Genomic DNA, 144,179 nt, shown 5'->3' on the forward strand with positions numbered 1-144,179 from the left:
GTATATTCAACATTATGTGTAGTAGTTTTATCAGTATGCGCTGTGCAAACGTCTTTACGTTTGGTACATTCGTCATTACGTGCAGCAGTTACATAATTATATGCAGTAGTAACATCATTACGTGCTGTGCCAGGGCCCTCAATCTATCAAATCTGCCGCCGAATTTCGGTGGCAGTCCCCCACCTGAAAAGTATACTTTTTTTCCCCTTTTGGGGGGAAAAATTCCCCTTAAAAAATTTATTTATTTTTTTTTTAATAGAAAGATGTGTCTCATGATTATTATATCTCAATTCTATTTCAATTAAAACTTTTCAAACATATTAAATTATGAAAAATGCAATGAATATAGTGCAAACATGTACAAATGAAATATTGAGAGAGTAAGTAAAAAAATCCCCCAAAAAGGGAAACGCCGCGAAAATTCCCCCACCTAAGGTCTGCGGACCCCTTACCCCAAAGTAGTGCAAGGGCCCTGTGTGCATACTTTTTTCCGTTTGGTACATTCGTCATTATGTGCAATAGATACATCATGATGCGTGCTGTTATAAAAACATTATGTGCTGTGTAACTCTCTTTTCATTCATTACACATCATTATGTGCACTTAGTTAAAGCATTACGTAGACATTATAGACATTTGCAATAAAAGTCATAATTAATGTTTATGAAGTTGTTTGTTTTATCTTATATTAATATTTTGAGATGTTAGACCTTTAGAATTGCCCAGTCACAGAATGCTTGATTGTTATACCCATTAATTGCACGCTCCCAACCAGATTACATTTCCTTTCTTTAATTAATGTTTTCTTTTCAATTAAACCATTGTATTTTATTAAATTAATTATCCCATCTAACATGAATAAATAAGTAATGGTCATAATGTAAAATTCTAAGAATTCAATGAAATTAATAAATCGACTTCAATATTTGACAAAGTACTAATAATAAAATAGTAATCTAATAATATCATTCAAAAAGAATGCACAAATATTATATAAAAATAATTTATTTATTTCAATTTTATATATTGTAACACAGTTTATAGAAAAAACAATAGTTAAATTGCATTTGACAAAAATCACAATGTCATATTTCATTGACATACTACACATTTTATTATTTTCACGTAAAAATTGTGCTACAAAGTCAAAATTATTACCCCAAAACATCTGCTCACAACTTATTTTAAAATATGACAAGAGCAAATTACACTAAAATCTCATATAAAATATCGGGGTGAATTTTCTTGTGGGTGAATTTTCTTTGGGGGTGAATTGTCCAAGGAAATCAAATTCTGGGGGTGAATTGTCCTGGTGGTGAATTGTCTTAACTGCACATAATGTTGAATGTACGTAACATAAAGAGGTTTGCACAAAACAAAATGATGTGACTACTGCACGTGATGATGTAACTACAGCACATAATGACGAATGTACCGAACGTAAAGAAACTAGAACAGAACTGAATACTGTAACTACTGCGTGTAATGCTGTAACTACAGCCCATAATGACAAATGAACCGAACGTAAAGAAGATATCACAGCACGTAATGATATTGCTACAGTGCGTAATAATGTAACTACATCACATAATGTCGAATGTACAGAACATCAAGAAGTTTTGACAGAACATAATGTTGTTACTACTTCGCGTAATGCTTTAGTTACTGCATATAATGACAAATGTACAGAACGTTAAGAAAATTGTACAAAGCATAATGCATATTCTACTGAAAATAATAATTAATGTACTGCAAACAACAACAGCAGTCATATGAAGTCAGTAATGGCGTTCCATAGAAAAGTGTATTGCTTTAACACATTTACCTTATATTGTGACCTTTATAAATAGCTTTATTAATGATTATACATGTATTGATATACATAACCGTCTAACGATTTTATAATGTGCATTGTTTAAAAAGACTAACTTTTGCCTTTAACTTTTAATATACGGGTAATATCTGTTACAAATTGTAACAGTATGGAAAAGTAACTATAATAGCTGCAACATTTTATAAATCTACACACAACCTACAAACTTTGTATGAAAAATGTCTTTACATTATCCTTATAATCTCACAATAAATTGTGACAATCATGGAGTTTATTTTGAAATATCTCAAAAAGTCTGGACACAACATAGTTAATTCCCAGCAGTTTACCCACAATAATAGACACAATTCTGAAATATCTCAACAAGTCTGGACACAGCATTGTTTATTTCCAGCAGTTTACCCACAATTATGGACACAATCCTGAAATATCTCAACAAGTCTGGACTCAACAAAGTAAATTCTCAGCAGTTTACCCACAATTATGGACACAATTCTGAAATATCTCAACAAGTCTGGACACAACATAGTTAATTCCCAGCAGTTTACCCACAATAACAAGACCAAACATCAGTATTTCATGAAATCATACACTAATGACATCATACAATAATGAGATCATAGCTTTACTATGATGTAATTCTTTATTCTAGTGAGGTCATAGATTTCAACAAATCTAGGACAGTGTTGCACTAAAAATAAAAGTGATCATGATCATTTTAATTTGCGCAACACTGCTCCAACACAAGTTGGAACAGTGTTGCACTGAATTAAACATATCAAGTGAGATAGAACTAAATGCCAACTGGCCCTTTTTGACCCTTATTTTTAGAAATATGTTGATTTTTTTTTTAATATTATGTGTATCTATTTAAACCAGTGACAACAAGGGACAAAATTGTCACAAAACCAGGTTTTCATTGTGAAAAAAAAATCTGATAAAGGGAGAAAACTCAAACTGAACTTTTGAAATGACCAAAAAAAATTAACCCCCTTTGTAAGTTTTTTTTTTTTTTTTAAATCTATTTTTAGTCGTGGCGACCTTGACATTGGAGATATTGACGTGATTCTTTCGTGGGACACACCGTCCCATGATGGTGAACAAATGTGCCAAATGATTTTAAAATCTCACAATGAATGACATAGTTATGGCCAGGACAAGCTCATTTATGGCCATTTTTGACCTTTGAACTCAAAGTGTGACCTTGACCTTGGAGATATCGACGTAATTTTTTCGCGCGACACACCGTCCAATGATGGTGAACAAATGTGCCAAATGATTTTAAAATCTGACGATGAACGACATAGTTATGGCTCGGACAAGCTCATTTATGGCCATTTTTGACCTTTGAACTCAAAGTGTGACCTTGACCTTGGAGATATCGACGTAATTATTTCGCGCGACACACCGTCCAATGATGGTGAACAAATGTGCCAAATGATTTTAAAATCTGACAATGAACGACATAGTTATGGCCCGGACAAGCTTATTCCGCCAGCCCGCCAGCCAGCCAGCCTGCCCGCATTCGCCAATCTAATAACCAGTTTTTTCCTTCGGAAAACCTGGTTAAAAATGCAAAAATGTCACTTTTGTAAAAAAAGTGAGTTAGAACAGTTTTGCACTGAACAGGCGAAATGGACCTAAACAGAAAACTTAACCAAAATTTTCTATTTTCTAAGTATAAAAAGGGCACACAATTCTGTCAAAATGCAAGCCAGAGTTATCTAACTGTGTCTGCCCAGTCCCCTCATGATAGTAAGTAAGTGTACCAAGTTTGAATGCAAAAGCATTACTTTCTGAAAAAGTGGACCTAAACGCAAAACTTAACCGGACACTGATGCCAACGCCAAGGTGATGACAATAGCTCATATTTTTTTTACAAAAAATAGATGAGCTAAAAATGAGTTTAAATAGGTGATTTAGATCTAGTTAAGTATGAAACATCAAATAAATTTACATTACTTTGGTGATTTCAGGCGGGGGGGGGCATACTCAGCGAAAGCCCCTCCCTGGATCCGCCTATGTGGATAACACCTGATGACCAAACATGAATACGGGTACAAGTTTTTTCTGAAATAACGCAGGTATCGTTGTAATATGGCGTGGGCTTAGCGCAAAACGGTCGTAACTGACATGTTTTACAAAAATGACTTTATTGCATATTTTGTACTATAATGTCAATATTTATAATCTGAAAAAATATTGAAGCTTAATTCTTCTTAAAAAACCCTAAAACCGCCATTTGGCAAAAGGTCGTATCTGAAAATGAAATTATTTTCATTGCAAAACAGTCGTATCTGCAGTTGCAACCGTTTTGCACTGAAAAAGAATATAAACATGATAGTGTAATGTTACCAGTACCTAGAATGTGAGACTGAGACCATGGTAGCAATACATACAGACTGAGACAATGCCGTGGTTTGTGTTACCTTTTGGGAAAAGTATTGGTACCAGCCAATTTGTGTGAGAAAAACCCAGAAATTGGGAAAATTCACGTTGTGAAGTCTTCATATTGGAAAATTGGTATTTTTGATATTTTGCTCCCAAATACTTAAACATTAATAACTAAATGTTGTCAAGTTATCATACCATAGAGCTGCATAGGAAAACTAATTATTTATGTTTTTCTTCAATTATTTTTTTTTACAGCAAATGGGAAATTTGTAGTTTTTTTCTAATTGGAAAATGCCATTTCTGGTACTTTATAAAAAAAACACGCTACAATCGTACCAGTACTAGTATGTCAGACTGTGAAAATGGTACCGGTATGTATCATGTTAGACTGTGACAATGGTACCAGTAAGTAGCAATAATACCAGTATGTAGCATGATAGACTGTGACAATTGTACCAGTAAGTAGCATGTCAGACTGTGACAATTGCCCCAGCACAATTAACCTGTCAGACTGTTACAACGATACCAGTACTTAGCTTTTCAGACTGTTACAAAGGTACAAGTACGTAGCATTTCAGACTGTGACAATGGTTCCAGTACCTATTAGTTCAGACTGTGACAATTATACCAATAAGTAGCAGTTCAGACTGTGACAATGGTACCAGTACGTAGCAATACATGTCAGACTGTTACACTTTTTCCAGTACCTAGCATGTGAAACCATGACAATAGTACCAGTGCGTAGCATGTCAGACTGTTTAAATGATACCAGTACGTGGAATGTCAGACAGTGAAAATAGTACCAGTAGGTAGCATGTCAGACTGTTACAATTGTACCAGTACATAGCATGTTAGACTGTGACAATGGTACCAGTGCATAGCATATTAGACTGGGACAATTATACCAGTACTTAGCATGTAAGACTGTGACAATGATACCAGTACCTAGCAAGTCAGACTGTTTTAATGATACCAGTACGTGGCATGTCAGATAGTGACAATGGTACCTGAGTACCTAGCATGTCAGACTGTTTCAATGATACCAGTACGTAGCAAGTAAGACTGTGACAATGGTACCAGTACCTAGCATGTCTGACTGTTTCAATTATACCAGTACGTAGCAAGTAAGACTGTGACAATGGTACCAGTACCTAGCATGTCAGAATGTTACAATGGTACCAGTACGTGTCACATCAGACTGTTTCAATGGTTCCAGTAAATAGCATGTAAGCCTGTGACAATTATACCAGCATATAGCATGTGAGTGAGACAATTATACCAGTACCCAGCTTATGAGACTGTGACAATGGTACCAGTACATGGCATGTCAAACTATTTCAATGGTACCAGTACATAACATGTGAGACTGTGACAATTTTACCAGTACGTAGCCTGTCAGACTGTGACAATAATACCAGTATGTAGCATGTCAGACTGTGACAATTGAACCAGTACATAGCTGATCAAACTGTGACAATGATACCAGTATGAAGCATGTCAGACTGTTAGAATGGTACCAGTACGTGTCATATCAGACTGTTTCAATGGTTCCAGTACGTACCATGTAAGACTGTGACAATTATACCTGCGTGTAACATGTGCGATTGAGACAATTATACCAGTACACAGCTTATGAGACTGTGACAATGGTACCAGTACATGAAATGTCAAACTATTTCAATGGTACCAGTACGTAGCATGTGACACTGTGACAATTTTACCAGCAAATAGCCTGTCAGACTGTGACAATTATACCAGTATGAAGCATGTCAGACTGTGACAATTGAATCAGTACACTGCTGGTCAAACTGTGACAATGATACCAGTAGGTAGCATGACAGACAGTACATAGCATTTAAGTCTGTTAAAATGGTACCAGTTCGTAGCATGTGAGACTGTGACAATTATACCAGTATGTAGCATGTTAGATTGAGACAATTATACCAGTAAGTAGCATGTGAGACTGTGACAATGGTACCAGTATGTAGCATGTTACACTGAGACAATGGTACCAGTACATAGCATGTCATACAGTGACAATGGTACCAGTACCTAGCATGTCACACTGTTACAATGGTACCAGTACATAGCATGTTAGACTGTGACAATGGTACCAGTACAGAGCATGGTAGACTGTGATAATTATACCAGAACTTTGCATGTCAGACTGTGACAATTGTACCGGCACGGAGCATGTAAGACTGTGACAATTTTAGCAGTACGTAACATGTCAGATTGTGACAATGGTACCAGTAGGTAGCATGTGAGACTGTGACTATTGTATCAGTATGTAGCATGTCAGCCTGTGACAATTATTCCAGTTCTTGGTATGTCAGATTGTGACAAAGATACCAGTAGGTAGCATCTGAGACTGTGACATGGTACCAGTACGTGGCATGTCAGACTGTTACAATTGTACCAGTACATGTCATGTCAGACTGTTACAATTATACCAGTACGTAGCCTCTGAGACTGTGACAATTATACCAGTATATAGCATGTCAAACTATTACAATTATACCAGTACGTAGCATGTCCGATGGTGACAATGGTACCAATGCGAAGCATCTGAGACTTTGACATGGTACCAGTGCGTGGCATGTCAGACTGTTACAATTATACCAGTTAGTAGCATGTGAGACTGTGGCAATGGTACAAGCATGTCAGACTGAGACAATGGTACCGGTATGTATCATGCCAAACTGTGACAATGATACCAGTACATAGCATGTCAGACTGAGACAATGGTACCAATGTGTTACATGTCAGACTGAGACAATTATAATAATGATGCTCAAAAGGTAGGAAATAGATCAATAGGATTTTGTACTAGTTTTTGTCTTAACATTTTTTGGTATATCACAATAAATATATTTGAAAACATTGTAGTTTGTATTTGAATTCAGAAAGAGGGTTATAGGCCTGCTTTTAATAACAAAGTTCTTTTTTTTTTAAATTAAAATAAGCTGATAAGACTTGTTTTGACTTGAACTCTATTGAATTATAATAATTACAATACAAATATTAAATGCTTTATGAAAGATTTAAAGATATGACAATAACTTGTTTCTTCTAATTTCACTTCTTTATATTCTAATGTATTGGTCTTCTACTTAATAATTCTGTACAGGCCCCCAGTCACTGTGTAATGATCATTTTTCTGTCACTTTCTAGTCTACTAGTATGTCTGCATTATACATTTAAATAATTAAATAAAATAAAATAAAGTGATAATACATTATAGTTATAGTTATTGGTTAAAAACAAGCACAATGCAATGCATTTCATGAACTCCCGTTATCCACCTTGAATTCAAATAAATGTAAATTTTTGTATTTTCTTCCATCATCAAAAAAAATATTTCAATAAACACATATTTCAAGTATTCCGAATAAAAGTCTTCATATTAAGACATATGAACAGAAAAAAACTGATCTGATTTTCAGATACGACCTTTTTGCACAAAAAATATAATCAAACATTACAAGATTTTAAGCGCAAAACAGTCTTATCTTGATATTTAACAAATATCTCTGATTACAATAATGCCAATAAAGGTATATTGAGTGAACTTTAAATGAATGTGCAATACCTACATGTATGCAAAATAATTTTGTATTACTGATAAAAATGAATAAAATATTATTATTTTTTATCGTACTGAGAAGTTTACAAAAAGTCAGTTACGACCGTTTTGCGCTAAGCCCACGATGGGTCACTGTAGTTATTGTTCATGCACTTCAAATCACAATTTTCTGCTTGATCAAAACAAAGCTTGGGCATACCTTAGATGATTAACACAGAATCAAAGTATGTGGCCTTGTTTCAAAATGAGGCAATAGTCAAGTGGTATACTGTCAACATGCCATTTAAAAACTAATGACAAGGGTTGGTATTATATTTTTGTCTGCAAAATATATCAATAATGAAAACATGTCTTCATCATTAATGTATAGACTAACATTTGTACATGTATATATATGAAATTATGTTTGTTTTCAGGAAATACACTGCATGGATATTTATCAGAAAAAAAAATTTTCCCCATAAATAGAAAGGCATTTGTTCACCATATTAGTCCAAGATTCTGTTTCACACTTGCGGGAAAATTACGTCATCCGGTGACACATATATTTATGTTCCTAGAAAGACCTATCCACAGAATGAAAAGGCGTAACTACCAAGCATAAAGTTGTTTCTATCAAACGTAACAATGTAAGCAGTACGCGTAGCGGCTAAAGTACTGAATACAATGGCATTTGCATAGCTAAAAATTTTAAAATCACAACGCGTTATCATATAACTACAATACATATGTACCGAACATAAATCTATGTGGACAGAACATTATGTTGTTACTACTGCGCACAATGCTGTTACTGCTGTGTATAATGATAAATGTACCGAACGTAAAACTATTTGGACAGAACATAATGTTGTAAGTTGTAACTACCGCTCGTAATGCTGTAACAACTGCACATAATGTTAAATGTACCGAACGTAAAGGCATTCGTTCACACCATAATGATGTTACTAGCACACGTAATGCTGTTACTACTGCGTATAATGATAAAGTACCGAACATAAAAACATTTTGACATAACTTATTGCTATAACTACCGCATGTTATGCTGTAACAACTGCACATAATGACGAACCTACTCAACGTAAAGACGTTTGCACAGCACGAAATGATGTAATTCCTGCACAAAATGTTGAATGTACCCAACATAAAGACATTTTGAGAGAACATAATACTGTAGCTACTGCACATGATGACGAATGTACTGAACATAATGAAATTTGCAAAGCAAACAGTGAAGCTTCTACTGCGTGTAATATTGTAATTAATTTAACCGCTCTTGATGAATGTACAGAACACCAGGAACTTTGCACAGAAAAGAATGAAGTTTGCACAGAAAATAAAACTGTGTCCACGGAACGTAATACTGTAACTATACTGCAAGTAATGCTGTAACTACTGCACATATTGACAAATGTACCGAACCTTATTAAGTTTTGACAGAACATAATGATCAAACTACTGCACGTAATGCTGTTAGTACTGCACATAATAACGAATGTAGAGAACGTAAAGAAGATTGCACACGGTATAAAGCTTATCCCACCGAAACAAATGATGAATGTACTGCAAACAGTGACAGTACTCATATAAAGTCAGATATGGCGCTCCATACTTTTCTATTCTTAAACCTTTTCCTATTAAGTATACTTATTGAGATAAAAGCCACCATAACTGTACATTCTGTGTTTATATTGTTTAATCATGTATCAGGTTATATCAATGTACATGTAGTTAATTGTATTAATTGCCTTTCATTTCGTATGTACAGGTATGTTATTCATAGTATTTTTGTCAACAGCTGCCTTAAGTATAGATTTTGACAGTGTTCTTTGAAATTATCAACTGCATTTGTTTAATACTTTGAATATTCATTATCATATTTCAATATTAATATATTAATACTAAAGAATATGATGAGCATTTTGCATTATTAACAAACAAAATGTTAATATATTATGAAGTTTTGTGTAACAGAAATTTAATAAAGCGTTCATAAATAACCTAATAGTTTATGTCTTAAATGATTATTGTTTAAATCAACCATAATTAAATAAGATATAATCATAAAGTCACTTGGAGCAGTGTTGCACATATTTTATATAAGCAAACAACAATAATTGTTAGGTGGAATACTGTTCTAACTTGAGTTAGAACAGTGTTCCACTAAATAAAAAACCCATATAGACACAGTTTTAAGTGGGAAAACTGTTCTAACTGCAATAATGTTTAATATTTCTTTTAAAATTTATAATTTTTTGTAGTAAAGAGCTATTTTATAAAGTACTTGAATATTACATCATTATAAGAAAAAACATATGACATATCTAAAGAAGCAACATAAAACAACAGTTTTTTCTTCTTCCTGAAAACTTTTGTAAAATGGAGTTGGAACAGTGTTGCGCTGAACAGGCGATTTTATTCCTTAAGGTAGTGCACCTCTAATGGGCACATATCCAAATATAATCTAATTAATTATTTTCTTAATCAGCATCATTTCACTGAACTACATGCAAATTTGTAGGTAGGCTTTCCATGCTTTTTAAAAAAATATACCGATTTTTTCAAAACCACCCCCACGCTCGGCTTTTGTCCAGTTTATTTTCACCCCTGGGGTATATAAAAGTTCCATAATTCATTCAAATTTCCAAATATGGGCATGCAGTTGGTGTGTACAGATGCTGTAAAGGTGTTTAAAGTTTAAACAAGATGAAATAAGTATTCTTTTACAGATATTTATTTTTTACAAATTTTTATCTATGGAAGAGCACCATGAAATGTAAGTGATTCAGCCAAGTAAAAATTGGGTCGGTTAAAAACAAAGTGTCATAAAATTCAAAATAGTATCATTTAAGTCATATTTTAAACTTAGTTTTTACAGAAACACTATATACAGCAAAAATACCAAGAACTAGACAGATTTACCGTTTACTTTTTGAAATAAAAATAAAAATGCAACATGCATGGTTCGTATTTTCAACAGTAAATCACCCAATTTCGCCATAACGTTGTTTTAATTTTAATAATTGAAAAATGTGCATAAAAATTGCAACATATTTAACAATAAATATAGCTTATATGCCATATTAAATCAAATTACGTTAGAAAATAAATAAAACGCGTCGCAAAAAAGTATACGTCGTCGGCAGGATTCGAACCTGCGCGGGAATATCCCAAAAGATTTCTAGTCTATCGCCTTAACCACTAGGCTACGGCACCTAATAGTAGGCTCTTCAACCTTCGAAGAAATCGCGGGAAATCATTAGAGGTGCACTACCTTAAGTATCAAAGCTATTGCTTTCATACTTGCAACACATACTAACTATCATAAGGGGACGATGCAGGCAAAGTTATGTTACGCTCACATTTTGACAGAATTATGTGCCCTTTATTTACTTAGAAAATTGAAAGTTTGGTTAAGTTTTGTGTTTAGGTCCACTTTATTCCTACAGTATCAAAGCTATTGCTTTCATACTTGCAACACTTATTAACTATCATAAGGGGACTGTGCAGGCAAAGTTATGTAACTCTGACTGGCATTTAGACGGAATTATGGGCCCTTTATACTTAGAAAATTAAAAATTTGGTTAAGTTTAGTGTTTTGGTCAACTTTACCCATAAAGTATCATAGATATTGCTTTCATACTTGGAACACTCACAAACTATCATAAGGGGACAGTAAAAGGACAAGTTGCATAACTCTGGTTGTCATTTTTACGGAATTATGGCCCTTTTTTATGTCCCCCACTATAGTAGTGGGGGACATATTGTTTTTGCCCTGTCTGTTGGTTGGTTGGTTGGTTGGTATGTTGGTCTGTTTGCGCCAACTTTAACATTTGCAATAACTTTTGCAATATTGAAGATAGCAACTTGATATTTGACATGCATATGTATCTCATGGAGCTGCACATTGAGTGGTGAAAGCTTAAGGTCAAGGTCATCCTTCAAGGTCAAAGGTTAAATATATGGGTCAAAATCGCTAATTTAATGTACACTTTTGCAGTATTTCAATATTCAAGATAGCAACTTGATATTTGGCATGCCTGTGTATCTCATGGAGCTGCACATTTTGAGTGGTGAAGGGTCAAGGTCAAGGTCATCCTTCAAGGTCAGAGGTCAAATATGTGTGGCCAAAATCGCTCATTTTATGAGTACTTTTGCAATATTGAAGATAGCAATTTTATATTTGGCATGCATGTGTATCTCATGGAGCTGCACATTTTGAGTGGTGAAAGGTCAAGGTCAAGGTCATTTGTCAAGGTCAGATGTCAAATATATGTGGCCCAAATCGCTTATTGTAAGAATACTTTTGCAATATTGAAGATAGCAACTTGATATTTAGCATGCATGTGTATCTCATGGAGCTGCACATTTTGAGTGGTGAAAGGTCAAGGTCAAGGCCATCCTTCAAGGTCAAATATATGGGTCAAAATTGCTCATGTAATGTCACTTCTGCAATATTGAAGCTAGCAATTTTATATTTGAAATGCATGTGTATCTCATGGAGCTGTACATTTTGTGTGGTGAAGAGTCAAGGTCATCCTTCAAGGTCAAACGTCATATAGGGGGACATTGTGTTTCACAAACGCATCTTGTTTTAAATTAAAATAATGTATCTACATGTAGTTTAGTCTTAAACTAAAGTGGTTTTTAGCAATCTTTTATATAAAAAATCGCTCTCAAGCTAATACAAAAATAACTAACCGGAAATGAATTTTGTGATTTAAATGAACAAGTATCGGAGTTAATCGCTTGCAAAACTGTGTAAGATGTCAAGATATGTCATACTTTTTTATTGAAAAGGACATATCAGCTTTTGTCTACAACTTTCTTATATTATTATTTAAATAACGTTTTACATGTTGCCTGAAATATTAAATTTTCTAAATAACATCTTAATTCACGATTTAAATGTTCAACATGAAAAATAATTAGCCTTAAATAAGCTTAAATAGTTGCAATTGTGTTCTCTAGATTTCCTAAACGTATGTCGTTATTAAATGTTAGTAAAACGGTCTAGATTTACGCTTAAAAAAATAAGTGATTTATTTTTCTTTAATTACGGATTATAAATGACAGCAACATACATCTCTTGAAAAAAACATCAGCGATAAAGGCGCGAATGAATTCGCTCAATGGGAGGCGATGTTCCAAGTGTGGATTAAAAGCGTTTATGGGTTTGCCCGTGACACCACATGTCTGCACATATGTTAATACCGAAATTTAGATAAGATATCACGCGTCACCTTTAAATAACATGTTAAATGACAATCAAGACCTTATTCATGCCAAGGACCTACACAAATAGGTCCATGTCCACGCTGTGTGTTATTTCTCTTAAACGAATGCAGATGAACATTATTTCTACTAATTACGTAATTTATATTAATACAAAAACACGAACTATTATCTGGTTGTCAGATCGATAACAGAAACTCTTTAAATCCTAAAATATATTTGATAAACCCGTTTCGCTTCCTTGTTTTGCATAGGGACCTATGCACACATATATAGGTCCATGTTTATTTCTTCAGTACCGTTTTGGAGGCGCGCGAGAGTATTCAGGGGCGGGTAATCCGGGAGGTATCGATTTCTGGGATTGTCTATTGGTCAAGTCAGCATTCAAGTCACATGGTAGCTGGCCAATCAACATTGAGTTCGCGCACACATAATAATTCATGCGCAGACACTGTATACTTGAAAATACACAGTTGATATTGTCGTCTGCCAACACTATATAGCGGCCGATGGTAAACGTCGTATTTAAAGATAAACAAATAAAAAGGTACCTAACAATAAAAAATATTTTTAAGTTGATCAAATTACATTTCTACTGACTATCGATCTGAATTAACAAAAGGATGATAATTAAATAATTAGATCTATGTCGATGATGTTACACCTTTCTGCCGATTATCGTTTGAAATTAAAAGGTGATAATTAAGTTTTTTTTAACCACAAAATATGCTATTGTAAAGCAATATGTCAATTAAATTGTATTTTAATAACGTATTTACTAGGTTTCCGGTTTTCATTATTTTCCTATCAAACGATATGCTCAATTTGTTTCATATGCGTAACGCGTACAATTTTTCGGACTGTCGTTTTCGGATACATTATTTTTTGTCTATTATAATTTAATTTCGAAGTTTTTATAGAAAAAAATAGAATGAAGAATACAGATGGGGTGATGCGGACGCTGTGGTTTATCATATTTCGAATTGTATTCAGATGAAATTGCGATTGGAAAGACTATAAAAATAGCAAATAATTGTTAAGAAAGCCTATGCTAAATGTCATTTATCAAACATAAATATGTATCTGGTCTTACAGTTTTATTAAGCTTATGTTATCTACTGCTTCATAAACATATTATCTTTGAAATACTTTAGTCTGTATAATCTGATATTTACATCAAAATGGCTTGAATATAGAGCTAGTAAAATTTAAGTTATTTATCTGTGGTGTCTATTATTACTTGGTTAATAAAAACTGCTGGAAAAATTAAGATACACAAAAGAAATATAATTATGTGTACTACAGTGGTATACTTCAATAATGTGATACACATATATGTGTGTTGTAATACCCTACATGCAAACCCTTGTGTCTGAGTCTCTCCACTACTCCCTAGAGTCTCCTCACTTCTCCCTAAATCGGTGTCCAGAGTGGTCACTTCTCCATAAAATTTGAGCCCAGAGTGAGACCTGCTTGATACTGTATTTTGGTATGCATTATGCGGCTATGTGTTCTAGATAGTAAAATTCTTGTATTTATTTCATCGTTGACCTATGATCCTTAAATGGCGGGCATAATTTGATATCAGCGCAGAGTGTCATAAGATTTGGTATGTGACATCCATCAACAATGTTTATTTATTATAAATGACACTGAACTGCAAAATATCTGTCTACGGTATGCGACAGGCTCAACAGTGCTCGACAAGCTCCGTGAATGGGCCTAAGCATCCATAGCTGCTACTGCAATGAAACACTTCTAACATGGACATTGGTGCAACCAACCAAAACATTTTTAAAAAGTCGTCTGTCTTATCATCGTAATGTATACCAGTTTCACCTATTTATATCACCTGCTGGTACTCAAAAGGTTGTATAACATTAAATGATTAAAAGAAATAATATAAAAAAGTTACGTGGGGACTGTTTTTAGCAAAAAGTGTTTAGTGGTTCGAAAAAGTTTTTTCGAAGGATTCGAAAATTTATTGAAATTTAACTTTTTTCGGCAGGGTGGGGAGTTTATGTCGGGATTAAAATGGGATTGTAAATAGATACATTGGATGTTATGGTTGGGCGTGAAGCGAGGCGTGTAATCAGACCATCTAATATTTCTATTGAAGATGTTAAATAAGACTAGATAGTGAATTGTTGAAGAATGTCTTCTTCTTTTTTGCGCATAAATTTCTTCAAGGTGTGACATTTATCATTGCTTAGTCTCATGTTTATGTGAAATTTGGTAATAAATAAAATATTTTCGTGTTTCAGTACAATCAAAGTGGAAACTATTTGACAGAACATGTATTTTTCTAATATTTATTTGATTGACATGCTGGTGTAATTTCCCCAAGTTATGCTTGCTATTTGGTTTTATTGTGTTATGAAATTTACAACATGTTTATTTTTTTTACAATTATCCAAGAAACCTTTGATGAGATTGTTGAAAATTTGATGATAAAAAATATAGGTCGATATATTTAAAATGCCATAGCAACCATAAACATAATATATGGCTGTATATTTTGCAAATATGTTATGTTTAAATTATTCAGAACTTGATTTAAGATTTGTGGAATATTGATTAGATATTTTTATATAAGGTATTACTTTATTGGTATTTTTATCACTGTTAGACTCGAGCATGACTATTCATAGACATGATACTAAGCTATTAAATTTGTTTTAATGCCATTTACACACAGTTCACATGTGGAAACACTATGCAATTAAATTGACAGTGTTTTTTTTCATTTTTACTAATGATTTAAACATGGATAATGTTCACTTAAACAGAAAAATCATATTATGTTTACCTTAATTGATAACCCCTTTAAAAGTAGTGGGCAAACTATAAACCAATTATAGGAAACCTTTCAAAATGGAGTTGCGATGTTTTTAATTGGAAAGTATTATGTTATAGTTTGTGACGGCAGTCTGGCGTATTAATTAATAAAACATGCTTGAAATTAAAGTATTGAATTTTAAAGCATTGTTAAACAACATTTAAAAGTGTACTTAAATATACAGAGTTAAAAGTTTATCATTGCAGAGTTAGACATTATGATCCATTAATTATAAACTTCACTGAAGAATATATGAGTTGTTTTAGCTGTGAAACTCAGTTAATTATAATAAATGAACAGGTATCATGCACTCAGGTATATAACATACACAGTAGATTTGCTTGTAAACAGGCCAATATTGTATTAAGTTCAGTATTTAAGAACAAATACTTGATTATCACATTGTATTCAAAGTAAGGTTGTCTGATAATAAATGTTAAATGAAATAATACTGTTTAAATTGATTGAGGTACATTACCCTAGGTGCTCTCTGGGATGGCATGCTCAATGATGCTGAATCTTTATTAAAAGTGTTTGCTTGAGTTACAATTTAGTATTGGTTTGTAGGCTTATTTGAGCCTTGCTCTCGGAAAACAGGGTTAAATGCATATGCTTAAGGTGTCGTCCCAGATCACCTTGTGCAGTCCACACAGGCTAATCATGGACAACACTTTCTGCTTTTATGGTATTTTTCATTTAAAGGAAGTCCCTTCTAAGCAAAAATCCAGATTTGGCAGAGAGTGTAGTCCCTGATTAGCCTATACAGACTGCACATGCTAATATTGGACTGCATTTAACGTACATGCATTTTATTATTAAGCCCTGTTTTCCCAGAGCACGGTTAGTTTATTTGTTGACTTTGATTTGTCTCCCTTTAAACCTAACATTGAACATAATAAAAAGTTGAAATAAGAACACGACTTTTTATGCCCCCAACGGGCGGCATATAGTTTTCGCATTGTCGGTCTGTCTGTTTGTCTGTCTGTCTGTCTGTATGTATGTCTGTCCGGCACACTTTTCGTGTCCGCTCTCTGTTTCAAGTAGTTCTCATCCAATCTTCACTAAACTTGGTCAGAAGTTGTACTAGATAATGTCTAGGCCAAATTCAAACATGGGTCATGCCGGGCCAAAAACTAGGTCACGTGGTCACTTAGTGCGTTTCAAACATTCATCATGGTATCCGCTCTCTTATTTAAGTAGTTTTCATCCAAGTTTCCCCAAACTTGGTCAGGAGTTGTATCTAGGTAATGTCTATGCCAGTATGAACATGGGCCATGCCGGGCCAAAATCTAGGTCACGGGATCACTTAGTATGTTTTAAACATTCAGCATGGTGTCCGCTCTCTAATTCAAGTAGTTTTCATCATATCTTCACCAAACTTGGTCATAAGTTTATCTAGATGATCTCTAGACCAAGTTCGACATGGACCATGCCAGGCCAAAAACTAGTAAGTGTAAGAAAAAAAATGTCTACAGTTGACAAGAAAATACGTGCATTCCTGTTATTTGCATGCAAAGAATTGGCAGAAAAAAACATCTACACACTGCAGCAGATAACATATGTAACACGCAACAAAATTTTATTATTGAACATCTGTTATGCAGCAATTAATAGTTTAATAAAATAAAGGCGATGTATATCTCAAAAACATATACACAGTTATGCTTTTATGTAGTGACAAAGTTACAGTTGGGGCATCCGTGTTGTGGGGACACATTTCTTGTTGTTTTAATATTTTGTTAAATGGTTTTTGGTTGTATAAAATAAAGATTGTCTCTGATGATGCATTACTTGTTTGATTCATCAATATAAATCATATTATGTTAATGGCTTGGCTTTGTTAATGACTGCGTGTTAAGTAGTTAGGCCATAAAAGCTTTCTTTTAATCATCAATCTCAAAAAGTGATCATTTCTTCAAAACATCATGATTGGTGTTGTCTATTGTACAAATTATGTATTAATCACTCACATTTATACACATGTATGTAGACATTTTATTCATATATAGATACTACTTTCTTGCATCACTTTCATTCAGCTATTAATTATAATTTATTCGAGTGGAATTCATTTTATAAGGGTAACTGTAGAAGGTGCGGAATATACATGTATTCAGGGAGTCTTTGTTTTTTATATTTCTTATGCAAAGCATATCTATTGATATTTATTAGATTATAATAAAATTGCATATACCAATAATGAAAATTGAGAATTATGTTTTTCAATAAATAATTACAACGGTGAAGGGGGGAGGGGGGTTGAAGGAGGATGACAACTTTTTTTGTCATTGATTAATAGAACAATAAATGATAGTTACCATACCCGGGTGTACTTTGTCCAGGGTTTTCCATGGAAATCCATGGAAAATATGAGGCTGGAGTATTCGGACTAAGTTTCCAGCCTTTTCCAGCGTCAATATTTAAAAAAAAAGGGTGGAAAATTGTCCATGGTATGTGGAAATAGCCTGGAATAGTTTCCATGGTTTTCCAGGCTCCCTGGAATAATTACCATGGAACAATTTCCAGGGTTTTCCAGCCAGCATGGAATAAATACCCTCTGAATACTCCATGTAATCTGGAAAACCATGGATTTTTTTCCAGGGTTTTCCAGATTACATGGAGTATTCGGACGGTATTTTTTCCATGCTGGCTGGAAAACCCTGGAAAATGTTCCAGGGTTTTTCCTTGTTTAATATTCCATGGATGCCTGGTATAACATGGAAAATTGTCCAGCGTTTACCATGGTCACTGAATAGAAAAAGAAATTTCTGGTCTAAAAACAATATTTATGTATTAAATGAATACAATACTCACAGCAGAAATAAATCATAATTTAAGGTTAGATTAAAACAAAACAAAAAATCAACATAATGCCTTAGTTTCTTCGATGTATTATTTTGTTCACAATTCATCAAAATATAACATCAGATTACAAATTGTGTTACATTTATTTAACAAATTATTCAGATCAAACAAGTGTTGTTTAAAACATGCTTACAAAGCCTCTATGTCCATTATCATAAATCAGGCCCTTACATAACAGAACAGGCGCTACTTTAAAAGTTAAAAAGTATAATGCAACCTTCACAACATGTATTCAAAGTAACAAAATACAAGCAAGTCAAGTAATATACAGTAACAATTCACAAACCCTGTACAAACGATATACAAGAAACAATATGAAAAATTTAAGTTATTTTAGCTAATTCATGTTTGTCACAATATATGTAGCTGCCCATGAGCACAAGGATACTATTTTTCTCAGCTACTTTCACTTAAATGCAATTTAGGTGCTCAATTTCATTAAAATACTTTTATATAATTTTATTGTTCAAAGAAATTCAGAACATAATGCATGTACATGTATTACTTTCCAAGTGACAGTTTAAAATATAATTTCAAGTCTAAAACTTGTGTAGGCAGCTTAGTAAATTATAAGTACCCAGGTGGGATAAAATTACAGTTTTTAAAAACTTTTTTGTTAATTAGCTGGGCTTCAGTAGGTCGTGGATCTTTTATAGAACTTGTACTGCTGTTATACTGTACGGCTCCTGCATGATCTCTGAAAGAAAAACAAAGCAAACAATATTACAAGAAAGTCATAAGTTTTTTACATTCATCTGTAATGAAAATGTATATAGAAAATAATTCAAGTATTGTTTTAAATATTTAGTAAAATGGTCTTTAAATAATAACTTACAATGAAGTTAATACATCACAAAGCATAGCATAACAAAATTTGTAGGTATGATTAGTACAAATTTATTATTGTTATAATTAGAATGATGTGTAATTCTATTGGTATGAAAATGCACAGTGAAACCTAAAAAACAATGCTATTGGTTTAATTAATTTATTTATAAACATTAACAGCATTAATGAGCATTGAGTTCTCATCATGCACAGCACATAACTCCCTTAGCCTCAGTTCCCTAGCCATGCATTAATTTATAAACTTCCGATACTACATTCAATCTTATTAAAATCTCCACATAGGACTTCCTTTATCAAGCTGCAAACTGCACTTAGTGAAAATGTGTGTGACAGCTGCTTTTAAACTTCTATATTTGCCATACTTTTACCTAAAATGTCACATAAAAAAGGTCTACAATGATGACATAAGAAGAATAAATTTAAAGGAATATTTAGAAATAATGAAAAGCACAAACCTTCAGTTGTTGTTCTATTCCTAGACAGACTTCTGAAACACTTGTATGCATCACTTTTTAACAACATTTCATGTCACTTTCCAAATGATATCCATACATTATTATTTTAAGAAATTCTTGTTAATGGAAAAACTCATTAACTCTACTGTTTGTGAACATTACATTAACTTCATTTTAACAACAAGTTTAACCTGCATATTTTACAATACGCCTGCTCCAGAATTTCAATCTAACAGGTAAACTTTCTGTATTTGAACTCAGCCAATCAGAAAAGGCTGTGATATTTTATAACCAATAGATTAGCAGCAGACATATCTGACTCACACACAGGTTTATCAGATAGTTTATTAATTGCAAACCTGGACTGTAGTTAAATATTGAGTGTGTATACACCTTGAACAGGGTTAAGGAATTTAAACTTGTAGACATTGCTTTGAAAGTTACTACTATTACTTCTACTACTAGTACTACTACTACTACTACTACTACTTCTGCAAAACTACTACTACTATTACAACAGCCACAACAACAACAACAACAACTACTACTACTACTACTACTACTACTACTACTACTACTACTACTACTACTACTACTACTACTACTACTACTACTACTTCTACTACTACTGCTACTTCTACTTATACTACTACTACTACTACTACTACTTCTACTACTACTACTATTACTTCTACTAAAACTGCTGCTACTACTGCTACTACTACTACTACTGCTTCAACTACTACTACTGCTTCAACTACTACTACTACTACTGCTACTGCTGCTGCTGCTGCTGCTACTACTCCTGCTGCTACTGCTGCTGCTACTACTACTACTGCTACTGCTGCTGCTGCTGCTACTACAACTTCTGCTGCAGCGACTACTACTACTACTACTACTGCTGCTGCTGCTTCTGCTGCTGTTACTACTACTACTACTACTACTACTACTACTACTACCACTACTACTACTACTACTACTACTACTACTACTACTACTACTACTACTACTACTACTACTACTAGTACTTCAACTACTATTGCTACTACTACTGCTACTACTACCTACTGATGCTGCTGCTACTACTGCTGCTGCTGCTACTTCTACTACTACTACTACTTCTACTACTACTACTTCTACTACTACTACTTCTACAACTACTACTGCTGCTGCTGCTAATGCTACTTCCTTAACTACTACTACTACTGCTGCTACTAGTATTGTTATTATTATTTATTCTACTATTGCTACCATTACTGCTACTATTCCTGTAAATGCTAAAACAACAACACAATAATAACTGCTACTACTGCTACTGTCACTTTAATTTGCACCAATAGTATAATTATCAGTAGTTTAACTGCTTGTACAACTTATACAACAACCACTTTTACTTCTACTCCTACAACATATTCTACTGCCAGCCTCAGCATTACTACTTCTACCACTACTACTACTACTATAACTACTACTATTTCTGCCCAAACTATGCACATTGTTTTATGTTTTATTTATATGTTGTGTAAATTGTTGAACTCTGATTTACTTTGAATAAAATGTGTTGCATTTTTATAAGTTATTTTCTCCTCTTATAAAGTCTAAGTTTTTTCCAGGGTCAGCTGAAAATGTTAGAGTCTTTTCCATGCTTAAAAAATTCTATGTTCCACTTTCCATGATATCTGGAAATATTTTCCATGGTTATCCAGCCTAAATCCAGCGTTTTCCATTCCTTTTCCATGCTTTTCCATCCAAGGCTGGAAAATGCTTGGGAAAAAAGTCCACGTTTCATGGACATTTCTAGAACAAAACCCTGGAAAACCCTGGAAACTGTTTCAAATTCCAGGGATTTCCATGGAATTCCATGTTATACCATGGATTTCCAGCCTAAGTTCCATGATTACCCTGGACAATGTACACCCGGGTAATTGTGTGATTTTGTAACTTCCAAGAATACTTAAATACAAATTTAATGACCAAGAAGCAATATGATGACATCATGATCATCAACAACAATGACAATTATAATAATAATAATTGCAAAATCTCATGGTAATAGCTTGCATGTAGAAAACTAAAGAAAAAATGTTTTGTAAGTGATATTTATGTGAGGTCTAACTCTTTCAGTGCTGGAACCGAATTTTGAAGGCCTTTGCAAACAGTTTGGATCCAGATGAGACGCCACAGAACGTGGCGTCTCATCAGGAGCCAAACTGTTTGCTATTCTGATAGTATTCTTTGAAAAAATCTAAGAAAATGCTAGTTTTAGAAATTCAGCAGACGGCATTTTAGCAGACGACAAATTTCCCAGCATGCAAAGGGCTAAAGTGATAGAGGACAGAAATAATTTCATGTTGAATTGCAGCTTTGCAAAAATGGTCCCTGCAAATGTCACAGATTACTATTATCTGGGGACTCACATTTCAATCTGCCCATGAACAGTCCTGTGTATGAAGTTTCGGATGTCACGCCAGGTGGGTTTCCCCCAATGACCCACAGCTTGAATATTAATTATTTGCAAACTGTTGCAACAAGGGTCAATATTTTGAGAAAAATAAACTTACTGGAAATCGTTCAATGAAATCCTGATCCGGCGACATATGTTTCAATTATTGTTGTTAATGCTTTTGACACCAAAAGGACTTGATATTGGAAAGGGTTTTACATGAAATAAGTATCGTACCTTGCTTGCTAAACAGTTGGTTATGATAATTTTCAAGTGTAAGATTTTTTAATCAATTAGAGAACTCTAAAAAAAAATTGCGTTGATATTTGGGACAATTAAGTGTAATAAATCTCAGTAAATATTTTGTCATTAATGATGAAAGTAACAAAATGGATATACATGTATGATGATCCAGTTAATTTAACTCAAATGTCAATACTATAGATCTCAGCAAAAACTGCTTGAAAAAATGTATGATGGTTTTAACATTCCCCTGTCTTACTTATATAAGTATTACACAAATATACATTAATTCCACAATTCAGGGCACTTTACATGGAAGATTGATGTTAAAAATAAGCCTAAAGTATTTGGCTAATGTAACGTATTTGACTACAATATATTCACTCTTACAATGAAAAGAGTTTATCTTGATCAACATTTAATGAACAATACTGAAATCTTACGCTGGCGGATGTAACAATATACGCTTAGGTCCATTAAACATTTCCCATCATTTGAGAAGGAGAAATTCATCACCCCTAGGGCATTTTGAGTTACGTGCTTTATTTTCAAATAACGGTAATGAATAATGGAATGTATAACACAAGTTGGCTGTTTTTTACGCCCATGGTGATGTCAAAATGGTGTAGTTTATCATATTTCGAATTGTATCCACATGAAATTGCAATTGGAAAGACTATAAAATATAACAAATAATGATTAAGAAAGCATATGCTAAATGTCATATTTTAAACATGAAGATTTATCTGGTCTGACAGTTTTATTAAGCTTATGTTACCTACTGCTTCATAAACATATTATCTAGAAATACTTAAGTCTGTATAATATGATATTTACATCAAAATGGATTGAATATAGAGCTAGTAAAATTTTAGTTATTTATCTGTGGTGTATATTATTACTTGGTTAATTATAACTGCTGGAAAAATTAAGATACACAAAAGAAATTAATTATGTGTACTACAGTGGTATACTTCAATAATGTGATACACATATGTGTGTGTTATAACGCCCTACATGCAAACCTGTGTGTCCGAGTCTCTCCACTTCTGCCTAGAGTCTCCTAACTTCTCCCTAAATCAGTGTCCAGGGAGAAGTCACTTCTCCTTAAAAATTGAGCCCAGCGTGAGCCCTGGAAAGGACAAGGTCAAGGTCATCCTTCAAGGTCAAGGTCATCCTTCAATATCAAAGGTCAAAAAAATAATAATTAAAATTTGTTTCAAAGCGGCGTTTTTATGAAGCTGCACATTTTGATTGGTGGAAGTTCAAGGTCAAGGTCATCCTTCAAGGTCATCCTTCAAGGTCAAAGGTAAAAAAAAATATTTCAAAGCGGCGTTCTCATGAAGCTGCACATTGTGAGTGGTGGAAGTTCAAAGTCAAGGTCATCCTTCAAGGTCAAGGTCATCCTTCAATGTCAAAGGTAAAAAAATAAAACAAAGCGTCGTTCTCATGAAGTTGCACATTTTGAGTGGTGGAAGTTCAAGGTCAAGGTAATCCTTCAAGGTCAAGGTCATTCTTCAAGGTCAAAGGTTAAAAATAAATAAATCAAAGCGGTGTTCTCATGAAGCTGCACATTTTGAGTGGTGGAAGTTCAAAGTCAAGGTCATCCTTTAAGGTCAAGGTCATCCTTCAAGGTCAAAGGTCAAAAAATTTATTCAAAGCGTCGTACTCATGAAGCTGCACATTTTGAGTGGTGGAAGTTCAAGGTCAAGTTCATCCTTCAAGGTCAAGGTCATCCTTCAAGGTCAAAGGTCAAAAAAATAATTTCAAAGCGGCGCAGAAGGGGACATAGTGTTTCCGACAAACACATTTCTTGTTGACTTAGTAACTTTGAATATATGGTTAAATTTTGTGTTTTTATCCACTTTTCTTCAAAAGTATCAAGGCTATTGCTTTCAAACTTTCAATACTTTCATGCTATCTTGAGGTTACTGTACCTGGCAAGTTGAACTTTACCTTGACCTTTGAATGACCTTGACTCTCAAGGTCAAATTATTAAATTTTTATAAAATTGCCATAACTTCTTTATTTATGATTAGATTTGATTGATACTTTGACAAAACAACTCTTACCTGACATACCACAAGAAACTCCACCCAAACCATCCCCCACGCCCTCCCCCCCTCCCCCCCCCGAATCCCCCCCAATTTTTTTTTAAAGATCATCTCACACATGACCACCACACCCTCACACTATAACCCCCCACCCCACCCCTCATTTTTTTTGAAACGGTTAAAAAACACAAATATTTATTTTTATTATTTTATTTTTGAAATACCGTCCAACCATCGCGTCCAAGAATCCCCTCCCCCCACCCCCCGATTTTTTGTTTTTTTTTGCATTTTTTCGCATTTTTAGAAGAAAATGTAATAAATGACCACACCCCCACACTTTACACCCCTTTTCACTCCACCCCTCCCTCCTTTGTGATTGAAATTGAGAGTCCCTTCACCTTTAAAAAGAAAATAGATGAGCGGTCTCCACCCACAAGGCGGTGCTCTTGTTCTTCTTTTTCTTACACAACATTTACCACTTATCACAGATAATCGCTAAATGTTTTAACTTTAGACTCTCTGTTGCCGGTTTATCCGTATTAATATAAGCTTTTCACTTTTTGGCATTATAAGAAGGTAATTTGATGATGAAAGTACATAAGGCGTGACATGCTTTAGAAGTGATTGTCAAAGCCTTTAAAATCAATAAAATCACAGAGCTTCGCCCCCTGGACCCCTTAGCAGGGCTTTGCCTTGAACCCACCAGGGGCCCCTAAGCGCCCCCTGGACTCCCAGCAAATCTACTAATATCCCGACCCCCTAAACAGAAATCCTGGATCCGCCGCTGATCCAGATCCCCTCCTTTGGAAAAACTTATTAACACCTTCGGCACATATAAGGCTGACTGATTGAATCAACCAGTGATAGATTCATTAAAATTAATACGAATTTATATGGTAAGTGATTTGAAAGCTTTGTACCAACAGATAAGTAGGTTTTGTCTCTTATACAACCTTTTAATATTGTATATATTGCCCTTTTAAGATTAATTCAAATATATGTAGGTATATACACGGTAATTGTAAATCTAAAATACTCTTGAGACACAAAAATGTAGGTTTGTTAACATCAAACAACCATATCCATATTATCATTATGCATAAATACTGATATAAGATATTATGGTATGAGATGGTTTGCTATAAATGTGAATGTAATGTAACAGTCTTGCAAGAGATTGTTTAGTATACTATAACCATCATGATGAACGCTTGGAATGATCACATGAATTAGGCGCTCTCATAAAAATAGTCCGTTCTGAGCTCAACACAGAGGTGAATGTAATGTAACTGTCGTGCAAGAGATTGTAGATACTTTTGAACTCATTACATAACTTAACTATAAGTACCTGTTTTTTTTTCAAATTTATGATTATAAATGTATGCACCTTTTTGAATTGATTTATCATACAATAAATGAATTTCTTTATTTACAAACTGAAAGTCCATGAACCAAATTTTCATAAATTATGGTAAAGTTTATTATTTTACTTTGTGTAGTAAGTGTTTAGTAAAATGTGACTGTAAAACTGTGATTACATTACTTGTTAGCCTTATAATGGACTACAGATTCATGAAAAGTTCATTAATAACAAAAATACTTGTATTAACCTTTTTGGTTTCATTCGGATTTCATGAGCTGTTAATTAACTAACACAATGGTTCATAAAAAAATCATGTAATCATTAACTCTTTTTGCCATGACTTTGACCATCCTAGGCAGTCAGTGTTACAAATGGCGGTTAACTGAGTTTTTTTATGTAAGTAATTCATCTTTACAGCATTCTTAAGATGTGCTTTATGTCACGAAAATATTTGGGTATTTTGTTTCGCCTGTACAGATGCAGATTTGTATAATGTGATATTTGATCATGTACATCCTGATCTAAATATGTCTTAAAAGAGCGGATAAATTTGTGAATAAAGATAAGTGTAATTTTATATTAATAATGTAAATTTATACAGTATAGCTGACAATGATGAAACACAATGTGCAGTATCAATTGGATTAAGTAAGTGGACAGTCTTTGTTAAGTTTACTTTAATTTCCATAATTGGAATGTTTAGACTGACTAGGTTTGACTACGCAAATTTATTGTTTTCCCTGTATTCATCATTTCAGCGATCTTGTACGTATATATGACAAACTAAATTGTCTCACAGCATATCTTGTTCAGGTTTACAGAAATAATATACTCGGAAGTCAAATGGGTCACATTTTAAGAGCGGAATTTGCCATCAGTCATTTCACTGTGTCATCCAAGCCTGTAACTATCAATTTCATGTGTTTTGGATTGAACTCACATATGCCCGCTTGTTGTAAAACCACCAGTTTTTTTATATCATATCCGTCAATTAAACATGGGTAAACATAGTTGAAACTAGCATATCGACTATATATCATTGACATTAAAAAATACATTGACTTTCTGATCAACAGGGTCAGTCAGTGACTAAAATGTTCCTTCAAGTACCAAAAAAGGGGTTAGGACTTACCATTTCCTGATCTACTTCATCATACGACTGTCCAACGACAACATGGAACTGACCCTCTGGGTGTTTATGTCTGTTGATGCATAAGAACTCATTATGTAATAATTGCTAGTAATAAATGTATGCACAATTATTGCATTTGGTTCTTATTAAGTAAATAAATTTCGTATTAACTGAAAGTTCATGAACCAACTGTTCATGAACAGTGTAATGGTAATGTTCATGATCTTCTACACAGTTAATGAGTTTTTTGGCCCAAGAACTACATATGTGTAAACAGTTCATTAGTTAAAACAATGCTCTCATGAACCTTTTTTTTTAAAGTCTCTTTGGGGTAAAATAATTTTTCATTAACCTGTTATGTCAATATCAACTGTGCATTTCAAGAATACAGTGTCTGCGCATAAATGACCCATATTATGTGTAAGCGAACTCAATGTTGATTGGCCAGCTACCACGTGCGCTTCAATAACAATAAGGTCAAGCGATATCTCATGTTCTGTTGCAGACTGGTTTTCAATGTCAAGAAAGTTTTTTTTTTAATTTCCATAATTGCAATTTATCACATGACAAGGTTCCTAAAATGTATTCTTCCCTTTTTTCTGTATTCATCATTAATCAGCAATCTTCTACATATATATGACAAACAACATTGTCCCACAGTGTATCTTTTACAGGCACTCGAAAAGTCGAGCGCGCTGTCTTCTGACAGCTCTTGTATAATTTAAGGTGAGTATTTAAACAAGATGCAGTGACATCAGGCCTAGCAACAGAGACAAGGCCTGTCAAGCTCCAAAATATTTTGTGCCCAGCATGATTTACTTCTTCTTTATATAAAAGTCTCACTTGATATTTTATTGTCCCCTACCGGTGAAACCGGAGGGGACTTATGCTTTGCACTCCTTCTGTCTGTCAGTCTCTCAGTCTGTCTGTCAGTCAGTCAGTCAGTCCGTCACACTTTTCTGGATCCTGCGATAACTTTAAAAGATCTTGATATTTTTTCATGACACTTTAAACATGGATAGATGGCAATATCGAGATTATGCACGTCATTTCATTTTGTGCCTACGTCAAAAATTCTGGTTGCTATGGCAACAAATATATAATTTTATTTTTTTATTTTTTTACTCACAATGATGTAGTTTCACCGGTAGGGGACCATATTGCTTGGCAATCTCTTGCTTATAATAATATTTCATTTTTGATAAACACCCAGATATATTGAATGATTCTAACAGGATCTTGGAATCCCAGTTTAGCACTGTGATTTGTATGCCCCCGGTAGGGTGGTATATAGCATTTGAAATGTCTGTCTCCGTCCGAAAACTTAACTATTCACCACAACTTTTGCAATATTGAAGATAGCAACTTGATGTTTGGCATGCCTGTGTATCTCATTGAGCTGCACATTTTGATTGGTGAAAGGTCAAGGTCAATGTTATCCTTCAAGGTCAAAAGTAAAAAAATACAATCCAAGGGAAGTAATAAGCTTAAAAAGGGAGATAATTTTAAAACCTGCCAAACGATATATTGAAATTTTATTTCAAAGCGGCGCAGTATGTGGCATTGTGTTTCTGACAAACACATCTCTTGTTGTTTACTACCTTGAAAAAAGAAAAAAAAGATGAAAGAAGGCCTAAAAAAGAAGTCTTGTTTCCGGTTACCCGACCGACCCTAATTTTTTTTACCGCCGACTCAAAAGTTTTTTCAAGAAATTAACGCAACCGAGGAAAGCTTCATGCATGTATATGTATGCATAAGCATAATCTGTATAATTAACAAATTTATGCCTAGCGTCTAAAGAAAAAGGCTTGGACCCAGATGAGACGCCGCATGCTGTCTAAGATGTTTAAAGGAATTTCTGTAAGACATAGAAGTACATCTAAATATAGAAATAAATAAATATACTAGACATCCCTAATTTTGGAAATAAATTGAACAAATTTAGAAGGATGGGAGAGTCCACTAGTCATAAATGGGTTAAATTTGTAATCTGAAAACCATTGCAAGTTGTATTTTTCAAGAAAGCATGCTCAAATTAGACCCATTTACAAAATGACGTCGTCATTCATCTACATGGAAAACATGGGCTTTAATAGTAGTGCATTTTGACAAACTGAGAGAGCTTTACTGTCAATTAAAAGATAGTAGTTTACACTGTATCTAATACGCAAAGATTTTTGAGAAAGGTCAGTATTGACTAGTAACATTTACAGTTAATATTGTATACGCCTTCATGTGTGAACTGTTATATTTCGGCAGTTCAAAGAAAATTCAATAGAAAATGGTAACACCTGAAATGACCTGCTATGTTTGGCAAGTGGGGTTATTGTTTATCGCAGTACACAGGTGTTAAAGTGTATGATGTACAATGACAGCAAACAATCTGGTCAAAATGGATTTTGAATGTCCGATTTAACAGGAAAGTTGGGTAAAAAAAGGGTAAAATACTAGCTTGACACAGATTTTATCTCAGGAAATTCTCAGATTAAAATATGTTATTTGGGTATTATGCTTGTCAGATTTTTGGGTGCCATAGCCGATTCACGATATATTGGACAACACGATTTAACGGAACGTGATATATAGGAGTTGCAGTGTATTCAATGAAGTGTTGTGGTTGAAAAAAAAGCCTACCTACAGAACATAATGTTTTGTGTTCTTTAATCCTGTATGATTGTATGGATATCAAATAATGATAATTCATAAAGTAGCTGTACAGTCTACTCTCGTTATCTCGACATAGCATGCCTCGATTTTCTCGATATGCCTTTGTAAGCTCAATGTCCCAACTTTTAATCTTCTTTATCTACATTAATAAACATCAATATCTCGAGTTTCGTTATCTCAAATAATTCGATATCTCGATATAAACATTTGTCCCGAGTCTCGATTTCATATGTATTTACTGTGTTTTATCTCGAAGTGTGAATAACTGTCTCAGTGTCTGCAAAGGTGAGAAATGTTTTCTTTGATACTTCACTGTCGCGCTTCGCCCGGCTGCTCCCTATAACGTATATGGGGACCTTGATAACCATATAACGTACAGTGAAGTAAATAAAGCTTTTGCCGTCTTAGAGAAATGTAAATCACTGTGTGTAGAAACATTGCTTAATAAATATTTTATAGAAACCTGCGATATTTTGGCGGGCTACATTACAACGATTTTTAACATGATTTAAATACACGCAAATTCCAGTTATCTTGGACTGAAGGGATTATAATCCCTATACATAAAAAGGGTGATCAAAATCTGACCCTAGTATTATAGAGGCATCACCTTATTAAGTGACTTCGCAAAGTTGTTTACATGTGTACTCAACCAGCGAATAACAACATGGTGTGAAATCAATGATGTTATATCTGATGCGCAGTTTGGGTTTAGAAAAGGCAGCTCAACAATAGATGCAGTTTTCATACTCCATTCAATTATTCAAAAATATGTTAATATGAATAAACGATTGTATTGTCGTTTCATTGATATGAAACGTTGCTTTGATTCTATATATTTAAATACACTGTGGTTAAAGTTATACAAGTCCAATTTGGACGGCAAAATGTTGCGTATAATACGCATTATGTACCAGTCGGTCAAAGCATGTGTTAGACATTGTAACACATACTCGGAATATTTTAATATAGCAATTGGACTAAGACAGGGGGAGATACCATCGCCGATCCTTTTTTTTCTTTTCGTGGAGGGTCTTGAAATGTTTTTACTAATACAAAAAAGATATAATGCTGGAATAAATATACAAGACATATGTTTAATTCTACTACTGTTTGCAGACGATATGGTTGTCATAGGTGAAACGCCGGAAGACCTACAACAGTCTATCGACCGTTTATATGAATATTGTAATACCTGGTGTTTGCAAGATAACATTCCACAAACCAAAATAATTGTTTTCCGCAAACAAGGACCTATCAAAAGTAATGAGCGGTGGGTATATGGTAACGAAAACATAGACATTGTTAACGACTTTATATATCTGGGTGTAACACTTAATTATATAGGGAACTTTTATCACAATACTAACACTTTGCATGGTAAGGGCTAAAAAGCACTCAATGTATCGTTATCCAACCTGAAAACTTATAGTTGTAAACCAAAGGTTGCTTTGCAGTTATTTGATGCTTTTGTGTCTTCAATTATCACATACTCGTGTGAAATATGGGGTTTCTCAAAGTGTAGCGAGTTGGAAAAATTGCACCTTAAATTCTGCAAAGCTGTTCTTGGTGTCAGAAAATCAGCTTCAAGTGTAGCCGTTTACGGTGAACTTGTTAAATACAAGTTGTATATTAACAGATATGTACGTATTGTAAAATATTGGTTTAAAATAACTAGAAGCGAAAACATTATATTATGAAATATATTGGAAGATGGTCTAATTGCCGTAGATGATAATACATTGAACTGGTTTGGGAAGGTTAGGGACTTACTATCTAAATACGGATTTAATTATGTTTGGTCTAATTACTCACAAATCAATGAGGTTAATTTTTTGTCTTTGTTTAAACAAAGAGTTATCGACGAATACTTACAAGAGTGGAATCGCGATATTAATGAAAATAGGGTAGTAATTGTATACAAAGCAATAAAAACAACATTTTCCTTTGAACCATATTTAGAGACGATTGTTTCAAGAAATTGAAGAACAGTGATTACGAAAATACGCATCTGTGCACATAACCTGATAATACAGACTTGAAGATATGATAGATTTGAATGAAACTTGCGGCTCTGCCAATTATGTGACAGTAATGAAATAGAAGATGAATACCACTTTTTGTTGAAATGTTCTTAATTTGCCCAAATTAGAGAAAACTACATTAAAAACTATTAAAGAGTCAGACCTAGTGTGGTCAAACTCACAAAATTATTAACTACAGAAAATAAAAATAAAAATGCTAATGTTAGGAAAGTTTATTTCAGAAGCACTCAAGATTCGCAATCGTTATATCAATAATAATGTATAATTTATTCAATGTATTCGTTTTATAGTTTAAAATGTATATTGAACACAATATGACATCATGTGATATGCTATATTCGAACATGTATTGTTTTTATTATATGATGAAATATTATTTTATATGAATAATATATATATGAATATGCTATATTTGAACATGTATTGTTTTAGAATAATGAGGATATAGATGTTGCATTCATATTAACTGTATGTATTATCCGGTACTGTTTTGATACCTGATTTTGTGATTGTGATTTGAATGTATAATGTGTGCTCCTTCGAAAGTATAATTCTTGTTATATTTCGAAATTAAAATTATTTTTATGTTTTACTGATTAAAGACTGTGCTGATGTATATTATACAAATTCAACTATAATTTGTAATTGTGCCGTTGCTACTAAAAATGTATGTGGTTTGGATGCGCACTGTTATTCTCTATGCTCCTTCAAATTTACAATCAATCTGTTACCTTATTTATGATTATAAAAGTAATAAAATTATGTAGCAATATACACTGTTAACATGTGATTTAAAACAAGTTTTGTTTAAGTATCTGTATAGTTCATCCATAACTATTTTATAACATTTCTGCTAAATCCACTAACTATATTCATGTATTTTGTATCTTTTTTTTTGTTTAACACTATAAACTGTCAAGTTTATGTGTAATACAATTGTGTAAGGTTCTGTTCTGTTCCTATAATGTGCGGTAGATAATCGATCCGTTAATTGCATCAATGACCGCACGTGTCTAATGTCGTTAGCCATTAAATACGGCCTGCCACTTTAACTACAATTAACTGAAATTAATACACAGCCTGCTGAAAGGCCAAAAGACTAATTGTTTTTACAAACAACATTCCAAAATGAATCGAGCTATATTGCGCCGTTGGAAGTATTATGCCACACAGTGACGGCTTTGTTTAGACCACTTAGCAGATATTCAGATGTTAAAAACAAGGTAAATTTTCGTCTCATTTTTTCCTTGAAAACACCTCATCGGATATCTCGAGCTCTCATCATCTCAATATTTTTTCTTGTTCCCACCTACTTCGAGATAATGTGAGTAGACTGTATTTTCATTATCAGTCTTTGTTGTAAGTGGTATTTCACTCCCATGTGATATTTATGTTGAACTTTTATTTTATTTTTATATGTGACACAATTTTGGAAAATTGTAATTTGATAATCTGTCAACATGTCCCTTTAAGTATGGGCATACAACAGCTTGTCCGGCATATAGCGTTATAGTTTATATCAGGAAGTTTTAAATCACTTCAAATCATCATCAGATGACCATGTTGAGTCACAGGCAGCACCTGTACCAAGAGCTCAAAGTTCATTTTAAAGTAAAATTTCAAAAAAATTATATGGCTGTAGGGCAGATCATTAGCTATTGTAAATTAAGGTCAATACTTATCATGCATGTTTAAATTAAGATGCTGCAAATGATCACTATTGTGTTTCATTCAACCTCTGTGTCATTAGAGTACGTGTACAAGTCAAACTAACATCCTGACATAGGTAAGATATTTTGCATAATAAAGTTTGTAAAGGCTTTATAATATGTTGAGTGAATAAACAAGACATGTATGGTTACCCAAAATTTTGGTTGACATACTCTTTGGATGTGTTCAAACATATGTCATGGGTGCATTGGGGATATATATTACATAATACTTAAATCATGCACATGTTTTATGATATTTTGTTTTATACATTTAATTTTGGAACACTATGGTATGTAAAGCATCGCAAAATATTGCGAGCCATCAAGGACGATAGTTTGTTGTTCACAACTTTCATACAGGTGCTTGCGTCTGCAGTTTCGGTTTAAACCATTTATTTTGGTACATTCTTCTTAGATAACATGATTCAGAAGCAGCCATGTGTAGATTATTTTGCTGATATGTAAATGTGTAATATAAGCATCAAAACTGTTATTTTTTAAGCTTTCTGGGTGACACACAATGCTACACAAAAAAAAATTGAAATAATGTCATGCCAAAAACTAGTAAAACAAGCGCTTAACTTGCCTTAATTAAAAGGTATATTATGGTAAACATGTAAATAGATATGATGAACCGTATTTTATGAGGGGTAATATATTGAATGTTTTATTCAAGAGAACGCAGTTGTTCCATTGTCCATGAAGGGGCCTTGCATGTCATTAAAAAAAAGATAGCATATTAACATGCCAAGTTCACAATGGTATATCATTCTCATTTCAATTTTTATAGAGCTAATAAGACTGGCGGTGTTTATTTTGTAACATTGGTATTTCATAGAATGTATTCATGTTTGCTGTTAAATCATTTAACTAAATGAGAAAAACTCTGGGCAAGAAGAGAAAATATAATTCTGTTCTGCCGTTTATACCGGACAAATGCAATACTCAAAATACTTATTGAACTCTTATATTTTTTTATTTTTTTGTCTAAATAATGTTATATATAATTCAAATTGATTTGTTGGTGTACAGATTTTTTTTTTAAGTTAAAGAGGCGAGCGAAAACAAAATTGTTGTTGAAAACAAAAAAATTCTCGAGCGGAGAATAGAAAAAATCACATTTCGATAGACAAATATTGCATTATCAAGAGATACTTTTATTATGCCCCCCTTCGAAGAAGAGGGGGTATATTGCTTTGCACATGTCGGTCGGTCTGTAGGTCGGTCTGTCGGTCGGTCCGCCCACCAGGTGGTTTCCGGATGATAACTCAAGAACACTTGGGGCTAGGATCATGAAACTTCATAGGTACATTGATCATGACTTGCAGATGACCCCTATTGATTTTGAGGTCGGTGACCCGAAATAGTAAAATGGTTTCCGGATGATAACTCAAGAACGCATACGCCTAGGATCATGAAACTTCATGGGTAGATTGATCTTGACTCGCAGATGACCCCTATTGATTTTGAGGTCACTAGGTCAAAGGTCAAGGTCACGGTGACCCGAAATAGTAAAATGGTTTTCGGATGATAACTCAAGAACGCATACGCCTAGGATCATGAAACTTCATAGGTAGAGTGATCATGACTCGCAGATGACCCCTATTGATTTTGAGGTCTCAAGGTCAAAGTTCAAGGTAACGGTGACCCGAAATAGTAAAATGATTTTCGGATGATAACTCAAGAACGCTTTCGCCTAGGATCATGACAATTCATAGGTAAATTGATCGTGACTCGCAGATGACCCCTATTGATTTTCCGGTCACTAGGTCAAAGGTCAAGGTCACAGTGACAAAAATCGTATTCACACAATGGCTGCCACTACAACGGACAGCCCAAATGGGGGGCATGCATGTTTTACAAAAAGCCCTTGTTTTACATTCAAATCAATTTTATACATTGAAAGAATATCACCCTCACATTTATAGGAGTAAGTTGCATATGATCTTTGACAATTAAATATACGTATAAAAACCATATCATTGAAGTGAGGGGCACATGTCTACCTACTGCTGCTTATATTTCTTTGAAGTTTTAAACAGTGAAAGCTGTGAAAAGGCATACCATGTTGCATGCTGTGCAATAGCACTTGAAGAGAGACAATCATCAAAATGATAATGACAGACAGTCGGACAAAGGCCATGCATATAAACAATTGTAGCTACCTTATTTTAAAAGGGGAATATCGTTGGCTAGTATGATATTGTACTTTTCTGACATTTACACATAACAAAGAATTTATTGTATGTTTCTGAACAACACTGACCTAGCTGTTAAACATGTTCCGTCATTCATGTATTTTAAAATTATAAAATATTGTCCCTGTGAAACTTTTCGAACCAGCATTTAATGATTTTATGTTTATTTTTTGTTCACTTAAAATTGTGTTATAGGAAAAATTTGCATACATATAGGGAAATACCGTCCATATGCCCATCGAATGAAGAAAAAATATTTAAAAAAACTTACGTCATGTTTCCCGATGAAAAAAAAAAAGGTAAATTTTTGGTTATTCTTCAATCAATGTATAGCAAGTTGAAATCATGTGTAAAGGTAAATAACAGATTGACGGAATTTTTCCCATGTTATATTGGAACGAGACATGGCTATATGGCCAGTCCCATAATTTTTTCCATGTTCATTAATGACTTAGTTACATATCTGCACTCAAAATGTGATCATGGTATGTATGTTTCTGAAGATATAAATGAGTTAATTGCTTTAATGTTTGCTGACGATGTTTCCAGTTTCTCTGATACTATCAGCGCGCTATACACGGGAGCGTGCTATACGTGGAAACCTACGGTATTTTATGTTTGAAATACCCACCCAAGAATTCCCCCATTTTTGAAAGATAATGTAATAAATGTCCACACCCCCACACTATACATCCCTCTTCACTCCACCCTCCCTCCTTTGTGATTGAAAATGAGAGTCCCTTCACCTCTCAAAAGAAAATAGATTAGCGGTCTGCACCCGCAAGGCGGTGCTCTTGTTCTCTTTAACGTAACATCGTCAAATTAATAGTTTGCAGATTTATCACATATGTCAATTGGTGCAAATTAAAGTTAAAAGAGATATAACGGTTTTCACATGTGTATTTCGGGGACCTTATTACTCAATTTTTACTACTAGGGGATCGATTGCGCTGAGAATTGCAAATATTGTCAAAACAACATTGATGGCAATTAGCGAGCCTCGGGACCCACAAGTGCGCTGCTTTGTCTCTCTCATCGCTCTTTTCGACAATTATCGGCAACACTTTCATGCTTCAGTGCACATTAACCTCAAGTATTGCTGTCAACACAGATTAGCAGATTTATGATGCTTCGTTATTACTCTTGTTCTTTTAATAAAAGTTAAATAATTATGACGGTCAGTCTTCCCCAAGAATGTGTTATCCACGTAATTACATGTCAACGAATAAGTTGTTTTTTATTAAACCACGAAATTTCATACAGACGAAATTCTATACGTTTACAGTATGCTTATATAAGGCCTGTTTTGTGAAAACTTCAAAAATCTTTCTGTCTGTAACCATCCAGCCTTGAGCTATCAAATTTGGTATGTAGTGACATCTTATAGTCCTCTACCAAATTTGTTCAAATTTTATCCCTGGGGACAAATTTGAACCTGCCCCAGAGGTCACAAAATTGAACATATGCTTATATATTGCCTATTTTGTGAAAACTTTAAAAAAATCTTGTCCATAACCATTAGGCCTAGGGCTACAAAATTTGGTATGTAGTGGCATTGTGTAGTCCTCCACTTAGTTTGTTCAAATTATGGCCCAGGAGTCAAATTTGACCCTGCCCTGGGGGCCACAAAATCGATTATATGCTTATATAGTGCCTATTTTGTGAAAACTTAAAAAATTCTCTTGTCCTTAACCATAAGGCATAGGGCTACCAAATTTGGTATGTAGTGACATCTAACAGTTCTCTACTAAGTTTGTTCAAATTATGCCCCTGGGGTCAAATTTGACCCTGCTCGGGGGTCACAAAACTGAACATACGCTTATATGGGGCCTATTTTGTGAAAACTTTAAAAATCTTGTCCATAACCATTGGGCCTAGGGCTACCAAGTTTGGTATGTATTGACATCTAGTAAATCTCTACCAAATTTGTTCAAATAATGCCTCTGGGGTCAACTTTGACCGTGCCCTTGGGGGTCACAAAATTGAATAAACGCTTATAAAGCGCCTATTTTGTGAAATCTTTAAAAATCTTCTTGTTGAAAACCATTCAGATTATGGCTACCAAATTTGATATGCAGTAACATCTTATAGTCCTCTACCAAGTTTGTTCAAATTATGCCCTTTGGGTCACAAAATTGAACATTATATACGCTTATATCTTGCTTATTTTGTGAAAACTTTTAAAATATTCTTGTCCTTAACTCTAGGACCTAGGGCTACCATATTTTGTATGTACATGTAGTGAGATAAGGATTTATCTCAGGATTATGCCCCTGGGGTTAAATTTGACCAAGCCCAGGGGGTCACAAAAGTGTACATGTGCTTAAATAGGGCCTATAATATATAAGTATTTGCACATGCAGAGAATATAGAGAATACATGGTTGGTGCCAAGAAGGAGAAAGTTTATCCGGTTAGGCTTAGTAAAAGAAAATAGGGCGAGCTTTAGCGAACCCTATTTTTCTTTTTCTGGCCGAACCGGATAAACTTTCTTCAACTCGGCACCAACCATGTATTCGATTTATCCTGCTTCATTTTAATTTGTGTCTTTAACACATTTTATCAATTACAAATGATTTATCGACATAACACAATAATTATTCGAGTCGGGCCTCCAACATGTACACAACATTCCTTTCGAAAAAATAACTACCGATTGTTACACTTTAAAAATAGTTCCACATTAAACTGTTCTTTTTAATAATTTCCTTTAGGAGATATTAAAAGATATGAAAATATAATTCAGAATATACATGTTATATGTTTATTCGCTAGAAATTGAAAAATAATCAATATCATAACAAAAACTCAATTTTTGTTCAAGTTCGAGGTCGTTGACTAAAACAAGTGTTTGTTTAAACGGATGAACAGTGTGTTGCCGTAATGTTTACACTTCACGTGAATTATTTCATGTAAACTGAAAAATTGTGGATATTAACAGTTGCGCCTGCAAATTAGGATTGGACGCATTGATTGATTCGTCCATCCATGTTTATGGTGGCATGGGGGTTCCTCGGATACGAAAAGAAAAGGGAAGGAGGAAAGTAAGAGAAAGTATGAGGAAATAAAAAAACTAGAAAATTTCTCCAGAAATGGCGTGAAGATTACAAATAGTTGTCTTAAATAGATGAATATTGAATTCAATAGCATTATATAGTAAGGCAAGCTAATAAGAGTGATTTAATTATAATTGCGCATCTCCAAGCACAATTAAGAAAATACAAGTTGAATGATGAATATAAAGGTTTTTATAATACTTGGGTCAGGGCACATGAAAGATTGGTCAGGGCTAGTAGGTTCTGCATTTACTAGCCCGAACGGGCTAGTTGAAAAAAGTTAGTGTTAAGCCCTGATGTGTATATATAATTATTACAAAAAAATAGTCGACAACAACTGATTTAGGGTTTAATTTCCCGGGTACATTTTAGTATATTTACCGTACCCGGGATACATGTAAGTATACTTAAGAGTACCCGGGGTACATGTACGTAGTACCCGAGCTGACAATGAACAATCAAGCGATACTGGAAGGTGCAACATCTCTCACGCCCCTAGCATCGCCTTTAGCAGTATTCAATTCTCAACAGGAAAGTGCTGGAGTCATTGATCCCGAGGGACAAGAAAAACAATTAATTAATGTTCGAAATAAATAATTTGATTAATGACAAAATTCTATTATTTGAGCCAGGTCACAGGAAAAGCGCAGTCAAATCAGTATCCAATTATATTATTTGTTATTGTCAGAAAATCGCTTTTAAGCAAACAGCTCTCAAGCGACTGCAGGCTGATCTAGATCCAAACTGGCCACAATCGCTTAATGTTTCTTTTACTGTGACACAGTTCATTAAACTTTAAAATGATAAAAAGTACTATCACAAGAAAGAGTACTAACCAGTAAAGAGTTTGAAATCAATGTTGAATCTCAGGACAGCTTGGTGATCTGCAAATCCCCGATGAAATGTTGATATCGGGTATCATAGTCATTCAATAAGTCGCAAAATGCTCGAATACAATTTATAAAGCACAATGTGACTTATATTGATAACTAAAATACCAGTAATCAGTTTGCCAGTTTTGCCGTGTCAAGCTGTTACGATCCAGAAAGTCCTTCATTCACATCGAGTATATATCCTTCGAATTCAAACTATTGTTGTCATTATCGGAGATTTAGTGAATAAATAATTCATATCTCCTAAATGACAGCTTCTAAATAGCGAAACAAGCCAATGTATGCAGTAAGAAAGTTTTGAATCGAGACTCTCATTAAGGCGGCCATTGTTGAATGTTGAAACACGAACGACAACTCTGCTAGGAGAATGTTATCAATGCTCCTACGCAGTGGCGTATGCAAAAGGGAAGTAACTGAAAAATCGAGTTATCTCAATCGGACTGGCTCGGTCTTTTACATAGGCCGCCATTGTGAAATTTTTTAGGGTTATTATCAAACCTTGGACGATGCTGTTCGCATCGTCAATAATGTCCGTCGGTGCTATACCATTGTCCCTTAGTTTTGAGAATAATGTCTTCCGTGTTGCATGGTTCGTACGTTTCTTGTTTTTGTCAAGACCAGCCTCTTTGCACATAACTTTAAATAATTTTCCAAGTTTTTTTTATCTCTTACTCTATTTTTTGTGAACCATTTTACATCTTCATTGGTGGCAGGAATTGTTCTAGGGGCCAAATAAAATGGATCTTCAGGATTCAAAAATTCAACAGGTCTTTTAATAGCATAAAGTTTGTACATGTTCACAGGGCTTCTCTGTGGGTCGCTGGTCGCCCAAACTTTAGGCCTTACTTTCCGGATATCGGACACAATATCACCTGTGCGAGTTTTTGTCTGCCTTTCATTAAGTTGAAGGTATTCAACCCCATTTGAATCTTTATGAAGAGTTACATCACCCCATCTGTAAGTGAAAATTGTTTCCTGATAAGTAAGGTAACCTTGTATAAATTTAGTTTAAAACAGTATGACTAAACACTGAAAACCTATGAAAACCCAGACCAAACCAATTTTTGCATCTGTTTTCAGGTCGTATTTGTAGGTGTTCGCTTAAACATGATTTTTACAAATTTTAAAGTGATAAATAATTTAAAAAAATATTTAGTTTGTAACGGGTATGTTGGCTCTTGTTAGTTTTCTGTGTTTAATTACTTGCAATCATTTAAATTATGTTTATAATGGTTCAACTTCAGGGCTTTTTCCCTAATTTTGTGAAACGGCCTTGGCCCCCTCATTTTGTGAAAAAATGAGTCGCAAACTGTTGACAATTGTGAAAAAAATGAGTCGCGCACTCTCTAAAATTATGAAAATTTGAGCCACAAACTTCTTGAAATTGTGAAAATTTAAGTCGCAAACTTCTTACAATCGTGAAAATTTTAGTTGCGAATTTCCAAAAATTGTGAAATTTGACTCTCAAATTTCCCAATATTGGTAAAATTTGCCATTCTCACAGAAGGAAAAAAGCCCTGAACTCTTGTTATTATAATCATGTATTCACTGCAATTATTTTGCAATAGTATTTAATAATAATGATATAATGTGTTTTGAAATCTATTATATATCAAGGGAAACATATTTAAATATTTTTTTAGCAGCGTTTAAATGTAACAATTATAGATATTTTTCCATTTTTTAATTTCCTTCTTAATGGAAAGTTTTATTTTATTAGAGGAATTGATTAAAAATATCGAATACATAATAGTGAATTTTATTGAGACGCATCAAATGATAGATGTTGTCCGTGGGAGTTTGATTAATTTTATTCTATTTTAATTGTAACTTATTAGATATCAGTGATTTTATTTGCCCTTTTGGAAAAAGTACCGGTACCAGCCCAATCAGGAAAGTATCTGTTAAAAAACCCTGAAATCTCAAAAAGAATTCATATCGGGAATTGGTGTTATTTAGTTTTGGCTGCCGCTACAAAAGACTTAAAGATTGTTAAATAAGTGTTTTCAAGTTGTCAATTTTGTATTGATTGAGGTTCAAGCCAAAGAGCTGCATAGGGAAACTATCAAAATGTTACATTTATATAAAAATAATAATAATTAATTGGGATTTTTTTACAGCATTAAACAGGGATAATTGTGGGGGTTTTTATGAAGAAAGTTCCATTTTCTGGTACTTCATAAAAGAAGGATAGCTTAATTGCTGGATATTGTGATCATGCTACATCTGATAGTTATTGCTGATATATTTAGAACTTATTGCAAAGCCATTAAATTGTAAAATCAGTTCTGTAGTTCAATTGATAACAACCTGTCTTCATAAAGATAGGGATATCTGAGTTCAAGTCTCAGCAGAAAGTTTACACTTGACTTTGCAATAAGACAGTTCAATATATTATTTGATTAATAAGTGTCTGTTTTTGGGATAATTACCTCGTAATCCAAGTGAAACACAATTGTTGAACCACAATGTGTTTAATAAAGCCTTTGGCGATGTACCGCCCAGGATTCCACGGTCATAGAGTATATCGATTTTCTCGTCTCTTATTGGATCTGTGGCATTTGATTTGTTTCCCTTTCCCATTTTTTTTAGAGTTCTTTGTTTTGCCTTTAAAGCATCCCTTGTCAGCTGAAAGTGATTAGTGTTGGTTTCTTGCATTATTTGTACAGGATATTTGTTGCGTTTGAGTTTCCAGTCGATGCTTGAGATCATGTTTCTCATTGTGCTTGGTTCATATTCCGAACCATCACATTTTCTAACTGAAAGAAAATAATTTGCCAAGTATTCATCCAACATATTAGGGCCTATGTCATGTATTTCCCTTTTTCTTGTTTTGTCAATAAGAATCTTTCGAACTTGTTTACATCAATCATTGTTTTCTTTAGAGTGTTCTTGTTGTCTGCTTGACATATTTGTTGTTTTACTTCATCATTTGTTAGTTGTTTAAAACAGTCCTTTACATTGAGGGTTGAGGGCTTGTTAACTGGAGAGGTATTTATCTGATCAATTTCAGAGGGCTCATGGCAGTCAAAGTCATAAAAATCATTGCCATACATTGTTTGAAAATCAGATAGACTAATTTCAGTGACATTTGTTTTCAAGTTTTCAACATTGTTAAGACTTACATTTTCAATGTTCAACATGCCTGTAGAGTTTTCCTTATTGATTTCATCCTTCATATTATTATCAACATCTTGTTCTTTATTTTTGACAGTTGCATCTTTATTTTCTTCACTTTCAGCCATTAAATTTTCCCAAATTACATCAAAATACATTTGATCAATATAGTCCGACATTTTTCCATTCAAATATAGTGTTATTTTATTTAAATTTTAATGATATTTCTTTGGAAAACAAAATTGCAGACGACTGAAATAGTATATTGTGTGTATTAGTGGAGTGTAACCTTGATATTTATATAAAGAAACGCCGTATATTAAAGGTTATGTGTAAATACATTTAAAGGCAAAATTGATTACTTCATTGCCATATGTTTGCTTAAATTTTACGCATTTATTACTTTTAAGATCATTTTGTTTTAACAAAACTATTTGCAAGAACCTCCGCATGTACATTTTGTAAAAGGTCAAAAGCTATAACGTTTTAATCGGCGCGTAGGAATACGTTAAACGGTTAGATCGCGGTCACGTGAGGTACTGCAGGAAATCAACTAGTTTATCCGACCCTGCTTTATTCGGTCAATGTTTGCAACAGAGGCAGGATTAATTTGAATAGCTTTTTTTCAGCAGTGGAGCAATACAGGGCCATCATGGCCCTCTTGTTTATGAATATTTTTATAGTAAAACATATAATGGAAATAATACAACGGGTTTTTAGCTCCACTGGCCAAAGGCCAGCAAGGCTTATGTCATGGTCCTGTGTCCGTCGTGTGTGCGTCCCTGCGTCTGTGCGTTAACTTTTTCTTTAAACATCTTCTGCTCCTTAACTACTGGTCCAATTCTGATGAAATTTCTCAGCAATGTTCATGTGGTGAACATCTTTTAAATTTGATCACCCTGGGATCAAATTTGACCCTGTCCCGGGGGGTCAAAAAATTGAAAATTTGCTTATATAAGGCCTATTTTGTGCAAACTTTATAAATCTTTTTGTCCATAACCATTGGGCCTAGGGCTACCAAATTTAGTATGTAGTGACATCTTATAGTCCTCTACCAAGTTTGTTCAAATTATGCCCCTGGGGTCAAATTTGACCCTGCCCTGGGGGGTTAAAAAATTGAAAATTTGCTTAAATAAGGCCTATTGTGTGCAAACTTTAAAAATCTTCTTGTCCATAACCATTGGGCCTAGGGCTACCAAATTTGGTTTGTAGTGACTTCTTATAGTCCTCTACCAAGTTTGTTCAAATTATGCCCCTGGGGTCAAATTTGACCCTGCCTCGGGGGTCAAAAAATAAAAAAATTGCTTATATAAGGCCTATTTTGTGAAAACTTTAAAAATCTTTACGTCCGTAACAATTGGGGCTAGGGCTACCACATTTGGTATGTAGTGACATCTAATAGTCCTCTACCAAGTTTGTTCAAATTATGCCCCTAGGGTCAAATTTGACCCTGCCCTGGGGGGTCAACAAATCGAAAATTTGCTAATATAAGGCCTATTTTGTGCAAACTTTAAAAATCTTCTTGTCCATAACCGTATGGCATAGGGCTACAAATTTGGTATGTAATGACATCTTATAGTTCTCTACGAAGTTGTTCAAATCAAGCCCCTGGGATCAAATTTAACCGTTCCCCAGAGGACACAAAATTGAACATATGCTTATATTGGGCCCATTTTGTGCAAACTATAAAAATCTTCTTGTCCATAACCATTGGGCCTATATCTACCAAATTCGGTAGGTAGTGACATATACTAGTTTTCTACTTAGTTTGTTCAAATTATGCCCCTCGGAACAAATTTGACCTTGCCCCAGGGGTAAAAAAACGAACATATGCTTAAATAAGGCCTATTGTGCAAACTTTAAAAATCTTCTTGTTTTTAATTATAGAGCCTAGGGCTACTAAATTTGGTATGTAGTGATATCTAATAGTCCTCTACTAAATTTGTTCAAATTATTCCCCTGTGCTCAAATTTGACCCGGCCCCTGGGGTCACAAAACTGAACATATGACGTTTACCAGTGGAGATTACTGCGGCCGTTTGGCTGTGACCAACAACAACATCAACATCTTGTAAACATGAGATAAAACCCTGTTATTTAGGGCCATTTTAGGTCAGATGGTGACAGCTTACAAAGGCATTGTAGTAAGAACATGTGTTATGAATGTTTTACTTACAAACTGAAAAAGTTGGGTTTTATTTAAATATGTCGAAAGTGACCATATATCCAGATGAAAATATTTTGGATGACATGTTATTTTAATGTCTTTTTTGTAGTGTTTAAACCAGTTTAATTATATATTATTGATTTTAAAAACACAACTTCCATGAACATAATTATTTCAAGAAAAGTCAATATATGATACTGCACGGTAAACTCAAACTTTATATTCAAGACAATGTGTTGAAATTAATGCAATGTTCTTAACTATCGTATATGCTGCTTTTTAATAACTAATGATTCATTGTTCCATTTGTGAATTGTGACTAATGAATTGTGGATATGATTGTCAATTACTCAACAATCCATATATATTTCTGACCATTTTATAATTTTCTTAATATAAGTTATGAATTGATCTTAGAAGTAAAATGTATTACTAAATTAAATACATTTATAAATATAAAGAAATAATCTTTATATTATAATAATATTCTCAGGCCTGTTGGTCTTAGGGATGTGTGGGTTGATGAGATATTTCTCCTTTTATCACAATTATTTCTACCCTACCTGATCATTTCCTTCATATTCCATTTTAATTTAATTGACGTCTGCAACCTCTTTCAAATTGGGAAAGTCCAAAATGTGTCGTTTGGTAAAGGGTTAAGGCATTTTGATTCCTATGGGTCTTGTAAATCAGTTTCAAATCAAATGCGTAGATTTGATCTTCAGCATCTAAAAATATGTGAAATAGAAAGAACGACAATATCTTTTGGAGAGATAAATGTACCTACGTTGTAAGCAAAGGACCTGTGCAACAATTCCCGGGCTTTTAAGTCTGTTTAGTTAACACCGTAGTAACTTTTTCCATGTATAAAAATGCTCGCCCTTCCAACTTTAAACCCCCAGTGGGACGAGGGATAGAAAGAGAAAGTCACATGCTTGAGTACATTTCAACCCATGCGCATTTCACGTTTTTTTCTAAAAGAAAAAAAAAACAGTGAAGCGATACAGGGCCATCATGGCCCTCTTATTTTGAATATACAGTTATTATATATGACTTGTTATTTATTAAAGATCTTTGCTAAAAGAATATGCAAACAAGACTTAATATATCGGCCATCATAACTGATGTATATAGTTATCATTATAGTATTCAGATATTACATATTGATATCCATATATAAATTCTGGCATTCATTTATTTTCATTGTCTTGACACTTTCTTTAAACAAATAACCACTTACTGTTAGATCAGCAATATTCGGACTGGTAAACTCTATCAAAAACCATGGAAAAGCCTAACCCCGCTATTGCAGTTTATGGTTTATGTATAAATATGTGAAGTACATGTATGATTATAAAATTAAGAATAGAATAGAAATAGAATAGAAATAGAATAGAAGCACAAGATAATGAATCACTTGTGACCAACTCAATAGCTTTACAATAATTTTGCAAAACAGACATGTCCATGGAGTATACAATTTAACTTAGATTTATTGGAATGTGAAATACATATTTAAAAGCTGAATAACAGATCTTTTAACATATTTCTCTCTGACAATACTAATGGCACAACATTAACATTGCTTATTTGATGATTTGAATTGATAACACACTTGAATAATTATAATGGACATGCTATGCCTTAAAAATGTTCTTTGGTCCAATTATGACATTTAAACATTTTTCAGTACCCATGCTTCAATAGCTCCTATAATCAGATTACCCTACCCATTGAATACCTGAACATTGTAATATATTTATTAGATATAATCGCTCCGCAAATTTCTTTGTGTGAGTGTAGTGTCAGGCAATTTGAAAAAGATCTACAATCAATTGAATATCTTTCATATCATACCTGCCAAATCACTCGAAGCCTTTGACTGGTATTGGCTGCAATATGAGAACCAAAGCTGAAACTTTCAATTTAAAATACACTGGTGATCAGCAATTTAACGAACTTGTTCGAACATTTGGCCATTATTGATGAGGGCATATATTAGTCACACCTTCCCTCATATCCTGAGTTCTTGTGTGTGTATGTGTGTGAGTATTCTGTATGAAATTAGTATCATCTCTGTAATGTGTGCATTCCTAGAAGGATTTTAAATGTCATTTCTTATTTTATATTTGCCTGACTACAGTACAGACACCGTGTACTTAAACAAAAAAGCCCGTCAGCATGCAGTGTTCACTTTTCTCGATGGGTGACACTTCCCGGGGGATGGACACGCTACTTACCGCGTTGTTTGGCCGTAATTCACCTTGTTTCGCGATGAAAAGGAGTCGGCAACATGGGAATCGGAAATATGCATTCCGCAAACAAGGATACATTGTAAATAACAGAAATGATAAATATTCTGCCGATGGGGAAATGGCAAAAAATGACTTCGCAAACTGGAAATCTGAAATTCAAAATTCAGCAATCCGGTACTAAGATAGCGACGATCACAGCTTCATTGCTTTATTTGTTCGTTTCACCGATTCTAGATTTTTAACCGCGTAGAGGTTAAACCACTTTCGACAGCTAATTGGTGTTTATCTGTTGTGTAATGTCAATAAAGTTGTGAAAAACTAAAGAGTCAGTGTTTATTACATGTATTCCCTATCAGAGCAGTATGTGTAAGAAAAATAAATGAAATTATGCAGATGATTTATGTACATGCTAACGCAGTGTAACTGTTAACATATATTCATTTTAATTTTTACCCGTTATCAGAAAGTCCCCAGGAAGCACTTTTTTTACATACTTTGTATGACGCAATAAAACATTTTTTGTACATGATCGTATTGCATTTAATCTAAATTTAAATTTGCTCGTCCAATGAAAGTTGTGTCCTATAATGCATTGTACTCTTTACACTTCTGAGAAATGGTGTAGGCCTCAGATTTTGGTCCTTGAGAAAAAAACTGTTCAAAACATGCCCCGGGGTAAATGTTGGCCATACCCCATTACCCAGGTGAGTGATAAAGGGCATTTTTTCAATCTTGTCTAAAATATTTCATAAATATAACAATGTTTCTTTATGAATTTCTGCTTGAAAAGCGAGAATATGTATTGCTTAAATAAGGTTTATAGTAAATTGAAAACAGCGTTATTAGTAGTTATATGTTACATAATATCCCTCCCCAGTTAATTATGTTCAGCTAAATGGTCTTGCAAGGCTTGAAGCTCAATAGAAGATTTATAATACCTATTGAAAAGTTACTAAAATGAAAATAACTTTCAAATTACTAATAATTGTGTTTGTATGCCCCCAGTAGAGTGGAATATGGCAGTTTTACTGCTCATCCAATTGTCTGTGAAGCGAACTATTTCTAAATTTGTTAAGTGCTTGATTTAAAATATGTAATTACCACTAAGTGTAGATGTAAAATAACACAATTTTCAATGGAAGTTATGTAAATGTTCCTGAATTATTTGCACATGCACTAAACCATGGCAGATTTGCAAATCTTGTCTTTCCTTTTTCATTTGAGACAGCTTCAGAAACAACGATAATTATTTGTAAAAATGCTCTGTATATCCCGAAATTCAATGGACCTTTGTAGGTCACTTACAAAGAACCTATTATCGGTTGTTATTTTAGCCTTACAATAAAATAACGTTTACTATTGTTGTCTGCAAAGTGTATACCATTCAGTAGTCTCATGTCTAGACCGTCAAAATTCTGGTTAAAAACTTACATGTGGTGACATATTATAAAAGTGTTTCCCATCATCAACGGACAATGTACATGTCACTCCCATCCCACATTTGAAAATTATAGCGACACAAATAGTTAATATGATACTGAAGAAATCACCATATACGGCAGATTGATTTAAACCTTCCGTGCTAGTTTCATCATATCGCTAAAAATATATTAACTTGGCAATTCACTTTTCGCGTTTAACGAAAACCGGTTTATACGGAAAACCGATATAAACCTTCCCAGCTAGTTTCATCATATCGCTAAAAATATATTTCATTGAATATTCACTTAGCCCGTTCTACGAAAACCGATTTTGGGTATGAAACGTGTTTGCCTTATTTTTAATGGAATACGTACCGATAGGAATGCATATAGTATATGTATACAATGTAGTCCATTAAAATGAATTCAGTTTTTCGTGGGAATGTTATAAAAATAGACCGTTTTCAGTGAAATTACCAAAAATGGTATTATATGCTTTTTGCCGTTACGAAAAATTGAGGATTGCCCGAAAGATTGATAAGTTACTTAAGTTTCTACCTCACGTTGTATTGCCGAATTCCGGATAGAATATTTAAGGCTGTGCAATGCTTGTCTCTTCGCATCCTTCGTTTGTGTCTTCCGTTGTTCAGCTCGGGAAAAAGGCTTGACGATGTATGACAAAGGAGTAATATTGTGTACAGTCTGGTGTGCGGTTCTCGTTGCTGTTATGTCGCAAGGGCAGGAGGTGTTTATTAAACCGCTAGAGATAATACAGTGTGAGGAACGTGCAAAGGTAAAGCCAATTTGCTTTACAGCATTTAATAAAACATTTTCGATATTTGTTACATGAAACACTGATATGTTTGTCTATTTTCGGTTGTGCGATTACGTCTATTAAAATAAGTGTGTGGTTTTCTTTGCATCAACAATTAAGATATGCGAGAAAAGTTAAATTTTGCACGGGTATTTGCTTAGTAAAATTGACAAAATTAAGAAAAAGTTCGTGGCACATTTAGAAAAATGTGTCTGAAAGTAAAATTCTGAAATCGTACCTCAATATTTTGTGCATATTTTCTGGCCATGTACCGTCAATGCATATAATAATGCTGATAATATGTGGAATTCCATTATTTCGGTAATACAAGAAAGTATCGTTTTATAAAGATAACACAAAACACATACAAATCAATACAATAAGGGCTGACACATTAGAATGCTTTATAGTTAAGATCATTCGGAACTAACGATACTTTGTTCAGCCAATATATTTGATACTTTTGCAAAAACTGAGATGAGAAATGTTCAAAATTGTAAATTTAGCTTTCACAAGATTATGGTATTGATAAGTGTTGTTTAACTCGCACTGAATTCTATTGAATGGCCCCATGCCTATTGATTTCTAATCAAAGTACCGACAGTACTGGTGTGACGATGCTTTAGAACATAATTGATATAAAAGCATCTATTTAAGTTTATCTACATCACCACAATTGTGTATGTGGGTACGAACATTTTGGGTAGGAAAAAAAGGGTACGAAAATTTTGGGTACAACAATTAAGCCAAAAAAAATTAAGTACGTAAAAATATTTGGTTATGAAAAAAATTTGGGTAGGAAAAAAATTGGGTGCGAAAAAAAATTTGGTTACGAGCAAAAATTTTGGTACGAAAAAAAAATTGGGTACGAAAAAAATTGGTTACGAAAAATGTAGGGTACGAAAAAAAATTGGGGGTACGGGGAAGTAGTACCCGTGGGGAACTTGATCCTTTCAACGAAACTGGGAGGCGGGTTACATTCTCGATCAAATATAACAAGAAATATCTTTAAACAGGTATTCAACGTGTATTATCCGTACCCCTTATCTTAAAAAACTGCCTGTTACAGTAAAACGTTTGTGGGTAATAACATTACATTTCAGCATATAAATTCAAAACTTGACATGCTCTTTAATAACACCATGCTCTTTAATTTCACATGTTTATCATACCAAACTTTATATTTCGTTGTTTCCTTTCCTAAGTTAATGATGCTATGTGTACGGACGTGATTTCACAATCCCATGTGCATGAATATATACTTTTGCTCTTTTGAATATTGTTCTTTTTCTTTAATTCAATAAGCTTAGGCATGTTTGTTCGTTAAGTACGGCAATAATTTCATGATGATTCCCGATCGAAAGTGGGTATGAGCACAATGTCGTAAGAGCACTTGAATACCTGAGTTCGCCCATGAACACATGGTAAGGTTAACTAAATCTCCGCGATATTACCTAATATGTGTTTAAAACAGCAAACAATATCCAACAGACGAATGAATTGTCAAATATAGTATGTGCACTGATGTTGCTCTGTAATTTATTTTTGAAAAGTTTGTAAAATATGCAAAATGAGAAAGCACGCAGAAGAGCGAGTATCACAGATATGTTACGGCTATTATGCTGTTTATATACCATAGTTGCTACAACGTTTACAAATGACAGGTTCGAAATAATTCGTTTTCTTTACACTCATGATCGCGTTGAAAGTTAATTATACACGTTTTAATTTGCAATTTATTTACTGAATCACGACAAATGTCAAATACAATACAGAAAGTGCATAGTTGTTTCATTGATCTATAAACATATAATGGATTGAATATAACTGATTTAAAATTAACGTTTTCAAACTATTATTAAATATTTTCCCCGAATATGCTGTCCTATTTAAAGCTGAGCTTCCTATACCTTTATCAATGATAATCAGCGAGGTATGCCGATTAGAAAAATCGAGCTATCTTAATCGGACTGGCTCGGTCTTTTACATAGGTTGCCATTGTGAAGAATTTTCTCATGATATGATAACTTAGACGATGCTACGCAGCATCGTCAAAAATGCGTTAAATGCAAATGAGCCGTGGTCTGTGAAAATGGGTTTTAATGCATGTGCATAAAATGTCGTCCTAGATTAGTATGTGCAGTCTGCACAGGCTAATCAGGGACGACACTTTCCGCCTAAACTTAATTTTTGTTAAGAAGAGACTTCATTTAAACGAAAAATATCATAAAAGCGGAAAGTGTTGTATATATGTATAGAGAGAGTTATTGCGCCAGTATTTGCTGATGTATGCTTCAATAAGTATCAACTGTGTTCAACATAAACGTCTATGTAACAATTTCATTAAAACGTAGGATCAGCAGACATTACGCAAGTTGTAAATAAAAATACATACTCAAAATATAGATTCGCTAGCATTTTTCCAACATATGTTGCAGTGTTTGCCGTATTAAGCAAAATTGACTTGTGTATAAGAACTATTTAGGGTGCATGTATCATAAATTAAGGCGATTAAAGAACACATTACCAAACAGAAAGACACAATACTACGAAATTTTATAGAAATACCTACAAGGACACAATCATAAAAACACACTTCAACACATTTCAAATCTGTACAACAGTTCAGAAAAAAAGTAGAAAGAAAAGATAAAGTGAAGTTATTTTCAGTGCACGCGTGTACATATTACCTTTTTTTCACTACCCAGTGAACAGGGTTATCCACTGCATGCACAAGTAAAATGCAGGTTTACTAGGTGCTCTGTTTTGAAAACAAAAACACTGTTACGTCTGCCAAACAAAAAATATATTATGCTTAAGAATGCTTAGGAATGCTCATATTCACCCTTACTGTCATCGAGTTAGCACTGCTAATATTTATTACAGGACGAGCCTGTTAACCAGACTTTGGCGGCTGAGGCCTGCATGCGGACGTACTTTGTCGACCGACTCCAACATAACGTCATGAATCAAGACGATAAGGATTTTTTCGAACGAGAATTCGTCAACAAAACGTTCGTGCATATATTTCACACATATTTCGGTATATATAATATGAAAGCGTGCAAGCTATTTAATGTTTCTTCTTTGTTCTAGTCGTATTCTTCTATTTACATTCTACTTTTTGCTGATCATCATCCTCATTACATTGTTCGTCTACGTTTTTTTCTTTAATATTTATTTAACTTGCGCCTTTAAGTTTTGATAAAATGCAAATAGATACGACGGTTTTGTTTTAATAAAATGTGTATAGACACCATACTAAAGTCAATATAGCATGCATAAACACCAGTAAATTGTAAGACAACGGTAATAACAAAACAAAAGTTCAGGCCTTATATATCCTGTAATTAAAAATTAACATGTGAGAATGTTTTTATCGTTTCGATTTCCCTTCATATAGAGAATATTTGCTTTTTTGAACGATTAATATGTAACCTTAATGTGCATATCGTTCCGAACTAAGACGTTATCGGGGTTCAAGCCAAGCGCTGTGTCGTATTACGTTTCCACCGCATACATTTTAGTCTGACAAACCCATGTAGGTTATACGGTGTGAATATGTTGAAATACTTAATATTTAATATTAAACTCGTTTTAGTGAAATTGATATATTTTGAATGGTAGTGTCTGTAAGATTATAATTTTAGTTTTACAATTTAACTTCCCGAATCCACCAGCTCTAAACTGTTTGAAGTCATGACTTTTATGAACAGAACATAATAGTTTATTTTTGACTTAAGCATGTGAAGCTCATCGTCACTAAAATACATATAAATACATAACAGCATGCGTTGAAGTACACACACAAAACACACATCATTTTAAAGAACAGTTAATCTTAATAAACACGAAATAAACATAATTCGTGAACATATTTCGTGAGAATGGTACATGGATGGGTTTAATACACAGTGATCACACAATGTTCTGCATATACTTTTACAAATATAGCAATAATTACATAATTTATACTTTATTTTGTTAGTAAAAAATGTTCTACTTTTTAACATATATATATATATATATATATATATATATATATATATGACATTTTCTCTTATTTTAAAGCATTTTAAACTAAACATGGCTAGCTTTCGTAATACAGTTTTGTTTGAACTATTAAGTAGTTATACAAACTTTAACATATTTGCCCGTATTCTATAATATTTCTGAATTAATGCATTCTTAACATCATTATAAATAAGGAAATTAAAAAACAAAGTGAAATTCATCCTTGATGGTATTTAGGTTACATAATATACATTTGCGTTGATCTCTGTCAATTTTCTGGTGTCTGCCAGATTCTATTGATAAATTGTGACAGGACCAACGTAATTGTGCAATAATGTTCCTTTGTGTTTTTATTTCCAACAATATCAAGATACGATGATCTTTCAAATACTGGTTTTAGTTCCGTATATAGGATCATTGAGCTACACGACGTCACACTGACATCCCAGTTAGTGATATACTGGTCTCGTAATCTGTGTTTGAATAATGGGATAAAGTGATAATTGTTAATAGATTCGGGGAATAGCCATACATCGGTGAAACTGGTTTGGTTAAGAATGTCCCGTTTTTTTCGATGACCAATTGTTAGCATTACTTTTACGTTCTATTTATAATATCTGTAAATCAACAACTTGTTTAAGAATACAATTTCCCTGTTTCACAGTATGTAATTTCAAAAAATATTTTACCATCCTGACATATCTGTCGATATGCAAGGGACATCGAATAACTTCGGCATATAGCTATAGTAAATTTGTTACATTTTTACGTTCGAAAGTCTTTTATAAAATTTACGGTGAACGCGTTCAATATTTTCCTCTTTGATGGATCCCCTAACTACGCAGTTATAGTTTTAAATGGATGATACATATGCGTCAAATAAATTAAACATGATATTTATGGGTACGTTCATATCTTTCGCTATGTTGAACAAAGAGTGCGTGTATTTAATGCTTTGCCATATAGTGTATTTGTTGCTGAAACGAACGATCCACCACTTGACATCACAATTCCAAGGTAATTAAAATTGTTCACAATTTATAGTTATTGACCTTTATAAGTCCATTTTAATGCTTTACTGATTGAACACCCTTTTCGGAATACCTTGGTTTTTTCAATGGTAACTGTTAAATTCCATTTACCGCAGTAGGTTTTTAAATTGTATAATGACTCTTGAAAACCCTCAATGTGTTTCAGAAAATAAAACCGCGTTGTCAGCGAATAATAAGAGATATATAGATATTTGATCTAATGTTATTCCGGCGTTTATTCCATTCCGCAGACTTAATTCGATGTAATTAATAAATAGTTAAAACAATATGGACGAGGTTATCTCCCCCTGAAATAGACCAACGTTACTATTAAATATGTCTGACAGTGAACCCATGTTTTTAACCTGTAATTTTACTTCATTGTAAATGGATCGAATAAGGGTCACGACTTGTCTGCCAATGCTCAGATTAATCATTTTACTCCATAATTGACCGCGATTGGTGACGTCATATGCTTTCCGGTAGTAAATATAACAACCACATATTTTTTCTTTATTCTGCAACTGTCTTTCTATGAGGGCTTCCACAATAACTATTGCATCTACTGTACTACAGTTTGGTTTAAAGCCGAATTGTGCCTCCGTTAAACTGTCATTTGCTTCCGTCCATTGTTTAATACGTTCATTTAATATACTTGTAAACAGTTTGGCAAAACAACTTATTATCGTAATTCCCCTTCCCCGATAGTTCTTTGGGTCTGTAATGTCGCCACGTTTATGTATTTGTATGATAACTCCGGACGCCTAGCTGCGTTGAAAAGACTTATAACCATTATGTAATTAAAAATATTTGTAATGGCTTTGAAATCATATGTATTGTTTCTGTAAAATATTCATATCTTATAGTGTATTGCGCATGCGCTTTATTGTGTGTCAATCATTTTGTTGCCTTTATTATTTCTTCTGTCGATATAGGATTTGGGGAACGACGATTGTGTGTTTTGCCTATTGTCAAATTCATTTAAGAAAGTATTGGCGTCTAAGGAATTTCCATTTACACTGCCTTCGTCGGCTAGTTTACTGAACTAATTATGAAATTCGTTTAACGTTACCGTGTCTGAGATTTGAGATGAAGGTTTTCGCTTGAACAGTTTCCGAAATTCACGAGGTGCCTTACGTCTTATATTATTCATTCATTTGTTGTGGTCATTGTTTTATTTTAATTTCGTTTTCCTACACGCATACTTGTAAACCTTCTTCATAAAAATCATTTGTTCTCGCGTACGTTCATTTTTATTGAGATTGTACTCCTAATTTACAGCACTTGTTAGCTGAGATTGTTTGTTTTTACACTCTTCATTAAACCATTTTTCTGTATTTTGATCAGAATGATCGGGTATTTTCAGGTTTTATAATGCGCTTAAAATATTGTCCCCGCTTTAAATTTTAATATTTTGAGAATTCTCCCACTGAAATATCAGGGTCATAGTTTGAATCAATTTGCAATAATAGCGTTAATTCCAGATTATGTGCATCGCGCGATACATCACGTGCAAAGTCGCATTTGTTCTCTGGTTTCCATTTAAAATAAACAATCGGATTACTATTACTTGTTGAAACCGCGTTATTCGTGCGGAGAATACATGTTAGCGGCGTATGATTAGAGGATTTAGTGAAATTGTTAACGATACAATCTACAATATCACTAACATTGGTACACGTAGTTAATAAATAATCTACTGCGCTCATAATCTCACTATTATGTGTACAGCATGTTATATTCTCTAAATTGTAGTCGTTATTTAACCGCCCATTCACGATACGGATTTTGCTTGATTTGTATATATCTAACATGTAGTCGCCAAATCGTTTCGTAATTGGGTCACAATTTGAACGTCGGATTATGGTTTCAATATATGGGTCAGAAACAAAATCAATAACGCTTATATACTTATCATTTTTTGTGTCATCTGCTTTGTGTCCCGTTCGCGAGTTTGTATCTCCCGTTAAAAACACTTAACCTTTAGTTTGATAAAAATTAACATCACACTCAATAGTTTGAAAAATATCATAGGTATAAAAAGAATGAAGAGAGGAATTTTCCGGTTCAATACATACAACACATAGATATACGTCATATTCAATATTAAAACAGCTTATCTTATTTTAGCCAAACAATGCAATCAATATAATTTTTTACTTATATTACACCTTTACGAATAGAATCTTTAATATGAATAATAATACCACCATTTGAGCGCTTCGCTCTACGGTGTTGCAATCGTTTATAAGAATGACTTGAATTGCTGTAGCCTTTTAAATCTATTGTAGAATCTTTATTTGTCCAGGTTTCAGTTCAACATATACACCTTAGAAAACCCGATACCTTGTGAGCAGTGTAATACCATTTAAGCAGTGTTCGGTATTTCAGCACAAACTTACATAGGGAATGTAAATTTGAAAAAAAATATTTCAAAGTCCAATTTGAAACAACTGTGTTCTAACATTGATTGCAAAGGTAGTGGCCTACAAGTAGAAAAAATACTGACACATTTTCCTACAAAATGACCGAACTGTGGCTCACTGAAGTAGAAGATCGGGCAAAACGGGCCATATTCAGGCATTTAGGGAAAAAACTGCTTCAATTTGCAAGCCACGACATTAATTAAAACATTTATACAAACTTACACATGTCTGCCATAACCTCACAGCAGGGCTTCTCCAGAAAACTATTTCTTGTGGAGAATTTCGCGTTTTTAATGACCTTGTTGGGAAAACATTGATACCATCTGAAGAAGACCATGAAACCTTATATATTTATGAGTAGTGACTTTATAATTCGCTTAGGTGATAAGAAAACTAATTTCCAGCCATTATGTTGCAATGTTTTTGCTTTGTAGAGGCATATAGTATGTGTATGTGGGCACATAATACACATATAAATGTACTTGATATGCTTAATAATACAATCTATGATATTCTTTGCATTTCATCCAACATCATTTAAGAAACTTGAATCCTTTGTCTGATATATACTGTGATTAGACTATGTCAACTTCAGATATGTAAAGCTGATAGTTTTATCTTAATTACTAATTCGTTTGCCGGTTTGTGCTTAAATTACATTAAATCGCACTGCTAGTGTTGCCCCCCCCCCCCCCCATTATTATAAATCGGCATTTACTAGTAACTAAAAATCCAGGATGTAAGAAAGTTGTTATACAGTGAAACATTCACTAACAGTGACTGCCAACAACAAACAGTCGTCTCCTAACAATTTCAATTTGGCTACCTCTTAGTTCGGTTTACCTCCCATTATCTTATCAGATACATGCTATGCACGAGTCCAAGGCTTGCTACCTCTCCCTATTTCAACATTTCAAAAAATGAATTTTAAACGGGTACCTATAAATTGTTGACTTTAGTGTATCCCATTATCAACTGTTTTATATATATATATATATATATATATATATATATATATATATATATATATATATATATATATATATATATATTATAATGTATAAGAAACTAGTCAAATAAACACCTGTTACTCAAACCATCTGAAAACAACACCCACCTCTCTACACCACCCAACTTCTATCTATGGCAGTTGGTTGTTGTGAGCAGGTTGAAAAAAGTCCTTAATTTTTCTGTAATAAAGTAATGACAAGTTTTGTGAGGCTCTTAAACAAGTGAATCAATGAAGTAAGGATTGCACTCATCACGATCACCTACTTTAAAACTGTTACTTATTAAATATTATACATACAACCCCCATATACACTTATTAAGACATCATTCTATGTACCTAACCAATTAATTTATGTGACAAAGCAGTCAAGTCTTTCTTTTAATTTTCCAAAATAGTGTTGGGAAAAAGAAATAAAAATCGAGAATGTTGGAAAGGCATAATTATTAATACATGTATTAATACATAAAGCATTGAAAGTACATTTGTATGCATACGTGCTCTCATACACTTACTATAGGCCTCTACAAAGCAAAGGAATTGCAACAAAATGGCTGGTAATTAGGTTTTTTGTCACCAAAAAGAATTATAAAGTCACTGCTCATATAAAGTTTGTTGGTCTTCTCCAGATGGTATCAATGTTTTCTCAACATGGTAATTAAAAACGCAAATTTCTGCACAAGAAATAGTTTTCTGGATAAACCCTGCTGAGAGGTTTTGGCAGACATGTGTGCGTTTGTATAAATCATTTGATTATTGTACTGGCCTTCACATTGAAACAGTTTTTCTCCCCTAAATGCCTGAACATGGCCCATTTTGCCAGATCTTCTACTTCAGGAAGCCACATTTGGCTCATTTTGTTCGAAAATGTGTCAGGATTTTTTTTACATGTAGGCCAATACCTTTGTTATCAATGTTAATACACCGTTTCAAATTGGACTTTAATTTTTTTTTCAATTTACTTACCCTATGTTAGTTCGTCTAAAATACCGAACACTGCTCCAATGGTATTACATTGCTCACAAGATATCGGGTTTCTTTGGGTGATATAATGTCATAATTGGAAAGAAAAGATGTAAACTTACAATTGGAACACTTAAGTGCTCTTAGTCCTTCCTCATTTTACGTGACAATTTCAACGACATTCTCACGACCGTCCTATTCCACATACACTTGTTTGTTTATGTATTGTTTGCCAATTTTAAGGAACGCCTCCTTGCCTTCGGCTCGTGCCTTTTTCATATTTGGTATCAGCCTTCGACGAACATACATTACCTCCTTTGGATATTGTTCGGATATTCTGAAAGGGGCACCTTTAAGCTGCTTTGCTTCCTTTCGGACTATCTCCTTGTCCGGGTTATACGCGAAATAGGCGACGATGGGACGCACTTTATTTGGCTGGTATCGGCCTACATGATGTGCCCTGTGCAACTTTACCTCGGATCGAGCGTTTTGCACGTGAAGTTTGGTTTCAATGAATTCCAATATCTTCTGGTCGCATTGCTCGTCTTTCTCATCTGGTATTTGAAAGAAATGCAAATTTTCCCGCATACTCCTGCACTTGAGCTCCGTTATTTCTGCCTGTATTTTTTTAATCTTTCAGGTTCACTGAACACTCCCGACTTTGTAAGTTGTTAGTGGATTTTAATATTGAGTCATACTCAGGCATCTTTTGTGTTAGATTTTCAATCGCACTGCCACTAAAATTACACGATTTTTTTCTACGTCCTTGATGCGGCTTTCAAAACTGTGTATCCGTTTATCTATTAATCTACTCGAGAAACTATGCTGGACACTGTTTGATGTATCTGATCAAGTTGTGAGAGTTTCTTATCTACTGCATTTAATCTATCCAAACTTGCGGACAATATATCTGAGCTTGGCATTAGCGATTGCGTCGCTGGGGTTAAAAACCCTTGCCGAGGGAAAATGGGTGTGTTCATCAGGTATGCGTGCGGATTACCAGTAATTTGGGTTAACTGAGGGCTACTATACAACTGACGTGGCTTACTTGCCTGTATTCGTCCGGTTTGACTCGCACCTGGTGACACTTGGATATTTTACGCAATTTTGTGTTCTTCTGTTTCTCGTGCTCGTGTTACGGTGTGAGATTGATTGACCGTTATCCGTTGAATCTTTTGAAGGTTTTCGTTTCTTGGTCATCAATGTTAATCCAAAGCCCAATTTTCGCACACTTTGTTTTTCATCACACGATTTATTTACATGAAATTTTAATATTTTAGATGTGGTTTTTACTCTGAAAAAAATGTCAACCGCTATCTTCACGCATGCGCAATCAATCAATATTAAGCTTTAACATTGGAAGTCCCACTTTTAATATGCCCTCCTTCGAAAAAGAGAGGGTATATTGGTTTGCTAGATTACGGTCGATCCTTTGGTCTGTCTGTCTGTTGGCAGACCAATTTGTATCAGATCAATATCTCGTCAACGTATTGACCGATTGGTTTGATACTTCACATGTGCATTTGCCTTGCAAAATAGATGACCCATATTAAAATTGGGGTCATTAGGTCCAAGGTCAAGGTCACTGTCACAATGAATTGTTTCCGAGCAACAACTCGTCAACGAATTGATTGGCTTGATACTTCGCATGTGCACTTGCCTTGGACAGTATATATACCCTTTTTGTGGTCACTAGTCAATGTCACTGTCACAATAAGTGTGAAAATCGTTTCCGATCATTAACTCGTCAACGAATCGACCGATTGGCTTGATCGCTCCCATGTGCATTGGCCTTGGACAATAGATGACCCCTATTGAAATTTAGGTCACTAGGATAAAAGTCATGGCCACTGTCACAAAAAGTATAAAAATCGTTTCCGATCAATAACTCGTCAACGAATTGACCGATTAGCTCGATTGCTCAAATGTGCATTGGCCTTGGACAATAGATGCGTCCTATTGAAATTGGCGTCACTAGGTAAATGGTCAAGATCACTCTCACAATAAGTGTGAAAATCCTTTCCGATCAATAACTCGTCTACGATTTAACCGATTCGCTTGATACAAGTACTTCACATTTGCATTGGCCTTGGATATTAGATGACTCCTATTGAAATTGGGATCACTAGTTTAAAGGACAAGGTAACTTTGAAATTAAGTGTTTAATTGCTTTTTGTTCGATATGTCTTCAAAGGAATGAGCGATGGATGTCAATGTCCTATTTGGGGGGATCGCCCTCCGACTTCGGAGCTCTTATTTCATGTTTGTATTTAAATCTTACCAGATGTGTGGATTGGTGGATACATACATATTCCGCCTCTATCAATTACCCGCTAATCCAGTACAAGAATGATTTTTATTTTAAAGCGGGTATATACGATTTTGTCAAATATTTATGAATTTATATAAACTGTGTAAAACACTTATTATATATATATATATATATATATCAATATAAATTAAAATAAAAGAAAAGTACATGTGTCGAAAAATGCGAAATAAGCCAGATATTTAATTCTGAAATTGAAAACGGCTGTAAAGCCGAATTCGCCAGCATGTATACCATACATGTACGATGTGCATCTAAACTTACTCGTAGTTTAACGGTTTATAAAACAAAGACGAACGCTTCGGTTATTGTAGGAAAATATGTACGTCACTATCGGCTCGGGACGCTAATTTGTCTTTGCTGCATTTTATGAAATTCGGCTTTAATGTATAATATTTCTTGCCTATGTTGTGTTATTGTAACATATTTTATCAATATTATACAATTAAACACATATAAAAAATCGTATATACCCGCTTTAAAATCAAAAATGTGTCCAATATTGACGATGGAAGTAGTAAAGAATTTCATGAACAAAACGTCTGCCATCATACGCAAGTGCATACACAAATTGAATTGTGGGATGGATGACTTCCCATGCGTGAATCTCGTTACGCGATGTGCGATTATCATCACTGTTCATTTATGCCGACGACTAAACATCTAAATGTCAAATTACATGTTATTTTCTTTGCATAAAAGTTTGCACATATGAAAGTGAATGCTTGAAATTAAAAAAAAGCATCTTTCTTAAAATGTTATCGAGTTCCACACGACACGTCTTTTATTTTTATTAAACATTCTTGTTTTCATGTATCGTTTAAGGACTTAGTTTAACTTTATGCTAATTAATTCACCACAATAGCTATGTTCCTGAATTTCAAACTAAGTAAGGTTGCAATTGTCATTCATAACACAGATCTATAAGGTATTATCCCCTACGAGTCAACATCGTTGCCATTTACTTAAGAGTATGATAACGGCAACCGGACCAGATGTAATCATCGAGGAAATTTTTAGTTTAATGAATTATTATAATTGCAATATATCACCGAAACACGCTTTCAAATGTTAATGTTTACCTGACGTTAACATACTCTAGCTTCAAATATGCAGTACTTATTATTTTGTCTTGAGCCTTTGTCCCGATGAAAAGCGCGCGAAAATTATGCTGATCATATTTCAGTTAAATAATACACGAATCAGTGTAAAGCTATTTATAGAGAACATGATATTCGATATTCATTCTATATACCAATATCACAAGTATAAATGTTACGTTTTTCATGAACTCGTTGACCATCTTAAAGACCAATAGTAGAAGTCTCAATGTAAAGCTATTCGGTAGGAAAATGTCAGATACACGTTGATCATCTTATAGGCCAATATTAAATGAATTAAGGTAAAGCTTTCCTTTGACATGATACACGTTGATCATATTGCAGTTAAATAATACATGAATCAGTCTAAAGCTATTTATAGAGAAAATGATATTCGGTGATCATACTATATACTAATAACACAAGTATAAATGTAAAGCATTTCATTAGCATTATGATACTCGTCTATTATCCTACAGATTAATAACTTAAGTATCAATGTGAATAAGCTCATTTCCAACGCCCAAAGAAGTCACAACCCTGAGCGCATACTAGTTTACTATACACTCGGAGACTTTTCTAACGCAACACGTATTCAAATCAATATAGCTCCATTATTTTAAAACGGATTTTGTTAAAATTAAGACCCATGCTTATTCAACACTTATCTAATACTTCATGTAAATTTAATATAAATTGATCAACGTTAAAATATCAAACAAAACAAATTAAAAAATCACTGTAGAAGTAATATTATCAAAATCGTACATTCTTAAATTATAATTTGAAAAGTAAAACACACTAAGTTACACGTCTTAATGACTAACCGGCTTGCAACATTGCTCTAATGAATATTCATACAAGCCATATTGTTTTTTTCTAATTATTGTTATGTTTTCCTGGTGTAAAATCTCACCGAGAATGATTAAATAGAAATAAAATTGGAATAATATAGCGTTGTAGCTTGGTGACTTTTCGAACGCAGCATTGTTCAAACTTAAATATCACAGTTATGAGTTCATATTTTGATTTAAAACTGTACATGTGATCATTTGACGACAGTATGTTCAAGCAAACTATAGAAATAATCATCCGTGACGATTGATTCTTCAGCAAAGTTAGACGATAGCCTACTGCGCTGTTGCGCTTCTTTAATTTCATACAAGACATTGTCAAATTAATCATATGTTTTCCTGATGTATAAACCCACCTTAAATGATGAAATTTAAATAAGGTAAGAATGATATCGCGTTTCACCATTTTCACGTGCAAAAAAGACAAAACCACACCTACACCATATGCAAAAGCGCCAGATTGTTTCGGATGAATAAGTGTATCGTTATCTTGCACAGAATATAGTCAAATGATCACTTGTGCAATTTTAAATCAAAATCTTAAGTCATTACTGAGATATTTAAGTTTGGAAAGTGTTGCGTTAGAAAAGTCAACAGATGTAGTTCCCCTTGCACGTGTACAAATTGATATTTCACAACAAAACAGTGTATGATTAGTTTTGTGAACGGTATCGGTTCATAAAAAAACTTTTTCGGTCTAATGCGGCGTAATAATCCAACTCGATGTTAACTTTATTAAATGTCTAAGCATCAAAAATCGAAATCGTTATTTATTTACAAGTTAAAAAGGTAACTCTAAAGTTGCGTATTTCGTACAAAATGTATAATTAGCATCAAACAGAAGTTAATAATATTTGTTTGAGATTGAATAATGGCCAGTTATTCATTCTTTTTAGAGTGATGAATAGCATCTATAAAACAAATAATATTGTTAGGAATAACTAAACAATTTGTTTCATTAATGATTGGTTGCTTTTATGGGTATTATACCGAAGAGAACCCCATTTGAATTTAGTAATATTCGGATTTCTTAAATAATGAAAACAAGACGATGAGAAAACACATGACTTAACTTATAATGATGATGTTGTTGTAGTTTTTGTGTTAGTGTTATTGATGGTGATGACAAAAATCATATTGAAGATTGATGCGTTGCAATTGGCTCTAGATTAAGGACTGAGTAATTACCATCGGTAACATTAAAGTAAAACATATATTAAAAGGAAAAAGTTCGCGAATTAATGCAAAAGTTAAACAAAAAAGTAAATATGTAATTAATAATTTTCCTATCAAAATAATTGTTGTTTGGTGTATATATATATATATATATATATATATTTATATATATATATATATATATATATATATATATATAAACATTTTTTATACTCCATTGCAAAATAAAAAAAGTCGTACATTTTAACAGATTTGGAAAGAAACCGCCCCCTAGCGGCTACAGAGTACGACGCGACATTCGGGTTCTCAACGTCACGGAACGACGGAAGGTATTCCGGGCATTCGACGTTTTATACAAGGTGAAAATGATATAGCATATCGGACGATGTTTTATCGGCTTTTTTGTGGTCGATTTATAGAAGCATGATATATAGAGGAACACACCACCGCAACTATAGCTTCAATAATGCTAACCACATGTAGTTAAATATACATATAAATATATAACAATGTATTCAACCCGAAAACAGGGTGCATCGCTTTGAACAGACATTACGTCATCAATTGTGCAGCGATTTACACGATCTCGGTCTTATTTAACGCAGAAATGAATTTACTTTCTGGAAATGTATATATATTGTTATATTCTACACAAACGTGGTCAAATATTTAAAAATAAATCATTACACAATTCGCTTAACCTACTTGACACCGATCAGACAGTTTTCATGAATGAAATCTCCAAGGCACACCTTCGCATTGGACCAATGAAATCACTCGTGTGTTTAAAATGTCAGTTAGTTGAAATGCATATTAACACATGTTTCAAACGGCGCTGGACAGTTAGTTTTGATGCATAATGCAACGGCAAGCACGGTAAGAATGTTTTTTTCATACGTTTTATTGAAGTATGGTATCGAGGGCCGTGAAATTTGCGGGGAAAATGCCTTTTACTCCGGGAAGATTTCGGTCTTAGATTCTGTCTGATCGTTGTTAAGTGGGTTACGCGAGTTGTGTATCGTGTTATTTCTTAAAAGTTGAACCAGTATTTGTAAAACTATTGCAAGACATGTACATTTTCAGAAAGGAAATTTATTTCTGCGTTGAATAAGACCGAGATCATAGCTGTTCAAAGCGATGCAACTTGTTTTAGGGTGATTTAGAGTTGAATACCTTGTTATTTATATATATTTGATAGTGATTTTTTTTTCAGAAAAGTTGATCTTTTCGTTATAATATATTTAGTTATCATTCAAAATGATGTTTTCCCTAATTAATATCATAGCCACACGCAAACCACATGTGATGCTAACAGCTACTTAAAATACATGACATGACACGTCTTCGTAAAATCCATAAAGTTGTTTCAGTGTCACTCTATTTCGTTGAAGACAAATCTGATGTTTAGTCGTTTAAATGCGCGACTATCTATCGACAAATTTAAATTAATCAAATTTATGTATGTTTTTAATCTAATCAAATGTATAACTTTCACAATTAATTGAAAATACTTGTTCGCATCGTGAAATGAAATCATTGTTGATTTCACATAAATTATTCACATGTACATAATTTCATCGCGTGTTTCAGACTGGCGTGATGGCCAGGTTCGGCCGTGCCCACTGGACTGAAGTTCACCGGAAGCATGGCGGAGCCGGATTCCTGCCCTGGCACCGCGTTTTTACAGCGGCGTAAGTATGACTGGAGTTTATTTTTAATCATTTTTACGTTAGTTTATGCGTGAAACTTTACTTATTGCCCTTCGATCTGTCGTTCTTATTGGCGTATTCATGATAGATAATTTAAGTTGTACCATTTAATAAAGATCTGTGGAGTCCAACAACCACAACTCTTTCTTTATCATTAATTGAACTTCAGCCCTATGTTAACATCCTTTTAACAAACCTCTTAATGTCTTGTGTGATATGACCTCGCATATAACTCATTCTGACTTGCAACGGGGAAATTAACACAATGGCCATACGAATAAGAAGGCAAACTAACAAAAAAATAGTTCTCCGATAAACCTTTTTATTTAAAGCAATGAAATCCTGTTGTCGGTAATTGGCAATAACACACACATAAACTTATGTTTCCGGTCTGCAACAGGCTCGAGGAGATGCTCAGAGAAGTCGACCCAGAAGTGTCTCTGCCCTACTGGGACTATTCGTTGGACTACTACATTCCACTTCCGTCTGATTCTATCGTCTGGAGCAGGTGTTTCTATGGCAACGGTACCGGCACCATCACAGATGGTCCCTTCCGATACATATACGGCGGCTATAATATGCCGATAAAACGCAACATCGCACGTCAAGAAGCGTCTAGACTTATCAGTAAGGCGGACATTGCCAGACTCATGGAGTTTTGCCATTTTGCGGTAGGTTTGTTACAATAAGTATTATGAAGAAATAGGTAAAGGCATTTATCTCTAACATTTATAAGCAATAATTATGAAAAAGAAAGTATATTATAATATTTGTTGAGATGTTTATGAAAAACTTTTGTTAGGTTTGATGTAATTGAATGGACAAAATACTAGAAATACCTAAGAACTCAGAATCATTGTTTTGATTCATAACACCACTACATTTCAAACATAGATTGGCCTTTATGTAAATTATTGCTAATTTGCGTCTTGTTTGTTTCTCATTATCGTGTGCCTCAGAACATCACGACCGGAAAGCATCAGTACGACCAAGGTCGGTCACACAACCTAGAATTTCTGCACGATGGCGTGCATGACTGGGTGGGCGGAGATATGGGCAATCTGGGGACGGCGGCTTACGACCCCATTTTCTTCATGCACCACGCCTTCATCGACTACATCTGGGAGCAGTTCAGGCGCCGACAGTCTTCTAATGAGTGAGTTGTGTATATGATAAAAATGAAGTAACACATATAATTGAATATGATTACCTTATCAGTATTTTACGACATTACAGTAATTTTTAACGTAAACCACATCAAGCAAACGTAGTAATTTATTTTGAAGCTATTTTTGTATTTACAAAAAAGGAAAGAAAATATTTACGTATAAGTGTTGTACACTGTTTGTAAACACACTTTACTCAAAATTATATTTACACTTACAAAACGAATGTGTTCCATTACGTCCAACCATGATCTTAAATTATAACGTTCTAGTAGCATCGTTTTTACATTCAACTTGATTATTTGTAAGTCAGGGACTGAAATGTGTTCTACAGCATGTATCAATAAGTTGTTGGATCAGAAAGTTTGTCGCATACAACGGTAATCGTATATGTGATTTTTGGTGCTTGATTGGAAGAATTTGCATTTGTGTTCGACAGTTTCCTATACATTCCCGTTTTCCCGAATACGTAAAACTACCTATTGATCTGTCACTTCCGTTGTTTAGGTGCAACGTAGACGCCGAGAAAGACTACCGTGAACCAGGCGACTACTCAGTCGAGGACGACAAAATCGCCCTCCAACGCCTCACGGACGAAATGCATGTGTTCAATCATCTTCAAATCCGCGATGGGCTCTGGAACAACTGGACAACAACCGTGTACGGCTACGAACTGGCGCCGAAATGCCCCGAATGCGGCAATTCGGAGAACCTCTACTGCAATATAACTTTCGACCCGAGACGACCGGAAGGCGTCTGCGTGTCAAAGACAAGTCACTTCTGCGTCGACCCACCGTTTGATACATTCGATAGGGACACATCGCACAACACGCCGCTAGGTGACGGGGCGATATTGTCGCTGGGCCCTAGACTCGTAGGGATACAAGGCGACGGTCGAACGAGATTCATGTCGCAAGAAGAGGGCCTCGTTCGTCTTAGAAAGCAACTTGCTCCCGGTAACTTGACATACATTACTAATATATTAATAGCATATTTAACGGAAATGTTAAACACCTCACCGAGGAACTAAATTGTTCTAAATTGTTTCACTAAAAAACATTTTATCAATATCTTCTGTTTCTCCCAAAATAAATCACAAATCATCTATTTTTTTACGAATTATACATGTAGTGTTCAAAAACCATAGAAATCATTCACTGATTAGTGCATTAACGCTAACGATCAGACTTACAACCCAGTCCAACATATTCCAGTTTATATATATGAAAATGACCTGCCAATACCCTGACTTTAAAGTAAAGGTAGAAAATTTACTTTTCTTATTTATTAAATTAAAAACAAATGTTCAAGTATTGCTGTAATTTTTATTTCACTTGAAAGTCGCTTATCCACAGAGTCAGACGACATGAAATGTTTGTCATGAAGTTTACATATATTAAACCATATATAAAAGTTCGTAGATAAAAATTGTACTACGTGTGATCCCATCATAAATATCCTCACGTTGCATATTGTGCTAATTTCTTCGTCATCAAAACATTTTACATTTGATTGAGGCGTAGTTTTCTTTCCACACATTCAAATATTATTTTACATTCGCGACATGCGTAAATTTGTCTGTGGTATATGCCACCAGCGTAGCTCAAGTCCAACCTGAGCACTTGGGCAGTCTGGTCAGGGGCTACGTTTTCCGCTATATAATTGCACGAATGGCTTCGTTTTTAAATGGGTCAAGCGAATTGTGTATCGTATTATTTCTTAACATTTGACCCAGCATGTGTAGAAATATAACAACATATAAACATTTCCAGAAAGGAAATTCATTTCTGCGTTGAATAAGACCAGGTTTATGAAATTCGCTGGAAAATTGATGAAGTAATGACTGTTCAGAGCGATGCACCCCGTTTTCGGGTGATTTCGAGTTGGATACCTTGCTATATATATATTTGATAGTGAATTGTTTTTTCAGAAAAGTCGATTTTTCGTTATGATATGATAATTTATCATTCAAAATGATGTTTACACTAATTAATAGCAAAACCACACGATAACCACCTGTGTTTTACTCTATGTGTCAGTGGTTCGAACCAAGTTGAGGATACATTTTTTCCTTCTATATTTTTTACTTGATATATTTAGTGCCGATGTTTACATTTTCCAATTAAGATCATTTAATGAAAAGGTTTGATACACGCAAAAGTCTCCGAAAAGGTCACTTTTAATTGCAGATAATTGGCGTTAATTTGAATAGCGCGTGCCTTCTTCTACATTTGTATATCCAACAAATAACGCATACACATCCTTTCACCATAACAACATATATTTACATCAATTGTTCATAATCGGCGTATTATATTATATACATATGCTGTTAGCTATTTGCTCTTTGATTATTTATATTTTGAATATGATTTTGTTTCGTTTTTTTATTAAGAAATTGTTAACACAATACAATATTTGTTCTTTCTGTTCTCACTCAATGCATAATGGCTTTCATTATCATAATCATCGTCTTATTAATATTAATATTATTACTATTATTGATAGGAAAATTATTATTATTATTATTATTATTATTATTATTATTATTAGTAGTAGTAGTAGTAGTAGAAGTAGTAGTAGTAGTAGTAGTATAAGTAGTAGTAGTAGTAGTAGTAGTAGTAGTAGTAGTAGTAGTAGTAGTAGTAGTAGTAGAAGTAGTAGAAGAAGTATTATTATTATTTACCATTTTCTCATTATTCTCAACCTTATCATCATCTTTACGATCATCATGATCATACTAGTAATTACAAGCAACAACAACATCGTTATCACCATTTAGCAAGTTTCATAATCCTCTGGTCATATTCCGCGATAAGATCAGTATCATAATATAAGCTTTTGATGGAATTTAACATATATCGCGACAAAAATACACAAAGAAATAAGAGATTTGAAATATATTTGTTGATAAGTGTTATTAAGACGTTTAATGGATTGTGATAGTGATTGATTGTTAGGACGGTCTCTTTACTGAATATGGACTAATCAGCGTAAACCATAACCAGAGTTCCTCCTCTTCATCCATATCATCTATCATAATTTTCACTCTCACCTCCTCCTCCTCATCATTTGAAATTGTATACACCATTCAACCTTCGTTTTTTAGTATATATATGTATGTATGTATATATACTGAAATATTCTACTTAGCAGCTCTTGACGTAGTTTACTGCATCTAATACTGCAACAAACACAAGAAAATTACTTTAAACAATACTGCTACAACCATTAAAGTTGCCTTAATGATATTTAAGAAAAATCGATTCCGATTTATTTCAACTTTTTGTCATCACATACAATTTTAACACGATTAAAATATGCTAAAAAAGGATTTGCTGCTTTCTGTGTATTATGTTACTTTAAATCCGATAACCTGATCGCTTTGATACATTTCTTTGACTATGACACTAATGCATTAAAATCATGTGTGTTGTATTCGATTCATGCGTCAAGTTTGAGCATTCATTTTTACATTTGCTGCCTTCATATGTGCATTTGATTGAGATCGTTAAAGAGGCGTGATTGATTTGTGATAAATACTGTGGCAAGAGTGAGCTTCGGCTAGTTCTAAATTTGCATGAATCCCCAATGTTTTGCATAGAAAATTTCAATGTGGTGATCCCTGTTTAGTCGGTTATGCTCTGTTATGAGATGGGCGGATAAGAACTAGAATTTCAGTTACCTGGTCTTACTATATGATAGTTTCTACTATTGCCTTAATGTGTTCACGTGTTAACGCACGTGACGCTCAGTACACCCTATTAAGGTAAAAAATCAGGTCAATATTTTAACAAACAAAAATATTCACGTACACGTATGTTGCCTTACCATTGATCCGCACAGTTTGAGGTAGGTCTGCAAAAGCTACCATCTGTGACGTCACCGCGACCAAACTTTGTTTTTCCCGTGTCTAAAGCAAAGTAAATGCTACCTTGGCATTTGACTTCGCATTTCCATATTATCACCATAATAATTATTTTTTGTAGACATACCCACAACGTCAACACAGGTTATTCGTGATAATCGTGGTTCTGCAAGCATCTCCGTACTAGCAATACTATCGTCTGTGCTTGGAATATTGGTGGTTACAATGGGCTTATATATTCGCAAAATCACAAGACAACTTCAGTAAGTGTACTCGTATACTATATATACATACATATATATATATATATATATATATATATATATATATATATATATATATATATATATATATATATATATATGATTTGTTGTGCCAATAAATATTGTCTATATAAACACATTCTATTTCTTTGCAAAAAAATAATCATCCCATTTTTGTGTTAATATATAACTGTTCTCATTTAAACGTTCTGCATATCATAGTTAATGGTTCATTACGAATATAATTATATTGAATTAAAATGCACGTTGTAGATCGATCGAACGTGGTCCACCCTTGATAAAATTGCGCAAGAACTCGTAGGAAGACACCACGGAACAGATGGTAATAGTATTCTTAAATCTGATTGATGCTTAACTGAACGCATACTGTACATTACACGAATGGTTTTGGATTATTCATCTTATACGTGTATTATCATGAACATATATTTAATTTGCTTACATAATTAAATATCGTAGTTATAACATAAAAATAACAATTGAATACATGCACAATGTATATTTGTGAAAAATTCTTGAATTCATCAGTGCGATACAAAAATGAGAAACACATTTCAAAATTTAAATCGGATACAATGCTAAAGTGTTAAGCTAAATTTGCCTTAGGCTCATTTTGTAAAGCTCATCGTGTTAGGTAAACACTTTAAAATCGGCGATACAAATGTATCATACAGTTTACTTTCATTTTGAATAAAATATATGACTGTATTAATTGACCAACATTATATATCAATTTAACTCAAATTACTGATAACAAATTAAACAATTGACTAATAATACAAATCAACATGAATTATAGGTGCGATAAAACGTTTATTGACGTTTTGTTTGTTTATGTTCAATTGCAGAATGTATGATTTTTCAGTAGCGAGAAACATGGGGGACAATAGTGAACAACTGAAACTCGGTATTCGACTGACTTAAAAAATCTGCTTACTGTTTCAAATGCTGGTATCTAGAAATGTCTACTCTGAAGATAATAAGCGCGCATGAAGGATGTAATGGAACCATGTGGGTGTTTAAAAAGTACTATGAAAATGTAAACACCAATAATTAATAATACGATCATAACATAATGTAACCATTCTTTTGAAACTTATGTTTAAGAGAATATATATGAATTGTAAATGTAGTAGTAATATGAATATAATCTAAAGATTTTGTCAAGTGGTTATTAAAAGTCTTCTTATTTTTGTTTATATGAATATGTATATGCTGATATGTAAATCATGTGGTATGATGTATTTAAGTCTATCGATTAACACAATATTGCTATAATAGTTCAAGCTTTTTGATGCAAATCGCTTACATTCAAGAGTTATTGTATTATTGTTAACAAGGTTTTTTATATGCGAGGTCACAGGGTGTGTTGTGAGTAGTCATCGTGTGGTGTCATGTGAGTAGCCTGGATGTGTTGCTATATTAGGCCCTAAGGTGTGTTTCTATATGATGACCAATTAAGATTGCTTTGCGAAGACTTATGGTGTGATGATGTGTTTTATCTCTGAGAGGACACAGGAAGTGTTTCTATGTAAGATCCATGGGTGTATTCCTTTGTGCTGACTTAAGCGTTTTCGTTACACAAGAGCTCCAGGTTGTTTCGAAATGTGACGACCAGATGTGTGTATTGATGAAGTGTCTCTATATAAAGAGTTAATATGTGTTTCAAAGTAAGAGCCCAATGTATTGATATCTGATGTTACATGTTGTGTTGTGTGTGAGGATATATGGTCTATCTTATTTGAGGACACAGATATGTGTTCCAATACGATGACAAAGGTAATCTTTTAATGTGAGGACATACGGTTTGTCGCTGTTTAAGGAGCTGTGCATGTGTTGCTCTTTCACGACCCACAACGTTATTTTGTAAGTACGAACGCATGCTATTACTCTAAGTTTGATTCTATCTAGAGACCTTTGCATGGCCGAAGACAAATAGCGTGATGACATGCGAGAAACACATGCGTGTTGCTATGCGATGATCCAGAAGTGTGTCGATAAGTTAGTTCAAGTGTATGTTGCTTTGTGATAAAACATGATGTGTTGCTATGTGAGGACAAATACTATGTTGTTATGTTTGATATAGGGGTTGTTTCTATGTAAGGTTTTAGTGAATGGCACTGTCTGATGACCAAATGTATGCTGTTATTTGTGGATTCGGGTCGTGTGGTTATGTATGGATTATGGTGTGGTAGTTTGGGAGTACGCCTCGTGTACGAGTCCAGGTGGTTTGCCTTTACCGTTCTAAGACGATGATTACATTGTGATCCTTTTATGTATTGTTCTGTTATGCAAGAAGTGGAAAAACATACTACTTTCTCTATGTATATATTTCTGGAGCTATTCTTTGTTATATAAAACACTACTATCGTTGAATTCTGCTGTGTGGATGCAGTAAAACATATCAAATACACATCGTTAGTGCTGTAACATTTCAGTCGTCAGAGGCTTAAAGTGATATAAGACGCATTTTTCACTGTTGAATTGAGGTGCAAAAGAATTAACAGGTCAAAATAGTAAGTTAAAATGTGGTAACCGTCCAATTATCTACAACTAATCTTGCTACCAGTTGTTTATAAAAAATATAATTTATATTCGATATTTTACATAACTGTCCAAATCCTCTAAGCCGAGCGGAAATGTCTTTTTATTAGGATCGGAGTTAGTGATCGTGTGTCGTATGAATAGATATCGTTGCAGGAAATTTAAATGATCTTTCATACAAAATTGTGTCTTTGTGTCGTATTAACTAATCTGCACTAAAACTAAATTTAGATTTACATCGTACATGCATGATCAGTTGTCAAACGAAAGTACGGTTGATATTCAAATTCATTATTTTTCGCTTTCCGGGATTTTTTTTTAGTATGTTAATGCTTCATTAACAAATATAAATGTATATGAAGTGAAAACACCAACAATAAACGACGGTTGCGATAGACACCTATTAACATAGCATATCCTGTTAGATGCGTCTAATATCACTTTAACGCAAAATAGCCTTTTTGCTATGTGCATAACATAACTTTACGCTGTTTCTAACACACAAGTTTCGAGCCGATTCTCTGTAGATACATCTTTATACAAGTTATTATTTGCTTAGATGACCATATTTGTTTGTATATTGGTAACATTTTCAAATTTAATTCCTTTAATGTTTCTGAGTGCCGTGAATAACGGAAAATAATTCACAAAAAAGAAAGATGATGTATCGAAAGCCTGTGTAAAGTATAAAGTAATTATAAGTCCCGGATTTTTGAAAAGGTCTTTATGCAGTAAGATATCAAATACAAGTCTTGTATTTTACCTATCCTTTTTTTTAACTTGTTGGGTTATCAAAAAATAAATTAAATTGTAAAGAACTGTTGTGATGTGGTAATAATTGTCACTGACGCTATTTAATACAACATTTCAATGTCTTTAATAGCTGATATTTTAAAAGTAAATTATGTATTGTGGTTAATCTATCGGTTTTTAGGTGATTATTACGTCATTTTGGGTAACATACATAGATCCTGGCGTAAACGCATTATTCAGACTTCTTCAACAATTGAAAAACGTAAATCTGTTAAGAATACTATAACAAATTGTCCAATAATTTGACTAAAACTAATTGTGTTGTTATTTTAACGGTCATGTTCTCTTTTATTTTGTTTTCTTCTCCTCAAAACACTAGATAATGATGTTGTTGAACGCTCTGATGATTTACTTATTTATAAAACATTGCACATAAACGTTAGATATGTGTTTAAGTTATGAACGTGTGGGTTCTAAATGAAAATTTGTATTGTGTATTAAAAAGGGTGTTCATACATGTTGGTCTATAGTGCACATTGCCATTTTTGTCGTAAAGAGTTTCATTTTTAGCTTTCATATTATTGGTTTATATTCATATCAAATGTTAAAACGATATAGGTTGTACCACAAAAACCGAGCCATTAACTGAATATATCAAAATGTTTGAATAATGTTTTGTACATAATCGCGGTAAGAGCTGTTCCTTAATGAATGGTTAAGAAGAGCATGGCAATACTTGTGTACTTCAAAACCGAGCAAGAATTTGGAATTTCTACATAATGTACCATTAGTTAAATCATTTGCCACATACTACACGTCGTTTCCACAATTTTGCAAAAAAATAGGAACTTTTAGTAGTCGCACAATCGGCTCTGCAAAAATGTACCTCGAATATTCTTACCTGTTGCTTGCATTTACCAAATCAAAATCATATAGCGTCGTGATATCCAGATAAGCAATGCGAATGTGTTTTCTACTTTCAATAACACATGCGTGGATGAAATTTTGCATTCCGCTGGAAATGACTAATAGTGTCGAACATATACAAGTGCCGTTGACATTCAAACGTACGTCAGAACATTTATGGCCAATTAGTGCTACAAGGGGTAAATTCAAGAAAGGCTTTCACAATACATATCAAACGTGTGGTGGTGACTAGTTGTTAATCGCTTAATCGCTTTGTCCATGTTTAGTTGAATACTCTAATCATGTATCCGCCCAAATTCCGATGCCGTAAAACTCGCTACCGGTAACCGTAAAAAGATATTGTTACCTTAAAGAAACTTCTGTGTTAAAAATCTGCACCAACATGCTTTTTGAGTATGAGTTTTGATAATATAAAGGCCATTTAACAGAAAATTGACATAAATGTGAAGATAATTTGTTCAGGTTAATTGCTGGATGTTATTTTAGTGTACACTTGCCTTGATCATTGATCACTTTCAAGCACACACAATCATGACAATGTCTTGGTGAACAGGACCATCATCAACATGCTAATCTGCCAAGACAGTTAGGCATTATTGAAGGATACCAAATGGAATCTGAAACATACTATTAATGTGTCAAGTGTTGTCCTGGAATTTAAGAAAACACTAATTAAATCTGCTACATGTACATATGTTATGTCACTCCACCCACTAATTAAGTCAAAATCTGCTGAAAAACCCCATATAAAGACAATTACTGGAGTGTTTATACACTAAATTTAATATAATTGCGGTAAAATATCCCACAGTTTCTGATACAAAAACTGATACCAACTTTATTCACCGACGTTGACAAGTTTCGTTATTGCACTAGAAGAATCAATGTTTACATATAAACGGTAGTCATCAGCTTGTTACCCAGACATTTTATCCGGGATCAAACTTTCATGTGAGTCATGTGACAATGGTTCTCGGCCTGTACGCGTAGCATTGGTTTCTGGCTAAGACGAACAATTATTTAATCGCTTTCACCGCGTGTAGATTACAGCCTTTACAACTGTGAAATGTAAACGTGTAATATTGCAAGATGAAAAGTTACGCTTTGAACGATCTAGACGTGTTTACATTTTCACAGTGGAAGTTTTCAGTTCGGTAAAGTTACTGTTGCAAATGTGTATACTTAAGCATTCACCTTTATAACAAGCGTTAGAGTTGTGACAAATGTTTGTGCGCTGTGTATACGAGTACAAGAAAATGTATATTTTACATTTTGTACATTTAGTTTTTCTACCCATTGAACAGTTTTAATTGGACAATGCACAAGACGAATATTTGAGATCTCCACCTTGAAAATTAACATTGTTGGAAATTGAAACATAAAATATCAAACCTTGTTTATTTGAACGGATATTATTTGACATGTATGTAAAATCTATAATTGCAACATGGAACATATCAGCTGAATACTCAACACGTATAACATTTCAATATTGACTATTTATTGCCGAGTAACTTCCAACGGGCATAAAGAGTGTGACTAGTGTATGGTCCCAAATAATTCCATACGGTCTTGCTAGTGATTCATCACAGCCAAATGATCCCAAACAACTCTCAGACAGTATGGCTTGTTCCTGGCCGTAGCCCTTTGACTACAAAAATACAGTGTTGATACTGCTGGTCGTAGCATAGTGACTTCCAAAGGCTCTCGTAAAGTTTGGCTAGTCCCCTGCAATAAAACAGTGTCATCGTGACAATCTGAGGTATGCCTGGTCGAAGCCAAATTACTCACAAAGACAACAAGACAGTTTGGTCTTTCTCTGGTCGTAGCATTAAGCCTCCAAAACAGTCTGCGTATTTCAATTTATGATTTTCGGACAATACGGCAACTTACGGGACATATTAGTGACTCCCAATAACTCCAAGACTGGTGTCTTGGTGCAGCCTAGTGACTCATTTGCAAAATAAAATTAATGCATACACCGTACTTTTAAAACATGATGGTCATCTCATGTTTCATTTAAGAGTTGTCCCAACTGGTATGCATAACAGACCAGCAGCACACAGTAATGAATTGAACATTGAGATTTTATATTGAACCTGATTTGGACAATATGTCATATCAAAGTCAACTTTCGGCCTATTGTCGTTACCAAATCATTTACACTAGAGCACGTTTTATCTCTTTTTGAGTGTGTGTGCCTGTGTGTATTTTGAAAGTGTTAAGGTCTTTCCTCGCCTTAAGCTGCATTTTGCTTGGATCCGCAGTGTGCCGCAACATCTGTGCCAAATAAACTTAATGGAAACTCGAACTTTGATTACGAATTACTTAGTAAAGCTCCAATGTCAAGTTATTTCTAGTTGTCAGTGAAATGTGTTTATGTGTGTGGGCGCTTCTCTGTCTGCGTGCATGCTTGCGCGCTCACATGCATGTGTGCGTGCGCTTGTGTGTGTGCGTGTGTTATTTAACTCGTACAAAACGACGAACCATTGAATACCTACATTCCGGGCTGTTCATAGCTAGGATTTAGTTTATTTCCTTTTTCTTGGACGCAAAAACATAAATCGCTAAATTCTTATAAAAGAGCACGTAAAATTGCTCGTTTTCATCATTCACATAATACAAACAATTTGCAACTTTTCCCCGATTTTTTTACATAAAAAACCTATTCCTTGTGTAAAACTCATTTATCCGAAAAGTCAAACACTCAGTCGAACTTTTAGTTTCAATGTATGTTTGGGTTTCACTCACTAAAATGTATTTTAGTGTAGTTTATATATATCATCATGGTTGTTTAGAGAACACGGCGCCTTTTGATATCATGTGATTTCATATGCATCTGATATGGCTGAGGAAGAGACACAGCTTGCCAAACACTGTTTACACGCCCTAGAGGACGAGTCTCTTATCACATAATATCAAAAGTCGCAACGTTCTTTATATTTTTAAATACAACAAAGATAATATCAGAAGTAACCATGTATTTATTCTGTTTAATATTATGACACTTTTTTGTTTTCAAACAAAATTGTTAAACACTGGACAATAAACGAACAAATAAAACACACTGTTAATATTTTGCGATTAACCGTACAGCACAATATGCACATAAGACAGCCTGATGACGTCAACACGAATCGATGTGTATATCATATGACACATACAAACCAGTATTTAATACACCATTAGTTTAAACAGTTTTACACATTTCGAGTTATTCCATGCAAAACTTACATTGGGTTGCGAATTTGCACATATTGCGGCAGAGTTTGCTTCTTCTTTAAGCCCTACTGAATTGGGTTTCATCACAATATTATTATTTGGTTCAACGTGGGACCTATTCCCTGTGACACTTTTTCTCACAGTAGCTTTGTTATATTGTCGATTGCATTCATTTTAAATGTGATTGTATAGGAACGAGTTTGAATGTTGATGTCAAAGTTAGCTTAATTGTTCGAAAAACTCGATATTCATTTGCGCGTCAGGCTTTTACGTTTTTTTCCTATCAAACACGATGTTCAAACAAGCTCGACATTTGTACTTAAAATGTATGTGTCCGAAATGACCCGATATTTAACATTGATGAATATTCGCGCTTCATTGACTTTTGATATAATAGCTAGCTCAATATTAGCACAAGTTAGATATTCGCTACTCGTTTAAAGCGTCAATGTCGGAGCTGGCTCAATTTTTGCGCCAGCATGATATGAGCGGTTGTAAACTGATAGTTCACTTAAGACTGTCTCGATATTCATTCGTACTCGATATTTGTGTTTGTTATTCATTGATCTCTCTGACTTCACAAAGCTACTCATAATATAATAGTGATTAAATTGATCACAGGTATCCTAAAGGCAGCAAACCGTGGAACAGACGAACACTAGTGATCAAAATACGTAAATACGAATGTGTTTATTAGGTGAGGCAATCTTAATTGCAAACGCTTTGATAAATGAGCATGCAGTTATTTTAAAACGACGCCAACTCTTTCACGACTCTCTATTTATCAGAAAAAATATATAAAGTGGACAAACATTGTTTGTAGAAAAGTTACGACTGATCATTGTTATATGTATAGAATGTTCAAGCTGATCAAGTCAATTATACAGACTCAATTTAAAGTGGAATTTATATTTAAATCAAACACTAAACGGAAGCGTTAATCTATGTCCATATTATACGTGTTGAACACGGGAAAAAATACCCGTTTACAAATATACGCAATAAGCAAACCTCTAATACCGGTTACCTCTACTAGTTGTTAATTTTAGTAGAAATAAGCTGCAGATGTACTTGTTTGGCCTGCCCTCGATATATATTATCCAAACATAAGTGGTATATGTGTACCACGTGCCAAATCATGCATAGGTGTATTCTTACTAGAATGATTTTTACAAACTTAGTCTTTTACTGACAATCCCATACAAAGCCACATCGACTTGACATTGTTTCATTACAACAGATTATGTATGCAACTCGTCTTGGATGTGGCGACTGTGGCTGTATGAAAACTAGGTGATAGAAAGGATTATTTCTAGTAAACAAAATATGTATCGTTTACAGCGCTAATGCTAGACTGAGAAGGATTCTTGCTCCTTAAAGCTCGATGCTTTACAGGAATATACAATTCATGAAACTATTCGGGGCAGCAGTCTAATGAGTTTTCTTTGCCGCTCCTATGTTTCATACGCGGTGAAGGGCTTGATACTGATATAACTTCCGAATGTCGAACCAACAAATGTTAAGTTTACTTGTCAATTAAATCGTCTCCCTTTCACTCGTCCATGTTGGAAACCACATTGCAAACTGAATATATTGTCAAAAAGCATTAGATGCACATAAATGACAGCGTGAAAAATCTTGCCGGTACTTTACAACTACTGTGACCAATTTTCTGAGTTTGAGACACTGTTAGTTGTTATTGCTATGCTGACTCAAAGGGCCGATATGGTTGCACATCTATAACTTGCCTTAATGTGTCATCCATGCGTGACTGTAAACATGAAACATTTACTCAACCCATAGGAAAATTGCGTTCTGTGTATTGTCCCTAATTGGGTGAACAGCTTTAAAAAAAGAAGCGATGGTGATTATAACGGGTTTATATCATTCCGTTTATTCTTAGTACTCTCATATTGTACAAGTTTTGAAAATAAAACAAAGGAATGTATTCGCTAAGGATAATGAAATGTTATTTATTTAACGAACGAGCAATTTTATCATACATAATTATATTTTTAGTATTTGAATTTCAAAATAGTGTGACAATAATTTCAAATTTACTGTACAATTTACTGTTAGTGAACAACATTATAACTGCAAATCTTTTATAAATTCAAACACATTAGTGTTTTTAGTTCGTTTTTTACAACACATACTCACATATACACTGTATTCAAAATTAAAGTAAAACGTACAGGAATCCAATATTACACACCATTCGAAAAGTCACCATTTAACCTATTAAAGTCGTGTAGTAATCTTGAAGAAATAATTTAACCCTTCCCGCGGTGACACATTTTGACAGGACGTTCTTCAGGTATAAACCATATATAGTTTAGTATCAGAACAAAAATATTTAAATACTCTTAATTGATAGGATGAAGGAAAGTTACACTTTAGTTACTGAATAACACAACCTTACACACACATAATGTTCCATATGCAGAGAAGAACGACTTTACTCAGCTGGCTATTTCTGTTGAGCCTTCTTATCCTTCAAATATTGAGAAACATCACTTTCATTCGTCGGACCAAAGGTTGCCCGCACGTGTGCGCCTTGTGTTGTACTCATTGACGCAGAGACGGCCCACTTATCCGTGATGAATGATACAGTCGGTACTTCGGTGTTATACTTCGCCCTTTGATACCATGAGCCATATTTTTCGTAGTACATTTCATCAGCCCATTTGGGATCATGGTCTTTGGCTGGCTTTATGCCGACAGCCAACCAGTTATCGTAAAAAAAGGAGTTAAATGGCACCGACCACATTATGACTACTCGATTTTTAGTCTCTCCTATTTGCCAGGACACGACTCCAAAGGAACCAGAAGGCATATAACTATACTTTCGTGCCAACATCGCCTCTTTGTAACCCGAAGCAATTCGAACAGGAGGTACATCGCATTCTCCAGACTTCAGTGACACGCCCGGATACATGAGTGTAACGTTCGACAAGTTGTCCACTTCCATGTTTACTGTAATAATGTAACCTTTACTGCGAGCTTCAGCTCCTAGAACGGTTTCACCAACCGCGACCACCTCTTCAAATCCTTTGATGATTCCTGCTAATGCCATATTTCCTGGTAGAGGCAGATTCCTGATTTCAAAATAAAGCCCATTAAAGTTACACTTGTTAGAAAAGATGTTCCGATCAATTAGCAAATAAATAGTACTGTGATCATAAACACATTGCATGTATGCTTGAACAATTATTGAGTATACAAAGTATAACAGTAAATATTAATAACAGTAACCATCAATCAAAGTACAGACGACAATTAATCATTTTAAAAAACTAAACTGAAACGAAAAATGTGGATAAAATAGAACACTCAGTTAGTCATGAATAGTAATCAATATTTCTGTGTGGATAGCATTTCCGTAATCACACAGAGTTTTACATTATGAATAAATCCTTATTAAGCGGTGGAAAACAAACGGATTATTAAAACGTTCGTTTGATATCGCGAATATTGCCTCGAATATTTGATGAACATTAGGAAATTCCTCGTTATTACTCCTTTAATTGACAATGCGACGCCGAAGATGTAGTTTTTAAGAAGTCATTGAAGTACATGATACAGCTATTACGATGATGAGCTCGATTAAGTTGTGTTTATATGTCGGTTGTTTCGTTGAATATGTGTTGATGTTGTAAAAATGAAAAAATTAATTCCAATGATATTTATGTGGGTTGCACTATCTCTTTAATTATGTAACATTGATATTCATGGTGCCCACACGTTCATGAAACATAACGTTTCATTATAAACGAAAGCGACACAAGTCTCGTGAACACCGTACAATTCCCGATATTCATGTTAATGTGTGTACGTGTATTTTATATGTTAACAGCGATTTGGAGAGGTGATTTATCGAGATATTCTATAAAACCTTTGAATCTTGTAAAACTAAACATATCACACGAATTGTAAGCTATACAAGTGCTATTTAAAACAAAAATGTGCTCTTACCTGTTAATTGAGAATCATTTAAATGTTATAATTCGATTATTAAATTTCTCTTGTTTTTATACATATCATGTTTGTCAGTCAAAGTATAAACATAAGATATGAATAGCTTTTGACCGACTTAATTAAAAAACACAAACATAACAATATAACACAAAAGCATAGGTGCACAAAGTTAAAACACTACATGGATATGCAGATTAAAATATTTATTTACGAATCACATTTTAAAATCACAGTTCGAAACAATCATAAAAGATTATACTAAAAAATCAGATGCCATATCTGGGAGGCGTCCGACACAGGGAAGCCGCGTCCAAACCCGTCAAGGCCGAAGGGGTCAACCAACAGCACCACCCCGGTCGGCAATGTTTTCAAAGCCTTCCAGGGTGCCCTGGGATCTCCACCCCACCGACTCTACAAGAGGGTCGGTGGCCTGGATCACTCCTGAATTTGAAACTCGCTCTTTAATCATAAGATTAAAGACGGAAGATCATCGGCTTCTCTGGTTCGGACAAAGCCCCCAGATGGTACTGGCATAACACCAAGTCAATTAAAGCCTAAAAGGGAGTAACAAATTAGTTTATTAAAAAGCTGTGTGAAGATGTGCATTGAAGTGCACAATACGGCTCTGGTGAGCTCTTTTAAATAGTGTTAAAATTTTGGTTGTTTAATTAACTACATGTTAAAGTGTTTGATTAAAAATGGAAAGACAGATGCATGCTCATCATATTTCCGCGGGTTGTTCTATCTCTTTTATTATGTGACATTGTTTTTCACGTGGTAATGAAAGAGAACGTTAAATGTATAACACAAGCGTCAAAAGCCTTGTGAACATCGTCAAATTCCCGATATTCATATTTAATTAATGTTGTTGTACATAATAATACAAACATATTTGGAGTTCTTACTCGCCGAGACATTGCATAATGCCTTTGATGTATTTTTTTAATAAACTTAACATATGACATGAATTGCTTCACAATAAAAGTTCAATGAAAACAAAAAAGTGTCCTTACCTGTTAGATGAGAATCCTTTGGATGTTATAATTCGATTATTAAATGTCTCTTGTTTTTATACTGTTTATGTTTTTCTAACAACCAATAGGAACAAATTGCACACATCATTTTATCCGCTCTTAACCAGTCACCATTTCAATGAAAATCTATGTCTGTGAATGAATTAAATTGTACCCACAAACACACATGCTTCTTCTACGAAATGACTAAACGTTTAGGCTTAAGAAATTATAGAGTATCACGTCATTGGTTGTATTACTTTCCTGTTTTAACTACAGCCTAATATGATGTGTACCTTACCTTGCGTGGCGAAGTGATTGTAGGCATGAGTATGCCTTTATCATCTACAAGACGAGTGTATGATGTGTTTATTTCGTCAAGTAAAATATTGAAAAAAAAAACACATACAAAGTTCAGCTATAATTTAGTAAACAGACTGTAAGTTAATTGAATCTGGAGCCTTCGTTCAGCATGATACCCCTACATGCCTTTCATTATAGCTATAATTGTATTGTTTAAGTAATATATACGCCATTACCTTACACATCAATAATACAACAAAATGAAAAAAGAAAACATCTGCGTTCAAACTACTATTTATACCTGGGCTTTGAAATATACAACAGCGATTTAAGGATTAAAAAAAACAAAATTAAATATGTTGTTATTACATTAACTATTTCAGTGGCGAATACAGTTTATATACAAATACAAATAATTTACTACTACTACTACTACTACGATTATGACTACTACTACTACCACTACTACTACTACTGCAGCTACTACTACTACTACTAAGTATACTACTACTACTACTACTACTACTACTACTACTACTACTACTACTACTACTACTACTACTACTACTACTACTACTGCTATAAGTTATAATAATACATATACTATAAAGAGGAATTCACTAGACTGAACACTCGTCGCCTTCAAGGTACCAGCAGGAGAATCCCAGACAGTCTGAGACGGTGCAAAGACCGCATTGACACCTGCAGGAGACTCCCAGACAGTCTGCGACGATGCAAGACAGTCTCCAAGACCGGCGGAGCACCTGCTGGAGACTCCAAGACAGTCTGCGACGATGCCAAAACCTTCTCTGGGCACCTGCAGGAAACTCCCAGACAGTCTGCGAAGGTGCCAGACAATCTCCGAGACCGGCAGGCAGATACAGGAGACTCCCATACATTTTGCGAAGGTGCCAAGACCGTCTGGACACCTAAAGAAGACTCCCAGACAGTCTGCGCCGGTGCAAGACAGTCTCTCTGATCGGCGGAGCACCAGCAGGAGACTCACAGACAGTATGCGACGGTGCCAAAACCGTCGGGGCACCTGCAGGAGACTCCCAGACAGTCTGCAACGATATTATTACCATCTGGGAACCTGGAGGAGACTCCATGACAGTCTGCGACGGTGCCAGAAAGTCTTTTAAACCGGCGGGGCACCTGAAGGAGACTCCGAGACAGTGTGCGACGGTGTCAAGACCGGCTGGGGACACGCAGGAGACCCCAGGCAGTATGTGACGTTACCAGGCAGTCTTTCAGACCGTCGGGGCACCTGCAGGAGACTCCCAGACAGTCTGCGACGGTGTCAAGACCGTAAGAACACATGCAAGAGATTCCCAGCTTGCTGCAATGGTGCCAAACAGTCTCCCATACCGGCGGGGCACATTCAATAGACTCAAATACATTCTGCGACGTGCCACGGCCGTCTGGGCAACTTCAGGAGACACCCAGACAGTGCCAGCCAGTCTCTCACTCCGTCGAAGACTGTTTGGTAATCTCCTGCAGGTGCCCAGAAGTTCTTGGCACCGTCGGAGACTGTCTGGGAGTCACCTACAGTTGCCCGCCGGTCTGAAAGCTTGTTTGACACCGTCGCAGAGTGTCTGTGAGTCTCCTGCAGGTGCCCAGACGGTCTTGGCACCGTCGCAGACTCTCTTTGGGTCCCTGCAGGTGCCCCACTGGTCTAGATGACTTTTGGGAGTCTCCGGCTGGTGCCCAGACAGTCTTGGCATCGTCGCTGACCGTCTGAGAGTCTCTTCTAGGTGCCCCGACGGTCTGGCAGATTGTCTTGCACTTTTGGGGAGTCTTTTGTAGGTGCCCAGACGGTCTTGTCACCGTCGTAGACTGTCTGGGAGTGTCCTGCATGTGCGCCCCCGGTGTTGGAGACTGGCACCGTCGCACATTGTCTGGGAGTCTCCTGCAGGGGACTCGCCGGTCCTTAAGACACTCTGGCACCGTCGCAGACTGTCTGTGTGTCTTCTGCAGGTGCCTATATGTTATTGACAGCGTTTCAGACTGTCTTGGAGTCTTTTGCAAGTGCCAAGCTGGTCTGGGCGACCTTCTGAAACCGTCGCAGACAGTATGGGATTGTCATCCAGGTGCCCAGACGATCTCGGTACCGTCGCAGATTGTCTAGGAGTCTCCTGGCACGGGTTTTGGGTGCCGACAAAGCGTCAAGCGACGAGCAGTCGTGGTGTGAGGGGTGGACAATACAATATGTCGAACAACGTGCGGTCGACTGACGATCATCGCTATCCATTAAACTCGGTTGTCGTCGCACGACGATTATTCGCTGGTACAACCATAGTCGCCCGACCATGGTCGCTCTCATTAAACCGGACCCAGGCAAACGATTATGTATTAGTCTTACCACCAAATAAATGACTACGCTGTTTCTCAAATGGTCTCTTTTTGTTTACTCCATGGTAATTTAAGTATTATTTTCCGAAGACAGACATTTCGTCTAAATATTACTCTTGGGCTGATTTCTACCGTTTTACTGTGGGTTATCAAAATGCTAAAAAACAAATGGTCCCTTTAGGACGAGTTTAATGATTCAAAATCATGATTTTTATTTTATTCTTCAATTCTATTAATGTCCCATATGCACGTAGAGTCAAATCCTGCACCAACAAATAATGAACTCTTCGTGTTTAGCTGGAATATTCGAAGCTTACGTAACAAATTGGACTACCTTATCGACATTTGCTGTGACTTTGACATCATTTATTTAACGGAATCTCACCTTGACGAAACTATTCAGTCAGCCGATTAATTAATTGATGGCTTTTCGGAACCCATAAGACGCGATAGAAATTGTTACGGGGTTGGGGTTATTGTTTACCTAGCTGAATCTATGTACGGCAAAAGACGATTAGATTTAGACTTAGGCATATGCGAATTAATTTGGATAGAAAAAGAGGTAAATAAAATATCATATATTTTATGCACAGTATACAGACCACCCAACTCTACATCAATTGTTTGGCAAAATGTTAACATTTCAATTGAAAAGGCCTATGAAATATGTACTAATATTATCATATTAGTTGATTTAAATGTTGACCTTCTCAACACGTCGTCTGCATTATATGGTAAACTTATGAAAAATCATCCATGTATGGATTGACTAATGTAATTAAAACAGCAACATGCTTTGGGAATAATCGTAATAGGTTACTTAACACAATACTTCTTAATGAATCATGTAAATGTACTGAAGCGTCTGTTTTTAACATGGATGCGTCGTTAAGTGACCACGCAGCATGCACTGCAAATATTGAAATACCGTTTAATTGTTCGAAATGTTTTAAAGGCGAAGTATGGATTATTAAGCGTGCTGACTTTGATCGTTTTAATGAATTAATAAGTAATATTAATGTGGCAGTGTTTTTCTCTACATGCGGGTCCCTAGACCAAGCTTGTGAATCGTTTACAACGATGTACTTAGAATGTGCAAAACTTACAATTCCAACAAAATCAGTAACTATAAGACCGTCTGATAAACCGTGGATGACTTCATAATTAAGACATGCAATACGATTACGCGAAAGGTTACACAAAACATACACACGATAGCAGCTTAATAGTGATTGAATTTAATTTAAGCACCAACGTAACAAAGTTAATAATATGCGCAAACATGTCCGTTTGCAATTTTCCGAGAACGTTGGTGGCATAATTGAAAGTTTACACGCATCGGATCCGAAATGGTACTGGAGATTTATAAAAAGACTAACAAATAAATCTGGGTCGTGCAACGATATCCCCCCTCTTTTAGATAATAGTGGAAATGTTATCATGGACAACATGAACAAAGCAAATATTTTAAACAATTATTTTATTTCCATATCAACTGTTCATGACAAAAACATTGACCACCCAAACCTCAACAAAAACATCAATATAACATGTGCACCATTAACATTATCAGTATTGGAAATTCAAGATATATTGAATATATTACAGCTTGGAAAAGCATCTTGTTGCGATGGTATAAGCCATTGTATGTTAAAAAATACATCCAAAACGGTATGTGTTCGCCTTTGTATATTGTTTAAACTGTCTTTAAATCGATGTCAATTTCCAACACTATGGAAAAAAACATATGTAATTCCTTTGTTTAAGAAAGGGGATAAATACGACTGCAGAAATTACCGCCCTGTTTTACTACTCTCGTGTGTTTGTAAAGTATTTGAAAGAGTATTATTTAAACATTTTTATAACTATATGTTGGCTAACGATCTATTTCATAGTTCTCAATCAGGATTTCGGCCGGGTCACAGCGCCGTTTATCAACTGCTAGAAATGTACTATTCTGTATGTAAAAATCTTAATGAAAAGAAACACACTTGTCTTGTCTTTTGTGATGTTTCAAAAGCATTTGATAGAGTGTGGCACAGAGGTCTTATTCATAAACTGGATGCTTATGGTTTTTAAAACGAATTGCTATTATGGCTTACAGATTATATCTCAAACAGGCCACAACAAGTTCTTATTAAAGATACTGTCTCTGACAGTAAGCGTATTAAAGCAGATTAAATTTCGACGATCGCTTAACTAAAACTCCGAGTATCTTGTGACTAGATTGCTGAACCGTCCACATAACTTTTGTACTGATTTATCTAAAATTATTCATACGGCAATTAGGAGCTGTAATTTAAGAAGGGTAATTGTCAGTTAATAGCGTTGAGCGCTTACTACTGGTAAACCAGCTCAATCATTATAAGAGTGAGTAAGTTAAAGGTCTGCCGTGGTATGAGTGAAATACTTTTAATCCACCAGTAATATCCTAAAATAGTTAGAAAGACCATACTCCTTTTCATAATCCAATTTGCTGACAGGCCTTCGCTTTTTTGGTCAATTAGTTAGATGTAGGGTGTTTGTGAATTATATATTGGATGCGTCACAATGAATAAGGCTTCAAAACAGTCAAGTATAAAACATCGCCTAAGGCAATAACCATGTAATCAAGTCTTCAAGAGCTATATTTCTTTTGCACTGCACCCCCAATAAAGTTTCTGGATAATACTCTATAAGATATATATATATATATATATATATATATATATATATATATATATATATATATATATATATATATATATATAATATAATAATTTCAACCTTTGTACCGGAAAGCAATCCGAAAACCGCATGGTTCCTGTTTAAATCTCGCTTACATTTTTCTATTGCTGTTATATAATAATAAATGATTTGTATGTTGTCAACAAACCAACTTTTCGTGAATCTTATATGGTTCTAATAAATAATAATTAATAATAAATAATTTGTCCAATGTTAATGCTATTAAATGAACTAGCAAAGCTGTTATATTTTGAATTGTTTAAAACACATATAATAGCAGGGCTAATGATAAAGTAGAAAAAAGTGCGTTCCCTCGGATTCGAGCCCGGAACCTCTAGAAGCAATTGCGAACGCGCTTCCACTGTAAATGCAGGCTTTTAAATGGGATTTGCAGTTTAAACGCCAGTTCAGTTATACACTTAATCAAATTATCAAAAAAGAGTGTTTGAAATATTATTTTTTTCCGAGTTCAATCGACAGACGAACATATTTTTGTTTTAACATTTGTGTTACACAGGAGTGTTCTTTGGCTTAATTGAATATATGGCATGCATTTGGGGTTGATTGATTGGAAATTTTCTTTGGAAATGGTATTTTTATTGCAAACTTTAAACAAGTTATATATGGCAGCTCTATTTCGCCAAACACATGCGATTATAAAGAATACTTTTCAATATAGAGCTGTGACGAGCAAATCAATTAACTCCGAACATTAAGCCTTTATCATATAGACAACGACATAAAAAGGCCCTGCATAGAAGGACGTTATTCGCTAACTTGTTTAGAGTATCACTTTATAATATAATGTAATGTGCAACTCTTCTTAACCGTACTGTTTGCGTTGGGATATAAATCATTTAATGCACTAAGAAACGCTTCCGAGGTTATTTACTTATATATTTTATTTAACCTCATCCTGTGTGCATGTGTTTTTTTTATACATTAAGTGTTAACAGTCAAAACCCATTCCAAAGATCTAGTCAGAATAATTTCTTTGTAATGAACATGTTTGTTATTCACCATGAAGGCTGATACATGATAAATGCTCATAGATTTCAACACATTAGCATGTGATATGATAGAGTAAATAGATAGTTTATAATGTCATCATTGGTTCGTGATAATCATATTCAACTACTAAGAGACAACCTTACGCTGCGCTATTCCAGTCGTATGCGCGGTTTAAAGTATCGTAAAATGTAAAGTACAATGTACAATTGATAATGAATACACCATTCTTACAAGATGTTTTTGGCCAAAGTAAATATTAAAAAGTTCAAAGTAACATTTGCTGGGCATGGGTGATACACGAGACACTATGCTTTTATTGTTTGATCTATTTGTTAGTTTCATCACACTTACATGAGTATTACGTTACAGTTCGGACAAGATATTACGAGATCGCACATTACAAGTTGTACTCTTAATGTTACCGTGACATTTGATGTATAGAAACGGAGGTTACACGGTGATATACCGTCGGCTCATTCTGGTCGTTTATCGGAAGTTATTTGAAAATGCATGATGAATAATTTATGTTCAGGACCCTTTGTGTATGCAAAATATTTAACTTTGTCCTCGTAGTCCCACATTAACCCCTTTAGAACAGCGACGATGCACGCATGGTGTCGGCCTGTAGTGCTAAGTTAGTGTGTTATGAAGCAATGAATGACAAAGTTACGTACGGTTAATCTAAGACTCGCATTCGTACTTACACTCATTAGATATGTGACAATTGAGATTGTTTCACAGTGCTTTTCGAAAGCTTTTCGAAACTATAACATTTAAATTTGACAGCCAGATGTTTAAGGATACTACAATTGTGATAGTTTATATCAGGGCTAACAGTTTAAAGCTTAAACAAATATGAAGATCGATATGATTCTAAAATAAAAATAAAAAGAACTGAAAAATACCACGGACAAAAACAATGATTGAAATAAACACACCATTACGGCTGTCGTGTAGCAATCATGCTTCTTTTTTTATATCGCGCTGGACATTTATCATATGAAGTTTAATAAAAAAAGCACATGGTTAATAAGAACATTCTGCATGATGTGTTTTTTTTTGTAAATACTGAGTACCAAATTTAATTTGTATATTTCCATTTGCGGACTGCCTTTTTAATATATGATATAAAGCATCAGTTTTCGGCGCAGGCGAAATTAACATTGCATTTGACAATTTTACCAAGTATTCACAAGGTATGATTATTTCCGAGATATACCAGGCAAATCTTCGGTTTACTTAACCCATACATGTTTCGAATAACATGTTATTGCGTGGCGTGAGTTTTATCATTTGTAGATCTTATTCAATCTTAAGGTTTAGTGTTTTTCATCGAAACTTAAATTAGTTGTTCCCTATCCCCAGAATTTTAAGAAAAGTATATTTAGCGATTATAAGAAAATGCTATTTTAAGTTGATATTTCATAGAAAACTTATACACGGAAAGTCCCAGTGACGTAAACTATGACAAATCGATATCTCGCATTTGGGCGTTTATACCTGTTGACATTTACACTTTTGCTATATTTAACATCATTTCCACGAAAAACAGATGAATGCTTACAATGTTTCAGCTAGACGTATATTACGTTTGAACAAGAGCATTTACAGAATTGCAAGCAATATATTCCCAAAACGTTAAAAAACACAAACAAGTAAAGAGTATGCAGTGTTTAATTGTTATTATACAAATGTGAACGTTTTCATAATCAAATGTTGTGTCCAAGATTACAGAAGAAAAGTAATACGATTTTTTTTAATATTAACCCAACCTCTGGCCTCTTAAAAAAAATATACTGAATACATGCCCCGTCAAACATCCTAGTCTTCCCTCTGACCCTGACCTTTGATCTCTTGAATTGAAAATAATTTCAATTGACGATTAAAAAATATTTTAACCAGATAAATATGTGTTTCACTTACTGCTTTAATATCAAACGATACCAAACGTATCAAAAGTCCTCGTGTTTTATTGAGCATATCGTAATTTCGTTTTGATCGCGTTTTACACCTTAAACAAAAAATCCCTGTGATATGTTACATTATCTATGCACAAACATAGTTTGCTGCTTATTCGGGATCTGTATTTTGGAAATTTTATAATACATGCATTATAAATTAATAATACAAGTGTTATTTTTTCAAATCGATCTGCCCATGCATTTTCTTCAATTGGTCCCACTAAATTGGTCAAGAAACGGGAAGAACGCGCATGTGCCATAAGTAACTTTTTTGTCGATGGTGAGTCGACCAGCAAAAACGTGCTCGAACCTTTAATCAAATATGAGTTCTTGGTATGAAGATTTTATCTGTTCCTGATGGTTTGCTACGGCCCACATTTTTAGACATCAAGCTCATATAATTACATTCCACGAACAGTGCAAATTTACTGTATCCGACCCGGGTGTAATATTTAGAATTAATAAAGCAAAATAAATGTCATTCATTAAAACGGTTTTCGAAGAAAGAAGAAAGAGAAAAGTCAAGCTAACATACTAGGAACGATATGACTAAAACATTATTTTTAGGTATTATTGTTTGCTTTTTAAAAAATAATTGTTGACTACGTTAAAAAGTTTAGAGACATCCTGCTCACAAATTAACATTCCATGAACAGCCCAATAAACGTTGTTCGACCCAAACGTATTTATGTCAAAATAAGGCAAAATTGATTTTTATTTGTAAACTTGTTTTTTTTACGAGGATATTAACGGTAACATAGTTTGCTATCAAATCTGTTAAACTAGTTAATCGTATGACCGTGTATGGAGTTCTTTTCAACAATATTATTTTTATAATTATTGACGTAATTTTGCGATCGGGTGTTGAGATAGATGAGTGTGTTTGATTAAGTTAAGTGATGGGACAATCAAACATATATCCTAATGCACGTACTTTCATGAACATATTTTAAACTGTTCGAACGTGGTGTGGCTATTGCCTCAGTAGTTTACCTCTTCATTAAGATTGTAGTGTTCACGAGCTTTTCGGCTCTGAAAACGAATAACTGTTGGTGATAATACAGAAATGTTTATGCAATTGAATGTTCAAACTAATAGGGCAGTGGTAAGTTTTGGTTTAAATTATTATATATATAATTTAAGTTACCCGACTGTAAATTTAATAGCCCAACGGGCCGTTTGAGTGTTATAGCAACTCATCTACGATCGAATAAACGCACAGTGCAGGTAACCGGTGCCGGGGTTGGGGGTTATTAAACGATTTGTAGTATGAAGGTAATTTTTCTCTGTGTTTAACAAATATCATGAAGGAATAAATCAACTTTTCCTGTTCACTGTTTGATTGTAATATTATTTCCACTTAAAATCGACAACAATATGTGCTAACGTTTGCAAGTTATGTTCACACCGTTTAAAATAACTATTGGTATCAATATACGTAAATCAAACATGCACATACTTGCATATTGCGATAAATAAGAAACACGAATATGCACATACAAACCCAACATTTTGTTAGATGCAAACATTTACTTTGTATGCCAGTGTTTCTGTTTATTTAGTGTGAGTGTTTTGTATATATAATAATGGCTTAAAATGAACTATTGTAACAGTATTAGTGTTTTATTGATTATGTACTATTTTTATTTACTTAATCTGGTTGAAATTTCTGAAATAAATGTGTGTGCAATGGTTAATAAATGCAACATGAAAACACTAAACTCAATGTAATTTTGGTATTAGGGAATCATGATCGCTTGAAAGTTGTGAACAAAGTTGCATCATTAATTAATACTACCACGTTCTGCTTATTAAAGCGTATGCAATTAAGTTTGTTTCCCATGATAAACACATCAGTATTAACCAATGTTCAGGTTTCTTATTCGTTCGATTAACCACGTCGCGGTTTGCTGCCGTTAAGATGTATGTGATAAATACAATCACATGGTTAAATACCGTGAACGTTTAGCTGCTGCAAAAATCGAGTCAGCTCCGACATTGACACTGAATTTGAATTGTATTGTACAATCGCGAAATTAGTGTATGCACAAAATCACAATCGGTGTCAGTTGAATAAACATGACATTCAATATCAAGTCTGTATCGTACTATGTTATTCACGTGTTGAAGCATACATATGATACACGATGCAGGATGGTCCCCCATTTCAAGGGTTTAACGAGCAAAGATGGCTGAAATGTGAAGACTCAAATATTTGTATAACCTTCAATTAAATGACTCATTGGATATATGTGTTGCTCATTCGTACATTTGACTGCGACAGCAACGATAACAATCCGGGATATTGTTTTTTTATGTTGAACGTGTATGCCGCTCTATTTGAGTGAAAATGTTGTTGGTAAGATACATATTTAGAAGATCGCTGAAATGATGAATACAAAATCAGGTGTGGGGAATTTAAAAACCTTGTCATTGAATGGATTGTAATTATGTAAAGTAAAATATACTTCACAATGACGTTCAACCTACTCTCTTCAATTAATACTGCAAGCCATGCTGTCAGCAAAATTGCAAACATTGGCATTATTAATATAAAATTGCACCTGTTTGTATTAACAACGCTTGAAATATTCAAAGAGCATGATTTGCCGCATCAAATGCCAGATTGTTCATACAAACCTGCACCTGAAGAGGCGTAACAAAATACCTGACTCTCGTCTCTTGACATACAGTACATATTTAAACATCTGTATAGATGAATATACACCCTAACTATCATTTTACCGTAAATGATGGCACTTAAACACTCATTTGGTTATTTAAATCTTATGCCAAATTTTTTATTTAAATAGGTTATTGGATATCTATTTACTACCAAGATTGCATGCATCTTTGACAATTAAAAGAAGTAACAGTATTCATGTTAAGCTATCTGATGACACATTTAATGGCATGCCATATTATATAGTTTCTTTCTGGGTAATGCAATATACATTGTAAGACGCTTTTAGCACGGTAATACAAATTACAGACATATATTATATCGTAATAGCCTGCAACAATATGGCATTTCACATATTTCAGTTTCCATTTATTTGGTCAATAAATTCCACAATATTATATTTCGCATTTTGCATACTAATATTCAACTTAAACGCATATATTAACGTGATATTTATGGTATCACAAAACGTAGTTACATAGTGGGCTTATTATGATCAGTGGTTGTCCGTTATCATCTCTGTATTTAAATTATCCTCCTCTGACACATTTGGAACATTTAAAAATGTTAGATATCAATGATAATAAGGTTGCTTTTATAACAGTACTTAAATACGATTGAATGAACGCATTGTCGGTAAGGATGTGGACTATGTCCTCTATTCTGCCATTGTACATTTGAATTAAAGTAAAATATATTTAAAAGCCTTAATGCTTTAGGCCAGTTTTTTCCTACATATATCCATAATTTAAACTTTAAAACTTATCCTGTCGGAATTATTAATTTGATTATGAAGAAAATAATAACGGCCACCGGACAAACTTTGCGAGACCGAAATTTCGCAAACTTAAGTACCCTTTTGTTCAACATTTACTACTTTGAGATAAAGTATTAGATAAAAGTCTTATTTTCAAATAAATATTGAGTATTCTTTGCTTACAAAATGTGTATTTTTTTCCTTATCAAATTAATTATCAAAAATGGTCTTCCAGTGGGATTTTTTTCATTTTCCCGTGGATTTTTTGGAGTAGTAGTAGTAGTAGTAGTAGTAGAAGTAGTAGTAGTAGTAGTAGAAGTAGTAGTAGTAGAAGTGGTGGTGGTGGTGGTGGTGGCGATGGCGGTGGTGGTGATGGTTTTAGTAGCAGTTGTAGTAGTAGTTGTTGTAGAAGTAGAAGAAGCAGTTGTAATACTAGTAGCAGAAGTAATAGTAGTAATAGTAGTAGTAGTAAAGGTAGTAGTTAAAGTAGAAGTAGTAGGAGGAGTAGTAGCAGTTGTAACAGTAGTGGTAGTAGAAGTAGTAGTAGTAGTAGTAGTAGTAGAAGTAGTAGTAGTAGTAGTAGTAGTAGTAGTAGTAGTAGTAGTAGTAGTAGTAGTAGTAGTAGTAGTAGTAGTAGTAGTAGTGGTAGGAGTAGTAGTAGTAGTTGTAGTAGTAGTGGTAGAAGTAGTAGTAGCAGTAGTAGTAGTAGTAGTAGTAGTAGTAGTAGTAGTAGAAGTAGTAGTAGTAGTAGTAGTAGTAGTAGTAGTAGTAGTAGTAGTAGTAGTAGTAGTAGTAAACATTGTTGTCCAGTGCGAAACCAGCACACGTGAAATTTTCCTAAAATTAGCAATTGTTTTAACATTATTACCTCCCTTTGTTTTCCATAATCTAAACAATAGCGGTTAAAGGATATATGCAAACTTATATTTGATTTGTTACCGCAACACATTTGTGGAATACATGTATCAATTTTTGTATGATATACACAATTTTAAAATTTTGCGTTTTGCTATTAAGTTTTTTAATATATGCATAATAAAACAAAAAAGCTTTTGTTATATTGAAATATAATGTTTAATGAATTAAATGCATCATTTCTGAACTGTATCCTGTGTTTTGTTTGAATTTTATAGTAATTCCAAAATTTCAAACAATTCAAGGGGAACAACCAGAACAGAAATAATAAAAAAAATAGTGTTCCTATTCACAATATTGGACTCTATTTGGTAGAGAAGCACAAGTTATATGTCAAATGTTTGAAATGATTATTGACAATATCAATCAGTCTTACAGATGTATATTCCCATATGATAACATTATACATGCACCAAATATTGATATTCATTCATTAAAATACCATTCAAAATGAGATCACTCCATATGAAATGACAGCACAGTTATAAAAACAATCGCGCTATGAAAAACAAAGGTTCACTTTAAAAAAAAAGGAGTATTTCCAAACTATAAAGTCTCTGCAGTCATGTGCCCTGTGTAGAGAAACAAGTTCAAGATTCTATTCCATTGAATTCAGACCCTGACCTGGAAAGTGTCGTGCACTTGGATGATTCTGTGGCTAACGATGTCTTGAATGCGTGTAACCGTTCTCGGGGTTCACTCGTTCTCCCTTTTGAACTGCGACCACGTCAAACAGTACCACAGTCTGAAAATCAAAGTGCTACAATTGGAAACAGTGGGCAAATATATCTGACTATGAGAACATCATTGTAAACAAGACGCAGCTTGGAAACATTTTCAAGTGCATAGGGAACCTTCATGAGCACATGTTTTTCTGTTGTTAATGCTTTGAAGCTCATAACTTAAGTGCATGATGTTGACACAAAGTTTACTGTGGCATAAATGCGACACATGCAGTTTTAATGACATGGCATGTTTATTTTCAAGATAATATAGTGCACGGTGAGCTTTAAGCCTTAGCCTTTTGCTGCGGAAACTACACTGCAGAACACCATAGCCACTTGGAGCGCACGCCCCCTTAAAGATGTTGCATTCACTTATTATTTTGTATTTATTATCAAATGAATGCTTCAATCTAAGTCTTTCTTCATCTGTTAGGTGTCACTTGAAGAAATATGTTGCCATAATGACTTCAAATAAGAAGAAAAATGAATTTATGTTTGCGTCATGTTACAAACCACTTTTTTGCATAATTTTCCTATTTTTACCAACTTTTTCTACAAAACTGCAGACTTATATTGTTGATTTTAGTATTCAAGCTCAGAAAATGTGCAAATGTAGATGCTAGTACACAAATATGAGTTTAAACATTGTTGTCCAGTGCGAAACCAGCACACGTGAAATTTTCCTAAAATTAGCAATGGTTTTAACATTATTACCTCCCTTTGTTTTCCATAATCTAAACCATTGCGGTTAAAGGATATATGCAAACTTATGTTTGATTTGTTACCGCAACACATTTGTGGAATACATGTATCAATTTTTGTATGATATACACAATTTTAAAATTTTGCGTTTTGCTATTAAGTTTTTTAATATATGCATAATAAAACAAAAAAGCTTTTGTTATATTGAAATATAATGTTTAATGAATTAAATGCAACATTTCTGAACTGTATCCTGTGTTTTGTTTGAATTTTATAGTAATTCCAAAATTTCACACAATTCAAGGGGAACAACCAGAACAGAAATAATCAAAAAAATAGTGTTCCTATTCACAACATTGGACTCTATTTGGTAGAGAAGCACAAGTTATATGTCAAATGTTTGAAATGATTATTGACAATATCAATCAGTCTAACAGATGTATATTCCCATATGATAACATAATACATGCACCAAATATTGATATTCATTCATTAAAATACCATTCAAAATGAGATCACTCCATAAGAAATCACAGCACAGTTATAAAAAACAATCGCGCTATGAAAAACAAAGGTTCACTTTTCAAAAAAGGAGTATTTCCAAACTATAAAGTCTCTGCAGTCATGTGCCCTGTGAAGAGAAACAAGTTCAAGATTCTATTCCATTGAATTCAGACCCTGACCTGGAAAGTGTCGTGCGCATGGATGATTCTGTGGCTAACGATGTCTTGAATGCGTGTAACCGTTCTCGGGGTCCACTCGTTCTCCCTTTTGAACTGCGACCACGTCAAACAGTACCACAGTCTGAAAATCAAAGTGCTACAATTGGAAACAGTGGGCAAATATATCTGACTATGAGAACATCATTGTAAACAAGACGCAGCTTGGAAACATTTTCAAGTGCATAGGGAACCTTCATGAGCACATGTTTTTCTGTTGTTAATGCTTTGAAGCTCATAACTTAAGTGCATGATGTTGACACAAAGTTTACTGTGGCATAAATGCGACACATGAAGTTTTAATGACATGGCATGTTTATATTCAAGATAATATAGTGCACAGTGAGCTTTAAGCCTTAGCCTTTTGCCGCGGAAACTACACCGCAGAACACCATAGCCACTTGGAGCGCACGCCCCCTTAAAAATGTTGCATTCATTTATTATTTTGTATTTATTATCAAATGAATGCTTCAATCTAAGTCTTTCTTCATCTGTTAGGTGTCACTTGAAGAAATATGTTGCCATAATGACTTCAAATAAGAAGAAAAATGAATTTAAGTTTGTGTCATGTTACAAACCACTTTTTTGCATAATTTTCCTATTTTTACCAACTTTTTCTACAAAACTGCAGACTTATCTTGTTTATTTTAGTATTCAAGCTCAGAAAATGTGCGAATGTAGATGCTAGTACTCAAATATGAGTTTAAACATTGTTGTCCAGTGCGAAACCAGCTCACGTGAAATTTTCCTAAAATTAGCAATGGTTTTAACATTATTACCTCCCTTTGTTTTCCATAATCTAAACCATAGCGGTTAAAGGTTATATGCAAGCTTATGTTTGATTTGTTACCGCAACACATTTGTGGAATACATGTATCAATTTTTGTATGATATACACAATTTTAAAATTTTGCGTTTTGCTATTAAGTTTTTTAATATATGCATAATAAAACAAAAAAGCTTTTGTTATATTGAAATATAATGTTTAATGAATTAAATGCAACATTTCTGAACTGTATCCTGTGTTTTGTTTGAATTTTATAGTAATTCCAAAATTTCACACAATTCAAGGGGAACAACCAGAACAGAAATAATCAAAAAAATAGTGTTCCTATTCACAACATTGGACTCTATTTGGTAGAGAAGCACAAGTTATATGTCAAATGTTTGAAATGATTATTGACAATATCAATCAGTCTAACAGATGTATATTCCCATATGATAACATAATACATGCACCAAATATTGATATTCATTCATTAAAATACCATTCAAAATGAGATCACTCCATAAGAAATCACAGCACAGTTATAAAAACAATCGCGCTATGAAAAACAAAGGTTCACTTTTCAAAAAAGGAGTATTTCCAAACTATAAAGTCTCTGCAGTCATGTGCCCTGTGTAGAGAAACAAGTTCAAGATTCTATTCTATTGAATTCAGACCCTGACCTGGAAAGTGTCGTGCGCATGGATGATTCTGTGGCTAACGATGTCTTGAATGCGTGTAACCGTTCTCGGGGTCCACTCGTTCTCCCTTTTGAACTGCGACCACGTCAAACAGTACCACAGTCTGAAAATCAAAGTGCTACAATTGGAAACAGTGGGCAAATATATCTGACTATGAGAACATCATTGTAAACAAGACGCAGCTTGGAAACATTTTCAAGTGCATAGGGAACCTTCATGAGCACATGTTTTTCTGTTGTTAATGCTTTGAAGCTCATAACTTAAGTGCATGATGTTGACAAATTTACTGTGGCATAAATGCGACACATGCAGTTTTAATGACATGTCATGTCTATATTCAAGATAATATAGTGCACGGAGAGCTTTAAGCCTTAGCCTTTTGCCGCGGAAACTACACCGCAGAACACCATAGCCACTTGGAGCGCACGCCCCCTTAAAGATGTTGTATTCATTTATTATTTTGTATTTATTATCAAATGAATGCTTCAATCTAAGTCTTTCTTCATCTGTTAGGTGTCACTTGAAGAAATATGTTGCCATAATGACTTCAAATAAGAAGAAAAATGAATTTATGTTTGCGTCATGTTACAAACCACTGTTTTGCATAATTTTCCTATTTTTACCAACTTTTTCTACAAAACTGCAGACTTATCTTGTTTATTTTAGTATTCAAGCTCAAAAAATGTGCAAATGTAGATGCTAGTACACAAATATGAGTTTAAACATTGTTGTCCAGTGCGAAACCAGCACACATGAAATTTTCCTAAAATTAGCAATGGTTTTAACATTATTACCTCCCTTTGTTTTCCATAATCTAATCCATAGCGGTTAAAGGTTATATGCAAACTTATATTTGATTTGTTACCGCAACACATTTGTGGAATACATGTATCAATTTTTGTATGATATACACAATTTTAAAATTTTGCATTTTGCTATTAAGTTTTTTAATATATGCATAATAAAACAAAAAAGCTTTTGTTATATTGAAATATAATGTTTAATGAATTAAATGCAACATTTCTGAACTGTATCCTGTGTTTTGTTTGAATTTTATAGTAATTCCAAAATTTCACACAATTCAAGGGGAACAACCAGAACAGAAATAATAAAAAATAGTGTTCCTATTCACAACATTGGACTCTATTTGGTAGAGAAGCACAAGTTATATGTCAAATGTTTGAAATGATTATTGACAATATCAATCAGTAGTACAGATGATTCCTCTATGATTACATAATACATGCATCAAATATTGACATTCATGGTCAATGCAGAAAGAAAGTACAGTCTCAAAAGTTACTTGAACTTATAATTGCGCATCGATTAAAAGCAGACACTGGATAAAATACCCATACTCCATCTGGAGTAACACATACTCAGATTCATATATCATGACCAAACATAGTCCCAAAACTACTAGCCCTTCAGTGTTTTAAAGCCAAAATGCGGCTTTATTCTAATCTGTCTGCACTGTACACAAGGGAGGTAAATCCTATGTCCATATGCAAGTTTGACTCATCTGTATTTGCATTTGTAATAATTGGTACAATAAATCAAACAATGTCTGGACACCTGATTCTGCTGCACTCATTATGTACATAAAAATGACCAGAATTAGATAAAACAATGAAGCGGCCATATTGTTTACAAGTCCATAGTGTTGAGCAGATGTATCTCTAAAGAAATCTTGGATAAAATACCATTCAAAATGAGATCACTCCATAAGAAATAACAGCACAGTTATAAAAACAATCGCGCTAGGAAAAACAAAGGTGCACTTTTCAAAAATGGAGTATTTTCAAACTATAACTGCAGTCATGTGCGCTGTGTAGAGAAACAAGTTCTCGATTCTATTCAGTTGCATTCAGACCTGACCTGGAAAGTGTCGTGTCACTGGGTGATTCTGTGACTAACGATGTCTTGAGTGCGTGTAATCGTTCTCTGGATCCACTCGTTCTCCGTTTTAAACTGCTACCACATCAAACAGTAACAGTCAGAAAATAAAAGTACTACAATTGGAAACAGTGCAAACATATCTGACAATGATAACATCATGGTAAACAAGACACAGCTTGGAAACATTTTCAAGTGCATAGGGAATCACAGCTGTGATAAACCTAGCCTGGATTACAATATCACAAACAGAAACCTGAATTTCAGCTTGCTGTGCTGTGCTCAGAATTGGGCATATCAGACTTACAGTGACTGCTGGCCTACGTCAATATACAGGCTCCAGACAACAGGGGCATGCAGAGGAAGCTTAACACTGTTGCTGACCATGAGGAAGACATGGGACAACAGCAACTAGTGAAAAATTAAGAATAAAAGAGACATATTTCCAAACCTTGCTGGGTGTTCCGGTGAAACAGATGTGGAGCTTGATGTCGCATATACAAGTAGACACAAGCTGGATGTGACACGGCGACTCAAGTTTTCGCATCTGAGAAAACAACATCTAAACACCTGCCTGTAGATCTAAACATTGGACATAACTTTTGCAGCAAACCCAACTGTGATCATTTAGACAGATCTTGCAAAAAGAATATTGTGAGGAAACATCAATTAATCAGGCAGAGGCAATATTTCTTAAAATAATCTTTGGAAATTATCAAAAATCAAAATATTCTAAAAGATAAGTCTGTAACCACTGATGGTAGTGTTTCACTTTATAAAGTTTTGAGGGAGCACAATGCTAGGGTACAGGAGAAAAAAAAGATGAAAAACGAATTATTGTTTGCGGCATGTTACAAACCACTTTTTTGCATATTTTTTTTTCTATTTTTACCAACTTTTTCTACAAATTGAAAGACTTATCTTGCTTATTTAGTATTCAAGCTCAGAAAATGTGAAAATGTAGATGCTATAATGTCTATATACACATGCATACCAAATATTAAGGTTACATCTTAAGCAACATAGAAGTTATGAGCATTTTTTTTAAAGTGCGACGGACAGACAGACGGACAGACACACAGACGGAGAGTGAGAACACTATATGCCCTTCTTCTGGGTCATAAAAAGCTATGTGGTAATAAATTATATGATTGTCTATTAAATTGTAAAGATATATAACCCTTATGTTGAGACGCAAATGATTATTCCTTTAAAATTGCAGGAATACTGGGTTGACAGCTACACCTGAATCCAATTGGTTATACTGTATTTTCTACATTTCATTACTTCATCTCAAAATAACCTTTTCATAATGAAACAAAACACATTTTTACTGTCAGGGATGGAAATAAGTGGTTATCTGTGAGCCTTGGGCAGCGGATTTTGGTCTGGGCAACTCAAATAAAAAAGTTGGTACAGTAGTCAGGCCGTGCAACAAGCTTTTTTTAAGCTTGAAACAATTCAGTGCAATTAAACATTTAATAAATATTGGCAAACGTGGGTTGATAGTTTATTAAATAATATTCATTTATCAAGACCAAGGAAATTATTCAACTCTGACTCATATTAAGACATTATAAACAGACAGTGTGTCATATTAGCAATAATCCAATTGTTCAGTTATCTATAATTCTATTTACATAAAGTATTAGATACATGTACACTACATGTACATGATGGTACTGGGCTTGTTAGTCTTCAGCTTGGCAACCAAAATACTAAAGATGGTTGCCTTTGCAGGCAACCTACATGTATTGTAAAACATTAGTTTGCATCCTTGATACTATATCAGAACAACAAAAAAATTCTTATTTGTTATCACATTGAATATTTTGGGGGTTAAATGGTTATACGGCCCTTATATTTAATCAAAACATGATGATAAATAAACTAACATCTGACATACAATTGAAAGCAACAATAAATTAAGTTTATATAAGTTTAATTGGAATTAAGACACAACAACTACCGGTTTCACATTAAATATTGTTTTAAAGTACTTTTTTTTAATTATAGGGTCTGACCACTCAAACAATCAAAATATATAGGTGGTGTGCAATCCCAAGAATTTTAACAATATTGATAATGTCTGAGCCAACCAGCTATACTTGCATTCACAGAAATAAACACACACATTCTCAAAAGAGAAAAATCAAATGGGAAGACGGATTCTAACTAGATTTTTGCTTCAAATGTTATAACATCAAACAATGTGTGTTTCTTAACAAAGGACTTGGTACATTAATACTTAATATGATATGTTGGCAATTTAAAAATATATAAGGAAAATAATACTGTCAACGTGAATTTTTTTTTGTGAATCAATTGTACGTATTTTTGTCAACTCATACGATCCTCTATTGTAACTTTTGCACATACGTTATATGTTTTTGTTTACATTCACAAGAGAAATTAATGAAGGGGTGGTGCGGTGGTCAAGTGGTAACACTCTAGTTTACCATTCCAGAGGTCCCTGGTTCAATTCCCAGCCGGGGCACTGGAAATTTCAGAAATGCTTCAAGTGTTTCCCACCCGACTAGAGATGTACTGGTATTAGTCCAACTTGTTGATGCCCTCAAATATTAAGCTACTTTTTATATTGGTTATATTTGGAGCGTACAACGGAGGAAAGACTAAAACATTGGTGGAAAGTTTTCTTTTTTTGTCTATATTGTTGCGCAAGTATTTTGTGCGCAACATTCAAGCCCCGATATCAGACAGTTAATATCAACAGATTGCAATAATATTTACATACCTGTGTAGATAATTCATTTCTCGATAATTTTCCGTAAACAAGAGGGCCATGATGGCCCTGAATCGCTCACCTGACTAACCAAATACAATCCAAACCCAGATTTCATCAAGATAAACATTCTGACCAAATTTCATGAAGATTAGATGAGAACTGTGACCTCTATTGTCTACACAAGGTTGTTCTATTATTTAACCTAGTGACCTAGTTTTTGACCCAAGATGACCCAAATACAATCCCAACCCAGATTTCAACAAGATAAACATTCTGACCAAATTTCATAAAGATTGGATGAAAACTGGGACCTCTATTGTCTATACAAGGTTTTTCTATTATTTGACCTAGTGACCTAGTTTTTTGACCTAGTGACCTAGTTTTTGACCCCAGATGACCCAAATACAATCCCAACCCAGATTTCATCAAGATAAACATTCTGACAAAATTTCATAAATATTGGATGAAAACTGCGACCTCTATTGTCTACACAAGTTTTTTCTATTATTGGACCTAGTTTTTTACCTAGTGACCTAGTTTTTAACCCCAGATGACCCAAATACAATCCCAACTCAGATTTCATCAAGATAAACATTCTGACCAAATTACATAAAGATTAGATGAAAACTGTGACCTCTACTGTCTACACAAACAAATTGTTGACAGACGGACGGACGGACGCACATACGGACGCCGGACATCACACGGTCACATAAGCACACCGTGTCACTTCGTGACAGGTGAGCTAAAAATATGTAATGACACTTTGAATTTTGCACACCTGAGCAATTTAAATCCAACCACTATTCACATTTTCAATATCTCGATTCGCTCGCTCTGTAGAAATTTATCAATAATGCAGCCTCGATGTAAACCATGTGGTTTAAATGTGAAAAATAAACGGCGAAAAACACAGCTTGCGTTCTTCTGTTGTGAGCCCAGAGCATTATAGTAAAGCGATGTTAGTATACTTTTCTGGATTAATTGAGTTTTTTTTTTCTAAAGTGACAATTAAAAATTTGCAAGTTCTGAAATCAGATGTTTTTATCTGATTTTGGGGAAAAGACCTGGCCTTTTTTGAGGGGGAAAAAATCCGGCAAAACGCCGGATTTTGGGCAAAAAAACGCGCGGAATTCCGGATTTTGGGGAAAAAAAGGAAAATCTTAAATAATCAATTTAACATATTTTACTGTTTTTAAAAAACAAATTCAAGGCAACAGATAATTTAATTATGCAATATTTTTCTATTTTCTACACTGGATCAGGTTAACTTGTATATTTAAAGGATACAAAAAAATCTTTTTTTTTTAGGGGGGAAAATGAAATCTAGGGGAAAATTTACTAGCTGAGGGGAAAAAATTCCGAGGGGAAAGGGCCGATTTTAGGCGGGTCACAAAGAAGGAAAAAAAAACCTGGAAATAAATAGCATCTTTAATTTGTATACAGTACAAACATAAAAGTGATACAGATAATACAGTATACCTTTCTATGTAACGTAGAGTGTAAGTATATATAACAACACAGACGGAGGTTGGTAAAAAGACATGCACAAAAAGTTGCTGAAACTAAGAAGAATGAATTGAAACTGCACCATATCTGTTTTGAACATATGCTTATTAAATCGACAAAGATGAGCATACTAGATCTACTGATAGGTGAAAGTCAGTTTTAACGTCATGTTAAATAAAATTACATGTACATGTTACACCGTAATGCCCTTTTCTGATTGGTTTATATTTAAATCTGTTTCATATAATGGTGAAAGGTCAGTGATTGTAATGCGATTTAAGCAGAAGTTAAACTGAAGAATATAGGCCTTTCTAACTTCTATTCGACAATATTTGAGGTAAAATGGACTTTCGAACTAAAACTTTATGAGTCGGTAATGTTATTTTGCAATTTTACGCAAATTGATGAAAATTTTAACTTTCTGGTTTCCAACAAGTAATTGGTCCTTCTCAGATAAGACGTTCCAAAGAATTTGGCCAATATAAAAAGTATCTCTTAATTCTTTGAGCGTCTTATAAATACGACTATGCTGGTATCATGGTATGAGACCCAGGTAATTCGCACGTGTCTAGGCCTAGGGTATCGCACCCGGATTCCATGTTTCCCTATACTGTCTCTTCTGCTTGCCGTCTCTTCAGCAAAACCAAAGGACCGCATTTGAAATAGGTCCTTACACTTTCATGGGTTATCCTAGACAGCAAGGTCAAAAGAAATACACACATACAACCCAGTATACTATAACTAAAGTACACATCCGAAATGAATGCTATCCGGATTTACACTTAAACAAAAATGGTTGCTTTTACAAATCAGTTATATAACTTAATGAATGTGTTACATACCGAGAAAAATCAATTGTCCATATCGGCTGACACCAGCTTGTATAAAATAACAAAGTGTTTATCTAGTGTTTGCTTAATGTTTTTTTTTGTAGGTTTACATCGAATTCTAGTCATTGCGGCAACTGGTCATTTCGGTCTTCAGTCACTTCGGCACTCGGTAGTTATTTCGGCACTTGAAGTTGGATGTTTCGGCACCTATTTTTAGACGCTTCGGCACTTAGTTTGTTTTTAAATTAGTAAATAAGTTTATAATAAATCAAACGCATTGATTGGTAAATTAATATATTTCAACATACATTGTTTTGTCATCCTGGTTTTTATAGGCCGCATTACAGTACAAATTATATGTGTCTCTCTTATAGTCTAAAAAGGTGAAATATGGGAAAACATTTTAGTGACACAAATAATAGAGAAACTTACAGGGACATTTTCACAGATTTTGGCATGTTTTGAAGTTTTTAATTAAATGCTTTATATTGATAAATGTTAACATTGTATATAAAAAGCTCCAGTAAAAAATAAAGAATAAAACAAACCAGAGCTGTCAGAGGACAGCGCGCTCGACTATTCGAGTGCTTGACAGTATAACGTAAGCCATAATGGGGAAATTGTTCCTATTCAATAATTTATTAGACGATCTTTCAAAAATAAAAAAAAGGAAAAAATATAAAAATTGGGGGGTAGGGGGTGAGAGGGGGGGTATTATGTGGGGTGTGGTAATTTATTAGATTATTTTCAAAAAAAAAATGGGTGGGTGGGGGTAGGGGGTAGGGGGGGTGGGGGGGTTAGAGAGGGGTATAACGTGGGGTGTGGTAATTTATTAGATGATGTTTAAAAAAAATTGGAGGGGGTGGGGGGTAGGGGGTGGGGGTGAGAGGGGGGTATAATATGGGGTGTGGTAATTTATTAGATCATGTTTAAAAAAAAATTGGGGGGGGGTGAGGTTGGGGGGAGGGGATGGGATTCTGGTAGGGGCGTGGGGTGGAATTCACTGTGGTATTCAGGTAAGTGTTGTTTTGTCAAAGTAATAACAAAATGTGATCATAAATAAAGAAGTTATGGCAATTTAAGCAAAATGTTCAATTATCTAAGTGTAAAAGGGGACATAATTATGTCAAAACGCTTGATACAGTGGTCTGCTCTTGTTTATAGGTTGGGGTCATGTTGGTTAACAAGTATGCAACATATAAAAGCAATATGTCAAAGGATAAATGGAAATATTTGGGGTAGTACGCAAACTTTAACATAGATTTATCAATAATATGCATATTCTAAGTATAAAAGGGGCAATAATTATGACAAAATCTTAATAGAGTTGTCTGCTCTTGTTTATAGGTTGGGGTCATGTTGGTAAACAAGTATGATAAATATGAAAGCAATATGTCAAGGGACAAAGAAAATATTTGGGGTAGTACGAAAACTTTAACATTTGCACGCAGACGCTAACGCCGACGCCGGGGTGAGTAGGATAGCTCCACTATATATGTTTCATATATAATAGTCGAGCTAAAAAGGTAACCCTCAGCAGGGCTCGAACCACTGAACCCTGGAATCCTGGAGCAAAAAGTCCCCCACCTAGGCCAGTCGGCCATCCTTCCGGATACAAATACAGCTGTATTTTATACTACATATAACCAATCCTCGTAGTTTCACAAAATATAAGGACAACAACAGAACTCTCCAAATTATTAATTCGTTTCGCGTTGCAACGCTTTATAATTTTCGGCGTTTAAAATCGTCAAAAGATGCATATAATGGAATTTTAGAGCAGGGTTAATGGTCAGTATTACTGTTTCATCACAACTATCATAACTAAAATGAAAATTTGCGAATCTGAAACAATTTTTTCCAATTTTGTCAATTTACCCAAACGTGAAACGGCCCCTTTAAGAATAAACTTAGTAAATAAATATTAGCATTTTAACCCAAAGGTTATTATTATTATTCTTATTTAAACATGGTCAAGGGAGTTGCTAAAAGGGGCATATGAAACTGGATCACACATCCTTGCTATTCTCAAGGAATTTGGTAGACTAACGAATAACGCAAATGCAATTTTCATTTGCCACGGTTTAGGGGCAGTATATTTATCAGGGAATCTTGGAAATGATTGAGACAGTTGTTATGGCATTATGTTCTCTATGTTGCTATTTTCCTATACATTATTTTATTCTCGAGCATACTCAGTATTTTAGGCGATTAATCGAAATGTCGATTAAAGAACGCATACTTGTTCTGCTGACGCAATTTCCACCATGTGAAAATCAACTGGCATTACAGACATCACCTCTGACGGGTATAGTTGCGTTCTTCTGACCTAAAACAAGTTCACAGATTAGAATAACCGAACACTTTAGAATAAATGCCATTTGCAAATTATTATGGGTCAATCAAAAATTATTTGAAGATTCAGCGAGTGACAACGACAGCGGCCGAATTGTGTGTGTATGTGTGTGTGTGCGCGTGCGTGTTTGTAATGCATGTTATCTTATTGTCAATGTTCATATTAATACATTACAATCAATATTCGGTTTATGTTTTTTCTATATATTTGGTGTTTTTATCTACTACTGACTAGTCTTTACTTTTTTATTTGGCTTGCAATTTACTAACATTGGCCGAGTGCAGACGTAGATGTAAAGACATGCGTAGAGCTTAAAGAACACCAATCAAAATTTTTTTATTTCAAAACGTTAAATTATTATAAACGTTAATATAAAATATTGTAATATACAACAACGCATAATCAAAATGTTACGCTACATTATTTATGATTAGTACTTCTACATATTGTGTAGAACTGTCTCTGCCTAATATAAAGTCGGCAATATTAAAATACCCAACAGCGGTCGAGCGCAGATTAATGCACTTGGCCGCTAGATGAATAATTATGTAATGTTATACAATTCTTCTGGGCAAATTATTAATTTAAAAACATTTTAGTTGGTGATGTTATTCACGTTCAATAAATACATCAGTTGGTCTTATAAACCTGCTGCCTGTTGTCTGCTACTGTTTCTTATTATAATTGTATATATTACAATTAGGGATGCAAGAGGTTACAAAAACCATTAACCGGTAAACATTTTGCCGTAACCGGTTAGTAGCCGGTTAACCGAAACACCATAAATAGTTAACATGTTAAAGTGCATGTTTGCGTGAACAATATCATACCGTTCGCACCAGTACTTTATATAAAAACGAAAGTAATTTTGAGATCTCTTGCGTTGATAACATGTCTTTTTCATAATTAAATGTATTTGAACATTTATTAAAAATTTAAGAATTACACAATGTTCATTTTTTACGTGTCATTAACCCATTTTTGGTTGGGCCGCTTACATTACGTTCGCGTCGTTTCGCTCACAAATGACGTGTTTCTTGGTTTATTCTGTTTTAATTTTATTATAAACGTGTATTTATTAAATTAGTTTAATAATTTGCTTTCTTAAATAAAACTTGCCTCAGACGGTAGTGGTTGCATCGTGGATTACGTAAATTACTAACAATGATTTTAATAACTGATAAAACAAATAAGACGTACACTCGACAAGATTTTAACTACGAACGCAATTCTTGATCAAACTGTTACTGACACATACTTATTGTCGTGAGCAATTAGTGTTGGATATTGGTTTACAAAACATCAAAATAAGTCATCCGATGTCTCAACTGAATTATATTGCGAGTTCGATAAACGTGTCAATTGCGTTTTCGCTAATAGCACCCACTCCCCGCAGTTTGCTAGTTAAATTATCGCGAGTTGAACAAACAAGTGCCAAATATCAAAAGGTAACTCCTGTTTGAAACCACAAAGGTAGTGCTTTATTACTTAATTGCCTTGTTTGTTGACACAATATTTACTTCCGTCGATGGTGCGGCATATTGTTCTTACTAGTCGCCAGCGAATATTGGCAGTATGTCGCGCGCAAAACGTCAAATCGTACGAGTTGCATTATAAAAAAGAAAAAAATATTCCAAGAAAAAAATGTATTAGCATTATTTTCTCAGTTTAACATTTTCCCGAAAATGTAACCGGTTAACTGGTCGTTCCGGTAGGTTAACCGGTTAACCTCTTGCTTCCCTAATTACAATATACCAACAGCGACCGAGCGCATAATACTGCGCTTGGCCGCTAAAAAAATGTTGTGGATTGCATCAATTTAAAGGTCAAAATTCTTTTAGAATTTAAATCTTCACATTTTATTTAACTATTTTATAAATATGTATATTCTAAAGTGATCGGAATCATTAAGAGCCATGGCAAAAAATATTATGATACTAAAAAAACGATGATCTTGTTTTCCGTAAACTGCTCGGGTATTTCGGTCATTGTTACAAAACGCGTATGACAAGGAAACTCGTCTATTTGTTATAACGGATTGGTGCATGAACACTTCGCGCTTAACGTCAAATTTGACATTCATTATCGGGTTATTTTGTTAATTTGTCGTTAAGTTTTATTTAAATCGTTTGTTGAAATTAGTTTGTTGCATTACACACGTTATTCGACATAGTTCAGGGTGTTGCTTTCTGGTGCACGGAGCGTGTGGACAAAACTTCATACTTAGTCTACACGAACCGGATTTCATAACTTACTCACAAACGGTATTTTCTGAAATTGCGCGACGATATTCTTAGTGTATTAATATTACTAGAATACGGAAACGCATTATTGTTATGCCGTTTTGTTGAACACATATGCGGATTATTTAAAATGCCACTATTTTTCATTAACTTGTACGCATTAATTGTTTGGTAACAAAACACGTTATTTGAACCCTTCGCTAATCATTAAAAAAAGGTGAGTCAGTACAACAGCTATAAAAAGGGACAACTGCCTTTCAACTTATAAACAAATTAAGTTATGGTCTGTGTCACCATAAAAATTCAAAGTGTTCATTTATTATTTACAGTCACATAAACAACCAAGCTATGTAATATGGATCTTTTACACCCACTATTGTTGCTACTTCCTGTATTTGCACGATGATGATCTAAAATATTAACTATATGATGCTATATGCTAAATTCTTTAATTGTACAGATAGCCTTGCACACGGGTGCAACATCACTTGTTGAATTGTTCCGCCTTTGGTGGGTTATTTAAAGTGACTTTTCACATTGAGACCAAATAACAATATGCACGATAACGATACTATTGGTGTTATTATTTGTTTTTATTTGAAAATGAAATACGTATTTAAAGCCATGAAGGTGCTCGGTATTAATTAACCCAGTTATGCCTAGAGTCTGGAAAAAAGCCTTGGCAAACAGCGTAGACCCAGATGAGACGCCGCATGATGCGGCGTCTCATCAGGGTCTGCGCTGTTTGCTTTAAGGAATTTCCGTAAGAAATATTCTAAATATATATTAATAAATATACTAGACACTCCTAATTTTGGAAATAAATTGATCCAATTTACAAGGATTGGAGAGTCCACTAGGCATAATTGGTATTAACAGAAAACATTATCTCGTAATCTCATCTTCGCCACTATTTGTAATAATAAGAGTCTGACTCAGAAATCTAAATTATTTTATAATAAGTTAAAGTTAATAAACGTACAAAATTGAGGATGAAAACCAACAAGGAAAAGATCGAATCAATTTCAACAAAATATCATGACTACTTTGAACAGTGTATGCATCTGGATAAAATGTCAATCTATTTCATTAAAAAATCTTAATGTATTTGTTTTTTATTTAATTGTTGTCAACATTGTCGGAATTTTTCTTTTGAACATTTTAAGCCCGGTGTTTAATTTCCCCTTTGTTCAGAAAAGCCCACTATCTCGTTATGATCTGATACTGTCCAGACGAATACTAAATAACAGCATGGTGCCATAAACCACATGTCGCATATATCTGATCCGTACACACAATCAACGAGATCTCCATGTTTCTCTGTGTAGTATTATTTGGTAGTCATTTCGTGGAGTTACTTAACGCCAAAGTACTCAACTGATGCTTTAATTAGATTTGTTAAATATTGTAAAAATTGAAAGAATTTTTTGTCAAAATAGATTGTCAGTCACAATAGCCAGTTTAATCATAATACCAATAAAGTCTTAAATACCTATAAAAAATTAAATTATACTGCTTTACATTTAACGTATTAACGGTCATCTCCGTATTAACGTTACTGTAATAAACTAAACAACACCATTAAACAAGTAAATTCGACTACGAATGGGTAAACTATTTTTTACGAGAAATACAGCAATATAGATTTATGACTAAACATGCTAGATATGTATCACTAATTATCGCTCATAAAGAAATATCAATATATATGTATAGACAATTCAAGATGCACCAGGTGCATTTTTTTCAGTTGTATTCTAGAATTCTGCAAAGTTGTACAATGTAAAAGAGAATTAACACGATCTTTAAAAATTGTCATTTGCTTCGCTTTTAGAGCTTTGTCTTATGGTTGATTGAATGCATCTTACACGTTCAATCGGTCATAAAAAATAACACAACAACAACAACTACAACAACAACATTTATAAGCTTTTTAGCATTATCATTGCTTTTTAGCCAAATTGCAAACACATATAATATATATATATATATATAAATATATATATATATAATTATGTATTCATGTTTCACATAGTTGTTTGATTTCAATGTGCATGTCTTTAGAGTTACAAATCACCTTTATTGTTGATCCTAAATGTATAATTTATATGAATTTCTAAATTTTGCTAAAATTATATATGTATATACATGTATCTTATTGACCACTGTTGACTACATTGTGTAATATGTATGTGTACTCATAGACTTCAAGCTAAATGTATTATAAAATAAAACCAAACATGTAAATATAAAGAACAATAACAAAACATTTTAACAATCGTCTTGTTAAAATGCATTATAGGTTTAGCTGGAAATGCTCAAGCATTCATATGTGATCCACTTACATTACATATATCATAGGTTAATTGTAATATTCAACACATACACACGCCAACATTCGAGAGTTCGAATTGTCATAAGTTACATACGTTACATAAGTGACACGTGTGGGACTTTCCGCGTAAATTTGTTTTATAGAAAACACATATGTTTGAAATAACATTTTCTTATTATCGCTTGATATACGTTTCATGAAATTGTGGAAATGGGTATAATGAGTTTGACTTGTCCGTGTCATGGAATAAGACCTTCACATGAGAAACACCATAATGATTTAAAGTAGAAACATTTAACTGGTTTATTTTGGTTGAACAAATAACGGGTTTTGGTTACCAAAGACATGCCTGTTATGCGGGCAAATTCTAGCCCCTCTGATAATGTAGATACTTTGTAAGATTGTTCATTATACATATTCAGATCGTCTGCGCCAAAAACGGGTGCTTTATGTTATAGTATATAAAGGATACCCGCTATTGTAAATAAGTAAAAGTTTTAATTAAAGAACTGTACTCATTTTACAAAACCTGTTATGACGAATTTAATTTGCGATACACAATGTATGATTGCTGAACACCAGCCAGAACGATCCGTTTATTTCAGTCAGTGTAGTTTATATTATGATATTTTTCACTTGTTTTTATTTTATTTTAGGAACATATCGATCTTCAATGTTGACAGTTTAAATCTTCAAACTTTGAGTCCTGATTAAACATATGTAGAATCATTTAACCACAGGCTGTCAAATTGGAATATTTAAGTTTAGCTAAGCTTTCGAAAATCGCAGTAAAGCAGTCACAATGGTCACTTATGTGTGTACGTACGCTGGTGCTTTTAATATGATGCGGACCACCGTTTACATTTTTGGCATGCACAGATTTTCCTCAAAATTACGATGGTATGCATCATACAATTTTACATAGCAAACGGTAATCATAAGGAGATGGTTTATCTCATCCGTTCAAAGTTTCATTTAGATTTCTATTTCCAAAGTGAGGTCGTAACACAGCTTCATTTCCGGACTGTAGCTAAATCATTATGCAATTGGTATGTAGCTAAAATAAACAGCCATCATTAAAATACAGCGTGTCTCGTGTGACAACCATTTCCTGCCTCAAAAATACAGGTCACAGTTAAATGTCAAATATTTAATGCGACTTAAACACTTCTTGCACGAATTGTATATTCATTTGGGTAAGATACATGTCCCTAGCTTTACGGCTTAAAGTATCACCCTTTAAGTTTAATAGTCAGATTTAAGCATTACACACTTTTTCAAAACTACAATACAAGCACTTATCAGAAATTTCATGAAATAGTGATTGTTCACGATGTCCAGATGACTAGTTACTTGTTAAACCTGTCTTCTAGCTGTGTCAATGTCTCATTTATAGATCCAATGTCCACTGTGGGAAAATACAAATTTTCTTCACTGAAATGTGTTTATTATTTAAGGAATTTTCAAGTAACATACACTATTTGCATATTTTGCATTGTGAGTACGACAAGTAAGATAAGCTAAGTCCGGTTGTACTTAACTTAATTCTCTAAATTGTAACATTCCTTTTGAAGACAGTGAGACTGCAAAATCAAACGGAAATGTTAACACTTAAAACAAAGAACAAACATGATTCCACCTGTTGAGACTAAAATTTTCGGATAATGACTGTTTTACAATATACAGTCAAATGTTCGTTTGGAAATAATTACAAAATGAACTTTAAATACAAAATTATTTTCATTCACAGCAACGAGTTAAACATATTGTTGACAGGCATCTAGTCTGTATTTTCCGAAAAATATGTTTGTCTGATATGAATCTTTATCAAAGAGTACGTGTTAAATTTTAAAAATATTATATTATTCAAAATGATCCAGTAATAAATAGCATCTTACAAGTAGTTGGAGAACAGCCACTTTTTCTTGTGTCCATTTTAGGGATGGGATGCGGCGCTATATTATATGTCCGGAAAATGTTCAGAGGGTTGAATAAGGGGTGGGTTTTTAAAAAGACCACCCCGCTAATTTTCCAGGCGTTTTATTTTTCTGACAATGAGGCCTTCAATCGGTACATGGTTGGATATAAAAAATTACATTTCAATTTTTTGTATAAATAGCAGATGAATGCTTTACTGAGTCTAAGAACGTTCGTTTGCAAACATGTCGTTGTATCAGAGACTTCAATCTTTTGAAAACAGGCGATCAAAACGGAGCATTAATCCGCATATAAGCGGCTATGGCCGTTACGGCGTGTCGAAGGAAGACCTGGCTAGCCAATGGTTCATCTACGACCCTCGTGTAATCTCCGACACTATTGAGTGCGTTCGATGCGTGTATTGCCAAGTGCACATTTTCTTTTGGAACATGAATAAAGAAGATGTGAGACTTAGGCATCGACCGCTGTGTCCCGTTTGCCCTTTTGTGTTCGATTGGGTCATGAACACAGAAGAAAAAATGAAACTTAGTCAGCGACAGTTTAGCCGTGCTTGTCCTTTTGACAATGAATTATTCGGTAGGTACTTACAAAACGAGTTTGCTAAGCTATATCAAAGAGCGAACAATGGAATTGCGAAAACAGAAAGCAATAACCAAACATGTTCAACAAAATCGGTTGATAGCCTTCAAACCCAAATAACCAAAATGATGACGAATACGATGATTATAGTGATTTCGATGAACTGCTTACGGCGAAAATTGAAAAGACTTGTACTCGAACCCGCACCAATTCTTATCGAAAACAAACTGAAAAGCAGCGTAAAAAGGCTGAACAAAGGCGTTTGCAAGGGCAACTTTCAAAACGAAGAACAAAAATAACATGATCGAAAAAGGTGTTGGGTTTGCAGAAGCAGAGATATCGATGATATGATAGAAGATCGATTTTGGGAATCTTTCGAACGGTTTTTGGAGGAAAAATATAAAGAAGACACCGACAATTGTTTTGCGGACGAAATCAGTGGCGTCGGTGATAAAGAACAAAATCAGATTGAACGTCTACCCTATGTTCAGTCGTTGTATGAACATTTGATTGACGAAAAGCGAGATGAAGAGGCCGATCATATTTATTTTTCTAACTATGAGGCATTCGAGCGATACATGGATGGATATGAACATCAAAACATGCTAATCATCGGGCTCGAAATCACTGGCGTTGATGACAAAGAACAAAATCTGATTGAACGTCAACCTTACGTTCAGTCATCATATGAGCATTTGATTGACGAAAAGCGGGACGAAGAGGCCGACCATATTTATTTTTCTGACGATGAGGCATTCGATGAGGCATACGAGCGATACATGGATGAATATCTATATCAGCACATGTTAATTAACGAAAAACCTTTCTAGCCTTGGCTCACCATACGCACATTTGGTACAAAGGTAAAGAAGATGTAAGACTCAAGCATTAACATGTATTGCATGTTTGTTATGTTGTGTTCGATATGTGTTCACAAAAAAAACTTGAAACAATTTTGCGTTTTGTTTGATTTTTTTTGTAGAAAATACTTATATAGGAACTTTCCCAAATGACAATGCATCAAAACTCGTCATGTATATGTTTGTGCATAAAGTTGCCCTGTTTTTCCCCTTAGTTTTACAAACAAATGCGTAAGGACGTCCTAAACCAAATTTTTATGAACCGTCTTGTTTCAAGCCTGTACAGGACAAACCGATTGACGTTACGAATGGTTTATTTTATGTGTTTATAAACGTAACCTATGAGTATTTGCCATTATACGACGATGTCAAAGAAAATTTACAATTTTCCAACAAATGGATGAAAAACCCAGAGTTTAGTTTAGAAGCACATGAGCAACAATGCTAATCCATAGGTATACCTAGATGCCCGAACAAGAGGGAAGCGTTTTCGAAACCGGTATACAGTGTAGTTGATGGTTTTGTAGCGGGATCAATGATTATCACTTACGACTTACCCAGTCTATTAGTTAGATTGCAAATTGAGCCGAAAACGTACTCTATCAGTGAGTTTGTGGAATCTGTGTATACTGAGATTTCCACACACGCTTAGATACCTTTGTTTCCGTACAATTTTTCATTGACCTATGATGGAAGTGAAATTTGTGCAAATGGGATAAACGGTCATGCCTTCATCAGATTTAATACTAAACTGTGTACAACGTTCGGACTATGGTGCGATGTGAATTTAGAAGGTGCTAGTCCCGAGAGACTGGATCATGCGTTAACACGAATCAAAGATGCGTTATTGAAGTGAAAACTGAATTATTTGGCAGTCGGCAAGTATATCAAAGAATATGATCTAGGTTTGGAAATAATCCCTTCAAAGTCCAAAGAATTGCGAGACACAGTTACTCAAATAGAGCAAGAAATGAGTGAGATCCGCTTAAAAATCGATGATAAGTTCGACTTTGAGGATAATCAATCTGACGAGGATCACTCTGACGAGGATAACTTTGATGAGGATTACTCTGACGATAATTCTGATGAAAAGCAAAGCGCTGAAAATGTTCCAATTATCGATTTTTCTGACTTTTTTTTCAAAAACACTAAAGTTCTGTCGGTAACAAACGAACCTATCGTTGAAGCTATCGTTGAACATATCGTAAGCCAAAAAGTTCACGATATTCAAAATGCCGATACTATTGTTAGCCAAAAATTTCACGATATTCAAACGTCTACCAACAAGCCAAAAAACAAGATAAGTCTGCCAGTTAAAAAAAATACTGTTGTTAACCAAACATTGCACAAAATTCAAAATGCTATAAGCAAGCCAAAACTCAACGTAAGTCTGCCAGTTAAAAACAATAACATCGTTAACCAACAATTTCAAAATATGCAAGATACTATCAACAAGCATAAAATGGGAATTAAGCACAACAAGCAGACCGTTGCAGAAGTATCTACGCATGGATTGCAAAATTGTTACTGCCTTACATGTAATCGTTCTACTACAATCGGCAAAGTACAAAACAATCGTTGCTATTTCATCGACTTGGATACATCATTCAAGATTTCCTCTAATACGCATGTTTCACCGTTTCGTGAATACACACTCTTGATTATCAACGAACGTCATCATGCTTTACGTGCGATGCTATGTTAAAAAGTAAAACAAGTGAGTAACGAAGCTATTCTCGCGAAAAAGGCTTCATCATATCGACTTACTGTCTTCAGCACCAAAGATGGCACAACTGTTGATAGGACGTGTATGTCGTTATTCCGAAAAAGCGAAAAATGGCAAATGTTTTCGGATTGATGCGAATTGTTCGCACTCAAGTATTGCGAGTGTTAACGATTTGGATACTACGGTTGTTTCATATTTAGTAAGCATTACTCAGAACACGGCACACAATATGAGTGAGGCAAAGTTTTAAATAAACAATTTAGATGACACTTCTGTAACAAGAGATCATTTTATTGTGTACAACAAAAGAGCAAACAGTGAACATGAATGCACGTTTGTCGACATGCGAACGAAGACAATTTCATTCGAAAAATGCGAAAAAAGACTCACAATTTGCGAGGTATTGTTTGGTAAAAGTGCATCGAATGACGAACCGGGACTTAAAAAACTAACGTTGTGGGAAACTGTTGCTATTAGTGTTGGTGGATTCATTGTGCTTGTGATAGCTGCTATTTGCTTCATAATTGTACTTTACAGCATAGCTCGGCATAACGAAACTGTTGTAAAGAGTTAACACATATCAAAGCGTTTGTATCCGTTATTGTCATAATTCAAAATTACTTCTTATGACGACATGTATACCATTGAAAGCGAGAGCATTGGTAACACTCAAGAATTTTACATCCACGTTCTTTAATGCATCAGCGTTTCAATCAATGAACAAGAACTGCTCGAAAGCATTTTTGAAACCATACTCGACGATATTGGAGACGAAAACGTGTTCATATTTGACTTGATAATCGAGTTTTGTTTCACAACAATTAGTAAAACTCTACATATTAGTCAGCTAAATTCGCAAAACTGTTCGTGTTGTGTCATTACTTGTGCTATGCAAGAAAACAGAATCAATTTCACTTTACCAGCTGATCTTCACGTTTCAGTAACAAAAATCGTATAAACACATTGTCAGTCCTAATTACACTATTACGAGTTGTCGATGGACTACAAAGTTAAAGCATGTAACGGTGAGCGCTGCACTCTATGTTCTCAAATAAAGAGTGGAAATAGTTTTCAGTTTAATTGTGGTTTTGTGTATAAGGTGGAAGATGGAGAGCACTTGACTTGCAAATCAAAAGATGTTATATATGTTCTGAAGTGCAACACTTGCTGCGGTGAGTATATTTGCGAGGCCGTTTATCTGAGAAAACGCATTCACACACACAACTCTCATATTCGAACAGAGCAGCATTATTGTCGAGCTACTGATCATTTGATAGAATGTGGGAAACACTTGTGCGATGTAAAAGAACGTTACACTGTATTCGTTTTGGAAACAGAGCGAGACAAGCATGTGCGTAAAGCAAAAGAGGCGTACAACATTCGTTTATTCCAGCCACTGATGAACAAGTAAGACGTGCATTATTTTCCAAGCGTATGTATATAGATGCAATGCAGTTAACAAAATAAGCACACTCGCAATCACTTTCTACGATGGCACAAGCAATGTTGACCTCGAGCTATGCTATGAAAACGAACAACCGAGAACGAATACAGCAGTTTGCGAACACTGTACTGAATCACGGCGTGAAAAGGAATTTGGTTTCTGAAGTCGAGTCAGGTGTCTTCTTGTCGCCTAACGATTAATTGAAGATAGAAGAACTTTCACAGAAACTAAAACAGATTGATGCCAAACTAGCGTAGTACAAAAGCCTCAAAGTAAGAACGCAGAATCTGATAAAGGGCATCAAGAAAACAAAAAACCTGCATGACGATGTTGTGAATACTGTGAGCTCTAACGTTTTCGATCGAGTTCCAATTGATGTGATTAACAAAATACTCGGTTCTGGGGAAGACGAAAACATGTTTGCGCTAATAGAGCGAATACAATCTTCCAATGTTGAGGAAAAACGCAAATATGCCGATATCGACATCTCCGATATAGAAATGTCAGATACGCTGAGCGTTGATGAACAGGACATTATAAACGCTCTGGCTGTTAAGAAAATGCGCAAATCTGGTGAGAAAAAAGCTGTAAAGAAACCGAAAAAGGAAAAGACTATCCTCAGTGATCTAGAATTGAGCGATGATGACGAATGACTACGTTTTTGCAATACTGTATGATTATTTTGACTTATGTGTGTTATATTTTTTGTATATGTTGTAAATAAATTGTATCAATGAACTGTAAGCATTTGATGTTTTATCAATGGATATCGATGAGGTTTTGATTATTGACGAAGAAGAACAGTTAGCACAAAACACCTTCTTGTTTTCACCCATGTACTCTAGACATCACCACGAATGCTCGCTATGCATTTTTTAATACATAACAGAATACGAAGAACAAATACGCATATTCGAAAGCAAGCTAGTAGAAATCAACTAAAAACTCGGGTGTGGAATTCAAACGTGTGTCACAATGGTTCTCAATGAGTTCAAAGACGATGAACGCATGTCGTTTTTCAAGAAATTGACAACTAGCGATATTACAAGCCATTTTGACTCAGTGTTTGGTGATCCAATTTGTGGATACAACCGACTGAAAGCTTACAATTTTTTCTCTCTGTTTTACGAAAGTACGGTTAACAATTCCACATACATCAAGTTTATTTACGATTCATCCAAACATTCGAGAAACACGTCACTATGTCCTGAATTGCTTCTAGACGTTTATGTTTTTCTTGTTATGAACGACACTTTAGGAGATGATGCCCAGCTTAAGAAGAAACACGACTTTTTGTGGATGTTCAACTGTCTATGCAATCACAAATTACGGTTTGGAAAGTTGAGATAAAAATCTATTTAAGGTTAGATTTTCTATAGAAACGCTAAACCCGCACACAACCAACAACCATGTCGACCATAAACATTAAAGATATTAATTGTGTCACTGACATCGAAGCCACGACTCGCTTGTTCACTAAACTGAAGTACGATATTGGCATTCAAATCACTTCGAAGCTCATTCAGTCGCTTAAACAAAGCAAAGACAGGGTTTTATTTTATGTGGGAAAAGAACAGAGATCTTACCCAGCAACAATTGTGAAAATGTTCACTAACGTTAAGGCAAATCATGTCAAGATTCCGCTGAACTACAGTGTTCAAGAATTGATGAATGTTTTTGAAATTCTCATTAACTTGTCTGACTACCAATGCAACGGTATCACGCAAGATTACTCGGATTGGCAGTCGATATCTAGCCTAGTTAACATGATGGAACTCGGCGATTTCCTAGGCATGACAGAGGTGGTGATGTTTCTTAAACGTATTCCACAACTACTTACATTGCACAACCAAAAACGCGTATGATAACGAATTGTTAAGACGAGAAAACGAGTCTAAGGAAAACCAACGAACCAAGCGAAAACGATGAAAAGCGTTCGAGAACAAGAACTAGAAAGAGAAGCTTTACAAAAGTGTTCAGTCGTAGTCTGAGCCGAAGCGCAGAGAAGAAAATGTTATGAACTAAATATTGTATGTTGTTTGTTGTATGTTGTAAATAAAGAGAAAAAACAGTAAACTTGCGTGTTTTTTTTCTTCACGCAGGAAAAGAAAAACCATAACGTAAATATACTTGCATCTTATCTACAAAACTAACAAATTAAACATAAAATTCATTTCAAAAAAATCATTTCAACATTTTATTTCATTATACTATTCAGACAAATACACACACAAGCATTTACTTAAAGTCATAACTTCTAGTCAGTCAAATGAATTGGCATCCAACCAAAAATTTCAGTTCTACACACAGCGCATTTGTTCCCGTACATATCCAAGTGCCAGCAACAGTTTGCACAAAAAATGTGCACGCATGGTAGTATCGCACAGTTTTTCTCGTCATTGTCGCAAATTATACAAGTACGCGAGTCTTGCAGTGCTTGCTCTTTCTCCAGCTGAAGTTTCGCCATAAGTTTGGTGCAGACTTTGCGACCACAGCAACAATCTGTTCGAAAGTCCTCACGAAGTTCTTTCATTACCTATATGCATTCTTTTCGTATTTTCCTAACAGAAAACCACCATCGCAAGTCTTGAATACAGATCATCGCAAGCATTGTAACACCAATCATGGCTTCTTGTTGTTGGCAAGTCAAGTCTTTTTGCGATCCCAAAAAATCGGGGTTTCGTTCTTCGATGATGAATCGAAGAAGCAAAATGCCAAGAAATATAGTCGCAAACATCAACAAACGAAATGAAGCTTACTTTTTGTGCAGAGCTTTTATATGCAAATAGTGTAACGATCAATATCACAAACCATTTCACTTTGTCTGCTAACGTTGCCACATTGGTCACAATTCAGAACATGGAGAACTTTCAAAGCATATGCAAAATGTTATACTCGTTTTATGTTATATATGATTATATATCGACTACTTGTAATTTGACGAGTAAAACTTTTACCTTAGAATTTGATTACCGGCATTGTAAACCACCACGACCAAGCAAGGAAAGGTTGCACAATAACAAAAACTATAACCAAAGCAACAACAACAAATGTTAGTGCAATAAAAAAGACCCAAAAGCTCTTTATTTTGGAATCATCGTCACTCGGTGAATCAAGTCCCATGCCATGAATTCGAATCTGACACAGAGTTCGTTTTATTGTACAGTTTTTATACAAAAACGATTTTTCATTCACGTCGATATACAAGCACGTATTGTTCCCATCATATGACACTCGCGAATAGACTTTTGCGTAATCGTTTAATTCGAGCATTTCGATCAGACTGTCAATTTTAAACATCAAATTTTGAGATATCGCATTCACCGTCGGGTCGCATCGCAAGTCTTGAATACAGATCATCGCAAGCATTGTAACACCAATCATGGCTTCTTGTTGTTGTAAAGTTTAGTCTTTTTGCGATCCGAAAAAAAATCGGGCTTTCGTTCTTCGATGATGAATTGAATAAACAAAATGCCAAGAAATAGAGTCGCAAACATCAACAAATGAAGTTAACTCTTTGCGTAGCGCTTATATATGCACATTTTGTAACGATATTAATCACAAACCATTTCACTTTGTCTGTTAACGTTGCCACATTGGTCACATTTCAGAACATGGAAAATTTTCAAAGCATATGCTTCAATGCTCGTTCGAAAACACCAGAGCAGAAACGTATACAGAAAAGAAAATGGATAATCAAATCTCAATCTGCTGCGAATAAGTTGTGGGACATCATATCAAAGCATTTGAGCATAATATCCACAGATTAGCCTAGGTTGAAATTGTTTCGCATGTCTAAATCTGAAACATTTGAACCATATGTATTGTTTTCTCCGGACTATGAATCTACACCCGAATTCGATTATCAGATCAAAATCACATGCTTTGGACTAACAGTTCATTTGACTGTGTATGCAAGATTGGGTGAAGATGACGACGAGGACGACTTGATTCTTGTTATGGACAGACCAGACGATACAAAAATATATTTCAACATTTTCGACCGCGATGGTGTGGTTGAGAAGAAACACAGTTTGCTAAAAACCAATGGTTCTGATATGTGCAAGGAAATCATCGATATGATTGGTCTCAAACACATTATCGATGAGTATGAATTATTCGAAAATGTTGCTTCAAACATATCGTTATCTATAGAAAGTGAAGTTGAATGTGAATGTGAAACTGAATAAAACAACTTAACACAAATGTGTCTGTTTTCTTCTTTTTATTCAACAAACTTGCTTACAATACTGTACAAATGCAGTCTATTTACCAGGTTGATTTGCAACCCAGTCAGTAAGTCTATATTTACGGAACACGTTCTGTAGTTTATTCAGGTGATAGAAGCCTTCAGCGTTGTAATTCGATATTTCACGTACGACGGCTACAAACAAAATAAATGCAGTCACAAACACATCCCAGCTCAAACCACTTTTCAGCTTTTGTTTAAGCAATTTTGCGAAATAGTCTTCATCGAAACAAGCTATGGTCAATTCATCTTTTGTAAGAACATGCATCGTAACAGTGCTATTTACAAGCAAAATCACACATTCGACAATGTCACAAAGAGTGTCATTTGAGTCCTCAAACTGCTTGCATTCCAAATAATTTGCTACCATCGCAGCCACAAACTCACAGCTCAACCTTTTTTACGTTATGACAACTACTGACTGCGTGAATGGTTTTATACGAGAATTATGCGCTTGTTTTAATGAACTGTAGTAGTAGTTTATACACGTCTAGATCGAATTTCTTGCAACACATACGCAATAACTATAACTATAACCAAAGCAACAGCCACAAATGTTAGTGCAATAAATAAGACCCAAAAGCTGTTTATTTTGGAATCATCGTCACTCGGTGAATCCAGTCCCATACCAGGAATGCTAATCTGACAAAGAGTTTGTTTTGTTGTACAATTTTCATACGAAATAGATTTTTCATTCACGTCGATATACGAGCACGTATTGTTCCCATAATATGACACTCGCGAATAGACTTTCGCGTAAACGTTAAATTCGAGCGTTTCGTTCAGACTGTCAATTTTAAACATCAAATTTTGAGATATCGCATTCACAGTCGTGTCGTGCGTTCTGCTAAGTAGATATTCAAAGGCGTTTTGAAAGTCTTCTTTGTTTGCAGCACTGCTGGTAAGCACTGGCCATCTTCATTCACCACGAAACAAGTTTTAGGTGATGTGATCGACGCTGCTGCGTTTTCGTCAAATGAACACGTCTTGTACGCACGCGGCTTGAAAGGTGACACTGTCACAAACTCTCCTCGATCCGCTTTTAACAGCGCTATGTTAGCCGTTCCGCATGAAATGCCCACATATTTTGTTTGAACATATGAACGCATTGAGCAGGCCTATCTTTGTTGTAGAACAGTGCTATCTTGATAGAACGCTCGATGTTTTTCAAAATAAATTCGTTGCTTACTTGAGTGAAAACCGTTTTCAGATGAATGTTTTTATGTCCAAAAATGACCACATCGTATGCATTATAGTCGGTGCTGTTTACAGTTTTACTAACATTAACTTGCGTTGAAAACTTGTTCCCAACTTTGAACTGTTGCTCTATACTGATAAAGTAGCAAGATCCATCATATATTTTACCAATACTTTTAGTCCGATCACAAATATTGCAATAACAGTTTTGTAAACCGTAAGAAGAAACGCGTTGAACTATTGTGTCTGCGCGTACAACAATGAAAAAACACAAAATGATACACGACCGCATGCTTGGCTTAGAAGGTGACCCAGAGCGACGAAACTTGGCAGACTTGTTCGGCCCGATGGGCCACGCATGCCAAAAGTGCAATGTGGCGTCTCAGTGCCATCGCTTCCGGTGAAAGTGTCGCCGAAGGTACGCTAACTGGCCCGTATTGGCCCCGTTACCCCATAATAGGAGCCTGAAGTCGCGATTATCTCTCGGAGTAGGTGACCCAGAGCGACGAAACTTGGCAGACTTGTTCGGCCCGATGGGCCACGCATGCCAAAAGTGCAATGTGGCGTCTCAGTGCCATCGCTTCCGGTGAAAGTGTCGCCGAAGGTACGCTAACTGGCCCGTATTGGCCCCGTTACCCCATAATAGGAGCCTGAAGTCGCGATTATCTCTCGGAGTAGGTGACCCAGAGCGACGAAACTTGGCAGACTTGTTCGGCCCGATGGGCCACGCATGCCAAAAGTGCAATGTGGCGTCTCAGTGCCATCGCTTCCGGTGAAAGTGTCGCCGAAGGTACGCTAACTGGCCCGTATTGGCCCCGTTACCCCATAATAGGAGCCTGAAGTCGCGATTATCTCTCGGAGTAGGTGACCCAGAGCGACGAAACTTGGCAGACTTGTTCGGCCCGATGGGCCACGCATGCCAAAAGTGCAATGTGGCGTCTCAGTGCCATCGCTTCCGGTGAAAGTGTCGCCGAAGGTACGCTAACTGGCCCGTATTGGCCCCGTTACCCCATAATAGGAGCCTGAAGTCGCGATTATCTCTCGGAGTAGGTGACCCAGAGCGACGAAACTTGGCAGACTTGTTCGGCCCGATGGGCCACGCATGCCAAAAGTGCAATGTGGCGTCTCAGTGCCATCGCTTCCGGTGAAAGTGTCGCCGAAGGTACGCTAACTGGCCCGTATTGGCCCCGTTACCCCATAATAGGAGCCTGAAGTCGCGATTATCTCTCGGAGTAGGTGACCCAGAGCGACGAAACTTGGCAGACTTGTTCGGCCCGATGGGCCACGCATGCCAAAAGTGCAATGTGGCGTCTCAGTGCCATCGCTTCCGGTGAAAGTGTCGCCGAAGGTACGCTAACTGGCCCGTATTGGCCCCGTTACCCCATAATAGGAGCCTGAAGTCGCGATTATCTCTCGGAGTAGGTGACCCAGAGCGACGAAACTTGGCAGACTTGTTCGGCCCGATGGGCCACGCATGCCAAAAGTGCAATGTGGCGTCTCAGTGCCATCGCTTCCGGTGAAAGTGTCGCCGAAGGTACGCTAACTGGCCCGTATTGGCCCCGTTACCCCATAATAGGAGCCTGAAGTCGCGATTATCTCTCGGAGTAGGTGACCCAGAGCGACGAAACTTGGCAGACTTGTTCGGCCCGATGGGCCACGCATGCCAAAAGTGCAATGTGGCGTCTCAGTGCCATCGCTTCCGGTGAAAGTGTCGCCGAAGGTACGCTAACTGGCCCGTATTGGCCCCGTTACCCCATAATAGGAGCCTGAAGTCGCGATTATCTCTCGGAGTAGGTGACCCAGAGCGACGAAACTTGGCAGACTTGTTCGGCCCGATGGGCCACGCATGCCAAAAGTGCAATGTGGCGTCTCAGTGCCATCGCTTCCGGTGAAAGTGTCGCCGAAGGTACGCTAACTGGCCCGTATTGGCCCCGTTACCCCATAATAGGAGCCTGAAGTCGCGATTATCTCTCGGAGTAGGTGACCCAGAGCGACGAAACTTGGCAGACTTGTTCGGCCCGATGGGCCACGCATGCCAAAAGTGCAATGTGGCGTCTCAGTGCCATCGCTTCCGGTGAAAGTGTCGCCGAAGGTACGCTAACTGGCCCGTATTGGCCCCGTTACCCCATAATAGGAGCCTGAAGTCGCGATTATCTCTCGGAGTAGGTGACCCAGAGCGACGAAACTTGGCAGACTTGTTCGGCCCGATGGGCCACGCATGCCAAAAGTGCAATGTGGCGTCTCAGTGCCATCGCTTCCGGTGAAAGTGTCGCCGAAGGTACGCTAACTGGCCCGTATTGGCCCCGTTACCCCATAATAGGAGCCTGAAGTCGCGATTATCTCTCGGAGTAGGTGACCCAGAGCGACGAAACTTGGCAGACTTGTTCGGCCCGATGGGCCACGCATGCCAAAAGTGCAATGTGGCGTCTCAGTGCCATCGCTTCCGGTGAAAGTGTCGCCGAAGGTACGCTAACTGGCCCGTATTGGCCCCGTTACCCCATAATAGGAGCCTGAAGTCGCGATTATCTCTCGGAGTAGGTGACCCAGAGCGACGAAACTTGGCAGACTTGTTCGGCCCGATGGGCCACGCATGCCAAAAGTGCAATGTGGCGTCTCAGTGCCATCGCTTCCGGTGAAAGTGTCGCCGAAGGTACGCTAACTGGCCCGTATTGGCCCCGTTACCCCATAATAGGAGCCTGAAGTCGCGATTATCTCTCGGAGTAGGTGACCCAGAGCGACGAAACTTGGCAGACTTGTTCGGCCCGATGGGCCACGCATGCCAAAAGTGCAATGTGGCGTCTCAGTGCCATCGCTTCCGGTGAAAGTGTCGCCGAAGGTACGCTAACTGGCCCGTATTGGCCCCGTTACCCCATAATAGGAGCCTGAAGTCGCGATTATCTCTCGGAGTAGGTGACCCAGAGCGACGAAACTTGGCAGACTTGTTCGGCCCGATGGGCCACGCATGCCAAAAGTGCAATGTGGCGTCTCAGTGCCATCGCTTCCGGTGAAAGTGTCGCCGAAGGTACGCTAACTGGCCCGTATTGGCCCCGTTACCCCATAATAGGAGCCTGAAGTCGCGATTATCTCTCGGAGTAGGTGACCCAGAGCGACGAAACTTGGCAGACTTGTTCGGCCCGATGGGCCACGCATGCCAAAAGTGCAATGTGGCGTCTCAGTGCCATCGCTTCCGGTGAAAGTGTCGCCGAAGGTACGCTAACTGGCCCGTATTGGCCCCGTTACCCCATAATAGGAGCCTGAAGTCGCGATTATCTCTCGGAGTAGGTGACCCAGAGCGACGAAACTTGGCAGACTTGTTCGGCCCGATGGGCCACGCATGCCAAAAGTGCAATGTGGCGTCTCAGTGCCATCGCTTCCGGTGAAAGTGTCGCCGAAGGTACGCTAACTGGCCCGTATTGGCCCCGTTACCCCATAATAGGAGCCTGAAGTCGCGATTATCTCTCGGAGTAGGTGACCCAGAGCGACGAAACTTGGCAGACTTGTTCGGCCCGATGGGCCACGCATGCCAAAAGTGCAATGTGGCGTCTCAGTGCCATCGCTTCCGGTGAAAGTGTCGCCGAAGGTACGCTAACTGGCCCGTATTGGCCCCGTTACCCCATAATAGGAGCCTGAAGTCGCGATTATCTCTCGGAGTAGGTGACCCAGAGCGACGAAACTTGGCAGACTTGTTCGGCCCGATGGGCCACGCATGCCAAAAGTGCAATGTGGCGTCTCAGTGCCATCGCTTCCGGTGAAAGTGTCGCCGAAGGTACGCTAACTGGCCCGTATTGGCCCCGTTACCCCATAATAGGAGCCTGAAGTCGCGATTATCTCTCGGAGTAGGTGACCCAGAGCGACGAAACTTGGCAGACTTGTTCGGCCCGATGGGCCACGCATGCCAAAAGTGCAATGTGGCGTCTCAGTGCCATCGCTTCCGGTGAAAGTGTCGCCGAAGGTACGCTAACTGGCCCGTATTGGCCCCGTTACCCCATAATAGGAGCCTGAAGTCGCGATTATCTCTCGGAGTAGGTGACCCAGAGCGACGAAACTTGGCAGACTTGTTCGGCCCGATGGGCCACGCATGCCAAAAGTGCAATGTGGCGTCTCAGTGCCATCGCTTCCGGTGAAAGTGTCGCCGAAGGTACGCTAACTGGCCCGTATTGGCCCCGTTACCCCATAATAGGAGCCTGAAGTCGCGATTATCTCTCGGAGTAGGTGACCCAGAGCGACGAAACTTGGCAGACTTGTTCGGCCCGATGGGCCACGCATGCCAAAAGTGCAATGTGGCGTCTCAGTGCCATCGCTTCCGGTGAAAGTGTCGCCGAAGGTACGCTAACTGGCCCGTATTGGCCCCGTTACCCCATAATAGGAGCCTGAAGTCGCGATTATCTCTCGGAGTAGGTGACCCAGAGCGACGAAACTTGGCAGACTTGTTCGGCCCGATGGGCCACGCATGCCAAAAGTGCAATGTGGCGTCTCAGTGCCATCGCTTCCGGTGAAAGTGTCGCCGAAGGTACGCTAACTGGCCCGTATTGGCCCCGTTACCCCATAATAGGAGCCTGAAGTCGCGATTATCTCTCGGAGTAGGTGACCCAGAGCGACGAAACTTGGCAGACTTGTTCGGCCCGATGGGCCACGCATGCCAAAAGTGCAATGTGGCGTCTCAGTGCCATCGCTTCCGGTGAAAGTGTCGCCGAAGGTACGCTAACTGGCCCGTATTGGCCCCGTTACCCCATAATAGGAGCCTGAAGTCGCGATTATCTCTCGGAGTAGGTGACCCAGAGCGACGAAACTTGGCAGACTTGTTCGGCCCGATGGGCCACGCATGCCAAAAGTGCAATGTGGCGTCTCAGTGCCATCGCTTCCGGTGAAAGTGTCGCCGAAGGTACGCTAACTGGCCCGTATTGGCCCCGTTACCCCATAATAGGAGCCTGAAGTCGCGATTATCTCTCGGAGTAGGTGACCCAGAGCGACGAAACTTGGCAGACTTGTTCGGCCCGATGGGCCACGCATGCCAAAAGTGCAATGTGGCGTCTCAGTGCCATCGCTTCCGGTGAAAGTGTCGCCGAAGGTACGCTAACTGGCCCGTATTGGCCCCGTTACCCCATAATAGGAGCCTGAAGTCGCGATTATCTCTCGGAGTAGGTGACCCAGAGCGACGAAACTTGGCAGACTTGTTCGGCCCGATGGGCCACGCATGCCAAAAGTGCAATGTGGCGTCTCAGTGCCATCGCTTCCGGTGAAAGTGTCGCCGAAGGTACGCTAACTGGCCCGTATTGGCCCCGTTACCCCATAATAGGAGCCTGAAGTCGCGATTATCTCTCGGAGTAGGTGACCCAGAGCGACGAAACTTGGCAGACTTGTTCGGCCCGATGGGCCACGCATGCCAAAAGTGCAATGTGGCGTCTCAGTGCCATCGCTTCCGGTGAAAGTGTCGCCGAAGGTACGCTAACTGGCCCGTATTGGCCCCGTTACCCCATAATAGGAGCCTGAAGTCGCGATTATCTCTCGGAGTAGGTGACCCAGAGCGACGAAACTTGGCAGACTTGTTCGGCCCGATGGGCCACGCATGCCAAAAGTGCAATGTGGCGTCTCAGTGCCATCGCTTCCGGTGAAAGTGTCGCCGAAGGTACGCTAACTGGCCCGTATTGGCCCCGTTACCCCATAATAGGAGCCTGAAGTCGCGATTATCTCTCGGAGTAGGTGACCCAGAGCGACGAAACTTGGCAGACTTGTTCGGCCCGATGGGCCACGCATGCCAAAAGTGCAATGTGGCGTCTCAGTGCCATCGCTTCCGGTGAAAGTGTCGCCGAAGGTACGCTAACTGGCCCGTATTGGCCCCGTTACCCCATAATAGGAGCCTGAAGTCGCGATTATCTCTCGGAGTAGGTGACCCAGAGCGACGAAACTTGGCAGACTTGTTCGGCCCGATGGGCCACGCATGCCAAAAGTGCAATGTGGCGTCTCAGTGCCATCGCTTCCGGTGAAAGTGTCGCCGAAGGTACGCTAACTGGCCCGTATTGGCCCCGTTACCCCATAATAGGAGCCTGAAGTCGCGATTATCTCTCGGAGTAGGTGACCCAGAGCGACGAAACTTGGCAGACTTGTTCGGCCCGATGGGCCACGCATGCCAAAAGTGCAATGTGGCGTCTCAGTGCCATCGCTTCCGGTGAAAGTGTCGCCGAAGGTACGCTAACTGGCCCGTATTGGCCCCGTTACCCCATAATAGGAGCCTGAAGTCGCGATTATCTCTCGGAGTAGGTGACCCAGAGCGACGAAACTTGGCAGACTTGTTCGGCCCGATGGGCCACGCATGCCAAAAGTGCAATGTGGCGTCTCAGTGCCATCGCTTCCGGTGAAAGTGTCGCCGAAGGTACGCTAACTGGCCCGTATTGGCCCCGTTACCCCATAATAGGAGCCTGAAGTCGCGATTATCTCTCGGAGTAGGTGACCCAGAGCGACGAAACTTGGCAGACTTGTTCGGCCCGATGGGCCACGCATGCCAAAAGTGCAATGTGGCGTCTCAGTGCCATCGCTTCCGGTGAAAGTGTCGCCGAAGGTACGCTAACTGGCCCGTATTGGCCCCGTTACCCCATAATAGGAGCCTGAAGTCGCGATTATCTCTCGGAGTAGGTGACCCAGAGCGACGAAACTTGGCAGACTTGTTCGGCCCGATGGGCCACGCATGCCAAAAGTGCAATGTGGCGTCTCAGTGCCATCGCTTCCGGTGAAAGTGTCGCCGAAGGTACGCTAACTGGCCCGTATTGGCCCCGTTACCCCATAATAGGAGCCTGAAGTCGCGATTATCTCTCGGAGTAGGTGACCCAGAGCGACGAAACTTGGCAGACTTGTTCGGCCCGATGGGCCACGCATGCCAAAAGTGCAATGTGGCGTCTCAGTGCCATCGCTTCCGGTGAAAGTGTCGCCGAAGGTACGCTAACTGGCCCGTATTGGCCCCGTTACCCCATAATAGGAGCCTGAAGTCGCGATTATCTCTCGGAGTAGGTGACCCAGAGCGACGAAACTTGGCAGACTTGTTCGGCCCGATGGGCCACGCATGCCAAAAGTGCAATGTGGCGTCTCAGTGCCATCGCTTCCGGTGAAAGTGTCGCCGAAGGTACGCTAACTGGCCCGTATTGGCCCCGTTACCCCATAATAGGAGCCTGAAGTCGCGATTATCTCTCGGAGTAGGTGACCCAGAGCGACGAAACTTGGCAGACTTGTTCGGCCCGATGGGCCACGCATGCCAAAAGTGCAATGTGGCGTCTCAGTGCCATCGCTTCCGGTGAAAGTGTCGCCGAAGGTACGCTAACTGGCCCGTATTGGCCCCGTTACCCCATAATAGGAGCCTGAAGTCGCGATTATCTCTCGGAGTAGGTGACCCAGAGCGACGAAACTTGGCAGACTTGTTCGGCCCGATGGGCCACGCATGCCAAAAGTGCAATGTGGCGTCTCAGTGCCATCGCTTCCGGTGAAAGTGTCGCCGAAGGTACGCTAACTGGCCCGTATTGGCCCCGTTACCCCATAATAGGAGCCTGAAGTCGCGATTATCTCTCGGAGTAGGTGACCCAGAGCGACGAAACTTGGCAGACTTGTTCGGCCCGATGGGCCACGCATGCCAAAAGTGCAATGTGGCGTCTCAGTGCCATCGCTTCCGGTGAAAGTGTCGCCGAAGGTACGCTAACTGGCCCGTATTGGCCCCGTTACCCCATAATAGGAGCCTGAAGTCGCGATTATCTCTCGGAGTAGGTGACCCAGAGCGACGAAACTTGGCAGACTTGTTCGGCCCGATGGGCCACGCATGCCAAAAGTGCAATGTGGCGTCTCAGTGCCATCGCTTCCGGTGAAAGTGTCGCCGAAGGTACGCTAACTGGCCCGTATTGGCCCCGTTACCCCATAATAGGAGCCTGAAGTCGCGATTATCTCTCGGAGTAGGTGACCCAGAGCGACGAAACTTGGCAGACTTGTTCGGCCCGATGGGCCACGCATGCCAAAAGTGCAATGTGGCGTCTCAGTGCCATCGCTTCCGGTGAAAGTGTCGCCGAAGGTACGCTAACTGGCCCGTATTGGCCCCGTTACCCCATAATAGGAGCCTGAAGTCGCGATTATCTCTCGGAGTAGGTGACCCAGAGCGACGAAACTTGGCAGACTTGTTCGGCCCGATGGGCCACGCATGCCAAAAGTGCAATGTGGCGTCTCAGTGCCATCGCTTCCGGTGAAAGTGTCGCCGAAGGTACGCTAACTGGCCCGTATTGGCCCCGTTACCCCATAATAGGAGCCTGAAGTCGCGATTATCTCTCGGAGTAGGTGACCCAGAGCGACGAAACTTGGCAGACTTGTTCGGCCCGATGGGCCACGCATGCCAAAAGTGCAATGTGGCGTCTCAGTGCCATCGCTTCCGGTGAAAGTGTCGCCGAAGGTACGCTAACTGGCCCGTATTGGCCCCGTTACCCCATAATAGGAGCCTGAAGTCGCGATTATCTCTCGGAGTAGGTGACCCAGAGCGACGAAACTTGGCAGACTTGTTCGGCCCGATGGGCCACGCATGCCAAAAGTGCAATGTGGCGTCTCAGTGCCATCGCTTCCGGTGAAAGTGTCGCCGAAGGTACGCTAACTGGCCCGTATTGGCCCCGTTACCCCATAATAGGAGCCTGAAGTCGCGATTATCTCTCGGAGTAGGTGACCCAGAGCGACGAAACTTGGCAGACTTGTTCGGCCCGATGGGCCACGCATGCCAAAAGTGCAATGTGGCGTCTCAGTGCCATCGCTTCCGGTGAAAGTGTCGCCGAAGGTACGCTAACTGGCCCGTATTGGCCCCGTTACCCCATAATAGGAGCCTGAAGTCGCGATTATCTCTCGGAGTAGGTGACCCAGAGCGACGAAACTTGGCAGACTTGTTCGGCCCGATGGGCCACGCATGCCAAAAGTGCAATGTGGCGTCTCAGTGCCATCGCTTCCGGTGAAAGTGTCGCCGAAGGTACGCTAACTGGCCCGTATTGGCCCCGTTACCCCATAATAGGAGCCTGAAGTCGCGATTATCTCTCGGAGTAGGTGACCCAGAGCGACGAAACTTGGCAGACTTGTTCGGCCCGATGGGCCACGCATGCCAAAAGTGCAATGTGGCGTCTCAGTGCCATCGCTTCCGGTGAAAGTGTCGCCGAAGGTACGCTAACTGGCCCGTATTGGCCCCGTTACCCCATAATAGGAGCCTGAAGTCGCGATTATCTCTCGGAGTAGGTGACCCAGAGCGACGAAACTTGGCAGACTTGTTCGGCCCGATGGGCCACGCATGCCAAAAGTGCAATGTGGCGTCTCAGTGCCATCGCTTCCGGTGAAAGTGTCGCCGAAGGTACGCTAACTGGCCCGTATTGGCCCCGTTACCCCATAATAGGAGCCTGAAGTCGCGATTATCTCTCGGAGTAGGTGACCCAGAGCGACGAAACTTGGCAGACTTGTTCGGCCCGATGGGCCACGCATGCCAAAAGTGCAATGTGGCGTCTCAGTGCCATCGCTTCCGGTGAAAGTGTCGCCGAAGGTACGCTAACTGGCCCGTATTGGCCCCGTTACCCCATAATAGGAGCCTGAAGTCGCGATTATCTCTCGGAGTAGGTGACCCAGAGCGACGAAACTTGGCAGACTTGTTCGGCCCGATGGGCCACGCATGCCAAAAGTGCAATGTGGCGTCTCAGTGCCATCGCTTCCGGTGAAAGTGTCGCCGAAGGTACGCTAACTGGCCCGTATTGGCCCCGTTACCCCATAATAGGAGCCTGAAGTCGCGATTATCTCTCGGAGTAGGTGACCCAGAGCGACGAAACTTGGCAGACTTGTTCGGCCCGATGGGCCACGCATGCCAAAAGTGCAATGTGGCGTCTCAGTGCCATCGCTTCCGGTGAAAGTGTCGCCGAAGGTACGCTAACTGGCCCGTATTGGCCCCGTTACCCCATAATAGGAGCCTGAAGTCGCGATTATCTCTCGGAGTAGGTGACCCAGAGCGACGAAACTTGGCAGACTTGTTCGGCCCGATGGGCCACGCATGCCAAAAGTGCAATGTGGCGTCTCAGTGCCATCGCTTCCGGTGAAAGTGTCGCCGAAGGTACGCTAACTGGCCCGTATTGGCCCCGTTACCCCATAATAGGAGCCTGAAGTCGCGATTATCTCTCGGAGTAGGTGACCCAGAGCGACGAAACTTGGCAGACTTGTTCGGCCCGATGGGCCACGCATGCCAAAAGTGCAATGTGGCGTCTCAGTGCCATCGCTTCCGGTGAAAGTGTCGCCGAAGGTACGCTAACTGGCCCGTATTGGCCCCGTTACCCCATAATAGGAGCCTGAAGTCGCGATTATCTCTCGGAGTAGGTGACCCAGAGCGACGAAACTTGGCAGACTTGTTCGGCCCGATGGGCCACGCATGCCAAAAGTGCAATGTGGCGTCTCAGTGCCATCGCTTCCGGTGAAAGTGTCGCCGAAGGTACGCTAACTGGCCCGTATTGGCCCCGTTACCCCATAATAGGAGCCTGAAGTCGCGATTATCTCTCGGAGTAGGTGACCCAGAGCGACGAAACTTGGCAGACTTGTTCGGCCCGATGGGCCACGCATGCCAAAAGTGCAATGTGGCGTCTCAGTGCCATCGCTTCCGGTGAAAGTGTCGCCGAAGGTACGCTAACTGGCCCGTATTGGCCCCGTTACCCCATAATAGGAGCCTGAAGTCGCGATTATCTCTCGGAGTAGGTGACCCAGAGCGACGAAACTTGGCAGACTTGTTCGGCCCGATGGGCCACGCATGCCAAAAGTGCAATGTGGCGTCTCAGTGCCATCGCTTCCGGTGAAAGTGTCGCCGAAGGTACGCTAACTGGCCCGTATTGGCCCCGTTACCCCATAATAGGAGCCTGAAGTCGCGATTATCTCTCGGAGTAGGTGACCCAGAGCGACGAAACTTGGCAGACTTGTTCGGCCCGATGGGCCACGCATGCCAAAAGTGCAATGTGGCGTCTCAGTGCCATCGCTTCCGGTGAAAGTGTCGCCGAAGGTACGCTAACTGGCCCGTATTGGCCCCGTTACCCCATAATAGGAGCCTGAAGTCGCGATTATCTCTCGGAGTAGGTGACCCAGAGCGACGAAACTTGGCAGACTTGTTCGGCCCGATGGGCCACGCATGCCAAAAGTGCAATGTGGCGTCTCAGTGCCATCGCTTCCGGTGAAAGTGTCGCCGAAGGTACGCTAACTGGCCCGTATTGGCCCCGTTACCCCATAATAGGAGCCTGAAGTCGCGATTATCTCTCGGAGTAGGTGACCCAGAGCGACGAAACTTGGCAGACTTGTTCGGCCCGATGGGCCACGCATGCCAAAAGTGCAATGTGGCGTCTCAGTGCCATCGCTTCCGGTGAAAGTGTCGCCGAAGGTACGCTAACTGGCCCGTATTGGCCCCGTTACCCCATAATAGGAGCCTGAAGTCGCGATTATCTCTCGGAGTAGGTGACCCAGAGCGACGAAACTTGGCAGACTTGTTCGGCCCGATGGGCCACGCATGCCAAAAGTGCAATGTGGCGTCTCAGTGCCATCGCTTCCGGTGAAAGTGTCGCCGAAGGTACGCTAACTGGCCCGTATTGGCCCCGTTACCCCATAATAGGAGCCTGAAGTCGCGATTATCTCTCGGAGTAGGTGACCCAGAGCGACGAAACTTGGCAGACTTGTTCGGCCCGATGGGCCACGCATGCCAAAAGTGCAATGTGGCGTCTCAGTGCCATCGCTTCCGGTGAAAGTGTCGCCGAAGGTACGCTAACTGGCCCGTATTGGCCCCGTTACCCCATAATAGGAGCCTGAAGTCGCGATTATCTCTCGGAGTAGGTGACCCAGAGCGACGAAACTTGGCAGACTTGTTCGGCCCGATGGGCCACGCATGCCAAAAGTGCAATGTGGCGTCTCAGTGCCATCGCTTCCGGTGAAAGTGTCGCCGAAGGTACGCTAACTGGCCCGTATTGGCCCCGTTACCCCATAATAGGAGCCTGAAGTCGCGATTATCTCTCGGAGTAGGTGACCCAGAGCGACGAAACTTGGCAGACTTGTTCGGCCCGATGGGCCACGCATGCCAAAAGTGCAATGTGGCGTCTCAGTGCCATCGCTTCCGGTGAAAGTGTCGCCGAAGGTACGCTAACTGGCCCGTATTGGCCCCGTTACCCCATAATAGGAGCCTGAAGTCGCGATTATCTCTCGGAGTAGGTGACCCAGAGCGACGAAACTTGGCAGACTTGTTCGGCCCGATGGGCCACGCATGCCAAAAGTGCAATGTGGCGTCTCAGTGCCATCGCTTCCGGTGAAAGTGTCGCCGAAGGTACGCTAACTGGCCCGTATTGGCCCCGTTACCCCATAATAGGAGCCTGAAGTCGCGATTATCTCTCGGAGTAGGTGACCCAGAGCGACGAAACTTGGCAGACTTGTTCGGCCCGATGGGCCACGCATGCCAAAAGTGCAATGTGGCGTCTCAGTGCCATCGCTTCCGGTGAAAGTGTCGCCGAAGGTACGCTAACTGGCCCGTATTGGCCCCGTTACCCCATAATAGGAGCCTGAAGTCGCGATTATCTCTCGGAGTAGGTGACCCAGAGCGACGAAACTTGGCAGACTTGTTCGGCCCGATGGGCCACGCATGCCAAAAGTGCAATGTGGCGTCTCAGTGCCATCGCTTCCGGTGAAAGTGTCGCCGAAGGTACGCTAACTGGCCCGTATTGGCCCCGTTACCCCATAATAGGAGCCTGAAGTCGCGATTATCTCTCGGAGTAGGTGACCCAGAGCGACGAAACTTGGCAGACTTGTTCGGCCCGATGGGCCACGCATGCCAAAAGTGCAATGTGGCGTCTCAGTGCCATCGCTTCCGGTGAAAGTGTCGCCGAAGGTACGCTAACTGGCCCGTATTGGCCCCGTTACCCCATAATAGGAGCCTGAAGTCGCGATTATCTCTCGGAGTAGGTGACCCAGAGCGACGAAACTTGGCAGACTTGTTCGGCCCGATGGGCCACGCATGCCAAAAGTGCAATGTGGCGTCTCAGTGCCATCGCTTCCGGTGAAAGTGTCGCCGAAGGTACGCTAACTGGCCCGTATTGGCCCCGTTACCCCATAATAGGAGCCTGAAGTCGCGATTATCTCTCGGAGTAGGTGACCCAGAGCGACGAAACTTGGCAGACTTGTTCGGCCCGATGGGCCACGCATGCCAAAAGTGCAATGTGGCGTCTCAGTGCCATCGCTTCCGGTGAAAGTGTCGCCGAAGGTACGCTAACTGGCCCGTATTGGCCCCGTTACCCCATAATAGGAGCCTGAAGTCGCGATTATCTCTCGGAGTAGGTGACCCAGAGCGACGAAACTTGGCAGACTTGTTCGGCCCGATGGGCCACGCATGCCAAAAGTGCAATGTGGCGTCTCAGTGCCATCGCTTCCGGTGAAAGTGTCGCCGAAGGTACGCTAACTGGCCCGTATTGGCCCCGTTACCCCATAATAGGAGCCTGAAGTCGCGATTATCTCTCGGAGTAGGTGACCCAGAGCGACGAAACTTGGCAGACTTGTTCGGCCCGATGGGCCACGCATGCCAAAAGTGCAATGTGGCGTCTCAGTGCCATCGCTTCCGGTGAAAGTGTCGCCGAAGGTACGCTAACTGGCCCGTATTGGCCCCGTTACCCCATAATAGGAGCCTGAAGTCGCGATTATCTCTCGGAGTAGGTGACCCAGAGCGACGAAACTTGGCAGACTTGTTCGGCCCGATGGGCCACGCATGCCAAAAGTGCAATGTGGCGTCTCAGTGCCATCGCTTCCGGTGAAAGTGTCGCCGAAGGTACGCTAACTGGCCCGTATTGGCCCCGTTACCCCATAATAGGAGCCTGAAGTCGCGATTATCTCTCGGAGTAGGTGACCCAGAGCGACGAAACTTGGCAGACTTGTTCGGCCCGATGGGCCACGCATGCCAAAAGTGCAATGTGGCGTCTCAGTGCCATCGCTTCCGGTGAAAGTGTCGCCGAAGGTACGCTAACTGGCCCGTATTGGCCCCGTTACCCCATAATAGGAGCCTGAAGTCGCGATTATCTCTCGGAGTAGGTGACCCAGAGCGACGAAACTTGGCAGACTTGTTCGGCCCGATGGGCCACGCATGCCAAAAGTGCAATGTGGCGTCTCAGTGCCATCGCTTCCGGTGAAAGTGTCGCCGAAGGTACGCTAACTGGCCCGTATTGGCCCCGTTACCCCATAATAGGAGCCTGAAGTCGCGATTATCTCTCGGAGTAGGTGACCCAGAGCGACGAAACTTGGCAGACTTGTTCGGCCCGATGGGCCACGCATGCCAAAAGTGCAATGTGGCGTCTCAGTGCCATCGCTTCCGGTGAAAGTGTCGCCGAAGGTACGCTAACTGGCCCGTATTGGCCCCGTTACCCCATAATAGGAGCCTGAAGTCGCGATTATCTCTCGGAGTAGGTGACCCAGAGCGACGAAACTTGGCAGACTTGTTCGGCCCGATGGGCCACGCATGCCAAAAGTGCAATGTGGCGTCTCAGTGCCATCGCTTCCGGTGAAAGTGTCGCCGAAGGTACGCTAACTGGCCCGTATTGGCCCCGTTACCCCATAATAGGAGCCTGAAGTCGCGATTATCTCTCGGAGTAGGTGACCCAGAGCGACGAAACTTGGCAGACTTGTTCGGCCCGATGGGCCACGCATGCCAAAAGTGCAATGTGGCGTCTCAGTGCCATCGCTTCCGGTGAAAGTGTCGCCGAAGGTACGCTAACTGGCCCGTATTGGCCCCGTTACCCCATAATAGGAGCCTGAAGTCGCGATTATCTCTCGGAGTAGGTGACCCAGAGCGACGAAACTTGGCAGACTTGTTCGGCCCGATGGGCCACGCATGCCAAAAGTGCAATGTGGCGTCTCAGTGCCATCGCTTCCGGTGAAAGTGTCGCCGAAGGTACGCTAACTGGCCCGTATTGGCCCCGTTACCCCATAATAGGAGCCTGAAGTCGCGATTATCTCTCGGAGTAGGTGACCCAGAGCGACGAAACTTGGCAGACTTGTTCGGCCCGATGGGCCACGCATGCCAAAAGTGCAATGTGGCGTCTCAGTGCCATCGCTTCCGGTGAAAGTGTCGCCGAAGGTACGCTAACTGGCCCGTATTGGCCCCGTTACCCCATAATAGGAGCCTGAAGTCGCGATTATCTCTCGGAGTAGGTGACCCAGAGCGACGAAACTTGGCAGACTTGTTCGGCCCGATGGGCCACGCATGCCAAAAGTGCAATGTGGCGTCTCAGTGCCATCGCTTCCGGTGAAAGTGTCGCCGAAGGTACGCTAACTGGCCCGTATTGGCCCCGTTACCCCATAATAGGAGCCTGAAGTCGCGATTATCTCTCGGAGTAGGTGACCCAGAGCGACGAAACTTGGCAGACTTGTTCGGCCCGATGGGCCACGCATGCCAAAAGTGCAATGTGGCGTCTCAGTGCCATCGCTTCCGGTGAAAGTGTCGCCGAAGGTACGCTAACTGGCCCGTATTGGCCCCGTTACCCCATAATAGGAGCCTGAAGTCGCGATTATCTCTCGGAGTAGGTGACCCAGAGCGACGAAACTTGGCAGACTTGTTCGGCCCGATGGGCCACGCATGCCAAAAGTGCAATGTGGCGTCTCAGTGCCATCGCTTCCGGTGAAAGTGTCGCCGAAGGTACGCTAACTGGCCCGTATTGGCCCCGTTACCCCATAATAGGAGCCTGAAGTCGCGATTATCTCTCGGAGTAGGTGACCCAGAGCGACGAAACTTGGCAGACTTGTTCGGCCCGATGGGCCACGCATGCCAAAAGTGCAATGTGGCGTCTCAGTGCCATCGCTTCCGGTGAAAGTGTCGCCGAAGGTACGCTAACTGGCCCGTATTGGCCCCGTTACCCCATAATAGGAGCCTGAAGTCGCGATTATCTCTCGGAGTAGGTGACCCAGAGCGACGAAACTTGGCAGACTTGTTCGGCCCGATGGGCCACGCATGCCAAAAGTGCAATGTGGCGTCTCAGTGCCATCGCTTCCGGTGAAAGTGTCGCCGAAGGTACGCTAACTGGCCCGTATTGGCCCCGTTACCCCATAATAGGAGCCTGAAGTCGCGATTATCTCTCGGAGTAGGTGACCCAGAGCGACGAAACTTGGCAGACTTGTTCGGCCCGATGGGCCACGCATGCCAAAAGTGCAATGTGGCGTCTCAGTGCCATCGCTTCCGGTGAAAGTGTCGCCGAAGGTACGCTAACTGGCCCGTATTGGCCCCGTTACCCCATAATAGGAGCCTGAAGTCGCGATTATCTCTCGGAGTAGGTGACCCAGAGCGACGAAACTTGGCAGACTTGTTCGGCCCGATGGGCCACGCATGCCAAAAGTGCAATGTGGCGTCTCAGTGCCATCGCTTCCGGTGAAAGTGTCGCCGAAGGTACGCTAACTGGCCCGTATTGGCCCCGTTACCCCATAATAGGAGCCTGAAGTCGCGATTATCTCTCGGAGTAGGTGACCCAGAGCGACGAAACTTGGCAGACTTGTTCGGCCCGATGGGCCACGCATGCCAAAAGTGCAATGTGGCGTCTCAGTGCCATCGCTTCCGGTGAAAGTGTCGCCGAAGGTACGCTAACTGGCCCGTATTGGCCCCGTTACCCCATAATAGGAGCCTGAAGTCGCGATTATCTCTCGGAGTAGGTGACCCAGAGCGACGAAACTTGGCAGACTTGTTCGGCCCGATGGGCCACGCATGCCAAAAGTGCAATGTGGCGTCTCAGTGCCATCGCTTCCGGTGAAAGTGTCGCCGAAGGTACGCTAACTGGCCCGTATTGGCCCCGTTACCCCATAATAGGAGCCTGAAGTCGCGATTATCTCTCGGAGTAGGTGACCCAGAGCGACGAAACTTGGCAGACTTGTTCGGCCCGATGGGCCACGCATGCCAAAAGTGCAATGTGGCGTCTCAGTGCCATCGCTTCCGGTGAAAGTGTCGCCGAAGGTACGCTAACTGGCCCGTATTGGCCCCGTTACCCCATAATAGGAGCCTGAAGTCGCGATTATCTCTCGGAGTAGGTGACCCAGAGCGACGAAACTTGGCAGACTTGTTCGGCCCGATGGGCCACGCATGCCAAAAGTGCAATGTGGCGTCTCAGTGCCATCGCTTCCGGTGAAAGTGTCGCCGAAGGTACGCTAACTGGCCCGTATTGGCCCCGTTACCCCATAATAGGAGCCTGAAGTCGCGATTATCTCTCGGAGTAGGTGACCCAGAGCGACGAAACTTGGCAGACTTGTTCGGCCCGATGGGCCACGCATGCCAAAAGTGCAATGTGGCGTCTCAGTGCCATCGCTTCCGGTGAAAGTGTCGCCGAAGGTACGCTAACTGGCCCGTATTGGCCCCGTTACCCCATAATAGGAGCCTGAAGTCGCGATTATCTCTCGGAGTAGGTGACCCAGAGCGACGAAACTTGGCAGACTTGTTCGGCCGATGGGCCACGCATGCCAAAAGTGCAATGTGGCGTCTCAGTGCCATCGCTTCCGGTGAAAGTGTCGCCGAAGGTACGCTAACTGGCCCGTATTGGCCCCGTTACCCCATAATAGGAGCCTGAAGTCGCGATTATCTCTCGGAGTAGGTGACCCAGAGCGACGAAACTTGGCAGACTTGTTCGGCCCGATGGGTCACGCATGCCAAAAGTGCAATATGGCGTCTCTCTCACATATTTTTTATGGGCATAATAAAAACAAAAAATGGTTACAATAAAACAGCATATTTATTTAAACTAAAATGTCTACATCAAAACAAAAAGTTGACATAGAACACAAATAAAATAATTTGATTCTACTGGGGCTCGAACATTGGGCTTCTCACATGTGAAGCGAGCGTGTAGCCACTTAACTACGGAACCGCTTGAAAAATCACCTTCTTACTAAGATATTAATAAGTGACTGTAGTGTAACGGTTATCAATAAAGCAATAA

General features: G+C 37.1%; 1 protein-coding gene and 1 long non-coding RNA gene across 3 annotated transcripts; one reads left to right on the plus strand and one right to left on the minus strand.

Annotated features, from left to right (window-relative positions):
* The first annotated feature begins 49,433 nt into the window (after nt 1-49,433).
* On the plus strand, nt 49,434-75,376 carry LOC127857509 (putative tyrosinase-like protein tyr-3). The gene is made up of 10 exons (XM_052393907.1): nt 49,434-49,614; nt 52,522-52,649; nt 64,788-64,896; nt 66,128-66,228; nt 66,647-66,917; nt 67,206-67,402; nt 67,920-68,368; nt 71,402-71,543; nt 71,817-71,886; nt 72,430-75,376. Exons 1-9 carry the CDS (start codon nt 49,492-49,494, stop codon nt 71,863-71,865), a joined length of 1,569 nt encoding a protein of 522 aa, XP_052249867.1. The 5' UTR covers nt 49,434-49,491; the 3' UTR covers nt 71,866-71,886; nt 72,430-75,376.
* A 21,564-nt stretch (nt 75,377-96,940) lies between these two features.
* Nucleotides 96,941-107,445, minus strand: LOC127857518 (uncharacterized). Of its 2 annotated transcripts, none has more exons than XR_008038396.1 (5): nt 107,317-107,445; nt 102,671-102,766; nt 100,306-100,426; nt 98,821-98,941; nt 96,941-97,455 (listed from the first exon to the last, which is right to left on the minus strand). It is a non-coding gene; the product is annotated as an uncharacterized LOC127857518 (long non-coding RNA). The 2 variants fall into 2 exon arrangements; XR_008038397.1 differs by having other exon boundaries at nt 96,942-97,334.
* Between the last annotated feature and the right edge of the window lie 36,734 nt (nt 107,446-144,179).

This window comes from Dreissena polymorpha, chromosome 14 (genome assembly GCF_020536995.1).
Source record: "Dreissena polymorpha isolate Duluth1 chromosome 14, UMN_Dpol_1.0, whole genome shotgun sequence".
Classification (NCBI taxonomy): domain Eukaryota; kingdom Metazoa; phylum Mollusca; class Bivalvia; order Myida; family Dreissenidae; genus Dreissena; species Dreissena polymorpha.

Bases quoted from the DNA above. Each gene is read 5' to 3' on its own strand.
- LOC127857509 (XM_052393907.1), top strand. From the start codon at position 49,492: ATGTATGACAAAGGAGTAATATTGTGTACAGTCTGGTGTGCGGTTCTC. The intron at 66,229-66,646 runs GTAAGTATGACT...GGTCTGCAACAG, and splicing joins CACCGCGTTTTTACAGCGGC to GCTCGAGGAGATGCTCAGAG. The intron at 68,369-71,401 runs GTAACTTGACAT...TATTTTTTGTAG, and splicing joins TAGAAAGCAACTTGCTCCCG to ACATACCCACAACGTCAACA.